Here is a 117,289-nt window from a genome sequence, read left to right on the forward strand (position 1 = left end):
TTGTGAGAAAATGTGTTCCGGATACTTTAATTAAGAAAGGTCGAATCGAAATCTTAATGGGAATTAAAACATACGTGTCTTTGACGCACGTGGTAGAACATCAAGCGAAATAATCTGATTAGTATTAATCAAACATCGTGATAATTTTTAAGCTGTTCACTATGCCATTAGCAAGATGTCAATGCTGCCGTCCTAAGCGAAAGGACCTTAACTCCACATTTTTCGAAAATCGAGATATTGGTATGGGAATGTTCGTAGTACACTCCTGCATCTATCTAAAGTGAAATTGACGTAATTTGACCAATAGGTAGGGGGTAATGACGTCATGAGTGTTTAACTTATGTTCAAAACTGTAACTGAAAGTAAGCAAAAAGACCTTAAGTGGCAATTCATAAGCAAAAATATTTAACTGTATTACCACACAAAGTTTAGATCGTGAAAATATATTTAATAAAGTTTTACTGAAATACAACAAATTTGAACGTACAGCCTAAGCCAAAACGTGTTTTGCTTATTTGCTCGAAAGTATGTGAAATGGAGTTAAGGCCTTTTCACTTAGCAGGGCAGAATGCCTCTATTACCATTTTTCATATGATACAAGTATGTCCCAAAATTTTCATCAGCATTTAAACCAGGGCCGGCCTTAAGCCGATTGGACCGATTGCTCCCAATAGGGCCCCGCGCCTAAGGGGGCCCCGCGCTAGTGCCGTCTACTCTACTGTAGGGATGCGCACGAGACGAGTCGAGACAGGATTTTCCTGACAAAATTCGAGTCGAGACACGGCTCTTCCAATAGAAAAATATACATTTTTCGAGTCGAGACATCACTTTTACAGCACTTTTTCGAGACGAGACAGCAAGAAATATTGTCTCATGAGCATCCCTACTCTACTGTCCAGTCGCCAGTCTAATCTACTCTCCAGTGCTGTTTTAACAGCATATTAGGCCCCAGAGCAAACAAGTGTGTTGTGGTCCCTTTCGCAATCGGGCCCCGCACCACTTAAGGCCGGCCCTGATCTAAACATTAATTTCTGTTTTGGAAGCACAGTGGCTCAGTGATAGTGCGTTCACCTTTGGTGGATTGGTCTCTCGTTCGATCCCAGCTCGCGCAAGGAAGGCTTTGTGGTGGACAAACACCGTGTTCGTAGGTTTTCTCCGGGTTCTGCCGTTTCTTCTGACTTTATTCATTCCACAATTGGATTTATTTCTCATCATCACTGTCTCCTTTACCCTAGCCGGCATAACCCTGGGACGTAAAACTTAAGTATAAAGTAATATAGAGGGTGTCCGGGAAATAGGGCCGAATATTAGTGTTATAAAACTAATATAAAATATATTGAATTTTTTTATAAACACATTGAGTAACTTCCATTTATGTATACATTCAAATTAGGTAATTTTCTCACATTTATGTATGACAAATTGTATCCGGCATATGACCACCCAAGGCTGCACGGCAATGAGCAATGCGTTTATTGAAATTTGCGATGACGCGTTCACAAACATCTGGTGTGATGTCGTTAATAACCCTCTTAATTTCATCCTTCAGTTGTTGTATTGTCTGTGGCTTGTTCACGTGCACGTTAGATTGCACAAATCCTCACAGAAAAAAGTAACAAGGGGTAAGATCGCATGATCTGGCAGGCCATTCCTAATTTCCTCGCAAAGAGATAATTTTTTGAGGAAACTTTTCATTCAACAGACCAATTGTTCCACGGGATGTGTGACAGGTCGCATCATCTTGCTGAAACTAAAAATCGTCATTTTCAAATTCCATTTCATCCAACACTGGAAAAAAACAATCTGAAATCACACGCAAATCTCGAACGGTAGCCGTGGGACTTTCCTTGTTTTTGTAATAACTTTTAATCACAAGATGCGTTGCTTTGTTGTCAAACGCACCATGCCAAAATAAACACCAATCAACAATGCTCACCACACAGGCTACTAATCGGAAGAATAGAGGATAACAAACATGGTAAAACCACGGCTGCCTACCGTCATATGACAAAATGGTGCGAAATTCAAATTCGTCCTTATTTCCCGGGCACCCTCTAGTATAAAAGGTTTAAGTTGCTCTTCCTGCTGAAACTGTAGAGACTGTGGCGCCGCCACTCAAGGAAGTTGGGTACTACGAAATACTAAAAGCAAGAACGAATCAAATCATTCAGAGCGCGTGAGTCAGATAGGATTAGAAAATGATACACACTTAGCTACTGCCAGTAGCAGACGATGCAGTTAGTTACAACTCTAGCCAGTAGTGTCACAGAGTCACTTTTGTTGCATTGTGGGAACGATTTGAATTTCCATTAGAAATATAGGGAGGGTAATCAGTGAACTTAAAGATTTCATTTCTTCATTATTTTTTTAAATTCAGTTTATTTAACTAAGATAATGTCCACGGCTGATACATAACTGTATATCAGTCAATAGATGACATTAAGCTGAACAAAATGATAGTCTGAGGTTGAATTCTCATGCATAGTTTTCGAGAAAATCGAAAAAAAATTATGGCGCCAATAAGTATCTCATTCATTGACAATATTGATTGGATTGGAAGTTTTTTATTCTTCTAGGAAATATTGTTTATTTATTTATTTATAAGTAAAAATGTTCTTTATATGAAAAAAACACACTTTTAACTAACATATTATATCTATTGCTTATGTTCTCCTAACGATGACACTCATACGTCATATTCCTAACAGTGACGCACATACTACTTATAAATTTATTTTGCTTGCGTAAATTATACGGTTTTTATACATTTTAGACTTTTGCCTATGCATAAGTATAGGAAGCCTTATAGAACGTTTATGCCCGTCCGTCTATCGATAAATATCAGGACAAAACGATAGATCAAAAATGTTTATTATTATTATTATTATTATTATTATTATTATTATTATTGGCTCAGTGTCCCATAAACAGGTTCCGTCTCATCTTTTAACTCTTTACTGAAACCGAAAGTAGTAGAAATCTACTAGTTCCCTTTCCAATATTGATCACCATGGGCAAAAATGCTCATAAAATTAGCGAGAAACGCTCTCGTTTTAAAAAAAAATGGAGTATCAGTATCCCAAACATATCAGGTAATCTGGAAAGCGGTGAGCCTTTAGCGCACCAGATGGCGCTAGTGTTCAAAATCTCAGGGTATATATGTCGTAGCGGGTCGAGCTTAACGTCACCCGACAGCTGACAATTTAAGGTAGTAGATATGCAAAAAGTGTTGGAATTCGTATTATCAGACACAAGATATTGCGCCGTGGAAGATAGGCAAACTTTCTGCAAAACTGTGCTACATTTTACAATTTAAATTCGATGAAGACGGAAGTGAAGAAATTCATAACGTTTATGGACAAGAAGCAACAGCCAAAAGATGATTCAGTCGTTTTCGTTCTGAAAGTTTCGAAGTTCCAAGATATTCCTCACAGTGGGCGACCAATCACAGTAAACGTGAATGATATTCTGGTAGAAATGGAGAAAGATCTTGCCAATGACCTCAACACCCATCACCAAACAGTGGCAAACTACTAGGAGAAAGTTGGCTACAATAACAAGGTCGACGACGTTTGGATGCTACACGATCTGACTCAAAAACATTTTCTGGATCGAATTTCCATCTGCGAATCTCTAACGTAATGACCTCGAGCAATTTCTGAAGTGTTTCATCACAAGTCATGAAAAGCGGATAAAGTGCGACAACAACGTGCGAAAAATATCGTGGTCGAAGCGAGGAGAAACTACACAGTCTGTGGCAAAGACAATGCTGATGCCTATAAAGGTTATGCTTGGCTTTTGGTGAGATTGGAAGGACATTGTCATGAACTGCTGCGCCAACGATAGACCCAGACTTGATTGTCGACAATTAGTGCGAGTGTACCTGTAATTCAAAATAAACTGTCAGAACTGGTCAACGAAAGGGTGTCATACAGTACGCTGACAACGCCAGACTCCATATAACTTTGACGACCCGTCTGAAATCGAGAGGTTTTATTGCATCTACCGTGTAACCCGGACCTGACACCGTCAGACTATTATTAGTTTTGGTCTCTGCAGAATACACTGAATTGTATTTAGTTAGTTTAAAAGAGACCTGTGAAAACCACGTGTGATATTTTTTTGAACAGGAACCACAGAACTTCTATGGCAAAGGATAAATGGCATTGGTGAAAAAATATATAGTAAAAGGTAATCGAACAAAATGATGTATATGTAGTTTCATAACGTTATTTTCCAATCACAATAAATGAGTACTCAATTTTGACCTTCAAAGCCGCAGTATTTGTTAGACAACCTGATAGATCCAATCTCAAGTCTTAATCTTCTATCGAAATAAGAAATGGGAGACGTCTCCTTCAACTTCTGGTTTCAATATTGATTTTTGATACAACAATAGAACTCTAAGAGATAGCGATCAACTTGTTTTCATAGGATTCATTGCTCTAAGAGCAGATTCATAGCTATGGCAGATTCCATCTCCGACTTAACCTTCTATGGAGACCGGAAGTAACTGATCTACCAATTTTGACTTCAATATTCAATAGGGACTGCGGTGGCTCAGTGGTACAGCGTTCACCTTTGGTGCGTGGGGTCCCTGGCTCGATCCCAGTTTACGCTATAAGTAAGCTTTTTGGTGGGCAAACACGGTATGCGTGGGTTTCCTCGCGGTTATCCCATTTCCTCGCACTTTCTTCATTCCATCATTCCATTCATTTCTCATCACCATCGTCTTCTTTAGCCTACCAGCTATAACCGTAAGACGTAAAACAAAGATTTCATTTTTTTCAATTTTGAATACTCATAGTTTTGAAATTATCGTAGATTCATAATAAGAAATGAAACTTTTTAAAAAATGTTTTAAGTCTTTAAAGCAATTTCATCTCGACCCACCCTAAAATTTCAGTGAGAAATTCCGCGTTATAATCACGCTCGTAGGCATTCTGCCTTACACTCACTCAGAACTTCACGCCATCTGTCGTTTCTTAACACTGACAACGTATTCTGATAATGTCAGTGGCGGCGATACAGGGGAGCGAGAAGGGACGACCGCCACTCCAAAAATTTTTTTTCTCGCCCCCTTCTTCGCCCCCATTTTTCTATGTACTACCGGTGAATAATAATACTAATAATAATAATAATAATAATAATAATAATAATAATAATAATAATAATAATAATAATAATAATAATAATAATAATAATAATATGTACAACTGATAATAATAATATTCCAAGCAAAACAACTGTGGTTGCCTCGCTTCCCCCAAATTTTCCTTACCACCCCTCTTGCCCCCTAATAATTACGAGCCTAGCGATTTTTAAGGAAACTTTCCTAAGAGAAGAAAAACCTACCTGATGTCCTCATGCTTACATACAGTAGTTAAGTTTTCTTTCCATAGTTCGTAGCCACAAAATTGTAATTTTTACCAGTGTTGTCCACTGGACGCGATTAAGGCGGGTGTTTCATCTCGAAAAGGTGTCATGAAAGTGATTTCTCGACTCGAAAAATGATTTTTTTTCCTTCATTGTGGAAGACCTCTTATCAAGAAAATCTTGTCTCGTCTCATCGACAACTCTAATTTTTACTGATGTGACTTCCTTCACGAGTCGCCACTGAATTATCTATTAAAGTTTATTTTAACAGTCTAATAAAATACTATCTTTAGTTTATAGGTTTTACACACTTCTTCGATATTTTTTAGTCCACTGATTTATATGGAAAATTATTTTTCTATGTGTTCTTCAAAATAAACTTGGAATTTTAATGATTTGGTATTACTAAGTACTTCTTCAAATCTAAATGCTTCTTACTTCGTCAAAAGTGAATTTTGTTATGTATATTTTTAATATTTTAATGATCAAATTTAACTAATATTAAATTTATTTATGATAAAGTTAGTTTAAAAAAGAAACAAAGAAAGGGATAATTAACTAGACTCGAAGAAGAAATCAGTAAAATTTCATTTCATTTCATAGAAAACAGAAAAAAATAAATTCCCCATTAAATCAATAGGCTTGGTTCGAGCGGTCCCTGGTTCTATTCTTGGTCGAGAAAGGTGTAAAAGCTTACTTCAGGCCAGCCATGCTGAGTGCGATTTTCCTAAGTTTCCTTATTCGCACCAGGCAAATGCTGGGATGGTTGTATCTAACATAATGGTCCCAACCCACTTCCTTCTCCATTCTTTTCTTCCTTCCCAGTTTCCCGGATAGTGTGATCGCAAGAGACGCCATTCCTCATATGTGTCAGACTAATATTGTCATAGACCCCTAAAGCCCAGAAATCTAATCCTAATCCTAAATCAAAGAGCTTAATAAAGATGGCGTAGGTGCACCACCGTTAACGTTCCGTGATTATGCCTTTTGTATGTTAAACAAAAATGATGAAAAATACAAATGAATGGTGAAAAAATAAGTAAGTAAATAAAAGTCAGTTGATGTGGACTCGAACAAGACATCATTCGCATTGTGCGAATATTTCAGAACTTTGCACAGAGCCATTGTAAGCTGCCCTGTCCTTCACCATTCACTGTCTTTCAGTTAAATAAAACTACAGTATATGTCGTGTTTGATTGAAAGAGTACCTATTCGAAATCTATACATAGCCCCATACTTATATCAAAGTTAAAAAGAAATATAAAATACATGTACGCTCGACCTATTTTACTATATATTTTAAATTATGAACTCATACTCTTTCGTACAGCATCTAGAGGGGCACAGTTGCTCAGGGGTAGAGCTCTTACTTCTGTGTATGGAGTTTCTGGTTCAATCCACGGCAAAGTAAAGTTGTAGTGGTCAACATTGTGTCCGTGCGTATTCTTGCGGTACTCCTTTACTCTTACATTCTCATTCCATCAATTCTTCCATCATCATTCACTTGGCTTAGCCATCGTCTGCTTTAGCCTAAAGGACATAATCGTAGGACATTAAACTGAAAGATTTTCGTACAGAATATTCATCTTTGAGTTATGAACAAACAACGAAGCGGACAAAAATAGAGTGCGCTCCCTCGTGCCTATATAGTTAGCGTACGCGTTTTTAAAATCCGAGTTCGATTCCCGGTGATAGCTCTTGTGATTCAAATTCCACATTAAGCATAGGTCCATGTCTCATATAACCTCACTGCTGAAAGATATATTACATTCAAATTAACCAAATTAAGCGATAAAACAGAATGAACACAAAGAATAACGACAATAGAGATGATCAAGGGGGTAGGGGTTCCGCTTGTCTCTAAGACATATTGTATTGTAATGTAGGTCAAGTAATATTAAAATATTACATTAGTAATACAAAAAAATAGATGCCCCACAATTTTTTTCTGTCCCTCACCTCAAGAAACTGAAGCTGTTGTCACTGAACGCAGTCCTTCGGAAATCGCCTTGTATCTAAAATTGAAAATCTAATGTTTGAAATAAACTGATTGTGCTTTCTGACATGCATTCGCTTATATACAATAAGAATAAACTATCTTCAAATGTTATCCGTTCACGTCACGTGATGAACACAACTTTGCTGTTCATAGAGTATGCTCACCTTTCTGCTACGCTAGAACTCTCCAAAGAAAAGCAAACAGAAAGTTAGCCCTGTTGTGGAACACACTTTTGTGGTAAAGTCAAACTGGAGACTCCTAGAACGTCGTTCGTGTATCTTCAGAAGTGCTTTCTCAACGTAACAGAGAAGTGGTGAGTTCTTTTTTCTCTGGTTAGGCTTTCAAATTGCTATTTTACGTATTATAATTATATTATATGGGAAGCATGCTGCAGTAAGTTTCACCCACCAACTAAACTTTCTTTCTTTTTTACAGTAATTAACTAATACAGTAGTAAGAACAGAGATTAAACATACTTTATTAGAGTTAAAATACTATCAAAGAATGTGATCCATATTTATTTCACAGTAGGTCGGATTCAAGGGATTTAGGACTTAGATTTCTGGGCTTTCGGCATCTAAGGCCATTTAGCCCTTCACGTTTTGAGGGATGACGTCCTTCGGCGAGCACACAATTCGGGGAAAGGGAAGGAAGAAAGGATGGGGGAAGGAAAGAAGCGGCCTGGGACCTGTAAGTTATCGGCCTGGGCATTTGCCTGGTGTGAATGAGGAAAATCCAGGAAAAACTAATGTAGGATGGCTGGCCTGAAAAAGCGTTTTTACACTTTTTCGACCGAGTGCCCCCACCAGGTCGGATTCAAATCCATAATTGAACTGAACAATATTATAACAACGTACAAGCACATTAAACTAATTAACCATATATGTTATATCCATTGAGTCGATTGGTTCAGTGGTAGATTGTTCACTTCTGGTGCAGGGGGTCCCTGGTTCGATTCCAGATTGCGCCAAATGGACTTTACAGTGGACAAACACCATGTGCGTACGTTTTCCCGGGGTTTTCCCGTTTTCTCCCACTTTGTTCATTCCACCATTCATTTCTCATCATAACCGTCTCGTTTAGCACACCTGGCATCACCATTCGACGTAATACTCAAAGATTTCAGTTTTTCAAATGGTAATTCAATGCTCGTGGGTTTTCTCGGGGTTCTCCCGTTTCCTCCCACTTTCTTCATTCCATCATTTCACTCATCTCTCATCATCACCGTCTCCTTTAGCCTAACCTGCGTGGGACGTAAAACTTAAAGATTTCATTTTATTTCATTTCGAATGGTAATTGTACTAACGGGTTAACTGCCTCCCTCTACCTGAAAAGACTGCATACCTCTTAGTTGGAAAAGTGAAATTAAATCTTAAAGGTTTTACGCCCCATTCTTGTGTCCTTAGGCTAAAGGAGACATATATTATTGAAAGGAAAAGAATTGACGGAATACAAACTTGAGAGGAAATACGAGACCCTCGAGAAAACTAACGCACACAATGTTGTCCACCGTAAATTCATATACTGTAGGGGCCGCGGTGGCTCAGTGGTAGAGCGTTCACCTCTGGTGTTTGGGGTACCGGGTTCGATCCCAGCCCCCACCAAGTGAACTTTGTGGTGGACAAACACCGTGTGCGTGGGTTTTCTCGTTTCCTCCCACTTTATTCATTCCACCATTTCATTCATCACTCATCATCACCGTCTCCTTTAGCCTAACCGGCATAACCGTTGGACGTAAAACTCAAAGATTTCATTTCATTTTCATATACTGTAGACTTGAATCGAATCATGGACCGCTTGCAGCAGAAATGAGCGCTCTACAACTGAGTCATCTCTGCCAAACGGCGCATATCTTGCTTTTACATGGATCCATTTAGAGTGGTAGTTAATTTTTAATAAGTGATCTGGATTAATAGTTTATCCGTGAATAGCCCTTGAATGGTCCTAACACGACTAACATTTTAAGTATGCCTACAACGTAGATCAGTCCTAAGCCGAAGTATAAGATGAGAATAAGTTTCGTGTAGGTATAAAATTAACAAAACAGTCGGTTTATAGATAATATATCGTAAGGGAACTACTTTTAATCTTCTTATCTATTCATATTCAATCCTGGCAATATCAGCTATATGTACTGCACATGCCTGAATAATTTATCATAGGCTAAAACCACTTTAAGCCGAATACACATATAAAACAATATTATCACTGAAAACCTCTGAAGTCCCCTAAGTATTTACGCCACTACAAAGTACCCTTCATTATAAATAGCTCTCAGGCTTACATCACACCACGCCCTAACATAATTTTTCCACAACCGGTTCAATCTCATTTGCTAATAACCACTAAGTGAGATATTGATGTTTGAACGTCCCAGCTCAGCAGCCAAATTACTATTCGTTATAAAATCAGAAATTGTATTAAACAGTAATGTCACGTGAACGAAGCAGAAATTACCCTAATAGAAGTAGACATTGTGTAATATAACATTAGATAGCGATAAAACTGTGGAGGAGCACTAGCACCAGATATATAATTCATTCGTTCCTCATACTTTTTCATTGTCTTGAGTAGAAAAGAGGGGGAAAGGCCCGGACGAAGTCCTCAGTCAGTAACGGGGCATTACCGGGTTATGATATTTGAAACCATCAGAAGGGCTTCAACAATCAAATTAGCTTAAAAAAAAAAAAAAATCGAATAAGTACCTACACCACAAAACACATCATTTTAAAAATAATTTCTGGTCCAAATATAATCTCCACAATTATAATTCCTTAACAGTATGATTAGAATTATTCCTACGATATAACTAGATTAGGGTGACCAGACGTCCCGCTTTAACATTTTCAGGAATTTGTCAGGTGTCCCAAGAAAAATGCAAACGGGACGCAAAGTGTAATTTAAAAAAATAAAAAAAGTTTTCTGTTTTTTGTTTGAAACCACGTACTATACTCGTAATTTCTTAAATGGACTTCTACAGTTCTTTGAAGAAAAGACCAACCTTTCAGCAGGAAATTCAGTCATCAAAAAACTGTACGTGCAAGAGATAGGTCTAATCCATGTCCCAAAACCTGGCTCCTGTTAATAAGTTAATGCACAAATGATAATTAAAATTTGGAATAAAGTTAATAAATAAAAATCTGGTTATTTTGTAAAACATATAATATTATTCTTCAATGACACAACATTGACTATACCTAGGTAGACTGTCAAATTATGCCAGTTTATCGAATGTCCCGTTTTTATTTATTGATTGATTATCTTCAAAATCTGGTGACCCTAGCCTAGATACAATTATCACAAAGCTTTTGGAAAAACTGTTTTTCATTCTCAATATCTTCTATCAATACATAAAAAAGGGAATTTCCGTAGTAAAAAACATCAATTGTCCCTGATTGCAGCGCACGTGGTATTTTCAACATTGGAATCCAATGAACATGTTGGTATCAATGGTTCATTATCTGATGTGATGATAATTCGATAACCAAAATATAATGATAAAAGCCGCTGTATGATATTGCTTGAGGCGAAGTATGTATCACACCAAAAATTATAAACATTTATCCAACGGTCTTTTTGTAATACTGTTACAAATCACTGGTTACTTCGATTTGATTCATACACTGTTGATTTGATTGATACACTAAAGGTGAACTATCACATCAGGATTAAGAGCAGTGATGACGCCAGAGAGAGGGCAGACATTTTTCGTTGGTACTTCTCTTGCCCCGTCTGCTCTCTTCAAAGAGGTTAGGTATTGTAATGCAGGCTAAATAATATAAAACTATCTTTTTCGGAATGCAAAAATGTAGCTTCCACCCTCCCATCCCAAAGCCTCTGCTCTCAGTTTGCCCCCCAAAATTAAAGCTGGTGTCGTTGCTGATTATGAAAATAAACTTCCCAGAAATAAGCAACGCTGATCATCTAGTGTTGCCAACAGGTGCATTCAGAATATAGTTAAACGACTCATAAAGTCTAATTAACAATTGCTACACTTACATCAAGTTATAGGCAATTTATAGGTTTTAACAGATTTTAACAAGGGTAAAAATGGATCTGAAAAGGTAAGGGAACGCATGTCGTCACACCGTCCTCCGTGCCTATCTTTGCCCATTGTAATTTTTCTAGAATGTGGCTGGACGCCATAGATATTTTCTGGAAGTGGGGGAACAGCCTCCCACCGCGTTCCCCCTCGCTTTAACTTCTGGATTTTAACAATAAAATAATCAAAAGATTTCTTGTTTTATTGTATATATAACACATACTGAATAAATTACATACTTCTGTTAATAGGTGAAAGTGGTGATTCTGACTTGATGTCTAGCTACTATCGTCACCCTAATTTATTAACTTTCCGCACGTAGGAGCAGTAGCATTGTGGATCTAGCATTAATCAACACTAAGCAGGACTAACATTAACGAACGACATTTTATTTTATTTTATTTTATTTTATTTATTTATTTATTTATTTATTATTATTATTTTTTGTTCACCTCAAAGTCATTTTGAAAAATTGGCGATTGTAGCTTGATGTCAAGTCAGAATCACCATTTTATTTCTTAATAGCTTTCCCTATAACTAACGTTTTGATTGTAGTACAAACAGCACTAACGATAGGTATAACTTTTATTGTGATTCTCAGTTGTAGCAGTTTTGACAAGATAAATGCCAAATGGATGCTTAGTTTTTGTAACTCCTTCGCCACCACCGAGAAAACAATAAATTGTTTCGCGTATCAAACGTTTTCCTACCAAAATAATAAAAAAATCAAAATAATTTTTCAAAACTATATTTTTTTTTACTTATTTATTTCATTTATTTACAAATATTGCAGATACTGATCGATGTCCATTGTACACTGAAACAATTTAACAACGTATATAAGAAATAACAAAAAAATAATAAATAAAATAAAAAAATAAAAAAAAAAGTAAAAAATTACAAAAATATATTTATATATACATAGAATATGTACAGTCCGCAGCAAAAAACCTGCAACATGAGCATGTAAGTTGATAGTGAAACTACGCCTAACAGCATAGGGAATCAACATAACATCTAAGTGGCACGAATCACGCAAGGGAAACCTCGGCGTCATCCTCTGCACACTTATTTTGGAGCAAAAGACTTCGTCGTTTCACAATAAACTTACATGCTCATGTTGCAGGTTTATTGTTGTGGACTGTACCATAATTACAGAGATTTTAACTTGTTTTTAAAATGATTTTCAGAGTCAAAAATATCATCTGACAATAAACTATTATATAATGATGCCAGCCTGAAATATAAGGAACGTTACATAGTTGATAATCTTGGCGTTACATATGTAAGTAACTCGAGAACGGGGACCAATAATTCGAAGTTAATTTTCTCATTGATAATTTTATGGAGAAGTTCGCCACCATACGTCGAGTAAGTGGAGTCTGAATATTGAGTTTGTTTGGAAACACTGTTTTATTAAGACTACGCACTGAAGGAACTCTTTGTTTCACAATGGCAAGAAAAAAAGTTAAGGGCAGAATCAAAACGGGATAAGTTTGAAGCACAGGCCATATTCCATATCGGTGAGCAATATTCGATTTTAGGAGATACAAAAGCTTTGAAGAAAATACTGAGTTATTTGAGATCACGAATTTCAGTAAATCTGTAAAGAATACCTAGTATTCTCATAGCACTCTTAACAGTAAAGGTGATGGGATTAGCAAATGTAAGTTTCTAATCGAATAATACTCCGAGATCTTTGTGTCGCGACTCTTTCGATAGGACTGTTATTAATACAATTTGTGATAAATTTTATTTTTCTTCAAAGAAGTACTAAGTGTACAACATTTTTGAGGATTTCGTTTTAAATTCCAAGTCGTACACCAGTCCGTAACTTTAATAAGAATTTGTTAAAGTAGTAGGACACAGGGGCGTAAATAAGGGCTCTGCAGACCTCGCATTACGGAGGACCCAAGCCATCAGAGGGCCCCCAAATCGTGAAGTGAGACGTAGAGAACGGGCCCCACTCCTCGGACCAATCCACATTGAATAATGGATAATTGGATATGCGATTCTGAAACAGTTTCTTGAGAACATTTTAAATTCAACATTGTAATTCAAGCGGGCAGAATCTCACAAATGGAATCTAATTGGATTATTGACTTTGTGGTAGTTATTAACAGGAAACCACTCGTGGATGAGGTCTTAATATTAGCAAGTATTATTAACAGCACTTTTTTTTTTTTTTTTTTTTTTTTAAATATTATTCTGGTTAAATGAATATTATCTAGAAAGTTCTTTCACTATCTTGTAAATTTCAAGTACAGTATTTTTTTAAAACAAAAAAAGGGGGGATCCTACCTTGAACTTGCATTCTTCCGATTCCGACGTTTGAGATAATTCCTTTAGTATCTCAAATATATAAAATGAAACTTTATCTTATGGAAACTTGTAGTTTTCCTATGCTATTTGCAGATATATCTGCGTAGTCCAATTAGTCCTACAAATCTATGTAACTTTTATTACTTAGAACAAATAAATATTCTTTATTAGTTTCTAAGCATGGGATGCTGAAGATAATCTAATTATTTAGCATTCTGGTGATTAATACGTGGAATCTCTAGTTCGAGTACGGCTCTTGCAAAGTTGGTTTTGTATTGAACAAATACCGTGTGTGAGACCTCTCGTTTCTCCTATTTTCTTCACTCCACCAATTTCTTCATTATTAACATTCATCATTGTCTGTCATTGAGAGTTTCCTTCGTTCCACTGCTCCCTTTCGCCAGTGCTTTTCTTGTGGTCACCAACTTGGACACATTCTCTCGCTACATACTTTACGTATTTACCATATGCGTCATCACATAACCGAGTGCCAACAATTTGCTCTCTTTGGAAATTAGAGAGGACGCCCATTTTAAACCATTACCGACTATTCAGTTCACTGCACACTATCACTTCATCAGGCCATTTCCAAAGCCACTCGACAAATATTCCGAAAACAACTAAACATCCTTACAACCACACATGGCAATATATATATCACTCACAAAAATCTAACATCATTGTCACAGAAGAACACTACAGCTAACTCCTCTCACATTACATAACATCATCTCTCTTAACATACTCAAACAGTGAACAACAACATACTCATCGAATAACATCAACACCCAACCAAGTTTTTGAACTCAATATTATAAGCTTCCTTCTTTGGCACTCTCCACGGATATTTACAATGGGAAGAAGATATCAAGACCAGAAGTTCAAAACAAGGACAAAAGAAGTTACTACACCGGCCTGGTACAGGACCACGCACAGGACCATCTACCTGATGGAAGATCTTATACATCGGCTTCACTCCACATCGGCATCACACACTGTAGAAGACCCAAGAACAGAAGCATATTTGTTAAGACTTGTTACGACCAGTTGTGCGCTTATCATCGATCCTACCAATTTTTCACATACATTTATCAAAGCCTACCACTGGATGAAATAGCAGTAGCTAATATATCCTTCCATCTTTCAGGAGATGGTAAAATGATAATGACTTCGACTTCTATCGTTCCACTGGTTCTCACGTAGTACGAAGTTTGCCTTAACACTACCACCAATAGCCTTCCGTCGCTGCCGTCGCCGAGTGATCGTTGTCAACCTAGACATCTCGAGTCAACAAGGTTTTGCACCGTGCACTGCTCATTTGTCTCCCCCTTCCCTCTTTCTCCAGAAACAACAAATCTTAAGAGCCACGATTTTAAGTGGTACCCCATCATAAACAACGAACGGAGGGGAAAAAGCACTTGCAATCAGAAAGGCCTAAACACCACGAATACAATCTCGTTGTGTCTGTTTTCTTTTGTTTAAATAAGTATTACGTTAGTGAAAGATAAAGCAAACATACATGCAGAGAAAAAAAAGGTAATCCTTTTTGTAGTATTCAATATCGGACTTCAATCTCAATATATACTCGTAGTTTGCAATTCCAGTACAACTAGCTCTTTTATCTTTCTTTCTTGATTTTCCATCTGTTCAATAAAATAAAAAGAAATATGCTTCCACGTTCAATGATAAGGAGCGTGTTTGTGACAAATACAAGACTCGTATTCACATTAAAACTGTGATAACTAACTAAGTGGAACAAATGTTCGCTACTGTTCAATAATTGAGTTCTTGTATTTGACAACAATCAAGCAATTCATGCTGGAATGTGTTTGACTATTTGCTTTAGCACTGTCCATATGATCTTATACTAATGCTACTAAAATATGATTTATGAATGTAGCATCCAAATAGATCAGCATAGTGAATTTAACTACCATCATAATGAAGCCTGTTTCCAACAAGAAATATGTATTTTAAATAATATATTTATAACGGACTTTGCCAGCCCTCGAAACTTGCCGCTCCGTGCAAAGCACATGTTGCACATATGGTACGGCAGGCACTTGCTGACAGTAAGCAGAAGCAAACCAAATTTATGTGTTATTGACGAATATAAACACGGAACTCATCCTTAATTTTGTAATTTATTAAATTATTAAATTTAATTTTGTAAATTATTAAAATGTGTTTTATATGGGGACACGAGCAGGTATTTCCACATAGGTGTCTGTCTCTGCTACCAGAATTATCGTGTTTTAATTATTTGTACTTTGTTTTATTCGCTTTAATTTTCCTAAAATATTAACTAACTTCTAAATAAGACAGCTAGTTTAGTTAAAATTGAAGGAAATTTATGAAATTCCCCAACATAAATCCCTTGTTTCATGTTTTGACCCTTCTGACTGCAAAAGAGAAGTACCCATGAATATTAAATTGTCATCTAGAAGTCTCTATTCTATCGTTAATAACAATGGGAAGTTTCGTAAACATCGAAGGATTTTTTTAGAAGAAAAAATAAAGAAAAAGGGGAAAACCTTTTCATTTTGAAATATAAAGTTCAATAGAAATACTGCTTTATGAGCCATATGAAAAATATGACAAAGGTAAAGCGGTAAGTGTTTTACAGACATAAACGTCGTAGAGGAACTCACCGAATGCAATTGCTGTCCCTTCTTTTACTTATAACATCTTTATATACACACGGTGTCAGCAAACGCATCAACTTCTACCTCAAGAAGGTATTTCGACAAAAGTAATGGGTGATATCAATAAAAATAAGTAACTACTCCTGAGAAGTCCTGCTCGAGAATCGGAGTAACTACACGTGGAGTAATCTCCTCCCTCAATTTCGTATCAATAAAACAAGCCACTACTCAGGTCTAGTCTGCTCCAGATTTATGAACGTTTACTCGCGCTTCCTCTGCACGTAGCACTGAGTCGTATCAATAAAAGAACTAGTTACTCATTTCTCCCATCCGTCGCGCGGTCATTTCGGCAAGTATCACGGGCAAGTAGCAACGACAGTTTCAATCATAGTGCATTTGTGGATATTATAAAAGAGTTTCCAGTAGTACTTTCAAAGTCACAATTACCAGAAAGTAAACAAAGGAAAGCCGAAGCTTTGAAGGCAATTACAGTGAAATGCAAGGAAATATCAAATACATCTACGACTGAGACACAAATCCAAAAGAGAATCTTTAATATCCGAGCGAGCATTAAAAAAAAAAAAAAAAAAAAAAAGAAAAAAAAAGAAAAAAAACGGGAAACAAGAAAGTAATACTGAAACCACGGGAACGAACCTCTTGGAACTGATGGATGTTGATTGGAATCTAGCAATATCAAGATTAGCACGACAAGTGCATATCACATGTTGTCCAAGGTCTTGTCCAAGATTGTTTGGCTTTAAGAACGAAATCAGACACTTGGTCCCTTTGTTTCCTTTTTTAAATAGTACAGCTAGTCACGTCGTAAAGCACGTCCATCTGATTGCGTTTTCCACACCATACGCGTCCCCTTTCACCTTGGCATAAAAAAATATACATTCTCATGTATACACCCTTCCTATCAGCGTTGAGTTGAGTTGATTTTGAGTTTAATGTCCTTTTCAGTAGCGAGGCTATATGAGACGGGACCCACTGATTAACTTGGAATCCGAACCATATGAGCTCCCGCCGGGAATCGAACGCGGGTCTCTCATGCCAAAGGCATGTACGCTATCCGCTTAGCCACGAAGGAGCTCTTCCTATTAGCGTATTCGTCTCCAAAATACTAGGTTTCTTTATTGCCACGTGTTTATAGTCAAGTGCTCCGATAGCACCCGGAAATGTATATTGTTCTTGCCACTCTGCCGTTGCTGTTTGAATATTACACACACCTCCGGAAACAATCAATTTTCAGATTTCGCAATAATCTCATACATTACACTTGTAGTAGTCATAGACTTTGAACCACAACAGAATCCCCTGACATTCAGACCTGGAATCCCGGATCACTCACGTAAAGCAAGAAAACCCGCATCTTTTCATCATTACGCAGTGCATCACCCCAAATTTCCGTTGATTCTCCTAAAAAATGTTGTGCTAACTACTCTACATTTTCTTTCGTGAACCTATGTTTCTTGTAATCTCCATTTGCAACATTTCTGTGCAATTTATAAATTTTGCTACATAGTAAAACAATCATATGCTCTGCCATATTTCGCACGGAGTCACCTATTTAGCTTGCTCCACAAATTTGGAGAAGTTACTAGCATCACAGAAGAGTCTTTGATTTTTATTGATATCAAACGCGGAGTAGTTACTCGGCACGAGAATAGAGGTGTGGTTACTCTAAAAGGGCGGGGCTTCTTCGAGGTCAGCCGAGACGACTAGTGCTCAGTTCTCTTTTTATTGATACCAATGCGAGTAACTACTTCAAAATTGGGCGTAATGAGTAACTTCTCCGTTTTATTGATATCACCCAATATTTGAGATATTTCTTTGTTCTGTACTTATAACATATGATGTAACTAAGAAAAAACATGTTCATATATAGCTGACATATAGCTTTCCAAACTACATGAAACATTATAAGCGGTAAACTACGTTAGCAAATATTATCGTTGTATTGCTCTATGAGCCTGGCCAACTGTTATTGGCGAAGATAGTGCTTTATTGTGAAAAGTTAGTATCTTGGATTTTGCTTTTCTCTCTAAAAGTATTTTCTCTGTAATGAACACTGATACTTCCAAGTAACAGGTATTTAGGGGACAATTCGAAAAGAAGAAAATATAAAATTGAGTGCTTAATGTATGTTCCAGTGTAAAACTAATACCGCATGGACCTGAACTCCAGTCTTTAGTCCTCTGTCAAAGCTAGAAGAATTCTCTCAATCAGAAAAAAAAAAAAAAAAAGTAAATTAACTGTTCGGAATGTCTACGTCTTTTCACCCAAACTATACCCCAGAACGTGAAAAGAACTCTTCGTGACCAATTTTTCTATGATGTGCAACTTAGAAATAAATCTGAATCTCATTATGCATCAAGCAGAGGTAGAAACTACAGGAATGGAATTTACTGGATTCCAGCACTAGACTTTCCTTTTGTTAAGAACAAATGTGGATAATTTTTGATTTACTATGTAATGAAAAAATACCTCCGTATTTCTATAAATATAAATGGTTTGAATCAAGGGCTTAGGTTTCCAACACATCCCTGAGTTACGGTGATTTTTATCTACTCTTGTAATCAAACCTCAAAGCACTATTATTACACAGTGAGAACACTAAACCATCAGTATCTGTAACATATTCTGTACACATGATAGGAACATATGATAGTACATGTCTAATTTTAGATATGAATCATCATTAGATCTAAAAGTACTCCTAACAAATTTGTGGAGATCTGAAAGTCATCGCTGTATTACTGGGATTACAGGGATAATTTAGAAGATAGTGTTGTTTTCTTAGATTCTGATATTATTATTATTATTATTATTATTATTATTATTATTATTATTATTATTATTATTATTATTATTATTATTATTAAGTATTGTGCCTTTTGGCAAGTCCTGGGACTACGAGGTTTTTAGTTTTTTTTTCTTTTTTTATTATTCTTTTATTTATTTACTTATTTAGATTTGGGCTTGGAAATGTTTCTTCCACGTTTCTCGATCTAGCTTCTAGTATAAATAGGGCAATTGAGTAACATGTATAGTAGGCCAATTGAGTACACTGTCAAAAATTGGCCTCTGAAACTAGTATGTACCAGGACATTACAATCTTGAATATATTCCTGTATAATACTTTGTAAAACCACGTAAAGTACTTCTTGCACATATAAAATTAGGGCTAATAAAAACCTTCGTTAGAGCCACGAATAGCTCGAGTGAAAATTCACATTGTATATTCTTATATAGAATTTTGGTTGGAAACTTAGGAACTGCGACAACCATTCATTATGGTATTCAGAAACTAGAGCAGAGTAATCAAGGTAGATGGGATTCCCACATGGGTTTCCTGCAGGTTTCTAATTAGGAAGTGACACGAATTACAAATGAAAGAAAGAACTCTAAGCTTTAGAAATGTCCGTTATTTTTTATAATACTTTGTTTATTCTGGACATATTTTGGTTTTAGTACTACTACAAACATTATAAGAACATTAACTCTGAGGTCTTTTTATAATTACAAAAGATACACACTTTCAAATACTTGACTTACGTACTAAATAAAAATTAAAATTTGAACGAAATTGCATTTTAAAACACGTCATCTGTTTTAGTATATTACAGCAAGTTAAGTAAATGTCAAAAATACGTTGTCTATATTTATTGAATCGTATTGAAGTCAACGACTAATTTTGCGAAAGTAGCATTAATTAATTACATTCTGTGTTATCTTATCTGCAAATTAAATGTATTTTCTTAGTCAGATTCCGTAGATAAATTAATGTATTAGCGACATAATTAAAATTGATCAGCAAAATTAATTAATATATATTTTTGTCAGAATCCAACTCCCTTGTGTCTCATAAGAACTTGACATGTTAGGAAACTTTTTTTTTAGCCAATTTCGTGTTCAGGAGGGTTGATTTAATCAAAATGACCTACTTTCGTCCATGCGACAGACGAAAAGTTTAAATTAGTTGGCTAGTGCTATTTGATTATGTATCTTTGTTTTCCATTCGCGCGATGTGATTTCACTGATTATGTAATTTCACAATGATATGTTTAATTACCAACAAAATGCTATGGCACACCGTTTATTCTATTCTTTCTTCCATCTATGACGATAGATGCAGATAAATTCGTCAGTTCAAGGAAATATTTAAAACGTCCGCAATGTCTCATTCCTACTGTAGATACAGAAACATCAAAAGCATATCTGCTTGTGAATCTTAGTTGCAGATTTATAGAAAGCTGTATTCACCAAGATATCAAGAGTAGACCAGCAATCAGTGGGATGAAATAGGGATTATGATTTTTTTTTAACACTCAGCAGCATGAAACTACCGTCTTTTACTACAAATTTCTGGAAATACCGCAGAAGGAAAAGACATAATGCGTTACGAAAACTAAGTGTATCCATATTTCATTAAATCCAACTAGACTAGATTACCATGTATCTTTCAATATAGACCATGAATAATGGCACCACTCTATTTACACACACACACACACTTACCAAAATAGATATAATGTAAACAGTACTATAACATCCTAAATTTTTGGAGAAGTTGCTTTCAGCGTGCTTTCAATAGGCAAGTTTCCCTTTTTCTCCTCTTGGTGGTTTCTAAACTTTCCGAATCTTAACGACGGTAAAAGATGTTCTCAAAGGTATTTTAAATTATAAAGCTCGCGAATACTGCCGAATGTTCAACGTACAAAAGAAAATTTGACATAGGATTAACGTTGCTTCATGCAACCCAGTTCCAAGACAAACAGGTGGCCAACTTAGAGTGTAATAAGTAATGCGTGTCTTGCAGGGAAAACGCAGGTATTAGAAACATGAGGCCAAATTATGCAGGTGGCAAACTCAGAGGTGGACAACTTAATCCACTTGCCAGCATTATAGTATATAATATGAACTGATATATTGATTTGTAACTGAAACCAAATATATTTTAAAGAATTTCTAGCTTGCTGGCCAGCTTCTTATTTCAGTACAAGGATTCCCAAGTCCTAACTTCTTCCATTTACATCTTTCTTGTAACGATTTGTACTTTTTTTTTTTTTTTTTAAATATACAAATAGAAAGTTCTATTGTTTGTAAGATCGCTCTTACACAAGAACGGAAAACAAATGAAGCTAACGAGGAATAGGAACAAGAAGAACACAGCTGATTGATGATTTGAAAGATAGAAGAAAAAAAGGATGAATCAAAAAGTAAGGTGAATTGTTGATTTACAGAAAAGCGTATAGAGATACGTCGATGAAGCTTTACTATGTTTGAAGTATGGTATCACACCATTATTCGAAGAAGGAACCTTAGTTGTCTAAACATTTATTCCAACGTGGCACCAAATCATCCATGCCCTGTTCAAAGAAATGTGGTTCCAGATTTCATAACCAGGTACGTGTAGCCTGTTGTGCCTCTGTCAGTGTCTGGAAACGCTGCCCACGGAGATGTTGCTTCAGGGGGCCGAACAAATGGTAATCCGACGGGGCTAAATCAGGGCTATACGGAGGGTGATCGAGAATTTTCCACTTGAACCCGCGGAGGTGTGTACGGGTCCGTTCGGCTGTATGTGGACGCGCATTATCATGCAGTGACAACACGCCCTCTAGGAGTGCCCCCCGCCGTTTCTGCCGTATGGCTGCTTTCAGCCTGTCCAGGGTTTGGCAGTAGATGTCTGCATTAATGTTCGTATCCTTTTCCAGAAATTCAACATGAATAACACCGAGACGGTCCCAAAAGACAGTAGCCATTGTTTTCTGGGAAGATGCTATTGTCTTGCATTTCTTGGCCTGTGGGGACGATGGATGTTTCCATGTCATGCTCTGACGTTTGGATTCAGGTGTCCATAGAGGTATCGGAGTTTCATCGCCCGTTATGATGCGATGGAGGAATGAATTTCCTTCGTCGGCATAACGTGTGAGGTGGCTCAGGGAAATGCCCATTCGCTGGTTTTTGTGTTCGTTACTCAGAAGTTTGGGTATCCAGCGCGCATACACTTTTGTGAAGCCCAGTTGGTCATGGACGATACCGCTTACGGAACCATAAGAGATGTTCAATTCATTGGCAATGTCCTGCAACCGCACTCTTCTGTCTTCACGAATCATGGCATCGACGACAGCCACATTCGTGTCGGTGATGGACGTTGATGGTCTGCCACTTCTGCCATCATCTGTGACAGTACTCCTACCACTTGCAAATGCGTTACACCACACGTACACTTGTTTCAGCGACATAACACTATCTCCGTAGACCTGCACCAATTCTCGATGAATATCACATGGTTTTGTTCCCTTGGCCCAGAAAAAAACGAATGACACCGCGCACTTCCTCCTTGGTGTAATGTTCCAGTCGTTGCGCCATCTTTGAGTTGCTCTCAGCACCAGACGGGGGGACATAGAATGTTGTACAAGCAGTCACACTTCAATTACCAGATTACCTGTAACATGGAAAAGAATTAATTAGCTACACACAATACTATGGGTTTGACAGGCAATTTCACCTTACTCCTTGTATTAGGAGTTAAAAGATGAAGCTGAAGATCCGAGACAAGTGAAAGAAACACTTCCAGGCCAGAATCTAAAATTGAAAAGAAGAAAAAGAAAAAAAACTAATTATTCCCAGGACCTGACGAAAGGCAGAATATCTTCTGGACAGAACAACGAAAGTTAACTTGGTACTTTTATACTCTTAAACTTAATGCATTACAGTGTCCATATATTAAATCTGCTGACATATCGTTTCGTTTCTCTATTATTTATTTATTTATTTATTGGAACTAATGATTCACACTAAGATATACAGTGAACAATACAAGAAATTACAAGATAAAATGCCATGTACACAAAATGCCATTAGTTAAAACAATAGGAAGTTTCAGTTCAGAGGTGGACAATGGAGTGTTCATGAAGATGAGGAAAGCTTACATTTACAATTATTAAGTTTCAAGCTTTGGTTTACTTTTAACGTCTTTTGTCCACGAAACCAAAGTTGAGATAGTTGCTTTCAGTTAATGATTGACGGTTCACTTATGTATTATGGTGGAGGAAGGATGCTATTGCATTTTTTAGTTTAAAAATTGCTCGTCAATTATTGGTGGATTTATTATAAGTAGTTTGTGCGTTACTGTTAGAGGTATGTGTGTCACAGATAGACAGAAGACAAACAACTATGGATAAATCTGCTCCTTAGTACTGTGTATTTTATTTTTCATATAAAGTACATACATAAATGAATACCTCAACAGAATATAAACTATCAACTGCATGAAACTGGTAACGCACGATATATATTTTTTAACGCCAAAAAATATAATTTTTTCTTGATTTTCTCGAAAACTGCGCATGAGAATTTACCCTCCAGCATGTTATCTTCTTCAACCCAATATGATCTATCGACTGATATATATCTTATATTTGGACAATATTCTAATTGACAGAAATTAAAATTTACGAATTAATGACAATTCTAGATTATACCTCATTAATCATACTATGTACTATCGTCTTGCTAGTATCATAATGAAGAACTTCATGAAGGTATATTTTAGTATAAATTTAACCTCAATAAGCGGCATGCTCCTCGTAAAGCATCAATTATAAAAGTTTGGAAATTAATAGATTGGCCTCGATTTTATCAAACTACGGATGAATTTTTAAACTCATACATATGATTTTGTTCAACGCAGTAACCTCTATCAATCTCATCTTTAGATGTTGTTTTTTTCCTTAAACTATAACAATATTGTAGAAATTATATATTTGCAGTATAGGGTTGCCAACTGGCCGGTTTTTCACCGGCCTGGCCGGAAATATTGCTCTTATTTTGATTAAAGCCGGTGGCCGGTAGAAACATTTTACCAATCCCTTTGTGACCGTTTTTTTTTTTCAAGTTTGTATCTAGTTCGAAGTATAGATCTGAAAAGTAATTTTCATTCTGTAAATCCAAAACTGTCACCTTTGACCATCTATCAACAAATAATATATTTTGTTCATCTGTTTAAATACTTTTAAAGAGATGACAGGGGTTCTATCAGGGAGAATTTCAAATGTACTTGTAAGGAACTCTATGCATTTATTGAAAGGGAAAAATGACTTCTTAAAGATTTCTTGTAGTTAAGAAGTATAAGTTTAGAGTACATTTCATTTTGTAAATCCAAAACTGTCACGTAAGGATTAATACACTTCTGTTAATCTGTTTCGATAATTTTAAAGAAGTGGCAGTTACTGGTAAATACAACAAAATGATCAATGCCGATTTCAGTTTATAATTTATAGCACAATGTATCTATTAAGCTTGTTAGTGAACGTACTAAGGATATGTAGAATACAGGTGCTAATTCACTTTTGTTTACAATAGTACATTTCCTTCCCATGGATGGGTCCGAACAGAGATACTTCACACTTAGACCTATATCAGGAAATTTTGAGGGGGTGCCAGTTTTTTTTTTTTTTTTTCATTTTCTAGAGTTCGCAACTCTATTTGCAGTAGCGGATTTAGCCCTAGGCCGCCTCAGTTTTTTCAGTGACTAAAACAAATAATAGATACGATCCTATTTTCAACTATATTTTTCATTTATTTACTTATTTATTGCATATTTGGATTACTTTACTTAGCGCTGTTATTTTGAAACAAATAACAAATTTTGTACTAGGAGGTACTTGCAGTTTTCTTTTCTACAATGGCAAAATTGTAAAATATTACAATGGTAAAGTTACTTATTTGCTTTGTTTTCAATAAATTGTATGTTACGTGAGCTATGACAGAATTTTAAAGTTTGATTATAATATATTAAATAAAGATACTAACAAAATATTAACAATACGTTAGAATTTATAGATCACTTTGTTTATTTGAGCGCCCATTGGAAAAGTTAGTTCAAAGGACTATGTGGTACATCTTTTGTACTTGCAAAAATAGTCTATAAAAATATCATTTCATTTTAGTTTTTAGGTTCAAATATCCAAATAGCTCTGCAATGCTAATTTCAAGTATCGATTTTTAAAAAAATCAGGAGAAGGCTTGGGATTATTCAATATCCCAAACCTTCCGGTGTGAGGGAGGCAAGAGGGGACAATTGCCCCCTCCCCACTTTTTTAAAGTGACCCCTTAAGGTATATAGTTTCATTTGGAAATGTAAAGTTTTTGTATATATTACTGCTTCATAGAAAAACTGGTGCCATACAATATTTGCCGTTGCGTGAGTACGTATTGGTTATTTGTCTTCCCGTGGAGTTAAGAAAGCTACAGGAAATGCGTTTTTATTTTTTTCAATTCAAAGCAATTCATATTGCAATTGCATATTTCTTTAAATGTTGTAGCATATGCTTGTAGTATTTACTGTCGTTCATACTCTAAGAGTAATAACATATGCACATTTAATGACATGTGTAGAAGTTGTTCATTAATCCCCAATTTCAATATAACTTCTACAAAACAATCCTCATTATTCATTACTATGATTAATATTATCCTTTTTATTTATTTGTTTTCCAAGTTTTCTTTTATTAAATAATCTGATATCACAATTTTCCAGACAGAATTTTAAGATGTTCATCAAATTTGGAGCAAGGAATCAAATTGTTCTTATACTTTCTTTCGCTGTTTAAGAGTACAAAGGGCTAGTACCTACTTGCGTTGATCTTGTCAATTTATTTAAATAAAATATGAAATACGATATATACGGTATTTTAACTGAAAAAAATAGTATAATATTAGTTATACAACCTTTCGTCAAACAAAGTGTTAGAAACAACCAGTAAAACTAACATTGATATACAAATATTCAGATCATGTCTTGCCCCCGCCACTCTTTTAACGTCAAACAGCCGCCACTGATATAAATAAAAACTCAGGTTGAACAACGGATGGTTATTTATTATTGTTTCTATTCGAAAGCGAGAGGTTACAAATTTTTCGAGGACTACCCTTAGAAGATTTCTTGAGAAAACGGCAGTAATTAATTTTCCTTTTCCTTTTTCCTTTCCAATAAAGTCCAAACATGTATAGATAAAGATTAGATGTATACTTTAAATTGTAAACCTTCATTCAGTGCATCAGTAGCCTTTAATTCCATTGGTTTTTCCACAGTGATCTTCTTATCGTCACTTAACTTTCCAAAGCGATTTTTTTTTTTCAAACTAAAATTGCTTTCCTCATTGCGGATGAATTGCCACATGTGTTTACAAAGCGTTTCAACAGTTTCCTTACAATTACATTTTAAAAATACATTACACACAAATAACATTTCAAATACAAACAATAGAAGCAACAATGCTTCGTTTTTTACAATATATTAGGACACTAGTACAATATGAAGGAATACAATGTAGTTCCACATGTGGTGACTCAAATTCATAAGAAAAGCTTTTCTTTTTAAAAACAAGTGTTAATCAAGGAAGATTCAAAATTTCACAGGAAAAGCCGATGATCTCTCTCCATTGTTGACAACTTGTCTGTCTCAATTATTTCTCGTTCACTCCTTCGTAGTGTTTAATGTAATTCGAATTGTGTAGAATGAGATTCGTTATTTTTCTATCAAAACATTATCTTAATTAATATGAGCCAAGGCACTGCATCTACAATGAAAATTTTCTTCCTTTCTTGTTTACTAAATGAGTAAATAGTGGCATATATAGGTATTGTCGATTCAGGGGCTTCAAGTTTAGTGTGTCAGCTGGAGATGTCAGTTGCTGAAGTCTTCCCTGTTAACTGACCTCTGTAGATGGAATAGAGGCTCCAAATACGTAAAAGCACACTAATCCTTGATCAGAAACAGCCACTGAAGCAGCAGAAAATATAGCTCCACCATGACTTCTTGTTTTCTGACGTGTCTGGATCTGTATCGAAGATTATTCCGTCTAGTTCTGATTCTGGAATATCATCTAAAAAGCTACCTTCAGTTGTTTCAGTTCTGCTATCATCTGAGGCAAGAGTGGTAAGGGAGTTAGAAGTGTGGAGAAAGTACAAGAACGTGTTGTTCGAAGGTAATTCATCAATTTCTTCAACTTCGTCACCTGCTTCATCTGTAATTAACGATCTCGAAGAGTCACTGCAGTGTAAAGCGAAATAGTCGTCACTGGCATCCAGTCGATGTATTTCAACGAAAGATCTTAAATCAGATCGAATACTAATATATGGAAGTATTCCAGTTACAGACATTTCTTGTGGAGAAATCCAGAAGACGGCATACGCTCGCAGAGTGAATATGAAATATTTTGTGACTACTTCCTCGTCAAACTTGAAGCTCCATATAGAATTACCATTACTGTCCTTACTCTGATATTCAGTACACCTCCTATCGCAACTGATGGTATCAAGAACATCATCAATATAAGGAAAATGGGCTTCGTACTTTGCAATAAAAGAATTTCGAAACCAATTATCCATATTTATTTACGAGCGCCTTCTATATACGTCTTACCGATAATACCTAAGTCGCACCACTGAATTTTCCTGCTCTTAGCAACGACAACACTAAGTACAAGAATAGGAACTATAATTTTATCAACAATGATTTAGAATATTCTGCAGTAGGCATAAAATTAGAGGATAAAAAATATACATTAAAAAACGAACATTTTTATAGTTCAAGGTCCCTCGATTTGTGCACCGAAGCTAAGCTGATAATAAGATGGATGATTATAGTGGAATGACAAAAATGAGAGGAAACAGAACGCCGAAACCCAGTGTATGTCCATCAGAAAGCTCCTTAACGGAAGCTGGGATCGATCCAGGTACCCCACCAGTAGGGTAATAGATTATGGATTTAAATGTAAGTTTGAGGGGTTAATATGAAAACAATATTTGAGCATATTTAAGAAGTGCCTTATTTTAAATTCATTTTGATTTTTTCATCAAAATGCGAGCTAAAGAAATGCAGAAAATAGCATGTAATATAGCTATGGAGAATACATATCATTTCAATGAAATTTTACATCAATGGCAACTCCTCAATAACATCATAGATAAAATGTAGCAAGTGGAATTGAATAAAGTCAATCGTAATAAACGGAATGACGCGGAGCACACATATGTGTTTAAAAAGCCGAAGACTATAATTCGTGTCAAAACCTAGGAATTTTGACTGACGTTGGGGTGTTCTTTTTGTTTAATTGGTCTGGAGTTCAGCATTTCTTTTCAGCACCAAGGTGATATAGGAAACGAGGACCTACAGCTTTACGCGGAATGCAAACCACATGAGCTCTCACCGGGAATCGAACCCAAGTCTCCCATGCCAAAGACGCGTATGCTAACCATCAAGCTACGGGGGGGCCAGTCGTGTTTATCTACTTTCTTGCAGAAAGCAAGTGAAAATGAAATTGAGAAACCTAATGAGAAGCAACAAGGAAGATGAGTTGATTTTGAATTTAACGCCCCTTTCAGCAGCGAGGCTATATGAGACTGAACCTACTGATTAACGTCAATCCAAACCTCATGAGCTCCCATCGGGAATCGAACCCGGGTCTTCCACGCCAAAGGTAAGTACGCTAACTGCTTAGCCACGAAGGAGATCAACAAGGAAAATGTTTCCTTTCAAGACAGCGTTAGTGTAAGTAGTTATTTTCTTGAATTATTAGATTGATTGGTGGAGTTGTATTATAGTTTGGAATCCCATTCGACAGCGGGGCTATATGAGACGTAGATCTAAAGCGTAACGTGAAATCCGAACTACATGAGCTCTCGCCGGAAATTGGACCCGGGACTCCTGCGCCGAAGACGCATATGTTAGCCACGAGGGAGCTCTAATTGAATAAAATATGTATTATTCAGTTATTTATATATATAATGTAGATAGATAGATAGACTTAGATACTAGTGTTGAACACAGACCTCAAACGAAAAATTTGAAAGAAACTGTTACTTTACCAGGAAATAGTGCTACTACGCTGTAGTTGTGCAATTTTATATGACAAAATTTAAAAACAGTGAGAGCAGTTTACTTTGTCATTTATTTTTCAATTTATCTTGTATAATTGGTCAGTAGTTCTAGCACATGTAAATTTAGTCTAGAACACATAGTAAAGCATTAAGACTGACAGCTGGCCTGATCTCGATCCATATACTTTTAGTAGATTCGAACGTGTTTTGATTTTTTCTATCAGTCACCTTTGCACTGGAAAGCTCTGATTGGCTCATGCAGAGATGAGTTCCATTCCACTATCGATTTGTATATTTGGGAATGAATAAAGATGTGATATAAACGTAATCTTTAACAAACTTCCCACTCTGAGACATAAGACAAGGATCACAACATCAGATACGTACTGGACAATTGTTGGGAGATAAATAAACAAATAAATAAATATAGATTAGAGAAATGTGTTCACTAAGCAGAAAATTAGTATGTTAATAGAGTTTATATGGTTCTTATGCCTGCCTCCCACAACCAGTCAGAACACTAAGACAATGGGAGAGGGAACAAGAGAATTTTTGTGAGGCTAACTTGAGTTCACCTTACATTTCAGATTGCTTACTTTTAAACACATGGTTACATAAACGAACAAATGAAAGTTTCAGGGGGATTTAAGATTATCGAAAGGGTTGAGCTCCCCTGAATGCCTCCAAGCAATGACCCTCCTCACAGTTCATTCTTTTGCTTCTGTAAAACATGAAATGACTCATTTGCAATATCCACCGACTACTACTTCGGATTCGGAATGCGAAAATTTAGAGGTGTCTTTCGGTCTACTTCCGTACATAGTGTTGTTGAAGCTAAATATTATAAAATATGATGTGTATTTGGCTCTTAGTATTCCGTAACGCAAATAAATAAATAAATAAATAAATAAATAAAAATATAGCAAAGTTTTTAGAAACTGATTTCTCTTGCGGGTACGCATCATCTACGGAAGTTTAAAAGAATCTTCTTGTCAAATATCTCTTAAGCAGATTAGTATTGTGATTACAATTTCACTTGTGGGATGAAACGATTGAAAATCTTCTTGGCAGAGTAAAACAAAGCGTGACCGATTTGCGTGGTGTACTCTGTAAAGATGAATTGCGTGGTGAAAGACGAAATGAAATTCTCCCGTGTTTTTCCCCTACTCTCTTATCAGTTTCTTTCTTTTTTCTTTTTTCTTTTCTTTTTTCTTTCTTTCTTTTCTTTTTTTTTTTAAATATGTGTTAATTCAACACACTGGTTTTGCGGTTAATCTTGGGAGAGATTAACCCACTCATGCTTGATAATACTTCAAATCTATCTATTTGGGAGTAATCGTTAAAATAGTAGTACTAGTTAAATTGAGTATCTGACATAGTTATTTTATTTATTTATTTCGACTTGTTTTACATGTCGAGGTTAAGGCTATATAAAGCCTTATCTACCAGCTAAACATGATACAAAATTCAAAATTCAGAGACTATAGTTTACAATCATAAAAAAGTTAGAAATTTGAAAAAAAAATACAAGAAACAGACGCTCACTTATACACACATACACATAACACACACAATTATTATAGTGCTACACTAGAATACATACGTGTTGCAACATGTAATAAAAGTTAATTTTTATATCCTTATGACGAGCTTCTCTATTGGCTTTTCTGTCTCTGTGTCCATTCAACCCTGCTTCGATAACAATAAATTGTAAACTGTTCTTTTGAAAGATGCTAGAGAGTTTGACTCACGTACCGAGGTTGGCAAAGCATTCCAATCACGACAGGCTGCTGAATCTTCAAAGACAGCTTTTCAAAGAATGGTGTTATATGATCGGAGAATTTTAAGTTAAAAATAAAAACGTTTGCAAGTATTTTGCACTCGCTGCAAACGGTTTTGTAAATTTATATCAGCATCAGTTAAGGCGGTGTCATAGTACTCCAGATGTAATACCACTAGAGTTTGAACAAGTTTTTTTTTTTTTTTTTTTTTTTTCAAGCTGTGTTGGTGAAAAGTTTTTTAATTTGCTGAGAGAATGAAGAATTCCAAAAGCCTTCTTGCATGGTGCGTTAATTTGATCAGATCAAGTTAAACATTTGCTAAGTATGACGCCAAGATTTTTCACATAGAACTTTTTTTTTTGACTTGTTTTGTGTACAGCTCCCAAATAACTAAATCTAAAAAAAAAAAAAAAAAAAAAAAAAAAAAAAAAAAAAAAAAAAAAAAAAAAAAACCCTTAGTTTTGATGCATAATCGTGGGAAGTTAAACTAAACAAAAAAAATTTATTAAATGAAAATGTCTGTTATGAGCGATAAGAAAGTGTGGCATAAATTATTTATAAGTGGTTACAAAGAACGAAATATAGTCGAGAGGAAAAAGAACATAATGGAATTTAATGTTGGGATTTGGCAACCACGCTTTTTAAATGAAAGAAGAACATGAGACTTGACCAGCAAAGTAATCAGACACGGTGTCAAATTTGTTGGCTTGGCACTATTTTGAAGTCTTTGTGGGTTTAAATACGCCCAGAACGTGTGTAGAAACATCGAAAACAGATTTCAGTATTTCTCCTAATATAAATTTTGCCAGAATTCATACATCTAGAAAATCTTTTTCATATAGTATAATACCGGTTCTTTACTTAGTGTAAATATCAAATATACAGCTTTACAGGCTTCCTCATAGCGCAAAACGAAAACTAATCCAAATTTTCAACATCAGTAACTTAGATACTTAAGATATCTCCAAGGAAATGATTACGCTAATAATTACCATATAGATGTATATGTCTGATACACAGGATTTTGAGGCGACTGTGATAATTTTGCTGAGTCACTCTTCTTAGTAAATGGAAGATTTGGCTGGCTGTTAATTAATACGATGTGGCTGGCTGTAGTTATGAATATTAATACCTCAATGGCTAGTATTCACCAAACGAGCTAGCGTATTACTTACAACACAAGATATTGAACTAACACCGTGGTGCTGTTCCTTTTTTTTTTCGCTTTCCTTTGTTCATTGACCTAGTTATTTTGTATAACAAACACCAGCTTTGTGTTAAATCGGTAACACCAGTCTGTGTAACTGGAACACCAAACAATGGATGTTGAACAGACAAAAGTGGTAATCGTACTGAGCCACTGACCTGTATTAAAATTGAATTGAAGCCGCGCGTTCTATAATAACGCAAGTCCACTCTTTGGTACTATATGAGTTATATACTTCGCTATAGTAATCTAACTGAGGTCTATCGTTTGACATTCAAAACAACACAGGTTTCCATATCTTCCGCATCTTACTGACATATTGAGTTTTATTAACACACAAATCCATAGATCAGTGTTATTCTGCAAAGCAAACACTTGACATGAGTTTAGCGTGGCTGTGAATCATAACAACACGAAGTACGAGGTGCACAATAAATAAATAAATAAATAAATAAATAAATAAATAAAATAAAATACAAATAAAAAATAAAAACCCGGACTGAAGTAATAACTCAGAGCACTTACATTATTGGTTCCTGTCGGTAGTGCCACCTTCAAAGTAGTCCCACTCTGCTACAACACACTTCTTCATTCGCTGCTGACATTGTATATAAAATCCCTGGAAGTCATGCTCTGTAAAAGTCTTTAGTACGTTTTTTTACCTCATTATCGGAGATAAAATGTGTTCCTTTCAGTTCAGATTTGATTTCCGGGAACAAAAACAAATCACAAGGTGTCAAATCAGGTGAGTACGGCGGGAGTTCTAACACTGCAATGTTTTTTCGAGCCAAAAATTGCTGTATGGATATGGCCTTTTGAGTGGGTGAATTGCACAAATTTTTCGCATTTGCAATTTTACCGTTAAGGTGCGTCTAACTGACTCTCTGTCCAAGTTCATAGCCTCAGCAATTGTTCTAACACTCAATCTGCGGCCATTTCTCACAACACGACGAACATTTTCGATATTTCTTTCAGTTGCAGAAGAACGTTGGCGGCCTGTTCGATCATCATCATTAAAGCTCTCCCTACCCTCCAGAAACATTTTGTTTCACTCGAATACTTGTGTTCTTGACATGCAGGCTTTAGTATAAACTTCCTTTAACATTTGAAATTTTTCAGTGGCAGATTTTCGAAGTTTCACGAGCAACTTGATGTTTATCCTTTGTTCTCACATTTTCACGCTCGTCATTTCCCGGCAGCGCACTCACACATGTGTTCACTCTTTACTGCTTATCTTGCGAACGGTTGGGTCGGGAGAGTGGAAGTAGGGCGGGTATGGTAGTTTATCCTTGCAAAAAACAATATGCATTATGTTAATTAGCAAGACATCAAGCGGCTTAGTCACAGAAACATTCATGATGACAGGAAAAGCAAAAGTTAATTTAAAAGAACACTTGGAGAGAGCATATAGAGCTGAAATTCCCCTGAAAACTGCTAAAGCCAGGGATATTCAAAAATACCTATCCTCAATTTTAACTGCAGACAGAGACGGAGATTAGGGGGCCAAGCCACTTTTTTGAAGTGGCCCTTAATGTATAAAGTTTCATTTGGAAATGTAAAGTTTTTGTATGTATTACTGATTCATAGAAAAAATGGTGCCATATAATATTTGCCATTGCGTGAGTACGTATTGGTTATTTGTCTTCCCGTGGAGTTAAGAAAGCTATAAGAATAGCATTTTAATTGTCACGGAAAATGGCCCAAAAATTAATCTATTGGAGTGCAATAATTCCAATGTACTTTCATTTCTTCTTACAAGGGCTCGATATATTAGTTATCCGCTTTGAAACTAATTGAGAGAACATTTCGCAAAAAAGAAAAGTCTTTCAGAAGTAATTCTTTAATTGCACAAAACTCGACAGTTCCTTAAATGTATTTTCATCTTTCTAATGATAAGGAATATTCATTAGAAAGAGAGTAATAAGAAAAAAGCTTCTACCTTTTCCATTGTTTTGCCTATAGTATTTATGATATTCCGCAGTTACATGCATTCCTTGGTCATGCATCATTGTTACATGCATTCCTTAAATCTTGTGCTTGTAGATGTGTCAAAGAGTGTCATGTTTGTAAGTAATGTTTTCAGTGCCTTGAATAAATTATATAATTTCAGTGAAGCATCTCCGAAACAGCTGCTATTTTCGAAAAAGTAAAATTATTCAAGAAGAGTCCATCTCAAGTAAATTTAACTTTGAAGACCCTCAGTGACACGAGATTCAGTTGCAGATATGAAAGTCTTCGTGCTGTCAAACAACATTTCGGGGAAATCGTACAAGCACATGAAGAAATAGATGAAAATGATAATAATGTCGATGGAGAAGCACATGGTCTTGTAACATCTATTTCCAAGTTCGACTTTATTTTTGTTTTAAATATAATGCTGAAAATGTTTCAAATGACAAATATTTTATCCCCTATATTTTCAGTCTGTAACTATTTTGTGTTCTGAACGTCATCCATCTTGTTGATGGATTCTAAAAGAGCCTACAAAACCCCAGAAATGAGGAAGTATTTAAAAAGCATTAGGACGAAGCTATTCGTGTCTGTGAAGAAAATAACTTCCAAGGTCCTGAAATGCTCTGAAAAAGAAAGGTATCTGCAAAACTTGGTGGAGGTTATATCAACGTGGATTTCTCCTCAGCTCAAAAATATTTTCTGCAGTCTGTTTATTATCCTTTCCTTGACGGCATTGCTGAACATATCAAAAATCGTTTTTTCAAAAATGATTTAGAACATTTACGTTTAATGGAGTTACTAGTGAGAATGTTTTGCCAAAACACGAATGAGAGTACAAGTGATACGGAATTTGAATATGCATGTTCGCTTGTAGAGAAATCTTTTGGGTTAAAACATAATGACTTATTTGGAGAAGTTCGTGTTTTTGCAAAAATGATTTTTGTGCCTGTTGATGAAGATGGCAAGTTTATAAATACCTTTATATTAAAATTTAAGAACAATTCCCTTTCCACTAGTTTTCCTTGTCTGTTTAAATTATTACGCCTGTATTTAACAGTGCAATATCCTCCGCTTCCACCTATATCCACCGCTTCTGCAGAACGCTCATTCAATGTAACGAGAAGAATTAAAAATTATTTAAGGAACACGTGTGCACAAGATAGCTATTCCTTCCTTTCAATTTTGGCAGTTGAGAAACCTATTATTGACTTGGAGAAAACCGCTGCAAGCCGAAAGTCTCGACATTTTGCTTTTTTTAAAGTGTAAAAGATTTTAGTACTTTCCATAATGATAATATAATGCTGAAGACTTTATCTATGTCAAGGTTTCCAAAGTAGCTAGAAAATGTGATTATTCAGTAGTGTAATATATGAGTGATATGGTTTAGGGATGTACGAGTGTATATACAATTAAATTTAGTGAATTCAACATAATTCTAGGTTTTAGGATTATTTTGTATAACTGGAATATGGAGTAATTCTAAGTATTGTTGTGTTTCGATGTGTTCCAAGAAAGTGAAAACTGCACCTAATGGCAACGAACATGTTTCGGAAAGCTGTAAAAGAAGGTATTTCTTTAAATGTTGTAGCTTATGCTTATAGTATTTACTGTCTTTCACTTTCTAAGAGTAATAATATATATTTAATAGCATGTGTGGAATTTCATTAATCCCCAATTTCAATATAACTTTTGGAAAAAAAAAATTTCATTGTTCATTACTATGATTAATATTATCCTTTCTATTTATTTGTTTTGCAAATTTGTTATTAAATAATCTGATCACACAATTTTCTAGACAGAATTTTAAGATATTCATGAGCAAGAAATCAAATCTATTCTTACACCTTCGTTGTTTGAGTACAAAGGGCTAGTACCTACTTGCGTTGCTCTTGTCAATTTACTTAATAAAATAGAAATACGATATACGGTATCTTAAGTGAAAAAGATAATATACTATTAGTTATACAACCTTTCGTCAAACAAAGTGGTAGAAACAACCAGTAAACCTAACATTGATATACAAATATTCGGATCATGTCTTCTGCCCCCCCCCCCCCCCATCCACTTTTAATGTCCAATCGCCACCACTGATTTTACTTACAGGTAAATGTAACTTCTGTAAACATCTTGCACTACCTAACGTTTGGCTCTCGCTTGGAACGTTGTCACCCACGGAGGTTAAAAACAGGAGAAAGAATAATAAAAACATGAAAAAAGTAAAAAGACGGAACCACCAGAGTCGATCAATGCGAAAAGACACCTTGCAAACTTCTGGTCACTCATTTAATGATGGAGCAGCACAATGCAACATGGCGGGTTCAGTTTGTGTATTCTTTTGTTTAGTAGAGTAATGTTGCCATCTCATATTAGTGTTTTTATTTCTATTCTAATATTGTTTGTATTTCTTAATTACCGCAACCCATTCCTTACTCAACCACTCTTTATCTAAATTCAGTTTTGGATTTCTTAAACGAATAAACAATTTTCGAAAATGTCTCATAGTTTCATTTTCAGCCCCATATAAAATTCCCTCTAAGATGTTCTTTAACCAGTACTTTGAAGCTTGTTTTTGTCATACCTATTATAATTCTTCCTAGCAACTGCATTTTATTTCATAAATATTTGATTTTTTGCTCGGTTCAGTATAGCAGCTCTTAAATAGAGTGGTGGTTAAGTTTTGAGGCGGTTTTAATATGGTACGGAAATTACATTGTCTAGAAAGTCTTATTTAATGCGGTTGATAACCTAAGGTATATATGTAGACCAACTCACTTAATATTAGTGGTTTAGGTTTGAGGATTGTAGGAAAATAGATCCCTTTTTAACCTGATTATACCAACTTAATAAAATGAACTTTTGAAAAACCATCCATATTACCATGCGGCAATGTGCTGTTCCACTAGATGAGTGACCAAACGCTCGACAAGTTGTCTTTTCGCATTGCTTGACCCCGGTGAGTCCGTTCCTTTTACCTTGATGATGATGATGATGATGATAATGATGATGATGATGATGATGATGATGATGACGACGATGATGATGATTATGATGATTATGATTATTATTATTATTATTATTATTATTATTATTATTATTATTATTATTATTATTATTATTATTATTATTATTATTATTATTATTATTATTATTATTATTATTATATTTTCCTGTTTTTAATTTCCATAACCAAGGCTCTAGAAGAAAGCTGAAAGCTAGGTAGTGCAAGACGTTTCCAGGAATAACAGTTACCTGTAAGAAAATTATTACATTTTTTTTTCTTTCTTTTTTTTCAAGATTGGGTGAATTTACCTTCTTGCCACGTTGGGGCCGATTAAATATTGACTTATGTGATCGCAACGCATCTTTGCTATTAATTTATTACAAACAACGAGGCCGATTAAATATCGTTCTTCCGAACCCTTGCGATCACAGTGTCTCGCAAAATTTTTCTCTTTACGACGTGTTTACGATTTTACTTTGCATGGAATTAACATACCTATGTTAGCCAAATCTCAAATGAACGCTTGTGATTTTGTACAATTTTGCTTCCTCTGCAAAATTTCACCAAACAGATACCATGTTTATTCAGAAATTTCGGATTCAAGACTTTCAATATTATAAATTCAGTTTCAAAATCGCAAAATGCTACGATTGATGTCATTACACAAATTATGAAAAAAAAAAAAAAAAAAAAAAAAAAAATACACTTAACGTTGTTTGTAGTAAATTGATCGCAAATATGCGTTGCGATCACGCAAGTCAATATTTAATCGGCTCCGTTATTTCACAAAATCGAAGTATTTTTACAAACATTAACAAAAAATAAACATTTCTAAGAAAAAAAATTGAGAGTAATTTCATATTTTCTTTCACAACCGATATCAAACCCAAGCAGTGGAGACAGATGGTTAGCCTTAAAGAAAATATACGCCATGTTGCATCAAAATCTAATAACTTTTACGGAAGTAATCGTGGAAAAATATTTTATTATTTGTGTGAGTGGTGTTTTGCATCTTTAAATTGAAAGTGAATTTACATCCTTATCAATTTCAGTGGAGATGATTGGAAGCCCGAATGAAAATATATACAATATTGCGATGAAGTAAATTTGTTTTTTTTTTTACCAAAATTGTACTGGAAAATTATTTTATCAAGGAAAATTTACAACATAAAATAGATTAAAAGTTAATAATAGAATTTCATCAACTTACCCTTCACTAATATCAATCCCAACCAAACGGGTTCTTAAGCTTCCAAGAAAGCGCACACTTGTTTCATAAAAATCAATTTATTATTAACATTATGAAAGATCCTGAAACTTATTCCTAAATTTGATATAGAATTTGCCCCTTTCCCTTTGAATGAAGTCAACCGCGGAAATTTTCAAAAACATTGAGTCATGGATCCGTTTATTTTAAATGAAGAATTTACATACCAAGTTTCATCTTCCTAACTTGACAGAATCATGAGATACCAAATTTTTTGCTTAAATTTTGACCCTCCTCCCTGCCGGTCCTCTTTAGGATATGCATTTTAATAAAATTAACATGATATAAACGTAAAATTAGACCATGGTCTTGTCAGATGACAAAATTTATCAAAATCAATGCAGCAGTCTACAAGTAATTCGCGGCCAGACATACTTTCAATTTTAAAATATACAGAAGATGCTTCCTTAAAACAGGAATTCTCAAAAAACTGGGACACAGATCCACTTATTTTAAATGAAGAATTTATATACCAAGTTTTATTTTCTAAGTTGACAGGATTATGACATACTCAGTATTTAGCTTATATGTTGAACCCCAGCCCCTTTTATGATAAGCATTTTAATAAGGTAACATAAAAATCTAAGCTAGATGACGATCAAGTCAGGTATCAAAAATTATCAAAATCGGCCCAGCAGTCTAGAAGAAATTTGAGAATAAATATCGTTATACTCATTTTTATATACTAGTATGTAGATAAGTTTGTGCTTTTTAGAATTATGACACAGTTTTCATGTGTACTAATATTTCTTCTATAATTTTCAGTTCTTGTTAATGTTAATCAAGATGGCAGGTGAAGATGTTATATATCCCACAGATTGTGAGGAAATATCACAAAATATTGAACTTAGAGAGCTTATAAAACGCCTTAAGGTAAATAATATGATGATACAACTAAATAGCGCATAGGACAGTAGTCTGAGTAAGAAAAGCAGAGGCGACAGGTTTTCGTAGGACTTCACTTAGCATACCGGTGATTAAAAAAAAAGAAAGAAAGAAAAAAAAATATAAATACATAAAAAAATAAAAAATAATTTTTAACTTTGTCTAAAGACACTTATATTAGGTATCTAATGACTCCTATATCTAGCAACATTCTTGTAAGTTATTTCAAAATTTTATTTGGAATAACTAATAACTGATTCATTACGGTAGATTTCTAAGACAAATTCTTAAGCTCTATCTTCAATAGATTGCTTTTATTGTAATGTAAGTGGTGTAAATAGTATGAGTTTTGATGTAGTTGTATGCCATTACCAAACCTATATTTAACCGTACTCTCCTGTTCCTTCCCTTGATTTTGTTCACTCCTTATTTATACATTAGAATCTATCATAGCAGTATAGAACGAAGTTGGTGTGGATTTACAAAAGATATATGTCCCATGTGTCTGACATTTTTGTTTGCAACTCACCAGCAATGAAAGAATTCAACTTACCATCTATTTTAGTTTTAGAAATGACTTCTTTAATCTATTTAATGTACTGTATTTATTTTATAGGTATTGGATAGCAAGTTGCCTTATACATGGGATGAAGAATCACCTGAGAAGTACATTCAATTAGCTTTTCATCTTGCAAGTGAAAATTTTCTCATGCATAAAAATGAGAAAGTTCGATTATATGTAGCATGTTGCATTGCTCATATTCTTTTGCTATATGCACCAGAGGCTCCTTATACAGATCCGCAGCTGGTTGAGGTAAATAAAATAAATTTTGTACCATCTAATTAGTTATATGATAGTTATAGTATCTCATCTTTATAGAAACTATTTACTTCAAGAGCTCTTTCAGGCTTTTATAACAGAATTTCAGAATTGATAAAGTGTTAACAGTTTATCTTCTTAAATTAATTAGTTAACATAAACAGTCGGAACATGAAAATATATGTTCCGACTGCTTTAAATGTAGCAAATATGTTTTAAAACATCTTACCGTTACTTAGTATTTTAATAATTTTCAGTTACGATAATTACACTGGGTTGCATGATAACCTAAATTTTGTTGCTATTGTCTAAATTTCTTATAAGAAAATATATATGAAATACTCACCAATTCATATATGCCTCAATTAGATATAGATAAGGAATCTAGCAAATCAATTTAGAGATGGAAATATATTGTTAGAAAATCATTCAATGTGTATAATAATATTGCAGATTGAGCAATACCTGCCTAATAAATCTTTCACTGTTTCATATTTAGTGATTTCATTTCAAAAGATCAAATAAAGCCTAGACATAGAGTTAGCGATTGAAGTGAAGTGAAGTTTTGAATAGAGATATTCCAAAATTTTCCATAAACATTATGCAATAGTATATGGTATTTAAAGTTATACAAGCTCTAAACATTAGCTCTTTTCCAGTGTAGTTGCCTACAGAAAACATTATTATGATTTTATTGTTTGGAATAGGTTAACGTTTAAAATGTGGATTTATTTTTTGAACAAGGAAATTGGACAAGAATCCTTACACTTATGATTCATATATTTTTAAACTGTGCTACGATTTGCCTTTAGCAAAATGCAAAAACTTTGTAATTTGCTAAAATAATTATTGTTTCTGTATTTGGTTTGTATTTTGGGCCGAAAATGTACAACTCATTGCTCGAACATTTTTTTGGTACTTTTGTTTGCATTAAATTTTTGGGCCGATTTCTGGTCAGAGCCGTCCCGTCGATTTGTGGGGCCGCGAAAGGATATTGCGGAGCCAATGATATATGTGAGAATTTCATATCCAACATGAGTAAGTTATTTTGCGTCAACTTTGACTTTCTCATATCAAATATATTGATCTCATGGCTAAGCGGTTAGCATACTCGCCTTTGGTGTGCGAGACCCGGGTTCGATTCCCGGTGAGAACTCATGTGGTTTGGATTCCACGTTAAGCTATAGGTCCACGTCTCATATAGCCTTGCTGCTGAAAGATACGCTAAACTAAAATCAAATCAAATCATTCACAACGTTAATGGGATACAATCGTAAAAATGTCTTACAAAATGACGGATCATCATCTGTAACTTTTGGATTCTAAGCATGAATTAGAAATAGTCATTACCTTTCTTGAAGAAGGTAAACTCTCTCCTTCTATGGCTCAGGGCCTGAAGCGTCTGCCCCACTTGTCCCATCCACGGGACGGCCCTGTTTCTAATGATAAAACATGTAGAAAACAATTATTTCTACTGCTTCTGTTATGTTAACTTTTCTGATTTTTTAAAAATAAAGACTTGTAATCTTCTACTTAATCTCTATAGATGCGTATAATATCTTTTTATATTTTTACTTCTAGATGATTCTGCTGTTCCTTATTGCTCAACTGTGTAGATGGAAATATCCTTTTCATAGTGGTTTTAAAAGCTACCTTAATCTAATGCGCGAGTTGTCTAAGGTCAATGCTTTTTATATGTGCTCTGGCTTGGAGGACTCACAAGGAATACTTTGCTCAGTTTTCTCCTTCACATTTCAAAATATCGAGTAAGTTTGAAGATATATTTCAACAAAACAGCAGTTTTCCTTACTCTACGATATTACATAAAAATGCATAACTTGTACCATTGGACAATGAGTGTTCTTTGTGCAGCATCTGTGTCATACTCTACGCTTCCCCTTCCTTCTGAATATTTCTCAATTTTCTTTTGATGTTCCACAAATAGGCCTGTGGATTGGGTAAATAAGAACATTGATTTATAGGCACAGGAAATATATACTCTGACGACATTAATGTTTTAGTAACTGGACATAATTTTCAAAGAATTTGATACTAACTTAAAATCAACACTTGGTAAATTAGTATAATATACACAATGAACAATCTGACAAGGAGACTTACGAAAGTGTCACCGATTTGAATGAAACTTTGCATACTTGTAGAACATCGAAAAATAATCGACATATATATATATATATATATATATATATATATATATATATATATATATATATATATATATATATATATATATATATATATATATATCGGCAATGGTACTGGTTTAAGGGTAGATATCTCCCTTTTAACGTTAGGGGTGATCTCCAAGTATAGATAGAAAACAATCATTTAATATACAAGAAAACATATACTGCCAGTGGGGTTTAGAACAGTTGACTCAGAATATGACGTCAAAATTCAAAAATTCTAAATGGCGGATCCAATATGGTGATTACAACTACTAAAAGTCTTCTGATTTGAAATGCTCTGCAGTTAGCCAAGAACATTCATGGTTGACAGGGGTGAGTGACACTTCCGTATGTCCCCTTGTGAGTATAAATAAAAATATATTACATTAAAAAAAAAAAAAAAAAAAAACTCTTTCTTTTCAAGAGTCTGCTTTTCCGCAAATAGTAGCAAATTCGTTAAGCTTGAAGAAGCAGAATTTTAGGTATGACATTTAATGTCAAGCAATGATCGTATTTCGGAATTCAACAAAAAATTAAATGATACCAATTTTCTCATTTACAGATTACAAGATATAATTTCTTGATAAATCTTGTTTTCACTATACTTCGTCAAATTCTACACCTTTATTAGTTTCAGAATAGTATTTTGGAGTGTATCACACTTTATTAAGAGTGAGTGTTTTTATCCAAAAGAAAGTACTCATGAAGTGCAAGCAATCATGCAAAAATATATTTAATTCTCAAAAAATCTTAAATGATCCTATGCTTATGCTTATAGTGTACTATTCATAGATAAATATAATATTTACAAAGAATAAGTATAATACTTATAGAGAAAAGTAATAATTTATTTGCTTGTACAATGAATGTACAATCTTATTCAAAAATACTTGTTCAGCCACCTTTCTTTGAAAAAGTCTGTGTTCTTATTTGCAGACTGAATTGATTCAAAGAAATCGGAAAATTCTTTGACCCAACTGGGATCTTTACTTTAAGCCAGCCAAAATAAGCCAGCTAAAATTTCCTACGTACGGCTGTGAAAACATGGCCACTTACACTGAAGTAGCAGAATTCAGGCCATTTTTTATTTTGATAAAACTCTACGTACACTTAATACAAGATAATAATCAAAAAACCATATTTGTAAATAGACATAATTTCACGAGTGCTTATTCTTCGTGAACTAGATTATATAATGTGTTGCCCATTATAACTCAGTTGCATTGGAAATGAAAGTAAATTTAAGACATTTAATTTATTGATAGATAAAAGTTTCATACGGTCAAGGAATATTTGTGTGCTGACTTTATCTGAAATCAAATGTCGGAATATTAGTTGTGCGATATTATTTTGTTCCTGACATGTGTGTTCTTTATTTTTATTCCTATTGTATGTTCTGAAATAATAACAATAATTAATACTACAATATTATTAACGTTTAACGGAAAACAAATGTCCGTAGATGACAGCTGTACCTATCAATATATCCCATTGACTTGAACAAAATGATAGAGTCTGAATAATAACGATAACGCTGTATACGCGTTGCATACGTTATATATCTGATTTAGTAATTAGGGCAGAAGTGCTACTTTTAAAAGCACTAGCTACAAAAAACTAATGTCAAGTGTAATGTAGATTGGGCAATGTTTTAGGATGTTTCAGTTGTCATGGTGACAATATTCGTTGCCAAGAGTATGTTTATAAAATATGTAATATATGTAATTGCGAATTTACTTTACAATTCAAGAATATATGTCTAACTAGAATTACGTCTCACACTAGTTATATATCAAAGCCTAGCTAAGTTTACGTTATGAACAAGTGCCTTTAGTATTCTAGTACTTTCTTCATTAAAATTATCTTTATCTATTCTTCTAAAAGGGAGATCGACTAATCTATTTCAATATTTTCTTTCGTTTTGCAGGGAACATCATTCATTTGAAGTTAAGAAAACGGTTACTTCCTTGCTAACCTCGTATGTAAGAGAATGCACAATTTCCAGTAATCTTGTAGACGTAATACTTATCAATCTTGTTGAACCATACAAATCAAGAAGATCAACAGCATATTTTGTAGCCAAAGAAGTTACTTTAAAATGTTCTTTTCCTCTAGAACCATTTATTAGAAGAGTAAGACTATTTGTTCTTTCTTAAATTTTAGATTTTTTTTAAAAATCCCCTACTATTCTATTAATAGGAATACCACATTAAGTTTCAGTTTGATTAGTACATTATAGGTGAATTATATGAATGTCGTTGATTTTAAATGATCGTGCTCTGTAATGTTACCAGATTTTTTTTCCCTTAGAGAATTACATTTGTGGCTTTTCAACATTTTTTCCTGAAATAAGCACGATGTGACATTAGTTGTGTCACTCTTATTTGAATAAGTGACGAGAATGTTTATTAGTAAGCATGCTACTAATATTCATTCACAACTAGTACGATAATAATATATTTACATGAGATCAATAATGACATACATATTCCCTAAAAATGTGTCACTTAGCTTATGATCCCCAACAGAAATTCCTGCTAATGCAATTGGTTATAAAAGTTTTTATGACACAATGATAATATTGAGAGGTCTCCATACATTACTACATTGAGTGTAGTACAAATGGTTGTGCAGAAAGGTGTAATTCTGAAGTAATTGCTCAAAATTAATACTGTACTTATGGTTCCTGTCTGTTTCGTCGAATGCATGTTAAGCTACAAAATTATCGCACACGTAGGCAGTCGACCATGTTCGGCGAAACAGGAATTGCTATTTAGCCGAAAACTAGTTAAAAGAGAATTTACGTACAAAAAGGGATTTTTCCCATCTAAGTCTTCATTTTTTTTATGGTTAATTTGTGCAATGTTGTCAATTTTCGTGGAAAGCTATGCGTACCGTCGTCGAGCGTTACACTCCACTTTATATGTTGTTAAGTAAAGAATACTGTCTATTTTCCTTTCCAAGAAACTTCCAAATACAGGACACTTCTTCATCGAAAAAAGACAAGGGCTGAGCAAGAGGGGATGAATTTTCTCCTATCGAAATATCCATGGACTTCGAGAAGGCAGCGTTGAATGCAGTGAAAGCAGTTTTTCCTGGTGTCACTATACGAGGTTGCTTGTTCATTATGCACAATGCATATGGAGGAAGGTTTAAGAATTAGGTTTATGTGTATTATATAAAGAAGATACGAGTATGAAAAAGTGGATTCGTCGAGCGGCAGCTCTTCCTTTAGTTCCTCTCCAAAGAATGGAAGAAGTGTTTTGTGACTTGCAAGGAAAGGCGCTCCATGTTCCAAACAAGGAACTTTTCTTTGATTCTTTGGTGAAAACATGGATAGACCAGGTTTCTTTCGTACAACCTTTCTACTTGTCTACATCTTTCTTATATAGACTAAGTGTATTTTATTTGAACATATTTAAGTTATAATTGTTTCTGACATGTGAATAGTTCTGTAATGATACCAGTAGCGAGAATTAACCGTTGAAAGAAATATCTTTTAGGGTGGAAAATACCAGTCTAATAAAAATCTCTCCATTATATTTCAATTGTTGCCTATGCAGTATGATAAGGGCTTCTTATCAGAATAGCATAAATGCGTTTGTGTTTAGGTAAAATTTATGGAGTATTTGCATAAAATATGACAGTTTAAATGAGAAGTTCCATAAATATTTACGTTGCATGTCTATAATTGAAGGTTTTCGAGATAACTAAGGAAAACATTGCTACTTTCCTAATATGAAAAAAGCTTAATGTAGACAGCACATTCTGTTAGCAGTTATTACTAATACTTAGAGCCGTATTGGCACTTAGATCTCATAGCAGGACATTAGCACGGGGACGTAGGTCAGATATCAGCAACAAAACAATATTTTCTAGTTTTGGCACTTAGATCATTTAGCATTTCAGGTCTTCAATTGTTTTCAATGTAATTTTGTTTTCCAGATCCTTATGGAATCATTTCCTGAACGAAAGTGAGAGAACAAATAATAATTTGGAAGGATGGCATTCAAAGATAAGGAGAAAGTCAGTTACTGATCATCAAAATACGCGTATATTAAGGTTTATTACCTTGAGCAACAGAAACAAGCAGAAAACGATGCATTAATGTCCATGTTGGAAGTTGGAAATTACTCTAAACCACAAAAGAGGAAATGGAAGCGTATAAACGAACGTCTTAAAGTACTAAGGCTAGATTTCTTAGTAGTCACATTGACTGAACCATTATGTTGATGCTGTGCAAGCCCGAAACCAGCCACAGAGGTTTGGGGGGCCATGAATATATTAGGGAGGCCAAGTCATAATAAAATCTCTTACAAATATCTAAATTGTGAATTTTGTATTGAGGTCTGGAGGGGCCACGAAAAGTTTAGGGGAGTCAGCTCCCCTCTGGTTGCGGGCCTGATGCTGTGGCACACATTTAGAGGATTAAATGATTAACAACTGTGATTACAAAATATTTTACCTTCTCAATTTACTCTGCATATATACACATTTACTTTAATGTCTTGACTGATTTTATTTGTTAATTTAAAGATCCTTTTTCTTTACATACAATGTGTTCACAGTTGTAGAACTTTCTATTTCTTTCGGTTTATATGAAACTGTTTCTTGACTACTGTAACGGACAATATTCCTTTTTTTGGAAGCCTCACCTTTTATTTTAGTTTCATTTTGTTAATTTAAAAATCAGTTTTATTTACTTATACGTGTAGTATCTTCATGGCTGCAGAACTTTTTTTCTTTCAATTTATGTGAAATGGTCCATGACAACTGTAGCGGACAAGGCTTTGTTTCGAAGCCACATCTGATTATTTATCTGACGTGACTGTTTATACAACCGCCACACGATTTTTCGAATGATTTGGTGTGTAATTACGACAACGGTTTGAGAAAAGTTTTTTTTTTTTTTTTTTTTTTTTATGGAACTTGGCAAAGATCAGACTAGTGAAATAGAGAACGTGACTGTATCATGTTCCAGGAGAACGAGTCTAAAGCCGCATAATCGGCAGTCCTGACAGAGTATTTTGCACCGTCCGTAGCCTGTCTCGACATACCACTTAATGGTCAGCATGGCATACAACGAAAATCGGCTTCTTAGGTGACAATTTAGTTCGATACTTTCGGTTAATCTGTTTCATATTGCAAAGTTTGGAGAATTACATATAGTTAATTTTGTAATCACATACAATCTATTTTCATTGAATAGTTTTCGCGCGACATAAAGCCTCCTCGTCGTGTTTTTTGTTTTCTTTGTTTCCGAAATGATTTTGTACTCGTGGATATTCCCTGAAAATCATAAGGCCGAGTCTAAAGTTAAACTTCTTAGGCCTTATGCAGAATCATTCTGACGCGTTATTAGTGCCATACTAAAAGGCTCGACTAACATATGTTTCCTGCAGTAGTCAGTCCTTTAGTATGACGCTAATCATATTTCAAAACGTCTCTGCATAAGGCCCCTTGGATCTATCTAAATTGCAAACAAAAACAACAAAACCAAGGAAGAGGAACAAACTCGGAAAAGATTTTGAAATTGCTTTTCTTAATATTGAACTGAAGCAAGACTATACAGGCTAATAATTTTAAAAAGTGTAGATATATTTTAAATAACTACATATTTTAGATATTATATTTGAGATGAGAGAAAAACAAGTTACACGTAGTTTATTCCCTGCTGGTAATTTCGTTTAAAAGTGAGTGTTTCTCAAAAGTAACTTTCCAAATATCTGATATTGCCATTTAATATCATCAGCTGTATGTTAAAGGGAATACAGTTTGCATGAAGTATAAGCGGAGATACCGTTTATGTTTTGCATTTCTATTTGTGTTCTTCAGAAGTTATTTATTGTAGGTCTTGCTAATCTTTTAAACAATTTAATTCCAGTTTCAATGTTTTATTTATTTATTATTTTTTTTTTTTACTACGTATGCACATAAGAGATTCTATTATGATTCTACAGTATATAATTTTGGTTCATATGAACTTTGTGAACATTCCGATCTAGATATGACAAAAGAAAACTAATTTGTTTATAATAATAGACAAAACTGTCGCTCCAGTAGCAAGCTGCTGTTTCGGTAATTACAAATATTTCAATGTGTTACTAACGAAGAAAGAAGAATAAATCTAAGTAACCACCATTAAATATTCATTGCAAAACTGTTAAGGAAACAAATTTATGTAAAAGGAAATAAAGATATAAATATTTCTAAAATTTCCCTTCAGATACCGTAGATAGGCGTTCGACCAATCAGAAATAAGGTTTTGTTTACATTTTCCAGTTTGACCAATCACAAACATTTGTTTACATCTCTCAGGTATGTCAACCATGTACCCTAGTTACTTGCTCTTTTACTTTTCTATAAATGATACTTATATTTGAAATTACATCTAAGTTATTGCTCTTAGGTGCTGGGAGAAAGATTTGTTATATATTTATTGTATTAAATTATTAAAAACAAGATTAAGATAAAAATTATCACTAATAATTTTTCTGACTAGGCCACTACAGGGAGGATTAGTGTTATGCATTAGAAAAAGTATTCATTTCATTCTCCTGTGATTTTGTGCCCTTAAGCAAAATCAATTCATTTAGGGAAAATTACGACAATATTCTTCTTTCGCACAAAGTCTACAAAATTCATGTTCGGGCAATCAGCACTTTGGAGAATAGCCACTGAGCCTCTTTTATTTTTCTTAGGTTAGTTTGCGCCTTAAATGTTATTTTATTTGATAATAACTTCTAATTATATAGGCTACCTAAGTAGTGTAGTCCTAGGTGTAGAATATATATATATATATATATATGTATCTTGTTTTTAGTTTATAATGTACAGTCGACTTATTCTTGTACTTGAAGTTTGATTTTGTTTAGTAATTTAAACATCACAAGTTAGATACAATAAGCTCATAATTAGTGATTTATTTTATTTTATTTTATTATTTCTATTTATTTATTTCAATTCAGCTATGAGTCTTTCGACTATTATAATGATGAAGACTTTTTCTTATAACTCGCAATTGGTTTTTTGTGCCTGATGAAAGTGTTTAAAATTATCCACACACCGTTTTTTAGATTATTTTGAATGAATAATTATTAGATTGGATTGTCAAATTATTTTTATGCATATTGGTAACGTGTGGAATGATGTACGGATTACTGAAACTTGAAAGCTCTATTCTCGTGGCTGGCAATCATATATATCTTTTTTAACCACACAATCCTTTAAAGTTATCTTATCAAGGAAGTACCGAAATTACTTAGAATAATAAAGTCATTATTGATTCCCCCTTTTCTCTGGCCGTCTTTAATACGGTTAATGAGATATAACAAATAATAATAAAAAAAATCTTTAATTTAGAAATTTTGTGGGAAAAAAAAATTCTGCTCTTAACACTAAGTGGAGTGTTTTGTTTCATAATCAGCCTAGCCTCCATGAAAATTGGCAGCACCACACAAATCAAGCTACAAAAAAGTTTATATTTTGCTGCGAAAAATTCCTTTCTGAGTAAAAGTCCCCTTTAACTAGTTTTCGGTCAAACAGGAATTCCTGATTCGCAGAACATAGTCGCCTGTCCAGGTGTGCGATAATTTAGTGGCCTAAGGCATTCGGCGAAACAGGAAAATACGGTACTTACGGTTATTTAGAAAATTTCAGATATTGTAGATCATTCTAGCAATAGTCTACTAGCAATAGTAATGCCCATAATGATAGGGTGGAATTAAAGCTAACAAAGAATGCTTTACAATTTCAAAATGGATTTTAAAAGCCTGTAAGAAACCTATTAATCATTATGACTATTTCAGAATCTCAGAAAACGCTAGCCATCACTTTCTTGGTGACTCTCCTTCCTTGAAATTTTTGGGGACATGAGAGGATAAGTGCTTTCATTGTTTGGATTATTTTCTCATTTAGGATCATAAGTAAGAAATCCATATTTCATTTTCAGTTACAAAATGAGCTATGAACCATTCGTCACCCTCTTGAAATTTGGAAGGAATTTCCTTGTACTGAGTTACTATGTCACATTTCAGGGCTTGCATAAGAGATTTGGGTACCCTTCTTACTGACACTTTTCTCATACCCATCGATCCATGAATTTAAGAAACTGTAACTTCTATTTCATATGTAACTGAGTGCTGCTGTACAGTATTTACATTTTTATCCGAGATAATGTAGAGAAACTTCGAGTTTTTGTTTGAGCACATGTCTCAACTCAGTCATGCAACTTGTATGAGTGCTGGAAGAAGGGGCACTTATCTGTAATGTATTCACCATATCTATATGGATCTGCACTGGTAACAATCTTGTCACATACAGATATTCAATTCCCAATGGATACCGTACTTTAATCTTAACTCTCAACTATAGTTGATCAAATTCAATTGATCAATTTCATCACCTGTTATAACATAACAATAAGGAACACAAGTAAAATATCATAACCCCACCTTTAAAACATTATGCTACATTGTACTGCATTAAAATTTATCAACAGTGAGGGGATCATGGTTAGCTCGGAACTTTTTATACATTCTTCCTAAATTTAAATAAACAAAAAGAGCCGTTAAAATTATGTAGACACATGAGAGGATGATTCAATTTTTTAAAAAAAAGATTACTTACCAATATATCCTCCCGTGAAAAACTACCTGTTTCCCACGTTATAGTTATTTGGTGGTATATATTCCTTTTCCCATACCATATTTCTCCATATCATATTTCTCTCACCCTTTTTGTCCTTGTTACCTTACCATTGAAGACGGAACTAGCTTGTTTCGATACATCTGGAGAATATTTAATAACCATTTTTTTTCTTTTTTGTTAATTAAGTGTACTAGTTACTAGTTTTGATTTGTGTTCTTCATGCTTGATTAATACAATACAATATTTATTATATTAAAGTTCTAGATTAGATTATAGTATTCTCTGTGAGTGGAATTAATATTGTAAGAATCCTCACATTACAGCGCAAGCACATGCTATACAAGCAACACGTGCTATTGATTATAAGCAACAAACAATACACACACACAAAAAAAATAATAATAATAATAAATAAATAAATAAATAAATAAAATAAAATAAAAATAAAATTAAAAAAAAAAAAAACACCAGCATGACGAGAACCAAAGAGGAACGAGCCACCTAAAAGGAACTTATAAAAGTAAAGCCTAAGAAGACGGAGGCATCAGTTAACCACTGATCGCTAACCCATACCTGCTTTGGAGGTCACCTTAAACAAAGGAGCTCTACCCTGCTTAAAATCCCTGGAGGCTGCCTTAAAGGAAAAAAATCCTAATCACAAACTATACCTCACAAGGCTGTCATGAGCCGAGACGGCCATAACCTGAAGTCGCTGCAAAACACGCAGGTGGCTGCCATAAGCAAAAGAGTTCCCGTATAAAACATTCCTTCTTTCACATCTGTAGTCATAAAAAAAATTAAAATATTAACTTTGTAAGCACAAAAAACTATTTTGTAGAATAAATAAGTAAAGACTAAATCCCAAACTATCATTGTCTCTACCCACACAAAATATTGCAATATTCATAGTTCTGTAACTGAGCAAATGTGACACTTCCCGCTGCGTTGATAAATACTGCTATTTAATTGAAATTTTAGGTATTGAACAAGAAATGCAGCAACGTCAAAAACAAACATAAAATAAGTTAAATCCTGAATTCATTTACCTGCAACCTATTGATGTCACTCCAGAAAATATTGTTGTATTTTAGTTTCGCTGAACTGTCTTGGTTATTGTTGTGATGAATGAATTATGTTTGTGCTATTTTTAGTGTAAAATAAGTTAAATCATATGAAATACAGAACATAACCCATGTATGTATTTACTTCTCTTATGTAGTGTTTCAATTATCTTAAATTCTGAATTTTTGGAAGTATGAATTTAAAATTTTTCCATTTTTTTTTTAAATTTCACAAACTTCCCTTTTTTTCAGGAAGAAATATTTTCTCTACTTGCCGGTTCACGTATTCAAGAACACCTTTCTCACATTTCATTATTTTATTACCATATCTTCTATTTTACTATGACAGTTTTATCTTATGATTATCTTTTTCGTAACTTATAACAGTCGAAATATTATTTAAATTATGTTGTTCAAACATGGAGGTGTCCTTCCTAAGCTGTTATGGAGGGATTTTAGTTTATTCAGATATTTTTAAAAAGTAACGCAAAATTAAATTGTGCTTTGAATATTGCTCTACTTATATATTTAGTGGAGTTTTCTTTCGCACATTTAATCCCAAAATTATTCTTTGAAAACCAAAACATGTTGATAATGCCATACTATGGTGGTTTAGACAACAATTAGAAAAGTTGAGAACCTGACAGTTCTAAATGAAATTGAATATAAGTAAAATTTAATAACTGAATGAATAAAAATAAAGAATAATTTATTTTCTGTTTATTAGTAGCATTCTTGTGCAAATTGGAAGTAAAGAAATGGTCAAATTGAGTAATATGATTACACATAGCTTATTTCTTTCCTTCCAACAGTTTTTCTACAGGGAACTTATTCTTGAAGAAAAGGATAGTACACTGAAGATCTCCAATAAAACATACGATCTTCTGTTTGAATTATGTAACATATGTCCTCCAGACTCGAACGTACTTCTAGGTGTTCTTCCTCAATTTGAAACGAAACTGACAAGTGAAAACGAAAACGACAGATTAAAATTTGTCTCCATTCTAGCTACACTGTTTTCAGAAGAAAACTCTACTTATGCTGTCACTTATAGACGTTTATGGTATAGTTTCCTTCGAAGGTAGGTAACAACATATGTACAAAGGTTTTGAGGAGAATGGCATGGAAAACAGTTATTTCCAAACTTTTTTTTTTTAAAAAAATAGAAATATACGTAAGAAAAGCTTGTACTCACCGTAAATCAAAGTGTTCCTTTAAGTAGCGCTTTCGGAATACCTGGTTTCCATCTTCATCTTAAAACAGTTCGAAGTGAATTTAAAACATGGAAAAGAAATATGGATGAGTAAAAAAAGATGGTTAAAACTGAATAAAAAATGTGAAGCACACAACTTCTTGTTACACAAAGATCAACACATGTTAATGGCCACTTATTGAACACTTGTTTACTGTTTTCTGTTTGTGTTTTCTTCCAACTAGCGGAAATACGTGATAAAAAGATCACTCCAAATTGCATTTGTCTCTCTTCTGTCTATATTAAGTGCAGATCTCTCTTTATGAATACAGTAGGCTTCTTTAATTCTACGTGATTGGAGTCAATTTAGAGTGATCTTTTTATCACGTATTTCCGCCAGTTGGAAGAAAACACAAAAAATAGTGAACAACAGTGAACAGTGTTTAATGAGTGGCCAGTAACGTGTGTTGAGCTTTGTGTAACAAGAAGTTGTGTGCTTCACATTTTTTAAATCATTTTTAATCATTGTTTATCTATTCATATTTCTTTTCCATGTTTTAAATTCACTTCGAATTGTTTTAAGCTGAAGATGGAAACCAGATTTTCCGAAAGTGTTATTTAAAGGAATACTTTGGTTTGCGGTGAGTACTAGCTTCTTTTAGTTATGTTTCTTTCTAAATATGATATAATCACTGCTCGCAATATACAGTGGTATTTTCTTTTCTTTCTTTATTTTTTAAATTATTTTAACAGCATACATATTTTGTTTGAAATATAGTGCAAAATTTAAAAACTGAATTGGCCTATCTTCACTTAATTTACAAGCAAGCCCCAATTTTGATCTTAGGATTAAATCAGTAAAAACTTTGATCGGAAACAGAATGAAAGAGAACAAGGAATGTTAGTAGCAAGTTTGTTGATTTATTTAAAATTTGAATAATATTACTATTATTATGTTATCAATTCGCATAAAAAGTAGTATTATACATTTTAAGTGCAAGGTGTGTCTGCGTGGTTTGCGTCTTCATCTAAACCAAGGATTTTGTTTACCATTCATCGTTTCTTCATCATAATGAACTTCTTATCATTAAAAGGAACGTAGAGAACAACATCGGAGGTAAAACTCAAAAGAAATTGGTATTAACAATTGAGAAATTGTTCCCGTTTTCTTCGATATAAATATTTGGCAAAAAAAACATCACGGTTATAGTGTTACTCCGTAATTATTTGGCTAAGTAATTACTATATGTAAACATAACATGCTTACTTAAGATAAAGATAGCATCTTCATAAAGTGCCTATTACAACTGTGCAAGATTTCCGCAAACTAGCACAAAATCTTCTGCATAAGTTTTTCATAGCAACAAGACTTTACAAAGAAGAGGAATTCTATTGCAAACTAAATAGTGAAACACAAAATTCTAAGAAGTGAGGTGAGTTGGACGTGATTTTCTCAGATTTGCTAAAGAAGATTAAGAAAATCGAAACAGTACAGTTAATCGTACATTAAATATTGCCAGGCTTCTAAATAATCAATTAGAAAATCAACTATCAAATAAACCAATTTAAAAATGTAATTTTTAATTTAATCAATTAAATTTTGCAGAAGTTAATTTTTAATTGATAATAATCATTTCAAAAGTCGTAAGGATTAAAGATAATAGCTCTTTTTACTTCAAAAACCGTATGAAATGGGTAATCTATAATAATTTTATGGCTTGTTTCAAGAAACTTCATGGCTGGTTTCATTACAGAAGTGAATTAATGGAGGCCTCTTTTTCCAAAATGGCATCAACTTGTCTTGACGTTTGAGATATTGAGTCCTAGACTTTGAGACATTGAAATCACCATTATTGAAGATGATTATATGAATCTGGTACTTGATATGATTTTGACATGGTACATACTTATCATTATTACTAAATTTTGATTTTATATATGTAATCAAAAAATTATGTAGGAAGAAATTCATTTATATTTTCCTCAAGTTTATGACACTTTAATTATTATTATTTACCAGTTCTGTTCTTTTCGAGTGACGATAGGAAAGAAGAAAGTATAGTAACTTCAAACAAACCGAATTCGAAATTTCAACAGATTTACACGTTTCATAGCCCCTTCATGCCGAAAAAGTTACTTTGAATGCCCGTCAGTGTCCATCCACCCTTTGGTCCCCATGCACACATGTTCATTCACCTAGAGGCCATACCGTTCAACGTATTCGCACCAAATTTTGAACTTTAAGATTTTCTAGGGAGGGGAGTTCGAAAATTCTTTCTACTCCCAAAAATAAGGATAGTTTACTGAAAGGTGAAAATGAACAATGTCGATTGTCTCGAAAAAACAATCTAACGATTTTATTTCGTATTTCAGACATCAATACCGACACTATACTGTGGTATAAGTAATTTCTCTGGAAAAAGTCTAGAAGTATGGAATGAGATGTTTTTGAACAATTTTTTCAAAAGTGACTCAGGCGATTTTGTTCATACGTTTTTCATAAATAAATATTTCATTAATAACCTGACTAAATAGGGTATAACTCGTTTATCCTGAAAAATCTACAAGGAGTGTTTTTAGGAGTGTTTTTTGAGGGAAATTTTCTCAGAAACGACTCGAGCATTTTTGTTCATATTTCATAAACAAATCTTTCATTACTAATACGCTGAAAATATGGCATTATTCACTTGTCCTGAAAAGATTCATATGGAGTAGTTTACTCTTAGAGGTGAGTTTTTTCGGGACGATCAGTAATTATCAAGTTATATGCAACCCTAGTTAGAAGCAAATTAGAGTATGCGTCGGTAATCTGGAGTCCCCACTTTAAGAGAGACATCCAAGCAATTGAGGTGATTCAAAACAAATTTTTGAGATATTTATATTATAAAACATTTAAACCAGATTCAACAACTTACCTGTCAGTGTCACTTTTACGCTCACTATTCAACCTAAGTAGCTTAAAGGATAGAAGAATTGTACATTCTCTTATTATTTTAAGAAATATATTGACAAATAGAATTAATAGTTCAACACTGTTGCTACATATCCCTTTCTATGTACCAAGATATCGCTCCAGAAATCAAAATATCTTTTATATACCTATGTCGAAAAGTTCAACTCATGCACACTTACCTATTATACGAATGCTGAGAGTCTATAATAAATTAAATGATAGGATAGACCTATTTTCAGATGGAAAAGTTAAATTTGTTAAACTTCTCTATGAAATACTGAATAATGACCATGTATGATCTATTATTATTTGTTAACGTACTGATATATATTATATATATGTATATTATTGTTCTCGTGGCTGGATTGTACATTCTTTCCTTTTTATTTTTTAGTATTTTTTTCTTTTATTTTTCTCATTCCATGTTTTATTTTTCTTCTTTGTAAAGTCATGTTACCATCAATTATGTAAGTCAAGAAGGTATGTTGTGGGTGTATGCCTGTGTACTTTCATATAAATAAATAAATAAATAAATAAATGTGATATTCTCAAATACATCTCAGCGATGACATTCATTATTCGTAAATAAACGTTTCTTTAATAACCCCACAATTGAGGATATTATGTCTCATGAAACAATCCTACGAGAAGGAGTAGTTTACTCCTGGGAGTGTTTTTTTGGGATATTTTTGTCAAAAACGACTCAGGCGATTTTCTTCATATTTAATAAATGGTAAATTACTCCTTGTGAAAATATCCACAGAAGGTAGTTTACTTTTAGGAGTGTTTCCCTTGGAAGAAGCTTCCCGAAAACGCCTTATAATTCTATTTGTATTTCACAAATACATGTTTCAATAATCACTAGCTGAACGCGATTTAATTTAAGAAATTGGAGCGACAAAGTTTAGTGCGGTGACCCATACCTTTTATTCTCAATGAAACGAAAGTTCTTACTCTTTTGGTTACTTTGCGTTTTTACACTATTTAATTTAACCCCTCTTTGTCATAACATTCGTAATATTTGTAATTACGAATGCAGGATTTTTTTTCTGTCAGTAGCTTGCGTCCTTGGTGGCTGTTCATACCTTCCTAGGGAGCGTGCCTCCCAGATTGAGAACCACTGATATAATTTCTGTGGGGTTTGCATGACGAATTCATCAAAATTTAGAGATATTCTATACCTAATTTTATAAGGTTAAAAAAAGATACTGAATTTAATTACGAGATTATTATTTCAGTTATAACAAAAAAACTTATGCTAGTATACTTTTATGTTGGCTAATATTTACATTTTTGCATTTAAGTGAATATCAAGTTTAGCTTTCTCTCTCTAAACCTTAATAAAGTTGTCACACTAGAAATTTCTGAAGATCTGCTGACATGTAATTATTATTATAATAATCTTAATCCTAAAGACCATCGTGTTAACTCTACTAAGGTATTATAAGCTATTTTAATACTGAATTTGACTATGGTGTTAAAGTTACCTGATTCCGCGGTGACGCAATATTCGAACGCAGCATTTACATTCTGTTCTATGTACTATAATGTAACTTTGATAATACTAAGATTGTATGCATGATCTTTCTAGGTGCACTCCTATTTTTACTTTATCCCTATTAGTCCAGCACAACGTTAAATAAAGCCAACAGCTTCTACTGTCAAACGTATGTACTGTGTATGTACGTTATAAAAGAGCAAATTTCTTATATATAATAAAAAAAAAAAAGAAAGAAAGAAACCTCACCAAAAAGTTTTTAAAAATAGATATAATACAGCTATTGGTTATAACTGCATCAATCGAAGATATAAAAGAATTACATGTTAGTCACATTTTTCAAAAATTGCTTGCATTGAATTTATATATATATATATATATATATATATATATATATATATATATATATATATATATATATCTATCTATAGTAATACTGAGTACATAGCCTTAATGCTCAGTATTTTATGTTTCAAATAACGTGGTTTTATGAGTCAAACAGAAATATAACTACAAGAATTAATAGTAATATGTTTTCTTTAAAAATTACGGAACGAAGTATAGTAAAATGTACCGAGTTCAGAAGCATGTATTTGCTCATGGCACTGTCTATTCTTATATGGATGATGATTGAAGATGATGTGTTATATTCACTTTTACGTAATACTACCTACAGTAGAATTTCCGAGGCACAAAATTTAATGAGCTGAGAAGATTGTGTTGTATTCACTTTTCGTGTAAGACTATCGAGAATCTCAAAAACACAAATGATCGAATACGGTTTTGCTTAGTTTCGTGTTAGAAAAGTGTTATAATCATTAATTTACTCGAAGCCTTGCTCTTATAACAGGTCACTTTCGCACATTTGTGTCTTCAATTACTTCACTTTCATTCGTGTATCTACCTCATACATGAATTAATATAAATAAATAAATATTCTGAAATATTAGATGTTATTCCTTGGTATTTTGACCTGGTATTGTAACAAGCATCGACAACAAAATAGACGAACATTTTTCTCTGGTTTCTGTGCAGGTTTAATGACATCAGTGGTGACGTAAGATTGAAATGTATCGAAAAATCATTGGCTTTATTGATAAATCATCCAGAGTTGAGATCAGATTTGAAGGAAGTACTTTGTGCACAAGAACATGATTACTCAGAAATCATCAGACTTGAGATTATTAACACAATTGTCAAGAGTGTGAAAGAAGATATTTCTGTTGTTAATGACTGTTCGGAGCTTCTGTTCGTCGTTCGAGGAAGATTGCGGGACAAGGATGTAAGTCAGCGTACAGTTTAGCATTAACACATGCTTCTAATTGGAAAGTTAAGGATTCACTATAGCATTGTAGAATTCTTGTTTTCTTTTAGGCTTATCAACAAATTTGCAGATCTGTTTAATTAAGGTACTCACATTTTATTCACTTTTCTTTCTTACGGTGTGTGCTGACTTATGCAAATGGATTTTTTTTTCAGAGGTCTCCTTTTCTCTTGCTGCACACAAGATTAAGTGAGCAAAGCAACTTGCTGACTTCTCAGACTTTTAATGTGTGTTGCATTGTACATTGAAATAGAAAGTCAGTTACTTATTTTTAATGAAATCATTTTATTTCAGTACCGTTTATTTGCCCAGACGATAGTAACATTTGATAGAATGAAAAATATCACTTGAACAAGAAATGTTATTCAGGATATTGTAAGAATTCAAGTAAAAATATGATAATTCACAACCAATATGACAGGTCAAGCAGAAAACGCCATCAGGATAAATTAAAAGAACTGAAAATCATCTCACCTGCAAAGGACATTGTTACAATTACTGTACGTTAAAAAATCATCTCAAAATAAACTGGAGGAAACGATTCATTTCTTTTTTGATATGTCAGGGACTTGTTTTGGGCTTCTGTACAATACAGCGTCCAAGTGTTAAACACTGTTATTCACGGTAATGATTAGGGGCAGGAGTTTTTCGCAAGTTGCGAAATCGCGAAAGTTTTCCTACAAAGTCGAGATTTAGTTTTCCAATGAACTACGTCAGATTGAGTAAGGAAGTAGGTATTTTGAAGTCGCGACAAAATGCGATAACTGACATTTTGAGCGAAATGTGTCGCAAAACGCGACAAATTGCGAATTTTAAAAACGTCAATTTTAGTTGTTAAAATACATAAATAAAAAGTGCAATTTTTCAAAGGGAATAAAAATTTAAACTTAAATAGCTTGTGCCTGTCGGCAATATGGCTTCCAATAACGAATACTGACTGTGAAAGGATTTTTTTTTTTTTTTTTTTTAATACAACTTGGTAACGAATGATAGAAAGCTTCAAATGAAAGAGGGAAATGTTGAAACATGCAACATGCTGCACTTTTCATCAGAATAATAATTTGCAGACGAGATATGCTAGAAGATACTGCACTAATGTATTGTATGTATGTGTTTTTACATGTATATGTGTTTTCGGTGTATAACTAATACAATGTGTGGTGTTTTGTGATGGCAATCGTGATGATACTGTGCTAGTGTATTTTAAGTTTTTGGACTTGTAAAAGAAGAAACAAGTAATTTGTTGTTAATAACTGCATAAAGAATAACTTCATTGTCCTAAGTAGCATTATTGATTTATTGCTTATTACTTATATTGAGCTTACATTAGAATTTGTATAATTTATATTAGAGTTTGTAAAATAATTTACTTAGCGACAAAATGAGAAATTTTATATCTCAAAAATGCGACAAAATACGAAACTTTTAATTTCAAATTGCGAAAAACTCCTGCCCTTAGTAATGATGAAAACGATATTAAATAAAATCAAGTGGTGACGATTTTGGAACAGACTTCATAGTGTGTGAAGTCAAAGTAAGCAGAAATCTGACTAAGTAACAAGTGAGTCACAAATTCTACTAAGTTGATTTCAAATAGAAGCACTTTGAGAATAAATAACTAACATTTGGATATAAATGTTTAGAACACATACATATCAATATCATTGTTCAATAAACCTTTGTTTGGCTCAATTTGATCAGAAATAAGACGTGTTTTCTTCACTAATTGTTTTTCCTTATAATTATTATTCATTCAATAAAAATGAATAATGCCAAACGTAGGTATTATTTATGGATATGTACCAAAGTTAGTATACAACAAAAAATAAGTGTGATCAAAATGTGGTGTTCATAGGAAATCCCATAGTTAAAATGTTATACAAGATGTTTAAAACACAAAAAATATGTTAATAGCACATGTAACTACTTTGAGCGGCTATACAAGCAGTTGTTCATGCAGAAAGGTGGTCGTATGGATGCTGTCAAGTGCAGTGTGTGCAACGCTTGTTGTAAATAATGACTTAGCTGGGTAATGGTTGTTACTAGACCACGGCTACCGTTCAGGTTCTGTCCCATCATCTTCCTTAAGTATTCGATAGGGCTTAGGTCCGGAGACCTAACAACAGGACTGGCTAGAATGTGTACCGAGTACAGCATTCTGGGTAGTTTGGGGACGTTCGTTATTCTGAACAGCCGAACGAAATGTACGGAATTCTTAAATGGATTTCAGCCATATTAATAGACTAACCACAAATTTCAGTTTCACCAAGTGTTTAGTACTATGTTAATTTTTAAAATGACTTTAAACATGCCAAATTACTCATAACTAATATTTTGTTCGGCTCGAATGAATTTCGCACCACAGAATCTGCGTCTGCAAATGAAGAGAGGATGCTGATCTAAAGTTGACGGTTCCAGCAGACCGACATGTATAGTGTCTATAGCTGTTAATAGTTCGAAGGTTTTCGCACAACATACCAAGAAGAGTTCTGTATGCGAAGCCGTTGTGTGAATAACTTTTGTCTGAAATGACGCAAGCGAACCCCTATTGTAAAATTAAGTAACTTTGAGTACGCTCTGATATTTGTTGTTATGAAACTTAGTTTTGTGGAAAGAATAAGTTTAATGTCCAATTAAAACGCTTAACTATTACAATGATGAACCACAAGTCCTACAATATTTCCACAATCCAAACAGCAGGCGTATGTATACCCTGTGATTGACGTAAGTACAAAGTCAAACTGACCCAAGAATTAGTATGGCAAGCGAATTATTTCACACGGAGGCTACCACATCGTCAGTCTCTTCAGTTCGTTTTTAGTGTCAGTGACAGTGGGTGCTCAACAATATCTGATACGTGAACTATTATTGTATGAACTCGAACATTTGTCATGGATATTAACTCAAAACATTTGTCATTGGAAAGTAGAAGATGCAATGAACCAAAGCACAGCAATTCGTTGGTTCCAGAAATATTCTGCAGGTTGTAAATACGTCAGAGATTAACCAAGGTCCAGCCACCCGAGGGTAACAGATTTGAGGTCATACGACATACTGTTGAATCAAATCCATTCATCAGCACATCAAGATTGTTAAAGCAATTCGGCATGTTCCAATCCACTGTGGTGCGTCACCTTTAGGCACTCAGGAAAACCATCAGTAGCTGCCGCATTGTGCCACATGAATTGGTCCTAACTCAGCTCCAGATGGGAGTAGTGGGGTGAGGGAGGGCACAATCCACATGATATGCACTTCCTGAAGCGAGTTGTCATCATGCGATGAAAATTGGTGTTTATTCGAAATCCGAATTTCCAAAACAGTGGGTCAACTTCCAGAACCAGTCGTCAAAAAGGGCCGTTTCGAATATAGTCATACTTGGTGGCGGAACTAAGGGAGAGTAATTCACTTCGAGTTCGTTTCTAACGGTCGTGCCATCATTGCATTGGCGATGTATGTTGCACTACGCCAAAAATATCCTGCACTGGTGAACTGAAAGTGTACCCTGCTGCAACAAGATGACGTAAAACCATAATCAGTTCGAAAAACGCCACATAAAATGTAGGAACTTGATGGCATCGAATTCATGCCACATCCGATATAAATAGACATGTTGTGTACCAGAATAATGCAAGATATGTGATTCATTTCTTCTAAATGACTGTAAACCTTATGTAAACATTAGATAAATTAGTAAGAACTAAACAATCATTCATCTTCTTAATTACTGTATTATAGTAGTTTACCTAAATTTTGTTATATGAATGTACTCATACATCTCTTCTTGAATTTTACCCTGAAGGTGAGAACAATGTTGTCAGTTCTCGAACCGTTGGACGACGTGGAATTCACCTAGTTGATTCCTCAAGAATGACTACATTCTTCACGACACCAGGAAAGCTTCAGTTTTTATTTCAGTTCTTACCCCGATGGCAGAACTTTTTTTGTCTTTCTGCGATGAGCTTTTGTAAGTCAAAAATTTTCTGCAGGAATTCTGCAAAAATTTTCTGCAGAAGTAACACTTGTGATATTAAAAATATGCTTTACGCGACGTAAGAAACAGTTAAAACTCTATTTATGCGAGTCATCTGTGCATTTAGGACATCTACACATAGCAAGCATGTTTTTATACTTTTCTGTTGACTACTTTCTTTGCCTCTGGCAATTTTTCTGCACAGGCGCGGCAAATTTTCTGCGATCACATCGCAGATCGCGGCATGTTCTGCTATGGGGGTTCTTACTAATACATCATTGGAATTTTTTTGAAGTTAATGCTCATTGTGATTTTGTTTTGTCAGGATAATTGTTATTTCGTGTCAAATGCTAAGTCTAATTTAGAATTAATTGTTTGTATTATTATTATTATTATGTATTTACTTTATTTTTGCTGTATTTTCATATAAGTGCCTTAATATATCCAAAATATTAAAAATTAAATATCTGACTACACATACTTGCATTAATTAACCAAAGTTTTAAGTAAAATACTAATTATATGTATTTTATTCAAATCTCGTTAATATATATTAGTTCCAAGTGAAGAAAACTGCCATGTGTGGAATTGGAAGGATTTATCGGACACTGATAAACACTGCTGTTGTTTCGAAAGAAGCTTTCAAACATACCGAGTGGATGAGAAATGAAATTTTGCACTGTTACTATAGAACAGATATTGAAGACAGGTAAATTTTTAATCCTTTAATATTTTAGATCATTAATTTTATTTTATTTTGCTCGATTTTCATTGTTGTATTAGTCATACTTTAAAAAAAATCTGTATTATTAGCGTTTAATGAAAAAAATGTCCAAAGGTGAGACATACGAGGTGTGTTCAAAAAGTATCGAACCTTATTTTTTCCCGCGTTAACCAATGCAGTGCGGAAGATTTTCTTCAGTGTAGATGTAGAGGGGACACTCATGCGCAGTCGTGATTTTATTCCCGCCCGCAGAAAGCGTCAGTCGCTGGCACTTAGCAAGCGAGTGATGACTTGTAGTAAGCGGACGTCGGACTTATTTATTTATTTATTTTTGTAAAATGACAAAAACATTTGAGCAACGATATTACATTAAATTTTGCCAAAAGCTTGGTGATACCCAGGCAGGAACTATTCAATCGGATCTGTACATTCAATTTGGACGAGAATTTATGCATGAGGAGAGTGTCCGGGAAATTTGATTCAGGCTTTCATCGCCAAACACAGCATTCCTGTGTGTCGTCAGGCTCTCTACTCACGCGACATAGCTTTGCGTTACTTTTGGTTATTTCTCAAGCTGAAAATGCCACTAAAAGGGACCCAATTTGAGTCAAGAGAAGACATCATGCGAAATACGATGACATAGTTGCTCACCATTCCAAGAACTGCGTTCCAGAAGTGTTTCCAACAATGGAGCGCTGGAAGTGTATACATCACCAAGGGGACTACTTTGAAGGGGATTAGTGTTTCAGATTTCCAAATTAACAAACGTATTTTTGCCAACCAAAAGTTCGATACTTTTGAACATACTTCGTATATCAATCAATAGATCTTACGGAGCTGAATAAAATGACGTGCGGGAGGGTAAGAGCTCATGCGTAATTTCTGAGAAAAAAATACTTTAATTTGTAACCTAAAAATTTATTATATATATTAGAACCATGCCACATATTGAGATTAAACTGATAGGAAAATATCCTTCATTAAGTTCTTCATAATGACAAATAGGAAGACAATAATACATAGTATGATTAATAAGATATAACCCACAATTGACGTTAATTCACATTAGGATGAACGAAGTAACCTGTTTGGGGGAATATTCTCATGTGTGGGTTTTGAGAAAATCGAAAGAAACGAACTTCTGAGGCGCTACAATGTATGCCGTTTGTTCCGAACATAATTGACAGCTTTTATTTTGCTGAGAGATTATTTATTTATTTATTTATGTGCTGTATATATATATATAGCAAAATACACTGTTAAATAGCAGATTGTTCTCTACGTTTTTCTATGACACAATACTCTTTACACACATACTACTTTATAAGACTTTTCTATAGTTGGTGTAACAATTGAAACAGTTCTTTATATAAAATGTAACGAGAAAGGCAGAGAGGGAGGTGGATCCGTGTGTCTCGATTGAACCAAATATCCTATTATTTTTATGTCCCATAAGGATTTTTGAGTTCCCTCTCATCTTAGGAGTTACTGGTTTGCCTTTGATGTGGGATATTGAGTTTGAGTTCGATTGATAAACATGTTATTTATATTTCATGTTAAAAATAAATCATAAACGTAAAAATTTTGTGTTGAAAACACAAACAAACAAATTAATCACAATGGCATTACGAATCGATCTAGAATTTGAATCAGGTAGATTAAATTAACAGAAATTTTTAATAGACTAATATTTATATAAGCAAGAACAAAGGACATGGAATAATAATAAAAATCAAATTTAAAAAATGCATACAGTATAACTTTATAACTAAACTTTTACATATTTGTTAACATTACTTACAGCTTATCAGATAATTTATTTATTAAGTTTACTATTTAGTATAGATAATCATAAGCACGTAAATAAGGTACCTTATCAAAACGTTTATATATAGTACGGTCTAACTCGAAAGTTCTCTTAGTTCAAAAGTATGTTTGAATATCCAATGAAAACAAAGTGCGAAGCCAAAGAAAAGGATTTTTATTGCTTAATTTAAAAATAAATTTATAATTTCAGAATAAATTTATAATTATTCATAATACATCTAAAGTAATAAATGTAATTTTTCTTTTCTCCTATGCTTTGATAGGAGCTCACTTGGCAAGAAGTGAACCAAAAGAATTAAAGCAGAAAAAAATCATTATAATGTATTTTTGAAATTGCATGGTCTACCAATATGTAATTTGTGACTTTAAATCGAAGATTTCTAACCTGGGAGGAGCGCCTCCTTGTGTGTGAAGGGGGGGGGGGAGTGTGAAAAGAGCAAGTAAGGAGCGTGTAACCTATTGACACAGACATTAACTGTGAAATTATGAATAAAGAATTACTAGTACTGACCATTTAAAAGTTAGGGTTAGCAAACTTCACAGACGGTACATGTTTCAGTACAAAGTATTACTCCCTTTCTACATCACTTGTAACTGTTCGTTTTTGTTGTTGTTGTTGTTGGTGGTGGTGTTGTTGTTAAGAATGACATCGGCATTTTTTATTATCGGAAGGGTTGGTGGTGTTGCTGGAAGTACTGAAAATGTGCATAAGCAACATTTAGACAATTTATAACTGATTCATTAGAAGCCAAGGATGTATACATACTTAATTACGCTGTTTTTTAAATGATTATTTAACTTATACATATTACGAATATTGTAACAAAGGAATGTTAAATTAAATACCGTACGTACACAAAATACACAAAATACAAGACAACAAAAGAAAAAGTTCTTATACCTTTTTCATATCCCATTTGATGAAGCGGTCACAGAGAGGAAACACAGTGACTTCTGACCCTACCAATATAGGCGCGGACATACAACAATCACTGCTTGTCCAGTGTCTAAGAGAAATTGAGGTATCGAAGCAGCTTGTTTTTTTTTTTTGTTGTATGATTTTAAGATGAACCTATCAGCAGCCGCATCAAGTCGTCGAATATGTTAGACATTCGACGACTGAATGAAAACAGCGCCAAGCATTGGTCCGGAGATCTGAGTCTTTGTGATAAACCCTGCAGTACGCGAACACAGGTGTTGAATGACAAGGCCCTGAAGACAGCCATAAAGGAGGATAGTAGTGAAACGTATGAACTCACCGAACGCTTCCAGGTTTCTATGGAAACGGTAAGATCTCACCTGCTTCGCATAGGGAAGGTATACAAGTTGAGCAAGTGGATGCCTCACACATTGTCGACAGCTAACAGGAAACAACTATAGTGCTGCCAAAATCTCTTGAGCCGTGGAAAAAATGCGAACTAAAACTCACTCCCTCACACATCCACGCATTTAGCCAATGAGGGTTCAGCTGTTGCTAAGCGAGAGAGCGGATGACAAAAGGGAGTGGATTTCCTTCAACCGATAGCAGCGCTTGGAACGGAAGACTAGGTGTCAAGTCAATGTGGTATATCTTTAGTAACAACTGTGTGTCGCTACTATCTCAGCATGGCAACACACTCATATTCATCAAGTATGCTCACGAATAACGAATAGTGGGTCCAGTTTGACGCTTCCAACCGTAGCAACGTGGTTGTCACCACGTGACCCTGTTCCTAACATTTCAAGATCACCTCTCTCCCACGCAAGATCATATTCTGTGTTTGGTGGATTAATCAAGTGGTGCATTATGAACTCCTATCACCAGGTTACACCATTACTGCGGACCTGCACTCAGATCTATTTGCAACGGGTGTAATATGCATTACAGCAGAAGGAGCCAACGTTGGTTAATCACAAAGCTGTTGTTGACAATGCGAAACCACACGTGGCAAGGATATCAATAATACCATTCAGTTACTTGGCTAGAAGACACTGTGCCATCTGTCATACTTGCTGGACATAGCGTAATCAAATTACCACCTGTTTTATTCCCTGGACAACTACTCTGTGGAAATACTTCGACAAATTTTATCGCCAGGGCCTTGCGCAGCTGTAGTACTAGATGCTGTTGGAGATTACTTCGAGACGTAACGCTCAGTATTATGCGCTGTATGATTGTCTGATTCTGACCTTCACGAACGGCAAGAACTTCTTTTTCATTACCTTGTAACTAGTGAGTGAGAAGTGTGGATTCAACACTACTCTAGTATGCAGAAGTCTTGCTGGAAATAAATAATATTATTATATTAAATAATATTATAATTATAATTATTATTATTATTATTATTATTATTATTATTATTATAGATTTGAGAATTCAATGCTGCTTTTGAAATCGCGAAGTCAGACAAAAAGCATTATGACTAATAAGCTGGACTGGAGGGGGGATGGGCGTGAAGTATGCAGGGTTAATATTAAAACTATTACCAACATTAATTGCCTATGAATTTATAGGAGAAAACTATCTGTATTTTGCCATGGAAATTGGTAATACTACTTGTATCCAAGGGAGTAGATAGACAAATCTACGGTAAATCGACATACACAAAAGAAAATAATTTATAAAAGAATATGTGACAATGCAGCAAAATCTTGGCAAAGAAAATTATCAATATTTGAATCACTAACTCTGATTTCAGCTTCTAGTAATGATGTTCAATGTGTGCGTGTAAGTTCTCTTTGGCTTGAAATGCTGAAGATAACAGGTGTTCGAAATTTAAGTTTTCCTGAATATAGATCGACATAAACATGCCAAACATATTGAAATGTTTTAAAGGAAATAATCCATTCTATTGTGTATCTTACATGAGTACAAGAAAAACCAATATGAACGTTTTGTTTTCTTCTTGTCCAGAGTAGTCTATGACAAATGAAAAACAATGTAATACTTTGTACTTTTTAGGTTTATGGTTGAAAAAGTGTTCCACCAGTATTTAGTACCTTATCAGTTACCTACAGAACAACGCATGAAAGAACTGTATACTTTCTTCGGAACTGTCGATGACGATGGTGTCAAAGCATTTGCTGAAATGCAAAAGCATCGATACTGGTAAGAATAATGCCTTTATTAATTTATGTGCTTTTAGAGAACTGTTATTTCATCAAGTTGTCTAGAGAGTAACATCCAATCTTCTTATAAGTAAACAAAGGAATACTTAAATATCTATGACATAGCATGCATGTATGAAATGCTACTAATTTCAGTCCACATATTATTTGTAGTAAGGGTAGTAAATGGAATTTAATGTTTATCAGTACAGAGATATCGTTGAGACGATGTCAAACCATTGCGCTTCTCCTGGGTTGACCACTTTGCTACGATGAGTACCTTACATTTGTGACTCCACCGCCATCCATCATAGAGCACTGCAATATCCATGCTTTGGACAGACTCCATGATGGAGTGGATAATGAGGCCACGCCTGATACACGGAGAAAATTTACAAAGACAAGAACATAGTCGAGATAGTGCCTACAACACTATTTTCCCGTAAGCGAGCTGGGCAATTACCCTTCTAGACTGGTACCACTTTTAAACCGGCCCATAATTTCCCAGCCATTTTTGGAGTATACTCGCTTCTCTTTTCAAAATGAAAAACTCACTCTCCATGCCATAACCACCTAACATCAGATACAAGTAAGGGAATGGGACACACCTATTGTGTGAGAGTCAGAAGCCAGTCATTTCCAGTAACTTTACTGGTGGAGGCAACTCCCCAAGTGAGTACAAGTCTACCAGTATCTACAGTGTTGATACTTGAGTGTTAGGCAAGCTCACCTCCTCCCGGTACCGAAGCACCAAGGTACCGTATCTCATGGTTTGACCACAGCCTGGCAGAGTTCAACCCAAATCCGGGAACCTCTATAATAGTAGAATGGATTTGCTAATTCTCGGCCCTGCCTACCTCTGAACGTTCAAGCTCGTACTTGAGATACCATGTATCTCATCCTGATCCTAATGATACGTGTAAATCACCATTTGAGGCACCACGTAACCACTCTTCCTTCTCTCGGTAGGACCATCCGAATAGAGACAGGAACAGTTCTGTCTTGATATGTATCTTTCTCCAGTCCTTTTGTTAAAAAGTCTACCAATCCCTATAGTACTCAAGGCGTGCTGAATGTAGGCCATCTTCATTAATGAAAAATATTAATTCTTATATCTGATGTAATTTGTGTATATAGTTAATAGTTAAAATCTTGCGTCTTATTAACTTTAAAAGGCGAGAAATATCTTAACATATAATAGTATACTTATTTATTAATTACATAATATTTTGTCTTATCCGATCAAATCAAATTTATGAAGTCTATGTATTAAGAAATGTAATCAACTCTTTTTCACGGCGAGAAAGAACATTTTTCAATGTGCTTCCCCCAATAGCGTTATTTTGCAATTTCGTCAAGTTTACGTTAACATTCCAACATCTAGCAGTAAGAGAAGCAGTAATTTCTTGCTCGTACTCCAAATGCAAAGAAATGTAATTTTAAAATGGTGAAAATTTTATCTCCATTAATTTACTGAGCGACTCTAGGAATATTTTGTCTATAATTTCACTGCAAGGAGTTCTCTTTTAGATTTGGCATATACGGCATATTTAGCTGTGGATTTGGGATTAAAGCCAAAATACATTTTACACTACTGATTTAAATCTAGCTGAGACATAAATTCTTACATTCTTTTTAAATAATTAGTAATTTTATTGCAAGAAATCATTGTTAGGTTATAGTAAAGTAAACATTAAAACGTTGGAAAGTTTCCCCTAAGCTACACACACATTGTGACAGAAGTATACTGATGGATAATTTTTTTAATGCTTTCAGCGCTCGAAGGTGCTTTGAAGAAATTATTGAAGATCACTTGATGCATGACGACGAGGATACAACCGATAGCTATAGTAATGAGAAAAGAATTTTTACAAAAATCATCGCACTCTCGAAATTTCTTCCTGATAGTAACGTAGCCCAAAAGTATTTGCAGAAGTTTTACGAACACATTAAAAGAGACCAAATTATGCTACAGGCCATCTTAGATATTATTAATCCAGACACCAACTGTGAGGATCGCATCAAAGCTGCTGTAAGTAGAATTTATCACAGGCAATCATTTACGTAATAAAGAAAATTGAGATTATTTATTGCACACTGAGATTACTATTACGTAAACAGATTCTACATAGACACTTGCTTCAAAATAACAAACTTGCTTCAGGAATCAATGGCAAGTTTATTAAATGCGACATTACAACGATATTTATCACTGACAAAGCATTGCTTTCATTGTCAATGGACCTGAAAGCACACAGATTAATTTATATAGATGGTGGTTTACAGTTATTTAAAATAGAATTTACACTAATCGATTTCTCTTGACTACCTTTAGTTGATTCACGCAAGCTGAGTTAAAATTTAATTTCTTTTTAAGATATTTCTAATAGAGAGGAAGTTCTTTTTCAATGTTAGTTAGTTGAGTTGTCATATCATCATCATATGTAGTAGTATTTTTCTCACTTAATAATTAAAAAAAAAAAAAAGCTCAAAGTTTGGAAAAAATACACTAATAAAGCTCTGGTATATTTCTAATAATATTTTTTTGAAAAGGGCTTTGCACAGTTTGCTATATTTCATTGGTAAGTTGAAATCTAATAGATTAATTATGATATCGATAATTGTAGTAGTGGTTGATCAGGAGAACCAAAAGCTGTAAAATCTGAACTTATCGAATCCAACTGCTGGATTTCTCCACCCACGTTGATGTGAGAGATCCTCGGAGAATTCCTCACGTTAGCTGTAGGTCCACTTCTTATAACTTCGATGCTGAGAACTGAAGTTAAACTCTAAACCATCTACCCACCCATTTGCAACTCTGAAGGTTTTTATACGGCCACCTATATGATACATAAAAGTGTCCTGTTATATATTACAATTCAAAGAAACATGACACATTCTTAAAATCAAATAATAATAAAAAAAGTAGTTATGAACACGGCAATTTAACCACGAGGAAAGTTCATAGTGACTCGAAAGTAATATTTTCTACTTTGCGAGAAACTTTGCTGATTAACTGGGAAAGAGTGAGAGAAGAATTTTAAAGTAGAAGTCAAAAAGGGAAGAAACAATTTAGAGTGGTCACATGTTCGATATTTGTGAAGATAGATTGACTGCTTCTCTCACTCGAAAACTGCAGTTGTAATATGGCTGGATTACCGTTGGACTTCAGCATAAATAGTATTTACATATTCCTGACAACTATATATATAAAAAAGCGTTGTGTTTTTAGATGCTTATGAACAATCGTGACTACTTCCTCAGTTGAAACTTTAGTTCCCTTTTAGAACAATATATACTTTCCATCGATAGTTCTAATACAAAAGAAATATGCAGAAGAAACAAATAAAAGACTTATAAACCTGTGACCTGCCAATATAAGACCTGGCAGGCATAACCGTGGAACGTGGAACTCAAAAGGTTTTTTCAAGTGAATAATTAGTAAAATCTCACTTTTTTCCTTTCTTGTGCTGTATGAATGGTCCAACTCACAACTGAACATGTTATTATAATGGATACATTTCAATTCCAGATAACTGATTTTACTATTGAAGAAACTAATTATTGCAATATTGTGAATTAAATGATAATAAGAAAACGCATTTAAGAAATTCCTTCGTGGCTAACAGTTAAATGTTCTTCTTTCCTATGGAAACTCCGGTTCAATTCCTGTGGAGTCACATATAGCTTGTTTCTAACTTAAACCTTAGATTCAAGAATATGACTATAGTCTTCGTATTGAAAAAAAAAGGTACGTTACGCCTTACACAATAAACATCCAAATATCCAAGAATCAAACTTTGAAATCAATTTGAATTGAAAGTAAATTTAATTTTAATAATAAAATTAATTAAATTTTGTCATACTTTTATAATTACTAACTTTTCTGTTTATTTTCTTTCACTCGCACAATTAAATCTGTAAATAAATATAAAGAAGGAAATCTTCGAGAGAATTGAAAATGCTGACAACACAAATAATAATTATTATTATGTAACAGTAAAAATACTTTTTGGAAGAATAGTTCCTGTAATGCTAGATAAGGAATCATTGAATGTAAGTATAATACTCAGCACTTTTTATTTCACGGTATCAAAATTATTATTATATTCAAAGTACTATTAAACTTAAAAGTATAAACTTTTATGTATAAGGTCTCCACATATTATACCGTTTGCAAAATATGGTTACGTACACTCGTACTTCTTATACCAGATAATTAGCTGAAGCTGTTGAAATCTTTCATATATTTGTGAAGATCGAAAACTTTTATAGTGTTTTAGAATTTTGTTTGCAACATGTTTTTCCAAGAAATTTTCATTCGTATGATAAAATTCAAGCAGATTACGTTCTTCTTTTTATTTTAGCAAAAACAATAAATAAATATTTTTAAAAATTATGAGTCATTCTAGCAAATTATAGAAGTCGTTCACAGTTTAATAGAACAAAGGAAATTTATTGAGTAAATTATAGAGGAAATTTATTTAGAGTAAAAAAAAAAAAAAAAAAAAAAGCTAATATATTACCTGTATCTACATTCAGCGAGTGATTAAGAATGCAATGATAATAATGACAATGAAAAAGTTACAATGTTCTTAGAAATAGTAAAACCTGTCTTTCCTTCATTTCAGACATTGGTACGTTACGTGGAAATCTGTTTGCACAAAAAGGAATTCGCCAGTGACATTGTTTTGAATCCTGAGGTTGCTGCAGAGAAAGGATTAGAGTTACTTTATGTAAGCGTTAGTAATATGTTATTGCTTCAGTAATTCACAGGAGAATTAGCACTTTAAAATAAAGATTTGGCGTGAATAATTAGAATCCATTGTATTGTAATTTGATAATGTCAATAATAATACTAGTTATAAATTACGTAGTAATAAATTTAATTAAATATGTGGATAGCTGAATTGAAAAGTAGTATTTTAAATATCCGAAAAAAAAAAAAATGCTGCGCACTCAAACGAAGATGATTATTTTATCTATAAAGTAATACATTTAAAAGAAACAGTATAGTATCTTGCCACTTTTTCTCTGCTTCTGATTAGCTTGCACAAAATCACTCCAGAGATTTTAAAGAATGAACTACTGTTTTTAAAGATTCATATACGAATCTTTATATCGTTGTCTGAGATTCAATACCGCGTAAGTGAAATTTCACCAATTTTACAGGAGAGACAAAAAACTAAAAACTAGCTTCAGCCTCATTATACGCGGTATTACTTTGAGGAAATAACAGAGCCATATAAGTGATAACAGAGTCCTGCCATATAACAGAGTCCTGATATAAGTGTACTACTTAAGCAGATTGTGCGCTATCCTATACTGACTCTACTGGTAACTTGGAGATACGCGGTGTTGAATCTCAGACGACGATATGCAAATATAATTTGGCATAAAAGCAATCAGACCTCGGTAGTGGCTGGAAGAGGCATGGCGCACCATATTAGCACATACAATTCATTAAATTTCTATAAATTTCGCGGAGGGGAGCGATGAGCTCAGATCTGACGTTCAAAGACATCCCAGAGGTATTCAATTGAGTTAAGATGGGACGTGTTTCGGGCACGGGCGTCTCTGGCGGGAGGACACGTCCCCCCAATATTTTGAAGTACAAAATATTCAATATTTTATTCTAATGTAATTATTTACTAACGGTACAATAGCATATAAATAATATATATATATATATATATATATATATATATATATATATATATATATATTGGAATATAATATTCAGGCTGTGAAACGATTATAACAGAGTTCTTGATATACCTCAGGGGATCCGTGAAAGTAAACAGAAGGGTAAAAATGGAATCGAAGATAATAAACAGGTTGGACTAGGAAGTACCATTTAAATCAATTTCTTTGATGCCCCCCCCCCAAATTTTACATGCCAGAGACGCCAGTCGTTTCGGGAATATTACAGCAATTGAAATTCACTACTGCGCTCCTCCAATCACTGCAGAACAACGTTGGTCTTGTGACAAGAAGTGTTGTCCTGCTGACTCATTCCCTGTTGGAAGTATGGCCCACACGAATGGGTGTACGTGATCGACAATGACCTGCCGACAGTTTGTCATCACGGTGCCCTCTATACGCACTACCGTGGGCCCATGGATGACAGTGTGATGGTTTCTCAAATCATAATGAAGCAATCGCCAGCTTGTTGTCATCCTACTGTGCACGTCTTGAGAATTTTTTCCTTGGAAGACAATGGATTCTGATCCGGCCATCGATGTGATTAAGGCAGTATCGTGATTCATCGGACCATGCAACGTTGTGCTATTGCTTTGCAATCCAATGACAATGGGCACGTACCTAGTTAAGTCGTTGTCGACTATCCCGTGAAGTTAACATTGGTATATGTATAGGACATCGGCTTCGGAGGCTCATATCTATAATGTACTGTGAATTATGTGCTCAGACACACTTGTGCTTTCTTCATTGTTAAAGTAAGTCTTATAATTTGCTGTTAATTGTATCACCGTTTGCACCCTATAATATGTGCAAATAAATAATAACATAACATAACATGCAACGAATTTTGAGTGAAAAGTGTAATTTCAGTAATTCCTGTTAATATTCGAGACCATATCGAGATCGGGCTTGGTCTCGGTTTTGTATCGATTTATAAATATCAGTCTCGATCTTGTCTCGAAAATTCGAGACGAAGGGAGACTAATCTAGTTACCATCTCTACTTGATACGATGAAATTGAGGATCTTGTGGGACACTAAGGATACAGAATAATTAATATAATATATTTCGAAATCCTCTCCTGAAATTCCTTTTCCATTTCTTTTTCGATCATTGTTGCAGTTTGTTTTTAAAAGATACAAAGTTAAAAGATACTTGTTATGGTACAAGTAAAGAAAGCAAAGAACAGAAATATAGTTTTAAAAAATAAGTTGGAAACTATAGCATCTAAAAAGGCTAAATGTAAGTTCTGTAGTTCGGTTTCTGATGAACAAGAATCTGTTATATAGATACTGTATAACATCCTGTATTTAATCCCATATCTAAATGAAAATGATCTATAAATGATCGATCAAGAGTAGTATAAATGCTAGAGGTAAAGAAAAAGGAAAAGTTGGAATATCACATGTAGCCCTACTGTAATTTGAAAATAAAACACTTTTTCTCTTTTAGCTGTTATCGTCCGTCTTTCCATCATTCTTTCTTCATGAATATACTTTGAAGAGACTGATAGGCTTCTTGTATGAAGATGAAGACTTCGTGGTTTGTACGACGTTATCAATATTGACTCGTGCTTGTAATTATACATTAATTGGTAAGATATGATTCAGCGTTAAACAATCAAGTTAAATATATCGTATATAATAATTAGAAAAAAAAGTAATAAGGTAGGGAGAATCAATGTTCAAATTAAATTTTCTTTCTGACACCATGATCTCTCAACATACAAGATTTTGGAAGAATAAGTGTGAATATTCCAGAATATTATGCAAGGAGACTGGTGATTTCAGTCAATTATAATAGACAATGAGGAAAATGACATAGTACTTTGTTACGACACTTTTTAATAAATTGATATTATCATAGAAAAATTGTAGCACAAGTAGATCTGACCGTTATTTTTAGTTATTTCGTTTCTTTAATTTGAGGTATTTCATCTTAGCATTCACACTATTTATCTGCCCGTTAAAATTATATCCTCTTTCAAGTCCTGCTCGAATCAAATATCAGGAAACAGGCATTTGTGAATCTTTAAACAATTCCCAGATCGCTATCTCTGAAGATCATAAAGAATACGTATATCATTATCGTATCAGATATTATGATATATTAATATATCACGATAGACATATCAAATAGTATTTAAAACGACACCATAATATGTATCAAAATAAGAAACTACAGTTGACGTAATATTATTTTACAAGGCGAGACATAAACTACAATATGTTCTTTTAATTTGAAAATGGTATATAGAACTGAATTTAATTACATACTATTCGATACCTGATGTTAAAGTTCTACGTGTTTAGATGCATGAAAATCATCTACCTTGATTTTATCAATTGTTGAACTTTGGAAATATTTTTAAATAAAACAGAGATAAGATAACCTTTCTCATTCTCATTTGACTATTCTCATTTGAGTGTAAAATGTTGGAGAAGCCACATATTTCCCTTAGGATTCTCAATTCAGCAATGTTACCATGAGTTCAAGTAAAATTATTTTTCCTGACAATAGACTAACAGTTTCAATATTACAATTGAAAATGCAATTCTCACTTTTCTTTTTCCTCTGCATATTCATTTTTGGTGTCACTTGGAAAGGCTTCAGATCTGTTTGCAGAAGACACTACTAATTTTCATTACTAATTATCATTTGAAAAATTTATTGTTTTAATTATTTTAGACAATATTGAAATCTTAATAGTAATACATGTTACTCTTAACATATTTTATTCGTTTTAGGTAATCTTGGTAGATAATAACCTTCGAATATTCAGCAGATTAAAAAACTCAAGTCCTAGTTTAATCCTAGGTTTAAAAATTGATAAAGATACGTTTGAAATAACTTAGACATTGAATTTATACATTTATTTGAAACCAAGCTTAAAACATTCGATCAAGACTCAAGATGGCCACTATTAAAATGGATGGCCATGAGGACTATATATTCTGACAATGGGAAGCAAAGCCCAAAAATCTTGTATTAGAGAAAATGTTTTTTTAAAATTTTGTAGACACATAACCATAAGAAGTTTTAATCGAATAAATCATAATGCTCCTGGTCTTTCGTAAAAGATTGGTACAAATAGACTCAGCAAAAATAGAATTTATAACTTACTACTCATGGACTTCTACATGGCTGTTTGAGACAAGTGCTCTTTTATTGAAATAAATAACACATTTGAAAAAAAATAAAATCTTTAAGTTTTTCGTCCCACGATTATGCCGGTTAAAATAACGCATTTGAATCGAAATTGCATTTATAATAAACTTTTGAAGCATAAATTATAAATACAAGAAAATTTGAAAATGAAAATATACTCATGTTAAGAAATGTAATCTTAGTTTACCCTTAGCAACTAAGTTCCTCGTTACATGTCTGTCCGTAGAATAGTGAACTATCTTTTTGTTGTTAAGGAGCTGTGTATTTTTTTCCAGATAAAAAGTTTCCAGAATTGGGAGACAAGCTGGTGGAAATTTGTGAACAACTTGCTACACATGGCACTCCCAAACAAGCCAAATGGGCAATACGCTGTCTTTGTGCAAATTCAGAACCAGAACAAAATTCTATATTTGGAGATATATTTAAGGTATAGCAAAGTGTTACATATTGAGTGTATGGAACACGTTTATACAATAATATACTGGCACACCTGCAATGTTCCTTCAATACGTACTGTTTTTGCCAATATTTCAATTGAACTAACGGTTAATTTCCTCAGAGCAAAGGCTTAAATTATTCTCCTATGCAGATATTCACATAATTGTGACATCTAACAATGGTACGTAGTAATATATATGTTATTATGCGTCCTCATGTAAGGTATTCAAGAACAATTTGAATCGTACCAGTTAAGAGTTCTTAACCTTTTACTATTTAAATAAACTCAACTAATTGTATGTTTTTTTAGGAGTTACTCAATGAGAACTTCTTGCACTAATCTTAATTATGTCCATCAATCGATGAGCGTTTCAAATTTCTGTAAGTTCCTGGTTGCCAAATCAAATACTATTGCAAATTCCATAACTATTACAACCCATAATTTATGAATTTGTAATTTTTAACAGCCAAGTAGATCTAACAAAGTATTTTGAAGTCATAAAATTTGATTTTCTTACTGTAATTACTAATAATTGTATTTGATCATTTTGAATGTTCCCTGTATCCATGTTTAGAAAAGAGTTCTTCATCCTAATATAATATGCTTCAAATACATTCCTTCCTATGTAGGGGGAGGTCCGATGTAAAACTTCTGCATTTCATATTGAATATTTAGTGATTTGGAGATATTTTCATAACCCTGATACAGCTTTATCCTCACGTGACTATCCAATATTTTTCTTCAATCTGGTGCTGATATTTCTTTCAATCATTCCTATGTATCTGGTATTACACAAACTTACGGCCTGGTAAATACTAATTAACATATATATGTTCACGAAATAGTTTTTGTAATGACTTAATGGCCTTTCCACATTAACAGTTAGTTTTAAGTCTCCTGTTAATTGAAATATTGACTAAAACAATGCACATTGAAGGAACATTACAGGTGAATTAGTATATTATTATTATAGTAAAGTGCTTTTACTTTTGGTGTTCCTGGTTTGATTTAGTAATAATGTGTTAGTAGGAAACTTGATTTAACTTTAAAACTGAATACCATCGTTAATCCTATTATACTCTTATTGTAATTTATTAAAGATTATTGACTTATCTTGTGCCGTTTTGTATATCTCTTAATTGTTATTCACAAATGAGAATAGTGTGACAGGAGATTTAGGGCACTTACTATCTGGATAAGAGATGAGAATTTTTGAGTAAGTCCCTAACTAGTAACTGACCTCTCAGTTAGTGTAGGACTGTTTCTAGTCAAGATCCAAAAATTATTACCTGATAGAGAGCTCGAAATTATCCAAAATTATTTGTCAAACATTGATCCGACACCTATCCAAAAGCATATATAAATTTTATAGTGGGTTTTTCATATGTAGTGTTTATTTCCAGTGTCAGATTCCGATTCAACTTCTTATCTTGTAGTAATGACTTATAGGTAGTTTGAAAGGTTTCTTCACAAATATAACCTTATATTTATCACTTAAATTTAGTCTTTTATTCCTTCTACAAATAGAATGGGAGGGATGAAAGACTAAATTTATTTATAAATAGTTTGCCCTATCTATGTCACGGGAGAAACCAAAAAAGGACCTGATTGAGACATTTTTTGTGACATATACACATACCTATAGGACATTACATACCCGTAGCTAAATCCTAATGTATCCTCAGTGATATTTCAAAATTAGATCATAAGGCGCTCTCTTTCTGAAATAATCTTGTCCAAACTTATTTTCTTTCTTTCTTGCAGCAACTGACAGATACTTTGGATAAAAGCACGGATTTCTACTGCTTTTCAATTGTAGCTCTTGGTCACATAGCACAGAACCTACCTTATGTTTTTCTTGACGAGATGGATGCAGCAGTTAATATTGTTGTAAGTAGAACAAGTTATTGTTATTATTGAATTGAATTGAAAATGCCTTTATTCATGAGGCGAGGTTCAGCCGTAGGCTGCTCTACCACCTAACCTAACAAAAGTACAATTAGGAATGTTACATGGAATATATATAAAGATATTATACACGTACATATATAACTATAAACATATAGCGTTTAGTTAACTACAAACTAATATTTTATATATATATATATATATATATATATATATATATATATATATATATATATAATAATATATATATATATATATATATATATATATATATATATATATATATATATATATATATACAGGGTGCGGCACGTAAAACCGGCCCGTCGCAATATTCTGGTATATTGTGTTTTTGGCAACACTTAAATAATCTACCTTCCTACCAAGAGATGGCGTGTCGAGGTCAGGTCGACTTACGTGACCTGCAGCAGTCACGTGCAGCCGCAGCCAGTGAAACTTGTCGAAACCAGTTGAGAAAAAGCCTCGTTGTGTTAAGCCGGGTGAGTGTCAGTGTGTAATAATGCCGTATTCGATGCCCGAGCGTGTTGCCATTGTTGAAGAGTTCATTCTCACTGGATCTTTTGTGAAAACAAAGAATTTGTTTCGGGAGAAATTTCCAGGACGTTCTGTACCAGCAAAAAGCACCATTCAGGAATTGATTGAAAAATGGCGGCGTACAGGCTCGGTTCAAAATGCTCCCAGGAACAGACGACCATCTGTCTGCACACCTGAATTAAAGATGCAGGTGGAGGAGATAATGACAAGAAGTCCTCGAAAGTCAACCAGGAGATTGAGTCAACAGGTTCATGCGAGTGAGAGAAGTCAGCAGGACGGTGCAACATGGCACACATTAGCTGCATCATCGTCCCTTGTGCATGAGATGTTTACACCAGAGAGGACAATCAGCAAAGGCTTGTGGCCTCCTCGGTCACCAGACTTGTCCACGTGTGACTTTTACTTATGGGGACTGTTAAAGGGAAGAGTATACGAAACAAATCCACACACAATTAAAGAACTCAAGACCAGGATCCAGGATGTCACCAATAGCATTACAACACAAGAACTGACAAGGGTATATATGAATCTCCTCAATCGTGCTCACATGTGTGTTGAAGTGGGCGGAGGACACTTTCAGCACCTGCTGTGAAGGTGAGTAGTCATATTCAGTACATTACATTTCATTTATGTGTTGTAGTTAATCATATTTAATACATTACATTTCATTTTATGTGTTCACTTTACGGGCCGGTTTTACGTGCCGCGCCCTGTATAATATAATATAATATAATATAATATGAAGAAAACCAATATGAAGAAAGAATATAATAGTTGTTCAGATACAGTAGGCCTAATACTTGTCCTCTATACTACAATATGCATATACAAAATTGGTTTACTTGCTGCAGTCTAAGGCGTAGGTACTCAAGCTAAGTTTCTGTTGATGTAAAAGATGATCCTTTTCCCTATGTTTGAAGGTCAAGAATTCTTTGCACTCGATTATATCGGACCATGACTGATTAACTCAGTGGTTCCCAACTACTTGACGACTCACTGTTGTGTCGTGTAGTCCCATAGTATGTGTCACGAAGTTTTAGAATTCGAAAAGCATGAGGCATTTAACAGTTAGTTAAAACCAATGCGGCAATCCAAAATCCTCGACTCTGCGGCAATTGCTACACATTGCATTTTATTTTTATTTATTTATTTTTTGAACTCCTTCTTAATATAAATCAATGAAGGACAGGAAAGACAATTTCTGGCCTAATAGCTAAACAAGTTATAGCTAGTTTAATCTTTATCATTATTATTTTAATTTTATTAACGTTCGTTTTTTTAATGAAAATATTTCGAATCTATTAGGAAACAGTGACCAAGATGTTTTGACATTTTTTAGTGTTCATAGATAAATTCTGCATATCTTTTCTTTATGTTAAAAAAAGGCTAACAATTTTGACAATAAATCTACAGCAAAACCACGTCGCTCTCCTGTAGCTAACACACACAAATAGATTGTATAAGCAGAAGGAACCTTAATCCTATCCTGATGTCGTTGAATTCAAAGTAAGCTCTGAATCACTAGAAAGAAAATATTCAATGACATCAGCAGTCTCTAGTCAAAGCCTGTTGTCATCTAAGAACAAAGTGATATTTTTCAACAGTATTTTGGGAGTTAAAGAAAAAAAAAGTAAATTTTACGTGATCTTATTTAGTACGCCATGATTATATATATTTTTCATGATAAGAACACATTCACCATTTACCTTTATAGCTTTTATCACAGTATTGGAAAAAGAAAGAATGAATACTCTGGTATGATTAGCGTTTCTGAGTATGTTGCGCGAGGTCTACAGGAGTTGGACAAAAAGAAATTTAAAACGTTTGCAAAAGTGTGAAAATCATACCTAGTATGGTGTGGGGCCTCCTTTTACGTCCAAAATAGCTTGAATCCGACGTGGAATGGACGTATACAGCTTCTAAATCGTGGTGTGTGGAATTTTGTACCATTGTTCTTACAAAACATGCTCCAGTTCCTTAAGGGATGCTGGTGGAGGGTAATGAGACCTAACACGCCTTTCTAACTCAGACCACAGTGGCTCAATGATGTTCAGATCTGGTGATTGTGGGACCCAGGGAAGGTGTGATAGCTCCTGGTCATGCTCCTCAAACCATGAATTCAACGTTTTTGCAGCGTGACAGGGTGACAAATCATCTTGGTAGATGCCATCACCATCAGGGAACAACATTTGGGCCATGGGTAGAACCTGGTCCCCTAAAATGGCCTCATGCGCCTTAGCATTCATCAATCCATGCAGGGCTACGATGGGACCTACAGAAAACCACGATATCACTGCCCACACTGTAACAGAACCACCCCCGTGCTTTACAGTTGGGAGCAGACAGTCTGTATCATAGGCTTGCGACGGTGTTCTCCATACGTAAACACGACCGGTTGTTGGAAACAAGGTGAAGGTCGATTCATCGGACCACATTACGTGTTTCCACTGCTCATGAGTCCACGCCTTGTGGTCCTTGCACCACTGGATACGCCTCTTCGCATTTACTGCTGTGACCAGGGGTTTGGCGATAGCGGCCCTGCCATGAATTTTCATTTTATGAAGTTCCCGTCGCACTGTTTTCGTTGAAACCGGGTTCTGTAAGCCGGAATTGAGTTCAGACGTAATTTTCATTGCAGTGGTCTTTTTAGCTGCTACAATCCGTTTTAATGTCCTCCGGTCCCTATCTGTGAGGATTGTCTTTCGACCACTGTTGTGCTTTGCAGACGTCGTTTGCCCATGAATTGTGTTTCCTTCGTGACATTAGACACAGTGCCTTTGGATACCCCACAATGTTCGCCACTGTTGCCACTGAAGTTCCAACCAGACGGGTACCAACGATCATAAGGCTTTGGAAGTCTGTCAGGTCGCCCATTTTACCGCACCACTTTCAGACCACTACACTCACAGGTGAACTGGTAACTGCTGACGGAAGAGGAAGGTCCACATGACACATTGAAAACAAAAAACGATCGGCAACCGCAACATGTGTTGTACAGTGGAGGGCCAAACTTACGTGTCCTGTATGAAGTGTTTTTAGATTTTTTTGTCCAACCCCTGTATATATGAACCCTAGTAGAAACTCTAGTTGGGTTTCTACATTAAATTGTAGGTCAGTGTCTTATTACAGCCTCAGTGCTGAAAAAGAATGTAAGACTTCCAACAAACAAGTGATGGTATAGTACGTCCGTTATCCTGGTATACAGTTGCTGTCCGATGCCGATATACCGCGGGTGGTGTAGGATGTCACCAAACTCAGTATGGGGGCTTATTTATGGCTGGTCGAAGGAAAGTCAGTGAGGGTGACAGATCTGTTGTTGCCACATTTTCCTTTTTGTATTATTTCTAGGTCTTTTTTTTTAAAAAAAAAAAAAAAAAACTAATTTAAAACATAATACCTAAGAATTTTGTACACGAGGAAACGGTTGCAAAACTGCTTACAGAGAAGTGGTTAGCGATTGATAATAATAATTATTATCCATATTTAAATATTACGTTTGTCCTACAAATTCCCTAAGTAGATTTTAAATGAGCACATATGATTCTTTTATTAACTAGTGAATCCATAATGACTTTAAACAAGCAATTGGAATTGTGCAGACCAGGAAATAAACCTTCATAATTATAACAAAAGCACAATAACATGAATTCACGCAGATGTTCATTTCTAATTTATATTTCAGCCAAATGCTATTGGAACTTTTTTATTTTATATTTTTTCACTGGTTCCTAGAGTTTTTCCTAGTTGCTTTAATTCTATGACACCGTGCTCCAGAAAGAGTTATTTGTTCCTTACCTATCTCCTTATAAATAGTGTGATTTCATTCTAATCTGTGTCATTTCCTATTTTTTTTTTTTAATATTCTATAATGTCTTTAAATTATTCACTGAGACCAAAAGTTTTTACTGAAATTATTTCAATATGAATACAACTAAATACGTCATGATTAACACACTTAATAGCTTACGAAACACACAAATGCATTGCCATTCTATCCTATCTCATGTCAATTTAATGTAGTAAGGATTTCAGTTTCCTACCTCTTAAGATCTGTCCATATATTCTAGTATCTATTTTTTTTTAAACCTATCCAAAGGTCTCTTACCCACTGTTTGATTTTTCTGCAGTAATAATGGTTTCGTTAAGTAACACCCTTTAGTAATTCCAAATATATTATTCACAACTTCACTACTATTAAAACCGCATTCTCTGTTCTTCACTGCAAGTTACCTCCAACTTCCACATCCGTACAATTGAATAAAACAATGATGTAGCATCTTCAGTGTCAGAAAAATATTCAAAACAAAAAGAGAGACAGAGAAAACTGAGAATAGAAAAGGCAGAATCAATTTGCTCGCCAAATTTGCTTTATAACATAACGGACATAGAATTGGTATTACACTTGACTAATATAATATTTGCAGTGAAACAATTGTAGAATGAGAGATAATTAAGAACATTTATAGCAAAGAGTTGTACTTTGATGATTTTTATTTATTTATTTTTGATTCTATAGTAACAAAATATAAATCAGAAAACAATAACAGAATCAGGATTTCCTCATGCTAGACTTATAATTTGAATATTTTGCATTTTCTCACTTTTCGCATGTTTGTAGATCAACAATGAACTACTTGGTGCAAGAACTGAGGAAAGCGACTTCACTGCTGAAGAAACAAGAGAGCGAAATGTATTATCAGAAAAAACATTATGCAAGGTATGTAAGATAATAGTTCTATATTCTTTCCTCAATTACTATTATTATTATTCCTCTCCTGATCTGGATAGGCGATATACAGAAACTTATGAATTTAACGGAAACACGTCAGATGTATGATTTGGCAACGGTTAGACGGCGACCACAGCGCCAGGCTGTTGATGGTAATGTGCTAGAGCAAACTCCGTACTACGTGGATCAGCAGAATGAAAGGTGCAGTGCACTGAACAGATTGTGATAGTGTAAAATGGTCGAGCTCTCAGATTTTCAAAGAGGGCAAATTGTTGGAGTTTGGTTATGTAGTACAAGCGTAATGAAAGTAGCAAGTGTGTTGGGTGTGTTGCTAGGGACAATAGGGACAGTGTCCACGGCAATGACGCCCTACAAAATTCAGAGTAAAAGGAAATATGCAAAGAAGAAGAGTGGTCGGAAGAAAAGTCTCACTGACAGGCCTTGCAGACATTAAAAAAGGATTATCATTCAGAACATTGTGCGACTCTGGTACAAGTGACGGACTAATTCAAGAGGCATTTTCCACAGTCTGTGTCAACAATCACAGTTCGTCGTGAGTTACACGACATGGACATACGGGATTGGGTTACACGGTGGAAGAGACCATAACGTTTTAGCACGATGGCAATGGTGCCACGAACATGTAGTATGGACAATTGATGACTGGAAACGTGTAATATGGTCGAATGAGTCATCATTCACCTTATTTCAAAACACGGGCCATATTTATATGTAGCTGATGCACAAAGAAGCGTATGATCCGGAGTTTGTCTGGCTAAACATGGCAGCTTTGTGATGTTATGGGCCGCAATATCCTGGTTTTCAGTGGGTCTTGTGCTGACGCTTACCGCTCGAGTCAGTGTTTGTGATTATGTCCTCAATTTAAGGAATCACGTACATGCTATGGTTCAGATCTTGTTTCCGGGCAATAAACAGATTCCGTGATGCTAATTCTCCCGTTTGCACAGCTGAATCTTTGCGGCGTGGTTTGAGGAACATCGGGATGAAGTTGAACATCTCCCCTGGCCCGCCCAGCCTCTGAACCTGAACATAATTATCATCTGTGCTCCGTTTTGGAGATACGAACCCGGCACAGATTTCCTCCTGCATTCTCTCTCACGGAACGAGTAATGCACTGCACGCGGAATGGTGCAGTGTCCCACTTGCTACTATTTACCGCTATGATCCCATTCTACGTCGCTCGGAGATATTCTGAGGGCGAAAAGTGGTTCAACTCAATCTGGAAAGTTTCATTTCTTTTACGTGTTTTCGTTAAATTGAACGTATGTATGTGGTTGATTAAAACAAACAACACCCAGCATGTTCATAAGAAAACAAGAACAAAAAATATTTACATGGTATTATGAATATCGTCTATGACCTATCTATGGCCAGCATTTCTCTACTTTTCTTAACTCTTTCATACACTCTGAGGATGAGACATTTAATTTTGAAAGCAAAATATCAAGAAATCAAATCGAAAGTTGATGTTCTCATAGTATGTTCTCCTGTTCACAAAATGTACGTTTTAGATCTACAGAAAGGCACATTTAAATATGTTGACATACCTCTAGTATCATTCCTTATTTATTTATTTAGACATCCAAATGATTTAGTTTTTAGTTTGTATGTACCTTCCATTTAAATAATATTCAGTAAGAAATTATTTTTTAGCTCGAAAGCATGAAGATGGTTACCCGTTGGGTACTTGGCCTCAAAAATCAAACCAAAGCAAAGACTGTACTGTCTGTACTTAAAGCGTTTCTTGCAATTGAGAACACTAATGCAATTCCACACCATATAAGGTAAATTGAATTTTTTTTTCTCTTTGAAATAACCATTATCAATATACGTTATTCATATTGTAACATTTCGCTCCTGTGCTTATATAACTATGCTAATTACAACTTCCTGTCGATTAGTGCATTTTTAAAAGATGTCTGTGAAGTAATAAAAATGATAGGCATGCAAAATGGTAAATAAATTCTCTAAATATTAGATTTTAAGATTAATACAACATCTAGTGATATTGTTGGGTGGAATAGCTACAATATTATTTCAAACAAATGCTCTTTCACTTACATGAAAAAAGATTTGATAGTAGAAACATAATGTGGAAAAGATGCAAAACTTGTTTGTTATTGGTATCATTGGGTGAAACTGCTACAATGTTTGCTATTTGTTCTTCGTCTATTTATATTTCTTCATGTATTACTACAGAATAATAAATAAAATAAAATTACCCTAGCATAAAACATTCATCTTGTTCGTCTGCAGAAATGACGCTAAACACGAAAACTGACAACAGCTTTGAACGTACGCGAACTTTACAGTTCCATAGTTAGATGTCAAGCAAAAAATGTTTTCCTTTAGCTGCGAGTCCCACAAACAGAGAACCTACCACCACTCACAGAAAAGATTCATACACAATGCCCGTGCTGGACTTGGGTTCCGTCCATCTGCATTAGAAAGACAGCAAATGGATTAAAAATGTTCTATTATGAACAATTACAATTTATTTCTACATGCCATTATTGCAATGTTACCTAACCCTGTGTCACAGCGTGACTGGGAAATATTACTGAGGTCTGCTGCAAGAAAACTTCGTGATGTTTTGAAAGTAAAACGCCATGGTATACCAAGCAAAAGTGTCCGCCTGTTAGCCGACAATGCTTCCATCCAAGTCCAAGAGACATTGTATGTTACGTTGAGCCTCGGCTACCAGTTAATTACCCAAACACCATACTACTGTAACTTTATGCCATCAGACTTTTCTTTGCTTCTTTCCGAAAAACAACCAATTGCTGAAAGGAAGGCGTTTTTTCTTTCGGATGCTGTCATTTTCACTGTCGACCATTGGTTTCCTGACCGATATGAATGGTTCTGAAATTTGAACGACTGTGTGTGGAGAAATGTGTTACTTTGTAGAAAAAATATGTGGCAAAAGACGAAGAGCATGTGTCAGTTTCAAACTTCTAGCTCCACTTTCTCTATACGATGGCAAAAATTTATTGATCACTCCATTTATGTAAATATTAAACCTATATTTACCTTCAAAGCAAAGATCTTCACACTTACCTGTTCTTTTAACTTCCTGTTTGTAATTTATTTTTTCCATGTATTTTAAAGTATAATTGTTGATTAAAAAGCAGACTTCTCCTATGAAACACTTATATTCAACAGAAGTTGTTCTTTTAAGAATTTCAAACAGAATCCTAAATATTTAAATATTATTTGCTCCGTCTAGCGAGCATATTGCCACAAAATATTTCCAGCCCATACCTCTTATAATATTAATTTTGTAATTACAAACTTCTTGTTGTAAAGTTACATAGAAATGGTTTTCTATCTTGAAAATTAATCTATTTAATAAAGTAGAGTCCCAATTCAACGAAGTAATACTTTTAATCCTACACCTGAACAGGATTCGGAGCAAACAGACGAAGTCCGAACGTAACAATTCCACCCAACTATACCAATAAATGTCGTATTCATCTTAAATTTTTTTTTAAAAAATAAAAATTTATTTTTTTGCCATGTATTTCGAATGTCTATCTTTTCCCTACTATCTGATAAATATTTTTTAAAAATGCATTAAACTAACAGGATATTGGAAGTTATTTTTTACGCCCAGGAGCGAAAGTCTTAATTTGTGTTTAAAGTGTAAATTTCATTTAACAAATTGATATAATGGAAGAAGCTGTTGCTTTCCTACAGAAGTGCTTAACATAAAAGAAGTAAATAAGGAACTATATTATAAGGAAATGAAGGATGATATTTCATAGAACTTTGTATGATCTGTCAGGAAAGTAAATGTACACCTATTTTTCGAGTCTGGCATTCCTGCGCTCCATCCGTGGAGAGTATGAGAATTAAATCAATCAAATGTTTACTGAGGGGCAAAAAGAAAAGCTTAATCTGAATAAGACATTGCAGAGGGGCACAAGCTGTGAATACGAATAGTGCATTGTGTAAATAAAGGACGACACCGAAAGAGAAAGCCAGAAACAGCTGTTAAACTTACAAAAAAAGAGTAAAAATTGTCGAAGTGGGAACATAAAACACAAATACAACAAATACGCCGACAACTAAACGGTCACCATGCCATGAACTTGGTGTAGTGGTTAAGGTGCTGGCTTACAAATGCAAAGGACGCAAGTTCGAATCCTCGGCAAGGACATTTTTAAAAATTTTACAACTCAATTTTACAAAATTTTACAAAATACATACAACTCATGAGAGATGGTAAAAGAGGTCGTATTTAGTTTTTCGTAGCAATTATTATTGGTAATGTTTAGTACTGATAATACTTTTTGTCTTTGCGTATTGCTTTTATTCTTTTCTTCATTTCCAAAGAGAAGAATATCCGAACAAATGCCACAAAAATTCCTCATATTTTGAATGTAAACGCCATTTGCAATTAGTGAAGAATAAAAATTGAACGTTCCGATGTAGCTGCTAAAAGTAAAAAGAAAAACATGGAAGTGGACCATACTCATGCTTATTAAAAATACAATTTCTACATGCCTTACACCTCCCGACCACGTTTCTACGTTAGCAAGTAAGAGGTTTGTGTTTAGGTTAGGTTGGTCAATACGTTTTGCAAAGGGGCCCGGTTTAGCTCTGACGCACCACAGGTGCGAGAAGGGAGAAAAACACTTTTTCTCTCTCCCTCTGTGTGTCTATTTATCTATCTATTTGTATATATATAACGCTATTTGTGAATGCCATAACCACCCTAATTATCAGCGGATTGAGACGAAACTTGGCACAAACATTAATTGTTGAAATATCTTGATGAGTTCGTTAACCAGAATAATCAGATGAAAATGTTCAAAATGGTGGCCCTTCAAACTCTTAAAAAGTTCCAAGGGAACCAAATTTCGCCCATAAATAGGTATTCAGAAAGTTTGAATAAATTTTCCTCTTTTACTGAAATATTTGTGTGCAGAAACTTATTGAAATATTGGTCCCGATTAATAGCCTAAAGAAGGTTCACGCCCTTTCGCTACGGTCAGTTTTTTTTTTTTTTGCAGGAGGGGGTTATCTTCCTATTGGAACAAGATGATTGTTACTGATGATATGAAATTACACATTGAAAGTGAAGTAACTTGTGTAACGTGTTATTTGAAAAGAATAATATAATAAATGTGCATTCCTCTAACACAGAGAACTCATGTATTTCGAGTTCGGGAGCCTGAATGGCGAGGAGTGTTATTTGGTTTGCTTTTTAGTAACACATTGCATTGCAAATAAAGGTAGGCAACATTAGTGGTAAGTAAAACAACAACAACAACAACAACAATAATAATAATAATAATAATAATAATAATAATAATAATAATAATAATAATAATAATAATAATAATAGGTGTTGTTTGTGGCAAGGCAATATCTTCCTCAGTTCTTCTTCAAAGGTAATGATTGTAACGCCATATCTCCCTTACAAACAAAATATTAGCAATTTATATCGAGAGAACGGGAAACTGTAGAGCGATGGGACCAACGTTGGACAGTATGCACTCATAGTACTCAGAAAAGTAAACGATTTCAATGCAAAATGAACGAAGAGTCATTGTCATGGGTACTCATGGGGCCACGGCAGAGCCCTCTTTAGGCAAAATGTCGATAGCTTATATCGAGAAAACAGGAGGTGATACTGGGATGGGACCAACTTTGGACACCGTGGACCCATAAAGCGCATCGAAAAAAATAGGGGAGGGGCGCCAGGCAGCCGTACTTATTTCCACATAATAATATAAAATTATGTTGTCGAAATACACACACGAGTTAGCTACTAATATTTCATATTATTATTATTATTATTATCGACAGCGTCTTTTCATTACGTGTGCGTGTTTGACATGAAGCCAAAGAGAAGATCCATCATTCGTAGAAAGAATAATAGTCAGTTACTTTAACTGTGAACGACAGCGAAAAATACGAAAAGAGTAGACTACCTGTAGCGTAAAGAAGCAATATTTTCTCTCAAATGGATAAAAAAACAAACCGAGATTAATTCGAACTCGCATGGACGGCGCGAAAAGCCAGTGCTTTGTCCACTTTTTTTTTTAACTGACTCACTGAATGTGTTTCAGTAACTTACTTATTGCTAATTTTACTTGCTTCACTAGTTTAACTTGCTTTTTCTAATAACTTATAACGACAGAGACACGAACACAGAAACATCGAGAACAGTTAAAAATCATAGATGCTCTCCCGCCGGGAATCGAACCCGGAACTCCATACGTCAAAGGCGCACGTGCTAGCGACTAGACCAGCGGGAAGGGCACCACTCTCTCCCTGTGTCGTTAGGGATTACGACCACTGTCTTGCCAGCTATCACTTCTGTGGGTTGTATACTATGATCACATGTTTCTTCTCTGCTGCAAGAGTAAAACCTACATTATATGTAATACATGAGGTATTTAGACCTACATGCTCTTCATATAATGTAATAAAAGGGTCATGCTGGGAATAAGAAAAAGAACATTCCTTGGACAAAACGGAAACTATTGGCATCAGAAATATTTATCTACGAGGCGTGCGCAGTAGTATATTTCAGAATAGTTACTGTTTTGTTCAGTAAACGAAGAAAGGGGTATAAAAAAGCAAATATGTCGCGTCAACGAGATCGACCAGATTTGACAGGGGCGGAAGCAGATGTATAGTAATACAACAACTTCGCTCAGTTGATACGAGCCGAGCCGGTTGATATCACTACCCGAGTTGGTCTTCTGCTTGGGCTCAGGAATTCGACCGTGCAGGTCTCAGCCTTAATTTTAAGAACTACAGTATAATTTTAAGTACTACAAGAAAAATACCTTTGACTCGACTCGGATTGAACTCGAGTCGAGTCGAATTTTGGCTCGACTCCTGCTCATCCCTATTCGTATTTGTATTTTGTTTTCACTTCAACAATTTCTACTCTTTTTTTTCTTCGTTTACCTATTGTTTCTGGATTTCTCTGTCGGTGTCGTCCTTTATTAACACCATACACTATTCTTATTCCCAGCTTGTGACCCGCTTCAATGTCTTATTCAGTTTAGGCTTTTCTCCTTACATTGACTTGACATGTGATTGATTTAATTCTCACTTTCCGCGCACGACCGATGAAAATGTTTTATTATTATTATTATTATTATTATTATTATTATTATTATTATTATTATTATTATTATTATTATACTATTGAACTTGCACGGCGAAATTACTGTATAATACGATATCATTTCTGTAATTTTACTCCATTGTATGTTATTTAGTTTATTAATGGGCACTAAATTGTCTCCAGATCAACGAATAAATTAACTACGGCATGCACTTTGGTGGAAATATCATTGCAATAAGATTATTGGTTCGTTCCAAACATGTTCATGTAATGATATTTCCACCAAAGTGCATGCCGTAGTTAATTTATTCGTTGATCTGGAGACAATTTAGTGCCCATTAATAAATTAAATAACATACAATGGAATAAAATTACTGAAATGATATCGTATTATACAGTAATTTCGCCGTGCAAGTTCAATAGTATAATAATAATAATAATAATAATAATAATAATAGTAATAATAATAATAATAAAACATTTTCATCGGTCGTGCGCGGAAAGTGAGAATTAAATCAATCACATGTCAAGTCAATGTAAGGAGAAAAGCCTAAACTGAATAAGACATTGAAGCGGGTCACAAGCTGGGAATAAGAATAGTGCACGGTGTAAATAAAGGACGACACCGAAAGAGAAATCCAGAAACAGCAGGTAAAAGGAGAAAAAAGAGCAGACATTGTTGAAGTGGAAACATAAAATACAAACACGAATAGGGATGAGCACAAGTCGAGCCAAAATTCAATTCAACTCGAGTACAATTTGAGTCGAGTCAAAGGTAATTTTCCTGAATTGAGTTCCGAGCCAAGTCGCTGTTTTCGAGGTCTAGTTTCGAGTTGAGTTGAGTTTGATAATGGCTCTCTCGCTCGTTCAGCTCGTTTTAACTCGTTTTGAAATAATGGCCTGATCAGACTGGAAAGCAAAAGCCATGAGAAATGTAAGCAGTAATGTGGAATACTTTTAGTGTTGCTCACGACAGAGGTGCGTCTCATCTCGTAATTTTAGTGCATCTCGTGGGGCAATTTTAGTGTATCTCGTCTCGTCTAGATAACGAGAAGACAAGAATTTATTATTATTATTATTATTATTATTATTATTATTATTATTATTATTATTACGAGACAGCCTCAAATGTCGTAATCACCAATATAAGTATATACTGTAGTTCTTAAAATCAAGGCTGAGATCTGCACGGTCGAATTCTTGAGCCCAAGCAGAAGACCAACTCGGGTAGTGATATCAACCGGCTCGGCTCGTATCAACTGAGCGAACAGCTCGAGTCGGCTCGGTTGGGATGAGCCGATGACCCGAGCCGGCTTAGTTGGAACAAGCCATCGACTCAGCTCAATTGAGCCGATGGCTCGAGCTTTCTCGGTTGGGATGGGTCACCTACTCGGCTCATGTGAACCGGTTCGAGCCAGCTAAGTTGAAACTAGTTCATCAGCACGTTTCGACTCAGCTCAACTAAGCCGATGGCTCAAATCGGCTCGGTGTGGTGAGCTGTTGGCTCGGCTCACTTCTCGATTCGGTTCGATATTGAATGAGCTGTAAGCCGAGCCGCTCGAGCCGTTGAGAAACCCAAACCCGGTCCCAGCTGTTTTGAATATGTTTGGATGAAGCCTATAACTTTTAACAATTTTTTGCTCGAGCCAGCCCTAATACTTGCCCCTTCGGAACTCAAACCCAGAACGTGACCGATGTCCGATGCCTCCTGAAGACTTCCAGACGACCGAGATCGACAGTCAATTAGCTTTTACTATTCAGATACAAACCGTATATCTTTTAAAGATTATACATGGAGTTGATATAATAATAATAATAATAATAATAATAATAATAATAATAATAGTTTTAAACTTGCCCTGAAATTTGGCAAAACTTACTTAAAAGTAGAGATTTCGGGGAAAGGGTTCCGTACCTTCAAGACACACCTCTGCAACTACCAACATTTTAAACTAGAACCTTTTATTGAAGTTTCATGTAGAAAGTATGTTTTGAGGAAAATAACTGTAATAAATATAACTGAATATCACGCGACAGTAAGGCATATAATAAACTAATTTTTAGAATATGCAGAGGTAAATATAAAAGCTTTGCTACAAAAATACCTACACAGAGCATAATTCAATGAGCTCTGAAATACAATGTAACGAAATAGCCTATGAGATTCAGTCTACAGAGCAATTGTTACTTAAAGAATGGACATACACTATTTCGAGAATCGAGAGAAGACGGGAAATGTTTACGATACTTTTCGTCTCGTCTCGATTCTCATCTCCAAAGAGAGACGAAAATTTTGATTTAGCCCTGACCCGTCTCGAATGTAAAATGTTAATTCTCATGTTATTTTATTTGTTTTAGAAACGAAATGAGAAACTCCTCTTCTGGTGAGCAACATTAAACCAAACCGAAATATTCTTTCCAAATGTCACGTTTCTCCTTGTAATGGTATGACCTGAGCGATAATTTAGCTTCTAGCTTTTAATCTTCTACGAGATAATAATAATTATTATTATTACTATTATTATTCCTGAAGATTTGATAGTTCAAGTATTGAAACATCCGAGTATTCAAATATCTGAATATAATAAAACGTATGTTATCGCTGATCAATCGCCATCAAAAATTCTAAAGTAAGAAAAAAAATTGCAACGTGCATTCGCAGAAGCACCTTGACCACTGAACCGCGATCGCTACGCGGTAAACGATCCGTCTTTAGTCTGGTTACGTTAGGTTTCTTTGTCTCCGCTTGCAAACTTGTATGTTATATTTTTCGATTCAAAATGTCTTTCGTATTTCTTTTATGAAGTCGGCAAAGTTTATATTAATAACTTGAGTTTTTCTTAAACCACTGGTTCACAAGTTCGTTCTTTCTCCACACGAAACTACAAATATGACAGATTGAATTCTCATACTCCCCATTTCTTTCAAAGCAGTCGCCATTACCTGGTCAAAGACTTATTTCCGCCACGATTCATATTAACCAAAATAAATTCATTTTTCGGAAGCGGATTCATTTCACTTTCCGGATTTCGCAAAATTATGGAATTCAGTTATACTCCGGAATTCAGAAGAATTTCGGAACTCGGAAAGAATCCGGAATTTAGAAAATTCCGGAATTGAGAAAAACTCCGACTTTCGAAAAAAATCCGGATTTTCCGAATTCCGGAATGTTAACGAAATCAGAAATTTCTAAATTCCGGATTTTTCCGAATTCCGAAATTATTACAAAATTGGATTTTTCCGAATTCCGGAATTTGTCCGGCTTTACTTTCGGGAGTCCGAAAACTAATAATTCCGGAACGGGCTATCCCTAGTTTATACACAACCTTTCAGAACACTAAGCTAGTAGCTGTCTACAAACAAACAAGTAATGCAAAGCATGTTGTATACTGCAATACGTTATGTATTAAAATCCGACACCATGACCCTTTTATTACATTATATGAAGAGCATGTAGGTCTAAATACCTCATGTATTACATATAATGTAGGTTTTACTCTTCCAGCAAAGAAGAAACATGTGATCATAGTATACAACCCACAGAAGTGATAGCTGGCAATACAGTGGTTGTAATCCCTGACACAGGAAGTGAGCGTTGCCAGCGCCGCTGGTCTAGAGGCTAGCACGTGAGCCTTGGGTGTATGGAGTCTCGGGTTCGATTCTCGGCGGGAGAGCATCTATCATTTTTAACTGTTCTCGATGTTTCTGTGTTTGTGTCCCTGTCGTTATAAGTTATTAGAAAAAGCAAGTTAAACTAGTGAAGCAAGTAAAATTAGCAATAAGTAAGTTACTGAAACGCGTTCGGTGAGTCAGTTAAAAAAATAGTGGACAAAGCACTGGCTTTTCGCGCCGTCCATGCGAGTTCGAATCAATCTCGGCTTGATATTTTATCCATTTAAGAGAAAGTATTGTTTCTTTTCGCTACAGGATGGATTTTCTCTTTGGTTTCATGTCAAACATGCTCACGTAATGAAAAGACGCTGTAGATAATAATAATAATAATAATAATAATAATAATATGAAATATTAGTAGCTAACTCGTGTGTGTATTTCGACAATATAATTTTATATTATTATGTGGAAATAAGTAAGGCTGGCTGGCGCCCGCCTCCCTAATTATTTCGATGCGCCTTATGGGTCCACGGTGTCCAACGTTGGTCCCATCCCAGTATCACCTCCTGTTTTCTCGATATAAGCTATCGACATTTTGCCTAAAGAGGGCTCTGCCGTGGCCCCATGAGTACCCATGACAATGACTCTTCGTTCATTTTGCATTGAAATCGTTTACTTTTCTGAGTACTATGAGTGCATACTGTCCAACGTTGGTCCCATCGCTCTACAGTTTCCCGTTCTCTCGATATAAATTGCTAATATTTTGTTTGTAAGGGAGATATGGCGTTACAATCATTACCTTTGAAGAAGAACTGAGGAAGATATTGCCTTGCCACAAACAACACCTATTATTATTATTATTATTATTATTATTATTATTATTATTATTATTATTATTGTTGTTGTTTTACTTACCACTAATGTTGCCTACCTTTATTTGCAATGCAATGTGTTACTAAAAAGCAAACCAAATAACACTCCTCGCCATTCAGGCTCCCGAACTCGAAATACATGAGTTCTCTGTGTTAGAGGAATGCACATTTATTATATTATTCTTTTCAAATAACACGTTACACAAGTTACTTCACTTTCAATGTGTAATTTCATATCATCAGTAACAATCATCTTGTTCCAATAGGAAGATAACCCCCTCCTGCAAAAAAAAAAAAAAAAAAAAAAAAAAAAAAAAAAAAAAAAAAAACTGACCGTAGCGAAAGGGCGTGAACCTTCTTTAGGCTATTAATCGGGTCCAATATTTCAATAAGTTTCTGCACACAAATATTTCAGTAAAAGAGGAAAATTTATTCAAACTTTCTGAATACCTATTTATGGGCGAAATTTGGTTCCCTTGGAACTTTTTAAGAGTTTGAAGGGCCACCATTTTGAACATTTTCATCTGATTATTCTGGTTAACGAACTCATCAAGATATTTCAACAATTAATGTTTGTGCCAAGTTTCGTCTCAATCCGCTGATAATTAGGGTGGTTATGGCATTCACAAATAGCGTTATATATATATACAAATAGATAGATAAATAGACACACAGAGGGAGAGAGAAAAAGTGTTTTTCTCCCTTCTCGCACCTGTGGTGCGTCAGAGCTAAACCGGGCCCCTTTGCAAAACGTATTGACCAACCTAACCTAAACACAAGCCTCTTACTTGCTAACGTAAAAACGTGGTCGGGAGGTGTAAGGCATGTAGAAATTGTATTTTCAGTAACCATGAGTATGGTCGACTTCCATGTTTTTCCTTTTACTTTTTGCAGCTACTTCGGAACGTTCAATTTTTATTCTTCACTAATTGCAAATGGCGTTTACATTCAAAATATGAGGAATTTTTGTGGCATTTGTTCGGATATTCTTCTCTTTCGAAATGAAGACAAGAACAAAAGCAATACGCAAAGACAAAAAGTATTATCAGTACTAAACATTACCAATAATAATTGCTACGAAAAACTAAATACGACCTCTTTTACCATCTCTGATTAGTTGTATGTATTATTAACAAAAATTTTTAAAAATGTCCTTGCTGAGGATTCGAACTTGCGTCCTTTGCATTTGTAAGCCAGCACCTTAACCACTACACCAAGTTCATGGCATGGTGACCGTTTAGTTGTCGGCGTATTTGTTGTATTTGTGTTTTATGTTCCCACTTCGACAATTTTTACTCTTTTTTTTGTAAGTTTAACAGCTGTTTCTGGCTTTCTCTTTCGGTGTCGTCCTTTATTTACACAATGCACTATTCGTATTCACAGCTTGTGCCCCTCTGCAATGTCTTATTCAGATTAAGCTTTTCTTTTTGCGCCTCAGTAAACATTTGATTGATTTAATTCTCATACTCTCCACGGATGGAGTGCAGGAATGCCAGACTCGAAAAATAGGTGTACATTTACTTTCCTGACAGATCATACATGTACAATACATTTGTTTATGTCGTGTCACCAAACCAAACCAAGCAAAACAAACATTATAAAATACAAATTTCCCCATTCCAATCTATGATGATAATTTTGATAACATACTTCCTTTATTGAACTGTTTCTTGTCACTATGATGAGAGGATCGACGTAAAATTCAAGATCTGTAGCTTGCGTTTGAATACGTTACACCATAATCGTAATCGCATAACTTTCTTATTTGCATATTCTCTTCGCAATTTTTGTACCTCGCTGAACCTCCTACGTAATAGAAAGGGAATATAATATTCATCCATCAGTATTGTTGTGCCTTGGAACTAACTAAGCGTGCAGCGTTTTTTGAATAGTGGTCGTTTCTTTTTCTCTGTCTCCAAACACCGATGCTTTTTAGTTCCGTCAAATTTGAAGAAAGACATAATACAGAAGTTCTGGGTACATCGTAGTAGCTGTTGGAATTCCAAGAACAAATTAAATGTAACGTACAGAGCATCCAAGCTATAGGTACACTCATGTCCAAAATTATTGTCGCCTGTCTATAAATATGTTGTTGTAGGAATATAATTTGATAATGAATTCCCCGGAATTTCTTATAATGTTAGTATGTGTAGAATCAACAATGACATGCATGTGGCAAATTTCATGTCAAAAGAGCAGTAAATAAGAATAGAGCGAAAATAAAACTTTCTTGTTCATTTAGCAACATTTTGTTTTATTCATTCTAATTTTCGTATTTATAATTCTTTTCCTATGAAATTTACCACAAATATTTATTTCCCGATTATATACAAAGTATCAGTATTAAAAGCACCTTACAAAACCATTATCAAATTATATTCTTATAAGACAGTTATAGATATACGACAATCATTTTGGACATTAGTGTACATAACCGTAAATCCAAATGTATGACGCATTGTTTAGGAAAGAACAAATTCTCTGCTGAATAATAGATGGCGGGTTTTATCTAAAAAATATTGAAGTAATGGAAAAGGTACCAGGAATCAACAGCAGAACAAGTAGTAATAGCTGTTATATATCCACTTAAAGGAAGTATCTTACAAATGTCAATCAGTAAATTTTCATCCTTATGGGTTGCTAAGAGTATTTGCTAACATTACTTTTTTGTCCTTTAACTTGCTGAAGATATCAACAGTACTAATCAGAAATAACTTTCCTTTATAGCTGCCAATGCACGTTTGCTCAATCAGAATTTAATTGACATATGCATTTTTTTAAAGTGTTTTCGACAACAGAATCAATTATTTTGAATTTGTGAAGGAATAATTTTGTACAAACATTAATTCCAGCTCTTATGATGATTTGTTTGCCTTTGTAAGCTTCTTGCGATGTATACATGTGCATACACAAATGTAGTTCTGCTTAAATTATCACACGTAATTCTCAATAGACGACCGTTTGACACTAAAAAAATCAGTCTATATGATGCAACAATCTATTTACCTGGATACATCATCAGTTAAATTCATTTATTTAAAATTTTCATTGTTATTGTTGATAATTCTAGTAAGAATAAAGTTACTAAACACACAACACAACATGCGACGATTTCAGCTATGAAGAATACATGTATACTAAACACATTAAAGCTTATTAGTATAGAAGGGTAATCAATATCTGAGACTGGCTGACTGCAAATTTTGACAGGTGTCTTATCGACGAAGAAACTAAAATACGGAACAATTAATATTTTGTATACGCCGCACACATTCGCGAACAGCATTATGAAGTTCATTAAAAGACGAAAACTTACGTTCCCGAAGACGCTTCTTCATTTTGTTGTATTTTGACAGCTATTTTATCGACTGGGAAACTAATGGACAGTTATTTTATCGACTGGGAAATATGGAACAATCATCTTTTGGTATATGTCTCACACATTCACAAAGAGCATTACGAAGTTCGTTAAAGCATGAAAATTTACGTTCCCGAAGAGGTTTCTTCATTGTGCTGACGACTAAGGTACAAGGAATATGGAGGATGGTGTAGGACTATAAATCGTTTCTTTTTAAATATTTACGTCACTTGGCTTGTGTGTGTTCATGCCACGCAGCATCAACGCTCCACTTGCCCACTTATCTTATCTTCTCAATTGTATTCTGTGTCGCAGCAGTGTATCACAATACGCAGCAATATTCACCATGTGATTCGTAAGAAGCCATTTAGTAACCATTATTCCCCTTTGTCCCAGAAAACAATCCATTTGCTAACCAGCAGAAGATGTGACACGGTCGCTTTCTGGGGTCGGAACTGCCATAATATTTCCACTGCTTCGATTAGCTCTTGAACTCAGATGTGATTAGTAACGACTCATTGTTACTAATAAATCTATAGAAGAACTGTTCTGTATCCCAGAATTTCATTACACATAGCTCTTGTTCAAGTGCTAAATTTCGGACCACCCAATATTCTTTTTCTTTTTTAGTTTCAATTCTCACGCAATAGTTCACACGCAATTCTCAGATATTCCAATTCCTGATACTATCTCGTCTATTGTTTCACGTTTGTCATTCATGACAATGTTATTTACAATTTCAGTCATTCCAAGAATTCTTGCACGACGCAACTTTACAGAGCTCGTTCCTGTGAGAGCTGACTCATATCCACTCTTAAAATGTTCAATCTACCAGGACATCGTGCACGGTTTGGACCTGAATCACTACACACAATCTTCCGTGGATGTCCAGCACTGATGTACAGAAACAGACCGTCAATTTTTAAATTTATTTAATTTTTCTCTTTGTACTTTCGCTGTATATCTATTCTTGATCTATTTCATTCATTTGAATTTCTATTATTGTCATATAATTGGTTCTCATCACATTATACACATGCCATCACAAATCACTCCTCTGCGTAGTATACACGTATCACTACTACTTTAAAACTATGGTTCTATTGAGTTTGTCGAGCAAACATACACTTACTTCTTCGATCTATATATAATGACACATGTACATCATGTGACCAAGGGCTTGTGTGGCATATTTTCTCAATTAATATTAAAACTGGAAGTGTTAGTAGATTTATACCACTTCGGATTATAGTAGAGAGATTAGTGTGTAGATGGAATATAGTCTTGGGACGCTTAATTGATTGCAGAAAACAAATTGCTATCTACGACCGATTTTACTCTATAGGGATCACCATTAAAACCGGAAGTGGTCGATTTTCTGCCACAGAAAAGCGTTTTTCACTATCTATTAGGTCTTTATTCTACGATGATCAACGTTAAACCCAAAAGTGGTTTATATCTGAAACTTCCGATTTGAATAGGCGATTAAGACAAAGATAATGCCCATTCTAGAGCGCTAAAGCAATTTCTTAAAAAAAAAAAAAGTCTAGCTCTCTCTTATTATTTTTGGTCTGTGTAAATCATTACTGAAACCGAAAATTGTAGGACTTTTACTGCTTCCGGTTTTAGTAAAGAGTAAAGGATATAGATGAAATGTATTCTTGGTGTTTAATCGATTGCAGAAAATCACTTCTTCATATACATATATTACCATTTTTGCTCTATAATGATCAACGTCAACACCGGTAATTGTTTACTTTTATTACTGCCGGTTTGATTATTACCTACGTAATCGAACTCGATTTTTAACTTTTGGGGTGCGCGGTGGCTCAGTGGTAGAGCGTTCACCTCCTGGTGCTTGGGGTCCCTGGTTCGATCCCAGCTCGCGCCGTGTGGACTTTGTGGTGGACAAACCGTGCTCGTGGGTTTTCTCGGGGTTCTCCCGTTTCCTCCCACTTTCTTCATTCCACCATTTCATTCATTTCTCATAATCACCGTCTCCTTTAGCCTAACCGGCATAAGCGTGGGACGTAAAACTTAAAGATTTCATTTCATTTTTTCGATTCCTAACTTTTGACCCTCCACATACTGAATAAATTTGGTGGTGATCCGTCAAGTAATCCTCGAGATGGTTTTGTCTTGCAGACGGACGGACACACGGACAGGATAAATATATAACAGAGTTTTGGTAAGTCAATCTCCTAAACAAGGATTTGTTCCTAATTGTAATACTTTTGTCTACAAAATAACATTTGTTCTTTGTTTCTATCCTCATGAAGATTCGAAAAAAAAATCTAGAGGAGGGAAAAGTTATTCGTACCAGGGATCAAAATGATCTTCTTCGAGAAGGCATACATTTTTGTCAGTGGGATATCTCAGGCATCACCCTGTTAATACACACACTAGAAGGAATAAACGGTTTAACCTATTTTAGTATAATCTATGTACTCTTACAAAAAAAAAAAAAAAAAAAAAAAAAAAAAAAAAAAAAAAAAAAAGCTCCGATTATTTATTTCCTTGGTGTTTGGGAAATCGTAGAATACAAATGGCAATCAGTTAGCGATTTCCTAAAGAATTATTTCTTTTGAAGAAGGAAGGAAATAAATAAAAGCACTCAGTGGGATTCGAACCTGGTTCAAAAGTTTTGAACATCAACGGAAAGAAAGAACAAAACACGCACAGCTGTCGTAACAAACTGTGGAACTCTCTTTCAGTTGTATTGATAGTGAGGGAACTTCTTAAAATCTTTTTTGTTTTTTTACGATTTTTTTAAAGTTGAAAAATGCGTTTTTTTTTTTTTTTTTTTAATGAAACAAAGATTTCTGCATTTGCCAAGATTCTATAACTAACGTTACATTAAGCAATGAAGTAGGATTTGAATATTCCAAACAGCAAGCAACAAGGTGCTGTGGGAAGTCTTCACTTTTCTTTTTATGACTTCTTCTGTTACTTAAGAGTGCATTGTTGTCAAACTCACAATTTTAAGGGGCTTAGAAAAATTCAGGCGCACAATTATATTTTGGAGAAGTCTACATGATTTTCAAGATATAAAGATCGTAACGAAAGAAGTTTTTTCTTGTATGATTCAGTTGCTATATCACTCATGCGGATGCTGTGCAGTACGTTGATAGGTTTCCCATTCAAACTAAATAATCGAATTTTCGGTTTTCATGGTTCAAAAATGTACAATTTCACGGTCGATTTTTTTTAAAGCTTTATTGAACGCACAACGCCGATAAAAAAACACTCGGTGCTGGACAAAAGCATAGGGGAGACCCAAGACGCGGTGCAACGTGGCGGTTGGTAAGTTGCAGTGAATAATTCAACTTTACGAGGTTAACCGTACATACAAGAAATGGGGGAATAGTTTTTTTTTTTTTTTTTAATCTTTCGACTTTATCTTCTTTTAATAAGTGTTTTCTATTAATTTAAAACCTAGATTTCGATACTGAAATTGGAAGGTTTGATAACGAAATTTATGGTTTATTCCAGGTTTTTTCATCGTATGCGAAATCCATGGCTTATTCATGGTTCGGTGGGGACCCTGGTTGAGGTTATATATGACAATTCAATGCAATGTGACAATGTTACGACGTTACCGTGTGTCAAAAGAAACATCATTTTGGTCTAATTTTGGGTTATTCAATTCATACTAGAGGTATTTATTATAGTAATCTGGTGTAGCAAGAGATCAGGTACTTGATTTCCCGAAGCTGTCATCTAGAGTAGTGAGAGTTCGGTAGTTTTATGGCTATATGATCTAACCATAATATTAATTTAACACCAGAGGATGACACGCATAACTGATAATCGACCGGTAGGATGTCATCTTAGCTGTAGACATGAGGTTGACGTTCATAGCATCAACGCGAGATAAGCAAAGGCTGCAATTTTCCCAGTGCTGCGTAGAATATCACCTAGCATCGATCTGCAAAATAAACACCAATCACTACTCGTACCAAATTACATCATAGTTGCACTGTTAAAACGCAAGGTTACTTTCATTCAATATCGACTAAGAATCGCATTTAAAGTATACTCGTTTTTGTTCGTTATTGAGGATTGAAAGCCAATATGAACCTTTTCCATCCTCTCCGAGAAGTTGCACAAAAGATTAATAAATGTCCATTCATTAACAAGATGTTTCAAATACAATGAGTTTCCTAATATTAAAAACTACTGCAATGATTCAGAGGAAGAATCTAATTTCTTTCAAGCTGGTGTTTTCGAGTTCTGCTTAAGCAATGATTATAGTAATAAATAACACACTGATAGTAAGTTACTGACTTCTCTTTTTTGAGTCCATTTTCCTTTTCAGAACAACTGAATCAGTCTGGGAAAGGCTAACGGCAGGTTGTTGTATCTTAAAAATATGTCAGCAGAAGGAAATTGGCAATGAGTACTCCGTGGAACTATTTTATGAACTATCTCGTCTAATGAAAGTAAGTGCAATCATTAAAAATATGAAGTTGAACATAGTTATGAACTTATTTTTAAAACAAATCAAGTAGTATTTCTCTCAATATATATATATATATATAAATAAAATAAACTCAAAACCAACAAATATCTGAATTGCACACACAGGATTATTAAATTGGAAGACGCTAGGAAAAATGTTGAAGAATTTTCAGTTTTAAAAGAGAACTACAATATTTCATGTCCTATGTAAAAATATTCTAAAAAAGAACAGGTAAATGAAGCCAAGAAAATATAAACATTAAAAACAATGTGAAACATTGATGGGTATAATAAAATCAGTTTTATACAGGCGATCTTTTTTTTATATATATAAAGACTGATATACAAATAGTAAAAGAAAACAACCTACATAACTGGAAAGAGATTCGAATCGGTTTCGCCTTACCGTGCCGATGCGTTAACCACTATGCTACCTAGTCCACTCTCTGAACAGTCATACATTCTATCACTTGCGGAAAAACACCTTTTAGTACTTTTCTTTGTGGTACAAATAAATTAATACAGACAACTTAATGTTCAATAGTAGAATACTAATCCACGTCCAAAACTGCGAGTGAGAGATCTTCACGATTTAGCTAAGTTATCATGCATGTTTCAGAGTTTCTAAAAGATCACCATATATTAATACTGGAGTTTCATTGTATTCTTGTAATTTTCGCGAAGCGGTCATAAAATTCGTACTATTAGGAGAAAAAAAAAAAAAAAAAACGAAGTGCACGAGCTCTTCTTTATATAATCCATCACCCAAAAATCGGTGTTTTGGGTGTTGAAGAAAAGTTCTACTTCGGAAACGCATGTTCGTTGTCTGAAATTTCTACCATGAAGCACGAAGTTAAGAAAGAAGAAGAGGGCATTTTGGTGCCAGATAGGGGAGTGTAGTGGATGATATAGCATTGACTACCAGACTCTAGACTCGTTTCCTCAGCATTTCAGGACATCTATGATAATACTCTGTAACTTAGCGAGGAGATCGTGATAATACTTCTCGCTATAATTAGCCATGGTAACACCAGGAAGGCCCCAGAAAACTCTTAAGCATACTTTCGTGTCGTAGATGACTGCTGCATTTTTTTGTTGAAGGGGGAAGGGAAAGCCAAGGAAGATGTGTGCTTCCGTTGTTTACTCATTGCCTTTGTTTCTGCGCCGTAGTGACATACCCAACAATCATCCATGATTCAGCAATAGTCTCCAAAGAAATCACCCATATGGTATCTATTCACACCCTAAAAAGAAGAGTATAGACGTACTAGAGAAGTGTAATTTCGGAATCTATTGGGCAAACACTTCTGTCATATAAAAGTTCTTGGGAAGATGTGTATAAACCAGTGCCCATTCGCCTTCGGCATGATCTTGTTCATAGTCACTGGCTTTTCTGGATATACTTCGCAGGCAGATACATATAGTAGTAGGACGCAATGGTCAACACTACCATTCTTATTCAATTATTCCAACGGTTGAATGAAGAAGTTGTTGCCAGTATAGAAGAAATCTGCGTCAAGTGCCTGAAGCCACGTTGTGATAGCTTACTGAACTCCATATCGGTTGTGAATTGGTTGGCTTCTTCAAGAGTCTGAAGCCTATACCAGAAGGGACGGTGGGTATTCCGTGAGTAGCTCAATAGTGCGTTGCTAATCTTGCACAACAATTCTGTTATCGAACTCGAGTCCATCAAAACTACACCCGTTTCCGAGACATGGCATTAGCGCATACACCTCAACAAGTTGGCATTAAATTCTGCTGGTGATGTACCCTTCAGACGCGAAAATCTGATCACAGTATACACTTCCACATTTTGACCATGTTAACGTGAATACGAAGTTCTTCCAACTGATATTATGAGGGTCTGACGCAACATCTGTGGCAAAGCAGTGGTTACCTACTGCAACCTGATGGCAGGGGAAATATACTTGAGAGGTCTTTTTACTTTACTTTTGAATCATCTTCATATATTTGCGAAAGAAATAAAACCATTTTGTTTTAATCTTTATGAATGACTCCTCGTATATATGCGAACTGGTAAAACAATTTTGTTTTGAATTTTATAAGTCATCCTCTATATATGTGAAAATGGTGAAAATTTTGTTTTGAATTCTATTGCACGTTATACAACTACTTTGGAACTTCATCAAAAATTGATTGAAGCATTTTAAATTAATTTTGCTTTAGGACGAAGAACCTGAAGTAAGAAAAACATTTGCTCTTAAGTTGCATAAAGGATTATACCTAAAATACCCTTATGATTGTTTGCCTACTGAGTTCATGGGATATTATGCATTTGGCGCACTGGAAACTGATCTGGATGCAAAAGAAAAGATACACCAATACTTGGTTGCAGATATTGCTAAAAGAAAAGAAACTGTCAGAGAAGTCTTGGACTCGGAAAACGACGGTAAGTTGAAAATTGAATCTCGACCTCCAAACCTATTTAGTAATTTTTTTGTTTCTTTAAACCCCTTATTTTCTAGTTAATTAAAGATGTAGATTTTAATAACTTTCCATATTTTCAAACTCAACGGATTCAATTGAAAATAAAGTATTACTTAACATAATATCTAGATCAGAATTTAATGAAGTAGTTACAAAAACCCAAATAAATAAATAAAATAAACTCTGCAACATATTTATATGACTTTCTAAATTATATTATTACAACAAACATGTTATTTTTAAGCATACAGCAACTGAATATGAATATCATTGGATGGGATTAGGAAAACTAGGTTGTTCTTGCATATAATAAATTTGTTAACATTGTGCTTTTTTATATTAATTATTAAGTTTGTAAATCGGTGTTGTTTTCAGAGCTCACAAACAATGAGCACTTTTCTTACACGTCCTGTAACTCTTTGTCTTTAGTAGTAGTAGTAGTAGTAGTAGTAGTAGTAGTAGTAGTACTACTACTACTACTACTACTACTAATAATAATAATAATAAAGGTATTTCTGAATGATGATCTGGTCTTTATCATAAATACTACTATACACATATTTTATGGCGATATTATAAGAGTATCTAATATATTTTCATTGTACAGCAAATAATATTCTCTGCTTACCAAAATTACATTAAAACCTTATTTTTAATTATTTATTATTATTTTGTGCTCTCGTAATTTCACTGTGAGAAGAGACACTCTAATATACAGGGTGTATCAGAAATCTGCGGCCATAGGCCAACTCCGTTATGAATAAAGATACGAAAAAATGAAAAGTTGTTGCAAACAGGTTATTTTCCGTCTAAAAGTGCGACATTTTTCCGATCGCACCCAGTGTTAAAGCCCTAATATTAAATGGAAAATCAACGTTACCAATTCAGCAGGCTGTTCCTAACAGTGCTGATTTTAAGAGTTTTAGGTTCCCTCACATACCAATATGCACTCTCCTTGTATCATTTTTGCATACTCTTATGCTCCGTTGGAACAGCGTGCCGGAACTGGAAACGTTTTTTCATCTAGCTGGGGAAGGGAGCTTTACCAGTGTGGAGCCCAAACGACTGGTGCGATTGGAAACATTCCACCAGTTTAGACTAAAATTCACTTATTTCCAACAACTTTCCTCCTCCTTTATTTTTGGATCAGAAGACCCAATATATTTCGACCAAAAATTTTCTTGCAGGCCTTATATGTGGAGAACTACATATAGTGTAGCCAAACCCAAACTACCACTTAACTCAGTATGATGTGCTTATTCCGTAGAAAATAAGAAAACTCGATTTAGGGACCGTTCAAAAATTTTGTTGCCCCTGATCCAAAAACCAATTATTGGCCAATATCGCAATCTTTTGGTCCATTTTTTTAAAAATCATTCATAAAATTCTTGTTTTCGCATCTTTAATCATAACGGAGTTCGTCTAGGGCCCGGACTTTTCACACACTCGGTCCAATTGTAAGAGGATAAAGAGCAGGATGTAGTGAAAATTTCTTGTTGTGTGTGTTTGTATTCTTGGTATATACAGGTAGATTTATCTGATTTTTTTTTTTAACAAAGAAAAAATACACAAACGAGATTTCACACAAGTTTAAATAATCAATGTTTCGTACTTTTTTCCTCAGGCATAACTGAAATTGACCACTGATTTCTTTGTCCGTATGCTTTTTTCCAGATAATATGGCGAAACTGAGGAATGAATTGTATCACGTGCTACCTGAAAACATGTTAGCATATGCAATACTAATATTGGCACATGATCCTAACTTTACAAAATATGATGACAATGAACAACTACATCTTATAAGTGATTGTTTATGGTTTGTTCTTGACACCTTGATAATGAACGATGAATACAGTGTGGCAATTTGTACAGCTCTACTTCGGAAGATAAAGCAGTGCAAAGATGCAGTCAGTCCAGAGGAGGAAGCTATTAACATTGTAAGCCATACTCGTGTTTGTGTATATATATATATATATATATATATGAGTGTTTGTTAACACGCAAGAACTTTGAAACACGTTTTAAAAGTATTTCCTTCTAATTTGAATGCAAGTAATTCCAGCTCTTAACTCTTTTATCGATTAGTAAGGGAAGTGTAGGCAAAACGTGTTCTGTACTGTCTTTGGAAGATATCTGTACTGTACCTTTGAAAGATATCTGTACTGTACTTTCTGATTACTTCCAATCGGATTGTATTAACATGGCAGGCAATATCTATATATGTTGGAGGAATCAGATAGTAACAGTAAAGACAGGGTTCTTCAGTGAAAACAGTACACAACACTTTCTGCCTTAACCTACTCTTACAGGGCTGTTAATGAACACTGAAGTTGTTAACTCTTATGATCTATGATAATTATGCCCATTATATTAGTAGACACAGTCCTAAACGTGGATTCATTTTTACTTCTTATATACATAGATAATAGTTAACAAATGGGAATATTCCACATACATTGCAATATATTGCACTGGATTACCAAAATACATCACAATATCTGGTGTCGCAGTATCGTTCCTTCCCAAGTTGAGCTCGAAAGACGTTACTATTTATATCTTGTCTCGAAGAGATTCGGTATATTTTTGAGCGTTTCGTTCTGGAAATTATTTCCGTTTTCAGGATAAGATAGTCACCATGCTTAGAAAAAGCATAAATGAAGTATTGGTATAGACTAGGACAGGACAAACTAAGAATCATACTTGGGGAACATTATCCACGCCACCCTCACGAGGTGATTGTTTGCTAGATTTGAGTAGTCATGCATTTTTTGAATCTTTGTTCTATTCTAGGTATTTTGATTCTTTTATGTATGTAGGCCAATTACCGCCTAAGTTACGAATATTTCAAAGTAATTACAGTAAACTCGCAATTATCCGCGGTCAGTCTTGCCATTTTTCTTCATTTTTGCAAAATTTTATTTAAAAAATTACAACCAGTGTTTTAACATGAAAAACCAAATTGACCGATTTTTTGGTTTAAAAAAATTAATAAAATAAATAGTAAACCAGCACCGCGGAATTGGGTGGTGTGGCAACCGCAGATAATCCGCAAAATACAAGAAAAATGACAAATCAATACAAAAACACTTTTGAACAATTTTTATTTACAGTAGGGACCTACACATACAATTATGATTTAATAAAGAGTAGTTCTCGTTTACTATGTATGAAATCTTTTATATATATATATGGATTAGTACCAACGGATTAGTATACTGTATAGTCTTAATTCAGATATAATATGTTAGAAACAATTAACAAGGTAGCATGGAAGGAATTGTGGAAGTGAATTACTGTTTTTATATTTAAATGACTCCATTTCACCATTTGCTCATGTGACAGGAAAAAAACAGGGAGGAGGGGGGGGCGAGATTTCAGTCTGGATGACCTGTCGTGAGATTCTACCTCTGCTACTGTTCACAGGTCATTTTTAGTGTAATAAGGTCCTAAATTAACCAATTTACCTTGATTCAACGATTACCCATTTATGATACAATCCATGACTTGTAGTCTTTTCTTCCGTATCTTCTATTATGTCTCTCAGGTATATAGTTCCTTCCAAAACAGTTATAGCTACTTCTTTCCCTAGTTAATTACTAGTTTTCATTCCTCTAATGTGATATGTCCGTTCCGTGTTCCTATTCTAATTCTTTCGCTCTTGTCGTTTCGGCTTTCCCACGTCGTTACTCTCCCGTCTAATAGATTTTCTTAAGACACCTCCCTCCTGTAAATCTGATGCGGGGATATTTAAACTTCGGATTTTTTTTTCTCTACGAAAGATCACTGTCTATATCTTCCTATCTTCGGGATCACAGAAAGTGTGACAGTTTTTCAGCTGCTTTCCCCACCATATTATTCCAGCCGTTAAAACCATGCCTAGGATAATGTCGAAGTTGCTGTACGAATCACTATGATTGAAACCAATTTGACTACTGGAAGAACTGCTGCCTTCTTTCGGTATACGCTTTGTATGACTTAGGACCAATCTATTTTGGGCGAGCCTGTTGCTAGCGGTCTAGTGTCGTTATATCTTTTACTGCAGTGCACAGTTCGGAATTGAATCCGTGTCTAACGTACTAGGTATGTACTAACCTGAGGTAGTATTGATAACCATTTACAATCACGGAACCCTATATAATTAATGTATTATGTATTTTAGCGAATATTTGCAATTAGAAACCAGTGTATCTGATGAAAGTAATGTCTAGTAAAAGAATTAATAAAGTGTACGTATTTCTTCCTTTTCTTCCAGAAATTGTGGTGTGTTTGCGACTTAGCAATGAATATCATTATAAGTAATAGTACTGCAAGTACAAGCGGAACATCATTGAATATAAAACCTTGGATTTGGTCTAAATATTTCAAACGTCCTGACAATCCTAAATTTCAAAACAACAAAGTTTACCTCCCTGAAGATTTTTTTACTTCAAGGACACTGAAGTCTAAACGAAGAGGGAGAAAAAGGACACATTCACCGTAGAATTTACTTTACAAAGAGAAAATGTGTAACGAAAAAATAAAAGTATTTGAAATTTTGTATGCGTATATATATTTCAATGTACTGACACCATATATTTCATTGTATGTGAATATACAGGGTGGGCCATTTTAATTAATCCACGGAAATATCTGAAAAATGATAAAACATAGAAGAAATGTTTGAAGTAAACGTTATATATTGCTAAGGGGGAAAACCATTTCCGCCAAAAGTACCCCTCCCCACCACCCGGAAATGGGGGTAACGGGGGGTAACTTTGAGATGTCAAATGGGAACATGGGTCGAGTAATACCTCGTTCGAAAGGTCTTGGAAAACTAAGTAATGCTGTAACAAAATTTGTTTCATATGGAGCACCAGTTTCAAAATGGCCGCCATGATATAGTTCGGAAACTCCAGTAGGCGTAGTATGAAAACCATGGAAGGTAAATGGATGGAAAAAAATTGAAATACTAAATATCATAGGGCATATCGAACGATGTGACCCCTGCGATCCCAGCGGCTTCCCTGAAGGGATCTTGTGAGCTAACTTCAAAATTTCAATGTCCAACCGGACAACGGTTCGGGCGTACGCTTGACCTACCCAATGCTGTTTGGAAGGCAGACTTCAGGGATAGAGAATTAGTGCACTCAGTTAATGCGGATGGCCACAGTCAAGGGCGCCCATAAGGGGGGCTCTCCCCCCTAGAGGAAATTGTGCTTCGGAATATCGAAAACTCAATAGAATTTTTAGAATAGCTACAGCAAAATTTGAAACTATATTTGAAATGTCGCTTTTTTTGCCTCCCTTGGAAACCACAACATGGGCGCCCTTGGCCACAGTTACATTTTGATTAACTATTAGCACTCATGTCATATTGTGAGCTTGAGGGACGAAACAGTGTGTACGTATATCCCCGAAATGCTTTCCGAATAACCAGCACGCATTGCATAAAAGTTTCTGTGGCGACGGAGATTAGCAAATTCACACGTTTGTAAGTTCCGCAACTGCATTATTCGACAACTTCTTCCGTATAACGTTCCTTCTGTTTTCGCATCAAATCATACTTAGCCATACAAATATGCGTTACCATTCAAATAAAATTTCACCTTTTTTTAGTCACTACAGCGGCATCCTTACAAACAAATGTTTCAACCATACCATACCTATTTGTAAGGTAGCCTTAATTTGCGAATTAAAGTAGAGTTCTCATTTGAACTTTCACTGTTACTTTCCACCCCACTCACATACAGAGCACAGGAAAAGATTATTTTGCAGGACTTGGATATCTCTCTATACATTATGGCAATTTTACTCTAACATTTTTATTGTATCATTCTCGAGCCTTGGAACGCCTCCGTGGTTTTCCTATTTAATTTTCGTTATTTTCATTTATCTCTACCCGTATTCATACTATGGGCACTAGACGTTTTCTTAGACACATCCACCATGTCTTGACGATCATTTTGAAAACGGTGTCTCATGTCGAAAATATTCTTACAGAAGCTGTTTGATATTCATTTGTCTATGTAACATGATGTTACTCGCTTCAAGTTGCTATTTGAAATTTTCAAGTTGGCCCCGGATACCTTTCAGTGGAGTCAGCCCGACAACACCTCTCGATGTGCCTTACGTCAGTTACCTACTCCAGTTTTTCTTCTGTTGATTTATCTCCAATCGCTTTCATACTACGGATACTAAACCTTTTCTCTGACACTGATACTATGTTTCGGCGGCCTTTTGAGAACACTGCCATTTCACCTCAATCGTTTTCTCCTGCAAGATGTTTGATTTTGCAAGATTTATCGAACGAGGTACCACTCGACTCATGTTACTATTTGAAATCTTGAAGTTAGCCCCCAAGACCCCTTCAGGAGGCCACTGGGATCACAGGGACCACACCATTCGATATGCCCAATGATATTTACGTATTTCAATTTTGTTCCATTCATTTACCTCCCATGGTTTTCATACTACGGCTACTGGAGTTTCCGAACTATATCATGGCGGCCATTTTGAAACTGGTGCTCCATATGAAACAAATTTTGATGCAGCGTTACTTAGTTTTCCAAGACCTTTCGAACGAGGTATTACTCGACCCATGTTCCTATTTAACATTTCAAAGTTACCCCCGTTACCTCCATTTCCGGGTGGTGGGGAGGGGTACTTTTGGCGGAAATGGTTTTCCCCCTTAGCAATATATAACGTGTACTTCAAACATTTCTTCTATGTTTTATCATTTTTCAGATATTTCCGTGGATTAATTAAAATGGCCCACCCTGTATATTTACTTGTATCTGACACCATTCCTTTCGCGGCCTTTTAGTGGTTCGCGTGTCATGTTCCCTTGGTACGCTAACTTAGGCCTTCATACGAAGCGAACATCGCACTCAAATCCATTATAAAATCATACATGGCAAGATCAAACCAGCCTCAAAAAACACTGAATGGGATACGAACTTCATACCTTTACGCTGACATGTATCCTTGTTTGTCTACCATCAACTGATAAAGGGGTCCAGGGATCTGAGTACACTTCCACTTATCGACTTATTCAATAACCACTACCAAACATCATAAAGAAGCAAGTAGGTCTACTACACTACTGGAAATTCTTATAATATTAAAACATTACTCAGAATCATTACTATGGTATTTTCATTTCGAATCTGCGCTTCAAGGTTACAGCATCGTCTCCCACACGGTCACCTATTCCCCTCCAAACACAACATATACAAACAGTGTTGCCAATGGAACTATTTAATAGCGAAAGGAAGAAAGTTTTGATTCTTAACAATATAACGATGAAGCAGGTGTTTAAACCCAACAACTATGAAAGTAACTAACTTTAAGTAAATAAGAGATCAACTTACGTAATACAGAAGTACAAATGTTAGAGCAAAATATCTTCATTATCTTCGCAATCCTCATCTGCACTGGTATCCGTACTATCGTCTCCACTTTCATCTCGCAGATGAATAATAATTCTTTCTATTCGTTCGTCTCGCAATCCTTCTTTTATGAAGTCTTCATCTTGCAGAGCTTCTGCATGACGAACACAGTTCTTCCAGTCTTCCACAGCCACTCGATTGATGGCATCTTCAAGTAACTTCCGTACGTCTTTGATTTTAAAAGTACTGTTTTTATCGGCCACCTCACTTTTTATTTGGAACCATATGAGTTCAATTTCATTATATTCGCAATGGTATGGTGGCAGCCATACTACTTCATGTCCCATTTCCAAAACTAATTGGTCAAGTTCATATTTTCTGAGGTTATCACTGTGTTGCTTAACGATAGACAGTAATTCTGCATTTGTGTGTGATGGATTATGAGGTGTATTATTTCTTTCCAACCACGACGCAATGTCCGCTTTTCTGGAGTTAGTGGTACGAACTTTATCTACAAGCATCGAGTAATAACTTGCATTATCCATCACTATTACGCACCCCTCTTCCAAACCCCTAAGGAGGTCTGTAAACCATTCTCTGAACAAATTGTTGTTCATTTCGTGATGATAGTCACCTGATTTTTTCGACTGAAATACTAAACCCACCCCTTTTATAAAACCATGCTTTGCTGAACCTGCATGACATACAATTAACCGAGACCCTTTTCCGACAGGAACCTTTAGGCCACCATTTCTTTTAGAATCCTGCCAAATAAATTTTCTGGCATGATTCTGGTTAACCCATGTTTCATCCAGGTATACAATAGGACGTGGATTATTTTCTTTTCTGATGGCAGCTATTTTCCCTAAAAACGCAGCCCGTAATGTAACTGTCTTTCCTCCATTAGGAAACGCCTACCGTCATTACATTTCTTGTATGACCCAAGTTTTTGTACAATTTTATGTAAGGAGGTAATGCTTCCAGAATAATCTATTTTCTCCCTTAATACGTCTTCAATTTTCTGAGGGTGGGATATTCACCTTTATCACAAAATTCATGAACAGAGCGCCGAACATCTTTCTGGAAGTCATCCAACCCTGTGACCTTCTTTTCCCGCAATATATTTTTCCTTGGAGAAGAAAAAAATGGACCCGCACTCTCTGGGTTGGCAATGAGACTTTTTTTTTTCTGCTTCCTCACATATATTCTGCACAATCCGCAAAGATACTTCACACACCTCTGCAGTTCTTCGTTGTGCACCTCTGAAGAAATCACACATTCTTTCCTCGCAATTTTTCAGTATCTTAAAATATGTATAAACTTTGTATATCACATTCTTTGACTGTCGTCTCAGATCCCTCTTTACTGGTGGCATGTCAAAGAATATCTTCCTCAGACACTATTCAAATAAATAAACTGTTTCTCACTTGGAAGCGCACCATTCAAATAAGCGATTGTACACCGAGTAAGCGATTGTGCACCCTTCAATACGCACCCTACATCTAGCAAGTCTGTTACTGAACTATTACAAGTTGCTGTTCCCTCTGCCCATTTTTTCTAATACTGTAAGGGGAATGCATAGGAGTGGGGGTGAGAAAGGGGAAAGGGTGGATGTCCTTGAAGCGTAGATTGGAACTGAAAATAGTATAATAGATGCTATGAATCCATATTACTCAATTTTTTTTTTAACGCTTACCTAGCCTTGCCCGATAGTCTAGAGGTTAGCGTGTTCGATTTCACCTTAAACTGTACTTCCACGTCTTATATAAACTCGGCGCTCAAAAGATACGCTAAAAATTAACATATATCGTGAGAAAGATCGGTGGTAAATTTAATTAAGAATGCTTACCAATATACTTTATTTTCTTTTTAGTTTTGTTTTCGCAATTGCCATTCATGAATCAATATGTCGATAAGTGCAGCACCGCAGCCTCCTCAAACCGAGGGAAAATAGGCATTGTACCGTACATTTAGTTACAGACTGCTTTCCATATCCTTAACACATTATCTTATTTAAGCCAATGGCCACACGTTTCAACACTTTCACATAAAATACACTACTTAAACTAAATTTAAAAATATAAATAAAAGAAAAAGAAACAAAACGCAGCTACTGAGCGGGAGACCCGGGTTCGATTTCCAGCGGGAGCTTGTGAGATTCGGATCCGATGTTAAGCTGTAGGTCAACGTCTCATATAGCCTCGGTGTTGAATGGGACGTTGAACTCCAAGTCGATGGATTACTCTCGTACACATGAACAAAATTTTAAAAGATATTTTTACTTCGCAGCTGATAAACTACAATTAATAATATGCTTTATACGCTGCAAAGTTAAATACATATCATGAGAAGCAAATACTGTTTCAGTATAAGGAAGACCCATCCTGTTTCGAAGCGCAAGTATAAATACAATAAAACAAAACTACTAGGAGCATTGTCATTCATTTTGAAGAAAAATATTCAAATAGGTTAATTAAATTGATTGTACTTAAAGGTAAGTAAGCTGTTAGGGTATTTCGACTTATTAGTGTGATGAGCTAATTTTCCTCTCAGTTATATCTCATACTAATAGTTAGAAAGAGGAAACTGTATAGGACTGCTACTTTAACTTCTCATAGCTACCACTGATATCACAATAGAAAAAGAATGTTGAATCCCAAAATCATTAATTTCTAGCACTTCCGGTTTGAATCGAGGACTACTTTCGCTCCTAGGCTTATAAAGAAACTTTGTTTCCTGTCAGTTTCGTGCATTTTTAAAAAATACGTATCAGGTAGAAGGGAAAAAAAAAAAAAAGTAGGCATACGAAAAATATGGCAAATAAACCTTTAAACATTCTATTTTAAGATTAATACAATTTCCATCCATATTGTTCAGAAGGATTGCTAAAAT

At 34.6% G+C, this 117,289-nt stretch overlaps 2 protein-coding genes across 4 annotated transcripts; one reads left to right on the plus strand and one right to left on the minus strand.

Annotated features, from left to right (window-relative positions):
- The first annotated feature begins 7,539 nt into the window (after positions 1-7,539).
- On the plus strand, positions 7,540-111,565 carry LOC145690341 (sister chromatid cohesion protein PDS5 homolog B-A-like). 3 transcript variants are annotated; one of them, XM_081765138.1, is made up of 21 exons: positions 7,540-7,688; positions 39,250-39,357; positions 39,986-40,183; positions 41,771-41,955; positions 44,306-44,510; positions 52,901-53,169; positions 58,767-59,013; positions 63,583-63,734; positions 68,518-68,664; positions 70,440-70,695; positions 72,600-72,719; positions 73,295-73,399; positions 75,819-75,960; positions 77,810-77,961; positions 79,738-79,863; positions 85,055-85,153; positions 86,840-86,970; positions 104,437-104,560; positions 106,767-106,989; positions 108,702-108,967; positions 111,283-111,565. In XM_081765138.1, exons 2-21 carry the CDS (start codon positions 39,259-39,261, stop codon positions 111,508-111,510), a joined length of 3,474 nt encoding a protein of 1,157 aa, XP_081621264.1. In that variant the 5' UTR covers positions 7,540-7,688; positions 39,250-39,258; the 3' UTR covers positions 111,511-111,565. The 3 variants fall into 3 exon arrangements, with proteins under 3 accessions (XP_081621264.1, XP_081621265.1, XP_081621266.1); XM_081765139.1 differs by lacking the exon at positions 72,600-72,719; XM_081765140.1 differs by lacking the exons at positions 86,840-86,970; positions 104,437-104,560.
- A 2,834-nt stretch (positions 111,566-114,399) lies between these two features.
- On the minus strand, positions 114,400-114,942 carry LOC145689287 (uncharacterized). Its single transcript, XM_081763427.1, has one exon. The coding sequence runs from the start codon at positions 114,940-114,942 to the stop codon at positions 114,400-114,402; it is 543 nt and encodes a 180-aa protein (XP_081619553.1).
- Positions 114,943-117,289: the final 2,347 nt, after the last annotated feature.

The sequence above is a fragment of the Thermobia domestica genome, chromosome 7 (assembly GCF_964235325.1).
Source record: "Thermobia domestica chromosome 7, izTheDome1.hap1.1, whole genome shotgun sequence".
Lineage (NCBI taxonomy): Eukaryota > Metazoa > Arthropoda > Insecta > Zygentoma > Lepismatidae > Thermobia > Thermobia domestica.

Coding starts and splice junctions, on each gene's coding strand:
- LOC145690341 (XM_081765138.1), top strand. CDS start 39,259: ATGTTAATCAAGATGGCAGGTGAAGATGTTATATATCCCACAGATTGT. Junction 75,961..77,809: donor TTGTAATTATACATTAATTG/GTAAGATATGAT, acceptor ATTTTTTTCCAG/ATAAAAAGTTTCCAGAATTG. Junction 108,968..111,282: donor AGGAGGAAGCTATTAACATT/GTAAGCCATACT, acceptor CTTTTCTTCCAG/AAATTGTGGTGTGTTTGCGA.
- LOC145689287 (XM_081763427.1), bottom strand. CDS start 114,942: ATGGATAATGCAAGTTATTACTCGATGCTTGTAGATAAAGTTCGTACC.